Below are 141,884 nucleotides of genomic sequence, written 5' to 3' on the forward strand. Positions count from 1 at the left end.
GGAGGAAAATGGCTACAGTCTGCCGTGCGCTGATGAGGAAACTGATGTGTTCCTGGAGATGCATCCCAAGACCCTGCAGGCAGCAGCAGAGATCAGCTTGGACTGGGAACTCCATGAAGCCCCAAGACAAAGGGCCATGTGGGCAACTGCATGGTTTGGGGGTGGGGGTTGTGCTTATGGGACTGTGTACTGATTTGCTGTAGGAATTCTTCCTGATGGTTTTAGTATTGCCTTTTGAAATGCTTTTGATTTGTGCTTTTTGTATGCTTGTGGGAATATGAACTTTTTAATGTTTTTTTAGGAATTATGCTGAAAGTTTTTTGCAGTAAGGTTTTAATGTTTAAGATTTACTATACTTTGTCTGTTAAATTTTGTGTGTGTGCAGCTGTTTGGAGGAGCAAGGGGGAAATTTGTGTGTGTTTGAGGGCTGCTGTGCTATAGCGGCACAAGGTAGGACAACGGAGCTCCAGTACTGAGGCTATAATCTGTCTTAAACATGTCGGGAACTCACTATCGTGGGCACTGCCAAGTATGAGGACTGGGTAAGCAGTTTGGATGCAGAACTGTGACTGGGAGCTCCAGGAAAGAAGAGCAAGCCTAAAGAGAGAGCAGTTAATTGAAAACTTGCTGTAAAGGAATGGAGTGTTTTTGTACTTGAGTTGTGCGGAAATGTGACTGTGCTATGACTATGCTTTTGATTATGTATATTTCAATGTCTTATTAACCTATATCTCTTATTTCTTTATAGGACATATTCTGTTGTTGGTTTGCAGATCTGGGACAGGCCTTTGTCAGGGAAGGGGGAGGTTTCTAAGATGGCGACGGAGCAGCAGCTTTTTACTGAGCTCCACATGAGATTTTAAATGTTTTATTTATTTTATAAATAGTCTAGCTACACTCCTTAAATTTTATCTAGTTTTATTTTTACAAACACATTTCTTGCAAGAGATATTCTAAATTTGAACACTAAGTTCTAAAAACATCATACCGGCTTTAGCTACGACACCTCGACGCTGAAGCAATGGGGAAAAACAAGAAACGCAACAGGACCAGCCCAGGTGCTCACATTCTATCCAAACCTACAAAGCAGCCAAAAATTGAGGACTATGTGAAGGACAAGAAAATTGTGAGTAAAAATAATAACAAAACAGACCCTCTCTATTCCATCCCCACTTCCAACAGTTATAATGCTCTGAACTGGGATTTGGAAACAGAAATTGAAAAACAACAACTATTAGAGTTGTCCTCTACTTTGTATGAGGAATCAAACCATCTGATTGAACCTCTGTCTTCTCTACCTTCCCCCATTGCTAATACATCTCTGATGGGAGAAGAGCAAGTTAAGCAATCACTAAAGGAATTTACAACAGGTTTTGCAGCTAAACAATGTTTACTAACTGCACAAACTGTAATCTCAATTTTTGAATATCTAACTTCCATTAACACAAAGGTGGACTCTTTAAAAACAGCCTTTGAATCTTCTGTGTAAAGTTATGGAGACAAGCTAGCAGCTTTTAAAGTAACTCAAAATATCGGCACCAACTCGAATTTGTTTAAGGACAATCAAAGGAAACAAAAATGTTCAGAAGAATAAACTAAGATTGCCAAGGTCAACCAAAAACAGGCAGAGCGTACGGTCTCACCTCCTATTAAAGGGACAAGCCCATACAAGGACAACCGCATACTTCAAACAAACCAAGTTGTTTTAAGGATTAACCTCAACAGATTTAACACTGGACGCTGGTCTACTAAAAGAGCAATTATTCTATCACTTAGCTCACTTCTTCGATGCCAGCATTATTCGATTGACCTGAGTGTAGTTGAATGGCTTCCTAGTATCACAGGCTACAAACGAATTTTATTGTCTTTTAACCATCCCACCATTCCCTGCATGCTGCTCAAAATGAAAGTTTTTCTTTCTACTTTTCAAATATACCCACGGTGTGTTTTCCGAGATGAAAAAAGGACTGCACTTTTTGGTCTAACATCTCAAGCAGATACTCCTCTGCCTTGTGCTACGGGCAACGTGCCAAATGATAAAAACCACAGTAACCCAGCTCCTTTAGCGTCCTTGACAAGACATGGCTTAAATACACATATTGAAACGATGCAAGAAATAATTGGCACTGATGAAGCTTTAGAAAAGGTTGCAGCATTTGGGGCTTTTTAGTTTAGAGAAAAGGCGGGTCAGAGGAGACATGATAGAAGTGTATAAAATTATGCATGGCATTGAGAAAGTGGATAGAGAAAAGTTCTTCTCCCTCTCTCATAATACTAGAACTCGTGGACATTCAAAGAAGCTGAATGTTGGAAGATTCAGGACAGACAAAAGGAAGTACTTCTTTACTCAGCGCATAGTTAAACTATGGAATTTGCTCCCACAAGATGCAGTAATGGCCACCAGCTTGGATGGCTTTAAAAGAAGATTAGACAAATTCATGGAGGACAGGGCTATCAATGGCTACTAGCCGTGATGGCTGTGCTGTGCCACCCTAGTCAGAGGCAGCATGCTTCTGAAAACCAGTTGCCGGAAGCCTCAGGAGGGGAGAGTGTTCTTGCACTCGGGTCCTGCTTGCGGGCTTCCCCCAGGCACCTGGTTGGCCATTGTGAGAACAGGATGCTGGACTAGATGGGCCACTGGCCTGATCCAGCAGGCTCTTCTTATGTTCTTATGTTCTTATGTTCTTATGACTGATTAACTCTTTTGAAGCCCTACCAAACTGTGAACAAGAAGAAATACTGAGACGATTGGATGAACTAAAACAAACACTGCTGCTAACCCGAGCTGCAGCTAAACCTCTGATTGACATGACATCTTTGGACTTTTTACCTGACAGCAACTCTGCAGAAATTTTTTATAAATCTTCTGAATCTGACAGTCAAACAACTTCGTTAAAGAAGGAAAACAACCCACACTCCAGTAAACTCGCATTTCAAAACATCCCAAATTGACTCCATCCTGTTCCGTTCCAGATAATGACAACTTGCTATACTCTGTACTACCTGAGGACCCTGATCAGAAAATTGGACAGAAGGAAGCTGTAACAAGAGTATATTTTAATCAAGATCCTCAGCCTGCAAATTTAGCCATACCCGGAGACTGCAAATTAACTGATAGCCCAAAATTGCTGCCCGCTAATGATTTTCATCTTGATGAGAATAGCATCTCAACATCTTCAGCATGTCTTCTTGCCCCAAGTCAAGAACACAACATTTTGAACGCCACCAATTTACTCGCTTCTAAGGCTCCAGGTCTCATAAAAGCCATTTCTTGGAATATTGCTGTGTGGCATAATAAATTGGTGGATACCTGTTTTGAACAGTATCTATCAGAATTTAATATTGTTTTATTACAGGAGACATGGTGCCTGGATACTTCTTCTCCTTTCTTGCCAGGATTTTGCTCCTATAATATTCCTACCACTAAACTAGGCTCGTATGGAAGAGCAAGTGGTGGGTTATCAATTTTGATTTCAGCTGGTATGAAAGGAATTATACAACAAAGGGACTGGTCAGACTGTGATCGTATCCAGGCAGTACAGATAGATAGTAAATATTTTGGGTTAATTCTTTGTATTAACGTTTATTTTCCAACAGGTTGGAACCCAGATCTGTGGCTTAAGGCCTGGTCCTCCCTGCAAACCCTCTTGGATAAAGCTGAACAAATATTGCCAAATGCAAATATCCTTCTGGCTGGTGATTTTAATGCCAGAATTGGGAAAGATACAAGTAGTTATGTTAGGAAGATGCAATCTAGTCCAGAAGATGAATGGTATCTGTCCTGGTCCTCCATGGACAAATTATTAAACAAAAAAGGGGTATCTTTATTGAATCTGGCTTTAAAGCATAGGCTGTATAGCCTCCATGGCTCCAACTTTGATAGTTCTAATGGGCATTATAATTTTTTGAGCTCACTAGGAGCCAGTGTCATTGACTACATTTTGGTTTCTTCTGCACTTCTTTCTCAGATTAGCTCCTTTGATGTTCACAATAAAACGGAGAGTGACCATCTACCCTTGGTTTTGACCCTTTTGGCCTTTAAGGCCGTACCCCTTGTGAGGCACTTTAATATTGATGGTATTCAGGCTAAACAGCATCTTAGATGGAGCCTTAATCTCAGTGAGAAAATCTTTGCTTTCTTAAACACCCCACAGATGCTCAATCAAAGGCATCTCGCATTGCAACCCAACTCCAATGTATATCATATTTTCAGTTCAATTAATAGTGCGTTAAGCTCTCAACTTACTACTACCTGTTATCCTAGGAGGAATAATAATGTAAGGAAGGGATGGTATGACCAAGACTGCAGAAACAAAAGACAAGCTTTGAGAAAATTACAGAGGAAAGTTAGAGAGGAAAGGACAGATTCCTCAATTCAGTTATTGATCCAATTTCGATCCCAATATAAGGAACTATTAAAGACAAAGAAGTTATCTTATTATAGGGACCAATGAAAGGAACTTGGCCTAAGCTTAATTAAAAAAAATGAGAGGAATCTTTGGGAATTAGTGGCTAGTGGTATGTCCACATACAGCATGCCTCACGTATGCATTTCAGCACAAAGTTGGACCCGATATTTTCCCTCCATTTATAGCTGTCCACATACTGAGACAATAACAGTCTCTATTGAATTAAACATTTTACCAGAGTGGCCAGCTGTCACAAAATCTGAGTGTAAGCAGCTGATTTCAGCCCTGGCCCTTGGAAAAGCTCCTGGAGAAGATATGATCCCTCCAGAGGTATACAAGATGAATGATTCTTGGTGGGTCCCTATCCTGTCTAGACTCTTTTCAGAAATAGATAAAACATGTATTGTACCCCCTCATTGGAAACAAAATATAATATACCCAATCTTTAAAAAGGGCAATAGGCAAGAACCTGCTAATTATTGCCCAATTAGTTTGCTAGACATTTCTTCTAAGCTCTATGCTAGACATCTTCTGAATAAATTAGAAGATTGGGAGGTAGAAACACAACTCTTTTATCCAGAACAGGCAGGGTTCCGAAAAGAACATAGTACAATAGATCACTGTGCCATTTTGAAGGCCCTTATTCAGAAATATACAAACGGGTATACAAAACATCTTTATGTTGCTTTTATTAACCTTTCCTCTGCCTTCGATTCCATTGACAGGCCTCGATTATGGGAGAAATTAGTTAGGACAGATATTGATAAGCGCCTTCTTAGATTAATTATAGAATTATATACTGATATTACAGCTAGGGTAAGAATGGGCCCACAAGGGTCCTTGTCAGACCCCATTTTATTGAAGAGAGGAGTAAAACAGGGCTGTCTACTTGCTCCCTTTTTATTTAATTTCTATATTAATGATATTGTAGAGGCCATGAAGTCACAAAGTTTTTTCTCCCCTTCGCTCAATGGACAGACAATCTCAATATTAATGTATGCTGATGACATGGCTCTTATTTCTTATACTGAGATTGGCCTCAGAAGATTATTGGCCAGACTAGCTGTATACTATGAAATGGAAAAATTGAAGATAAACTACAACAAAACTAAAGTAGTAATTTTTGGCAAAAGTAATATTAAACATAGATGGACAATTAATACCCAACTAATTGAGCAGTGTCCCTCCTTTAAATACCTGGGCATCACCTTTCATAAGTCCCTTTTGTGGAAAGTACATTTATCTAATGTCTTGGTAACTGCTCAGCAAACAGTAGGTGCCATTTTGTCATTTTTCTATGCTGAGGACAATTGGTAGCCCCTGCACTTAAAATATTTCAAGGCAAAGTGATAGCCCAGATGTTGTATGGGGTTGAGATCTGGGGGTGGGATGAGAAGGTCATAGCCCAATTGGAAGTAGTCCAAAATAACTTTATAAGGAAGATCTTGGGCCTCCCCCAGGGTACCCCTGCTGCCTATTTAAGGATGTTGGTAGGACTACCTTCCATCGCTGTTAGAGTACATCTTGCATTGTTGGGCCACTATAGAAAATTAGAAAACCTCCAAGAATCCCATCTTGCCAAACTCTGTTTTCTCCATTACACAGCTGGAAACCAGTGGACCAAATTTTTGTCACCCATTTTACAAACATATTCCTTACCATCTCTGGGAGAACTTAGTATGTGGAACAGAGAAAATATTAGAGACTGGCTTTTTGAAAAGGATGCTAACGAAGACGCAATGGCAATACAATCATCCAAATTTTCAACTTGGTACTATCATTATAAAAAACACAGAAGTCTTTCTCAATATCTGGTTAACATAACCAATCCGCCACTGAGAAGGGCTTTAACATCCCTTCGCCTGCAGACCATGCCCTCTGCATATCTTGAAGGGAGGTTTCGTAAGCTCCCTGTCGAACAACGCCTCTGTCCTTGTGGCGTTGGTCAAGTGGAGGATGTTATCCATTATGTCCTCCACTGTCTGTCAGGCCCAGGATGTGACTCAGGAACCAGACCAGCAGTTATAGTTAATTCGTGTTTTATTAGGGTAATGTCCAAACAAAGACTGCGTTTTCTCATGAAGCAATACAGGGATACAGGTCCTGCGGCATTGGAAGAAAGTTGACAGAGCAAGGGACTTCTTCCCGCCTGTTCTTTAAGAAGGGGCCAAACGGGCGCGCAATCTTTCGCTCCTCCTTAACTGCCCCTCAGGTACTGCCCGCCTTCCCCCCCTTCTCTTCTGTCTTTTCAGCTGTCTGCATGTGCGCGGTGAGGGGGGAAGCATCACCCCCTCCTCTTCTGAAGTTTCCGATTCCAGGATGGGGGATAGGGGAGGGGCTGATGGTAAACTGCCTCCCCGCTTTTCGGCTGTGAGCAGCCCTCCCTCTTCCCCCTCTTGCTCTGAGCCTGAAAGAGGGGGAGGCGTGAGAATGTCCAGGGAGGGCTCAGGCTCCCCGTTGCTAAGCGACCTTATCACTGGCAGTTCCTCTGTTTCGTCTTCGCTCCAAAGGGGGGAAGTTCCTCCCCCTTCCTTCTGCCATCCATCCGAATACTCTTCTCCCAACTCTCCAGGATCCAGCTCCCCGGGATTGGGACCCCAGCTCTGCCTTCCGACACCATCCCCCCTCCCAGGCTGTGCCCCCCTCCCCTTGTCTGGCTTGGGACGGTGGGGAAAATGTTGATGGAAAAGTTTTACCAATTCTGGAGCATGCACATCAGCTGCATCTTCCCATGATCTGTCAGCCACCCCATAGCCTTTCCAGTGAATCAAGTACTGCAGCTTGTGGCGTCTGATCCTGGAATCTAAGATCTCCTCAACTTCAAACTCAAGCTGCTCATTTACCAGGAGTGGAGCTCCGGGAGGTTCCTCCGGCCGTAACTCACTGGGAGGGGCGGCTTTCGTTAAGAGGGATCGATGGAACACAGGATGTATTTAAAACGTGTCTGGCAGCTTCAGTCGGTACGCCACGGGATTAATTTGAGTTTCTATTTCGAAAGGACCCACCCTCTTGTCTTGTAATTTTCTACATTTGCCCGGCATCTGGAGGAAGCGGGTGGACAGCCATACCTGGTCTCCCGGTTGAAGGGGGGGGCCCTCCTTCCTGTGCAGGTCAGCAACTCGCTTGTACTCCGTTTTGGCTTCGTTTAACTGCTGTTTCAGTGTCTGTTGCGCCGCTTGCAATTCCTTAAGGAAGTTCTCAGCTGCCGGTACCAGCATTCCTTCTGAGCTGCTTGGAAAGACTTTAGGATGGAATCCATAACTAGCGAAGAACGGGGTTTGTTGAGTGCTGGAGTGCAGAGAATTGTTGTAGGCGAACTCTGCAAAATGCAAATATGATACCCAGTCAGTCTGTTGATAGGACACATAACTTCGTAAATATCTTTCCAAAACGGCGTTCAAGCGTTCCGTCTGCCCATCTGTCTGGGGGTGATGGGCGGAGGAGAGTTTTAGTTCCGTCTGCAACTGTTTCCACATTGCTCTCCAAAATTTGGCTGTGAACTGAGTTCCTCGGTCTGAGACTACGCTGTTTGGCAATCCATGCAGCCGGTAGACTTCTTTTATGAATAACTTGGCCGTTTCTTTAGCCTCTAAGGCCCCTGCACAAGGAAGAAAGTGTGCCATTTTGGTAAGTAGATCCACCACTACTAAGATGGCTGTCATTCCTTGGGACTTGGGTAGATCAGTTATAAAATCCATGGAGAGGTCCTTCCAGGGTTCGTGTGGGACAGGCAACGGTTGTAACAGTCCTGCTGGTGTCCCTGTTTGTGTTTTTGTCCACAGACAGACAGAGCAGGACTTTACATAACTCTCAATATCCCGACACATTTTAGGCCACCAGAAGTCCTTGGCCACGTTCTGAATGGTCTTGTAAATCCCAAAGTGTCCCGCTGTGATGGAATCATGACACTGGCATAGGATTCTGAGCCTTAATTCCCCTTCTGGCACATATCTGGTGGTTTTGAACCATAACAGTCCATTTCTCCAGTGAAAGGTTACTTCTGAGTCTTGACCTTGTCCCGTCTCCTGCTGATATTTTAGCATGTCTGCATCTTCTTGTTGTGCCTTTTTGAGTTCCTCTTCCCATGAAGGCTGGCATACTCCCAACGTTAATTTCTCTGGCGGGATTACGTACTGAGGCTGGTCCTCGGATTCACTTTCTTTGTATTGTGGCTGTCTGGATAAGGCATCCGCTCTCTGGTTTTTGGCTTGGGCATGGTAAGTAATCTGGAAGTTAAACCTAGTGAAGAACTGGGACCATCTTATCTGTCTCTGGTTCAGCTTTCTGGCTGTTTGGAGGCTTTCAAGATTCTTGTGGTCGGAGCGCACTTCAATTCGATGAGAGGCCCCCTCTAGGTACTGTCTCCAGTTTTCAAAAGAGTCCTTGATGGCCAGCAGCTCCTTCTCCCAAACTGTGTAGTTCTTCTCTGCAGGCTTTAACTTCCGAGAGAAGTACGCACAGGGGTGCAGCTCCTTCCCTTCTTGGTCTAATTGTAGCAGGACCCCCCCCCCGATGGCAAAATCTGAAGCATCTGCTTCCACTACGAAAGGGCGGTTCGGATCAGCAAAGCGCAGAATGGGCTCAGTAGCAAACCTTCTCTTCAGCTCCTCAAAGGCCTCGGTGGCGTTCTCTGTCCATTGAAACTTCTTCTTCCCCCTTAAACAGTCAGTCAGAGGAGCTGTTAATTTGGAAAACCCTGGAATGAACTTTCTGTAATAATTGGCAAACCCCAAAAACCGTTGTACATCCTTTTTGGTGACAGGTTGGCCCCAGTCCAATATGCAGCTTACTTTCCCTGGGTCCATCTCCACGCCTTCCGCTGAGATTCGATATCCAAGGAAGTCTAGAGACTTGAGGTCAAATCCACATTTCTCTAATTTAGCATACAGGTGATTTTCTCTCAGTCTCTTCAACACCGTCTTCACATGCTGGTCGTGGTCTTCCTGGTTCTTTGAGAACACCAGGATATCATCTAAGTAACAGATTACATACGTGTCCAACAAGTCTCTAAACACGTCGTTCATGAATTTTTGAAAAATTCCTGGACTTCCACAAAGCCCGAACGGCATGACCAGGTATTCATACTGTCCGTAAGTGGTCAAGAATCCTGTTTTCCATTCATCTCCTTCCTTCATTCTGATCAGATTGTACGCTCCTCTCAAATCCAACTTCGTGAAGATTTTGCAGAGCGCAGTCGGTCCAGCAACTCTGAGATCAGGGGCAGCGGATAGCTGTTGGGGATGGTGATCTGGTTCAATGCGCGATAGTCGTTACAGGGTCTGAGTCCCCCCCCTTCTTTTTCACAAACAATAGTTGCGCTCCAGCAGGGGATTGTGAAGGGCGTATGAATCCTCGCCTCAGGTTTTTATCCAGGAATTCCTTCAGGGCCTCCCTCTCATTCTCTGAGAGAGTAGATTCTCCCTGATGGGATGCTGGCTCCTGGCACTAGATCAATCGCACAGTCGTAAGGGCGGTGGGGGGGTAAAGTCTCTGCCTCTTTTTCATCAAACACATCTTTGAATTCTTCATACTTTGGCGGCAGGGTCACTTGCTCGATCTCTTGCACTGCCCCCGCTAAGGTGTTCTTGATTCCTTCAGGTTGACAGTTCTCCTGGCAATACTGTGAGGTGAACCACACCACCGCCTCCTTCCAACTTATTTTGGGTTCATGCTTTGCTAGCCGGGGCATTCCCAGAATCACCTCAAAGTTCGAGAGATCTGACACGTATAGCAAAATGAACTCTTTGTGCCCAGGGATTTGAAGTTTCACTTCCTCCGTGGCTTGTGTCACCCCTCCTGACTTCAGGGGTCTCCCATCGATAGTCTCCACAGCTAGGGGAGTGTCCAGTTTCCACCGGGAAATTCCATGACGCTTGACTAACTTTGCATCAATAAAATTTGTGGAGGCTCCACTGTCAATTAAGGCAGTGGAATTAAACACCACTCCTCTGGAAGTTGTAATCCAAATAGGCAAGACCAACACCCCCTTTGAGGGAGGTTGGATCATTGGGGGGCCTTTATACAATGCTGCCCCCAGTCCACCGGCCTGCACGTGGACTGGGTGTTCTAGTTTCCCGACGGCTCAGCTTTCCCCCCTTTCAGTCCACAGTCTCTGGCCACGTGGCCCAGCTTTGAACAATAAAAGCATAAACGTTCTCGACGTCGTCTTTCCTTTTCTTCTTCTGACAATCTTGGCCTAGCCCCTCCCTGTCCCTCAGTTGCATTACCTGCCATCCCTGCAGAGGGAAGGGTCTTGCTGCGGGATGCCGAGGCTGAGTATCTCGGGACCTCCTGCTTCCTTTCCAGGCGCCTTCCTTCCATCCGGTGATCTATCTGTAGGCATAGCCGGATGAGCCCTGGTAGGTCAGCGGGGGGGGGAGGTCCTGGCCAACTCATCCAGGATTTCAGCATTTAATCCACTCCGGTACATAAACATCAGGGTGGCGTCATTGTAACCAGTTTCCTGGGACAGAATTTTAAAAGCGTTAGTGTACTCGGAAACAGTCCCTTTAGCTTGCTTCAGAGCGCCTAGTTGCCGCGCTACTGTTTCAGCTCTTTGCGGGTCTTGGAACATCTCGGTCATCTCCTGTATAAATCCTCTGTACCTTCTTAAGACAGTATCCTTTCTCACGAGATACGGAGTCACCCATTTTGCAGCTTCTCCCTCCAGGAGGCTAATCACGAAGGCCACTTTAGCCCCATCGTCTGGAAATTCCGTGTGCCTGACATCCAGATATAACTCACATTGAGCCACGAAAGTTGCCAACTGATCACTTTGTCCTGCGTATTTTGGGGGCAATCCAATGGGAACCTTTACTGCGGCAGCTGGAGGGGCTGTTTGCATCTGGTCTATCGTGGCCTTCAAGGTTTGATTATCCGTCTTCAGCGCCTTGACTGCTGCTAGCAGGGCTTGAACATCCGTCTGCAAATCAGCTACCTTAGTCCTCAAGAGTTTCACTTCTTCCGTCTCAGAAGTGGGGTTCGTCCCCCCCCGCTGCTCCCTTTGACATCTTGTCCCAGTCAAGTGAAGAGAGCGTTGAGGGTGATTTAGGTGGCTCTGTCAAGCTGTCAGGCCCAGGATGTGACTCAGGAACCAGACCAGCGGTTGTAGTTAATTCGTGTTTTATTAGGGTAATGTCCAAACAAAGACTGCGTTTTCTCATGAAGCAATACAGGGATACAGGTCCTGCGGCATTGGGAGAAAGTTGACAGAGCAAGGGACTTCTTCCCGCCTGTTCTTTAAGAAGGGGCCAAACGGGTGCGCAATCTTTCGCTCCTCCTTAACTGCCCCTCAGGTACTGCCCGCCTTCCCCCCCTTCTCTCCTGTCTTTTCAGCTGTCTGCGTGTGCGCGGTGAGGGGGGAAGCATCACCCCCTCCTCTTCTGAAGTTTCCGATTCCAGGATGGGGGATAGGGGAGGGGCTGATGGTAAACTGCCTCCCCGCTTTTCGGCTGTGAGCAGCCCTCCCTCTTCCCCCTCTTGCTCTGAGCCTGAAAGAGGGGGAGGCGTGAGAATGTCCAGGGAGGGTTCAGGCTCCCCGTTGCTAAGCGGCCTTATCACTGGCAGTTCCTCTGTTTCGTCTTCGCTCCAAAGGGGGGAAGCCCCTTCCCTCTGCCATCCATCCGAATACTCTTCTCCCAAATCTCCGGGATTGGGACCCCAGCTCTGCCTTCCGACACTGTCCAATTTACAATGTGATCAGGCCCAAATTACTAATGGTGGATTAACTTAAGGGTTCTGATGTCGAAAAACTGAACTATCTTCTTGCAGACGTGTTTCCGACTGTTAGCAACCAAGTCACTACTTTTGCCCTGCTCTCACTCAAACTTAGAAAGAAATACTTGTTCTTAGTTGTAGCACTGGTTTTAGCTTGTTGTAATCCTTTTTTCCTATATTTAATGTTTTTTCATTATCTTATTGTATAATTTTATTTTATTGCTTGAATGTTGTTGTATTTTATAGTATGTTATTGTATGTTTATGTTATGACTTGTGGTTACAACATTAAACTTTACTTACTTGTCAGGGAAGGGGTTAGTGTTATGGGTTTGGGGGTTGAGATAGATAATTTCTATGAGTCCCCTTTCCAGCCTCTGATTTGGGACCTGCGCCTGGAGGTGGGCTGTGCAGCTGAGACCTGTTCTGTTGGTCAGATGAATCTGCTTTGTTAGTCTGTTAGAGTGGCCAGGTGGGCTAAAGGGTCTACCAAGTGGCCATTAACTGGCGAATGGGCCAGGGAGATCCTATGTTATTGAAACACTTCAGGAGAGCCCCCCCCTTCCTGGGGCCAAAGAGAGGCTTGTGTTTTTAGTTGAGTCTGAGGAAAGGACTGGTCCCTGCACGATGGCTTCAGGATACTTCCTATAAGCCTGATGGAAAAGCAAGATCTATTGGAGTGCTAATGCTTTGAACCCCTCCATCTTAAGCTCAGGTTGGAATGCGTGTAAATAAAAACCTTATTTTCTAAAAGACTCCACATTCTCTGCTGACCTTTTTTCCAAGGAAAGCAAACCCTGAGTAAGTGCAGGGACCCCTGGAAAACTCTCACCGCTCAGAGATTGGTGTGGCACACAACAGATTATTACCTTCTATATTCATGCTAGACTCATGTTATAAGTCTCAGTAGTTTTACAGTTTGTACATGTTTATTTGGAAGAAAGTTCCCAGAGTTAATTGGGAGTTACAGTTGTTATGTGCCTTCAAGTTGATTTCAAATTATGGCGACCCTATGAATCAGTGACCTCTAAGAGCATCTGTTATAAACTACCCTGTTCAGATCTTGTAAGTTCAGGTCTGTGGCTTCCTTTATGGAATCAATCCATCTCTTCTTTGGCCTTCCTCTTTTTCTACTCCCTTCTGTTTTTCCCAGCATTATTGCCTTTTCTAGTGAATCATGTCTTCTTATTATGTATCCAAAGTGTGATAACCTCAGTTTCATCATTTTGGCTTCTAGTGATAGTTCTGGTTTGATTTGTTCTAACACCCAATTATTTGTCTTTTTCACAGTCCATGGTATGCGCAAAGCTCTCCTCCAACACCACATTTCAAATGAGTTGATTTTTCTCTTATCTGCTTTTTTCACTGTCTAACTTTCACATCCATATATAGAGATCGGGAATACCATGGTCTGAATGATCCTGACTTTAGTGTTCAGTGATACATCTTTGCATTTGAGGACCTTTTCTAGTTCTCTCATAGCTGCCTTCCCAGTCCTAGCCCTCTTCTGATTTCTTGACTATTGTCTCCATTTTAGTGAATGACTGTGCCAAGGTATTGATAGTCCTTAACAAGAACTATGTCCTCATTGTCAACTCTAAAGTTTCATAAATCTTCTGTTCTCATTACTTTAGTCTTCTTGACATTCAGCTGTAGTCCTGCTTTTGTGCTTTCCTCTTGAACTTTCATCAGCATTCACTTCAAATCATTACTGGTTTCTGCTAATAGTATGGTATCTTGGTCCAATCCCGCTTTCTGTATGATACGTTCAGCGTCTAGATTAAACAAGTAGGGGAACCAATTGGTTTCTCCACATTCTGTCCTTACAGTAGCCTCTTGTCCAGAGTATAGGTTGCGCATCAGGACAATCAGATGCTGTTGCTACCCCAATTTCTTTTAAAGCGTTCCATAGTTTTTCATGATCTACACCAGCCTTTCCCAACCTTTGGGTCCCCAGATGTTGCTGGACTACAATACCCATCATTCCTGACCATTGGCCATGCTGGCTGGGGCTAATGGGAGTTGTAGTTCAGCAACATCTGGGGACCCAAAGGTTGGGAAAGGCTGAACTACACAATCAAAGGCTTTGCTGTAATCTATAAAACACAGGGTGATTTCCTTCTGAAATTCCTTGGTCCATTCCATTATCCAACGTATGTTTGCGATATGATCTCTGGTGCCTCTTCCCTTTCTAAATCCAGCTTGGACATCTGGCATTTCTTGCTTCATATATGGTAAGAGCCTTTCTTGTAGAATCTTGAGCATTACTTTACTTGCATGGGATATTAAGGCAATAATTCGATAATTACTGCATTCCCTGGGATCTCCTTTTTTTGGAATCGGGATGTATGTGGAATGCTTCCAGTCTGTGGACCATTGTTTAGTTTTCCATATTTGTTGACAAATTTTTGTCCAAATTTGGACAAATTCAGTCTCAGTAGCCTGCAGCAACTGTATTGGTATGCCATCTGATCCTGATGATTTGTTTCTTCCAAGTATTTTAAGAGCAGCTTTTACCTCACATTGTAAAATGTCTGGTTCTTTATCATTCGGTTCCTCCGTGAATGAATCTGTCATCCTTGCATCTCTTTTATAGAGTTGTTCAGTGTATTGCTTCCATCTTTTATTTTATCTCGGTCAGTCAGTGTGTTCCCCTGTTGATTATTCAACATCCCTACCCTTGGTTTAAATTTCCCTTTAATTTCTCTAATCTTTTGGAATAGGGTCTTGTTCTACCCATATGTTGTCCTCTTCTATTTCTATACAATAATCATTGTAATAGTTCTCTTTGTCCCTATGTACTAGCCACTGTATTGTTGCATTTAGGGTTCTGACCGTGTTTCTATCTCCTTTTGCTTTTGGCTTTCCTTCTCTCTTTAACCATTTTAAGAGTTTCTTCAGTTATCCATTGAGGTATTTCTCTCTTTTTAACTAGAGGTATTGTCTTCTTGCCTTCTTCCCTGATAATGTCTCTGACTTCAATCCATAGTTCTTCTGGTTCTCTGTCAACTAAGTTTAACACCTCAAATTTGTTCCTTGTTTGATCTTTATATTCTTCTGGGATGTTATTTTTTTAAAAATTTCACATTATGATTGCTTTGTTGTTCTTCTTTAGCTTTACTCTGATTTTCAATATTACCAGTTCATGATCTGTACTGCAGTCTGCTCCTGGTCTTGTTTTCGCAGAAAGTATGGAACTTCTCCATCTTCTGCTACCAATTATATAATCAATTTAATTCCTATATTGACCATTTGGTGATGTCCACGTGTACAGCCATCTTTTCAGTTGCCCAAAAATGTGTTTGCAAGAAACAAATTATTGGCTTCACAGAATTCAATTAAGTCTTTCTCCTGCTTCATTTCTATCTCCTAAGCCCCATTTCCCCACAATTCCTAGTTCTTCTCTGTTCCCTACTTTTGCATTCCAGTCCCCCATGATTATCAGAACATCTTGTTTTGGTGTGTGATCAATTTCTTCTTGTACTTCTGCGTAAAATCTCTCCAATTCCTCTTCTTCTGTGTTTTCTGTTGGAGCATATACTTGGATGATGGTTATGTTAATAGGTTTCCCATTAAATCTCATTGATATTACTCGCTCAGACCTTGCGTTATAGCTCCTAATTGCTTTTGCTACATCACTTCTCACTATTAAAGCAACCCCGTTACTTAATTTCTCATTTGCTGCATAAAATATTTTGTAGATGCCTGACTGAAAGTGTCCCATTCTTGTCCATTTTAATTCACTCACACCAAGTATTGTATCCTGTAGGATGCACACTTTAACGCCAAATGGTGCATCCTCTAGTGCACTCCACTCAATGATCTACTGGGGAAGAAAATGGATGAGTAGTGCTGTGACTAATGGCGCCACTGGGTCAAAGCCAAATGGAGGCCCAGATGCTGATGTGCACAGATGTGAAAGGAGAGTCCGGAGTTAGACGTACACAATAGGAACATAGAATGTGAGAAGCATGAACCAGGGAAAGTTAGAAATTGTCAAGCAACATTACAATACTTGGTGTGAATGAATTAAAATGGATGGGAGTTACAGTACTTTTTTTTAATTATTAGATTTTGCCCTTAGAATTTGCTCACATAGCGAAATGGACATGATCAGAATGTGAGTAGATCCACATAATGTCTGCTATGTAGTAGAATGTCTGCTTGGTAGCATTCAACTCTCATTCCAACACATTAATTTCGCCAAAGTTTAAGAACATAAGAACATAAGAAGAGCCTGCTGGATCAGGCCAGTGGCCCATCTAGTCCAGCATCCTGTTCTCACAGTGGCCAACCAGGTGCCTGGGGGAAGCCCGCAAGCAGGACCCGAGTGCAAGAACACTCTCCCCTCCTGAGGCTTCCGGCAACTGGTTTTCAGAAGCATGCTGCCTCTGACTAGGGTGGCAGAGCACAGCCATCATGGCTAGTAGCCATTGATAGCCCTGTCCTCCATGAATTTGTCTAATCTTCTTTTAAAGCAAATTCCATAGTTTAACTATGCGCTGAGTAAAGAAGTACTTCCTTTTGTCTGTCCTGAATCTTCCAACATTCAGCTTCTTTGAATGTCCACGAGTTCTAGTATTATGAGAGAGGGAGAAGAACTTTTCTCTATCCACTTTCTCAATGCCATGCATAATTTTATACACTTCTATCATGTCTCCTCTGACCCGCCTTTTCTCTAAACTAAAAAGCCCCAAATGCTGCAACCTTTCCTCGTAAGGGAGTCGCTCCATCCCCTTGATCATTCTGGTTGCCCTCTTCTGAACCTTTTCCAACTCTATAATATCCTTTTTGAGATGAGGCGACCAGAACTGTACACAGTATTCCAAATGCGGCCGCACCATAGATTTATACAACGGCATTATGATATCGGCTGTTTTATTTTCAATACCTTTCCTAATTATCGCTAGCATGGAATTTGCCTTTTTCACAGCTGCCGCACACTGGGTCGACATTTTCATCGTGCTGTCCACTACAACCCCGAGGTCTCTGTCCTGGTCGGTCACCGCCAGTTCAGACCCCATGAGCGTATATGTGAAATTAAGATTTTTTGCTCCAATATGCATAATTTTACACTTGTTTATATTGAATTGCATTTGCCATTTTTCCGCCCATTCACTCAGTTTGGAGAGGTCTTTTTGGAGCTCTTCGCAATCCCTTTTTGTTTTAACAACCCTGAACAATTTAGTGTCGTCAGCAAACTTGGCCACCTCACTGCTCACTCCTAATTCTAGGTCATTAATGAACAAGTTGAAAAGTACAGGTCCCAATACTGATCCTTGAGGGACTCCACTTTCTACAGCCCTCCATTGGGAGAACTGTCCGTTTATTCCTACTCTCTGCTTTCTGCTTCTTAACCAATTCCTTATCCACAAGAGGACCTCTCCTCTTATTCCATGACTGCTAAGCTTCCTCAGAAGCCTTTGGTGAGGTACCTTGTCAAACGCTTTTTGAAAGTCTAAGTACACTATGTCCACTGGATCACCTCTATCTATATGCTTGTTGACACTCTCAAAGAATTCTAACAGGTTACTGAGACAGGACTTTCCCTTGCAGAAGCCATGCTGGCTCTGCTTCAGCAAGGCTTGTTCTTCTATGTGCTTAGTTAATCTAGCTTTAATCATACTTTCTACCAGTTTTCCAGGGACAGAAGTTAAGCTAACTGGCCTGTAATTTCCGGGATCCCCTCTGGATCCCTTTTTGAAGATTGGCGTTACATTTGCCACTTTCCAGTCCTCAGGCACGGAGGAGGACCCAAGGGACAAGTTACATATTTTAGTTAGCAGATCAGCAATTTCACCTTTGAGTTCTTTGAGAACTCTCGGGTGGATGCCATCCGGGCCCGGTGATTTGTCAGTTTTTATATTGTCCATTAAGCTTAGAACTTCCTCTCTCGTTACCACTATTTGTCTCAGTTCCTCAGAATCCCTTCCTGCAAATGTTAGTTCAGGTTCAGGGATCTGCCCTATATCTTCCACTGTGAAGACAGATGCAAAGAATTCATTTAGCTTCTCTGCAATCTCCTTATCGTTCTTTAGTACACCTTTGACTCCCTTATCATCCAAGGGTCCAATTGTCTCCCTAGATGGTCTCCTGCTTTGAATGTATTTATAGAATTTTTTGTTGCTGGTTTTTATGTTCTTAGCAATGTGCTCCTCAAATTCTTTTTTAGCATCCCTTATTGTTTTCTTGCATTTCTTTTGCCAGAGTTTGTGTTCTTTTTTATTTTCTTCATTTGGACAAGACTTCCATTTTTTGAAGGAAGACTTTTTGCCTCTAAGAGCTTCCTTGACTTTGCTCGTTAACCATGCTGGCATCTTCTTGGCCCTGGCGGTACCTTTTCTGATCTGCGGTATGCACTCCAGTTGAGCTTCTAATATAGTGTTTTTAAACAACTTCCAAGCATTTTCGAGTGATGTGACCCTCTGGACTTTGTTTTTCAGCTTTCTTTTTACCAATCCCCTCATTTTTGTGAAGTTTCCTCTTTTGAAGTCAAATGTGACCGTGTTGGATTTTCTTGGCAATTGGCCAGTTACATGTATGTTTAATTTAATAGCACTGTGGTCACTGCTCCCAATCGGTTCAACAACACTTACATCTCGCACCAGGTCCCGGTCCCCACTGAGGATTAAGTCCAGGGTTGCCGTCCCTCTGGTCGGTTCCATGACCAACTGGTCTAGGGAATAGTCATTTAGAATATCTAGAAACTTTAGAATATCTAGAAACTTTGCTTCTTTGTCATGACTGGAACACATATGCAACCAGTCTATGTCCGGGTAGTTGAAGTCACCCATTACTACCACATTTCCTAGTTTGGATGCTTCCTCAATTTCATATCTCATCTCAAGGTCTCCCTGAGCATTTAAATTTAAATTTAAATGTTCTTGGATAGCACCTCATGTGCAAGTCAGTGCAGACTCATTTTTAATTAAGAAATAAAATAACCAAAAATGGTTTCATCGTGGTGTGGCAAATGTGAACTGAGTTGTTAGCTAGGCACATGGCAAAGAAATAACTCAGTCACTCACTCCACTATGTGCATTGTAAGAATCTACTCCACCCACATTATATGGTTGGCCATATAAAATTGCCTTAAATTTGACTGCAGCCCTATGTAAACTTACTTGGGTGTAAGCATCGCTGCACACAGTGGGCTTGACAGTTGACTTCTGGCAGATGGACAAGCTGGCATGTTTAAAAATGTGGGTGGATCATCATCTAAAGTATACATGCATAGACTTGGGCATGATCCAGGCAAAGCTGAACACTTATAAATCTTGTTGATTTAAACACAAATATAATCCACTAAAATGGGTGCTTTGAGTCTAAATGTGCATAATTCTGGCCAGCATGTTGCCATTATTTTTATTTTTTTTAAAACCTTATCTAGGACAGTTCTAACAAGACTGAATTTTCCATTATCCCCCCCCCCAGATTAGATTCAGGAAGTGATGAGGGGAACTTTATTCCTCTTTTATGTACATATAAAAATAAATCCTTCAATGTTAAATATGTGCAAAGCATTTTTGAATTCTTGTATATCATTGCATATCAATGAAAGGGCTGCCAGAAGCAACTAGTGGAAAAGTTATATTTTTATTATCGGCGTGATAATATCAGGGGCAGGAGAGTCAGACCAGGATGAAGACAAAACAGTATGAAAGCAAAGAAGCTGTTTGGTTGTTGCTGTGAGCCTTTGCACAGGAATGAAAGAGAGAGAGATTGTGGGTGCCTTCCATTCATACACCTCAGCAGATGCTAAAAATCTCAATGTGTAACCAAGACCTGCCGTCTGCCAAGACATTGTACATTCCCACAAAATGCCCTAACATGTCTTATCTGTATCTTTATAGCTAAATATATAGTCTTCTTCCTTGTCGTTCCTCTCTCTCTCTCTGTCTCTCTCTCTCTCTGGTTTCATAATGGAGGGGAAAATGTTAGATTAGAAAACTTCAATTAAGCCTTTAAAAAGACCATCTGCTGAATGCTGACTGGGGTTTCATGTAAACAAAATGCCTGCGCTGGTTACAAACAAATGATCTTATCTATTGTATTGTGTTACAAATTAAAATTAGATTAAGCCACCTACATGGTACCACTGCTGAATCTTAAATTTCTTATGGAAACTGAATGTTTGCTGCAAGTGTTCATTCGGCCTGATGAGAGCCTCATTATTTTTGTACCAGCCGTACACACTGGGTATAGCATAATCAAAGCCTGGGGGTACGTATTAATTATCCTTTTGAATAGTGATGAAATTTTTAAAAGATCTCCTTTAGGCTCACATCATCAGCAGATGAAACAAAGCTTTGCACAGCTTGCAAGCAGTGGCTCACATGTGTTTTTACATCTGTTCAGGATATTTCAATTTGAAGCGCAACAAGCCAAGTCTGGGATTAAAGACCAGGATAAAAAAAAGACAGGGGGGAAGGGGGAAGACAGGGCTTCAACAACTAACCGCTCATACCCTTACCAGGCGAGTGAGAGCAGGACCCTTGTTTTAAAATGCACACAGACATCATCATCATCATATTATTATTATTGTTATTATTCCCAGGACTAATTAGCAGTCACTTGATATTCTTTGTTGACTGGTGAGCCAAGCAAGATTTCAATTTTGTGCCCCTGGCAGTAGATGTGGACTTGTTATTTTCTCATGCATTTTGGGTTGTGTTTTTTTCCCTTTAGATTAAAGAGAAAGGGCTGACATTCCAAACCTATGTGAATTTACAGGGAAGTAAGACCCACCTATTTCAGTGTCATTCATTAAGCATGCTTCGGGTCACAGTGCCAGTCCTCCAGAATTCGAGGCAGCGTGCAGTTCCTTCGAGATGTCATGAAATGTTGGTCTACTTGTCTGAATGCATCAAATGTAAAATATTAGACAACTGGGTAATCTAAGAGTGCTACACAGAAAATGCATGGTAAAGGTATGTAGATTTTCTGGCCCATGTAAGTGTTTTTGTTGTAATCAAATTGTAATACAAATTGAAAATGTGAAGTCCAGACCCTATGAAAGTGATAAAGTCCTGCACTATCTTAAAACTGATCATAAAAACGGAGCTTTTGAATGACATGTGAAAAGTGTGGTTTTTGTTTCCATGCTACAAAATATAATGTTTTAGGGCCAAACAGCATGCTATATTACTGTATTTAATGTGACTGATTTTTACAACAAAAACAGCTGCCCAGGGATGGGTGAGAAATTCAGGGCAGATCCACACTTTACATTTAAAGCACATTACTTCCCCCAAAGAGTTCAGACCTGGGTTCAAGACTGAATCTGCCTCATGGTTGGATTACTGCAATGCACTCTATCTGGGGCTTTCCTTGAGGTTGGTCTAGGGGCTGCTGCTGGTGCAGAACATGGTGGCTAGGTTGCTGGTGGAGAAAAACTACTCCCAGCATATAACATCTTGCTTGCAGGATTTACGTTAGCTGCCAATTTGCTACTGGGCCAGGTTCAAGGTGTTGGTGCTAACATATAAGGCCCTATAAGCTTAGGACCCAGCTACTTGAGAGACCCCCTTATCCCTTATATAAGTAGGTTACTGAGGTCTGCAGAAGATTTTCTCCTGCAAGTTCCAACAATATCAGATGCCTGCGCTACAGTAACTTTTCTCTGGAAAATCATCCTTTTCGAGATATGATCGATGCCCACTATCTGCAGTTTCTGGAAACAATTGAAGACATTAATGTTTTAAATTGTTGTAACCACCCAGAGAGCTTTGGCTATGGGGCGGTATACAAATGAAATAAATAAATAAATAATTTTTTCTTCTGACAGGCTTTCCCAGCTGGATGAATGGATCTCTACCACATGTGGCAATTTTGTTTTATTTTAAAAATATTTGCTGTCTTTTGAGTTTTAACTCTTTTTTTTGTTTTTATTGTATGTCACCTTGAGATTATTATAGAAGGCTAACAACTACAACAACAAGAAGAACAATAACAATAGAAATAATAGAAATGCACAGTAAAATGCTGGTGAATTTTCATGAGGACATTTTTTAAAAAAATAAATAAATAAATCACAAATGGATGTGGAATTGTTGCAATCTGAACTTAAGAATAGAAAACTGAAACAAAATTAAATCAACGGATTTATCCATCCCTAGCCCAGGGGAGCGGGGGAGACAAGATCATCCACAGAGTGGATGGAGGGGGTTTCTAAAGTTCTCTAGTGAAGTCCCAATAAAAACCTGTCTCTATAGTCAGCTGTGGCCTTGACGCTTTGTCAGCTGGGGCTCCCCCTAGCTCGTGGAGCAGGCTCCCTCGCTAGAGTGCTCTGAATTTATATGTGTAGCTGGGGGCCTTGACGCTTCATCAGCTGGGGCTCCCTCTAGCTCGTGAAGCAGGCTCCCTCGCTAGGGTGCTCTGAATTTATATGTGTGGCTGGTCCCTCCCAGCTACTGCTGCCAGCCAATGATGTGTTAATTGAGGCTGATGGCTCAACTATCAGCTGGGGCTTAACTCCTTAGGATTATCTCAGGCTTCCTTCCTTTGAAGGCAGGCTTCCTTCCTTAGTGAGGGGCAGGGCTGTTTAAGGACTTTGACTAGTGGTACTAAGAAAGGTTGACTAGCTTTTAGACTATTTTTATTTTATTTGCTGACAACAACCACTTTTTCAGTGCAAGTTCCCCTGTAGTTTTAAGTGGTGCCTTGCACTCTGGCCTGGACAAACTAGACAAGCTTTTGGCTGCTTTAATCTAAGCAAGGGGCTGCGACTTCCAGGCGAGTCTTTTGTTTGTTTGTTTGTTTTCCCACCTAGAACAGCCTGACCTTTCTTTAAGCTTGTGGTTGTGCTGCCCTTTTTAGTAAAGACTGAGCTGACTCTCTCCCTGTATGTATTGGTGGAGTTTCCTTTTTCCCCTTCTCTCCGACTGGAATTTAGCCTTGTTTACAGTGTCCCCTGAAGCTTTCCTGCTAGGGTGGTGTTGAAAACTAGCTTTCTATAGGCTCCCTTCTCCTAGGATCTGTCTCCTAAGATATAGGTTCTTTCAGGATTTGGCTCCTAGCTCAGGGTGACCTTAGACTGCCCTTATTACTTATTGCTCTGAACTGTTTTAGTTCAATTAAATAATGAAATAAATGGGAGCTACTTACCCTCTTTTCGCTCTGCTGCTTAACTCGCCTTGACACTTTGTCAGCTGGGGCCTTGACACTTCATCAGCTGGGGCTCCCTGTAGCTCATGGAGCAGCAAAGTCCAGGGAAAGTCCTCACAGTCCAGGGAACCTGAGTGAGAGGACAAAGAAGGAGTCACTGCCCCTGTTTTAAAAGCAGGACTACAGCTGAACATAAAGAAGACTAAAGTAATGACAACAGAAGAATTATGTCACTTTAAAGTTGAGAATGAGGACATTGAACTTGTCAAGGATTAGCAATACCTTGGCACAGTCATTAACCAAAATGGAGACAATAGTCAAGAAATCAGAAGAAGGCTAGGACTGGGGAGGGCAGCTATGAGAGAACTAGAAAAGGTCCTCAAATGCAAAGATGTATCAATGAACACTAAAGTCAGGATCATTCAGACCATGGTATTCCTGATCTCTATATATGGATGTGAAAGCTAAACAGTGAAAAAAGTGGATAAGAGAAAAATCAACTCATTTGAAATGTGGTGTTGGAGGAGAGCTTTGCGCATACCATGGACTGCAAAAAAGACAAATAATTGGGTGTTAGAACAAATTAAACCAGAACTGTCACTAGAAGCTAAAATGATGAAACTGAGGTTATCATACTTTGGATACATAATAAGAAGACATGATTCACTAGAAAAAACAATAATGCTGGGAAAAACAGAAGGGAGTAGAAAAAGAGGAAGGCCAAAGAAGAGATGGATTGATTCACCTATTTTTTATGGTTTTAATTTTTCTCATAGTTTAATTCTTTTTTAATAGTATACTTTGTATGTTTTAATTGGTGTTGTTTTTACTTGTAAGCCGCTCTGAGTCCTATTGGAAAAAGGGCAGGGTAGAAATAAAGTTTATTATTATTATTATTATTCCATAAAGGAAGCCACACACCTGAACTTGCAACCTCTGAACATGGTGGTTCACAACAGATGCTATTGGAAGTTGTTGATTCATAGGGTTGCCATAAGTCATAATTGACTTGAAGGCACATAACAACAACTACAAAATCTGTCAGTTTTGGTTCCTCTCAGTTTCTCATTTTTCCAGTCTTAAGTTCAGTTCATCCAATTTCCACATCAGCTAACAAACATTTTTTTAAAAAAGTATGCATTTTGTATGTATTTATCCTAATATATGCACTATTTCAAGCACTTTTCCCTAATATGCATTTTTTACATTATTTTCACTAACATGTTCACTTTTGTGCACACTTTCCTCCAGTTTATGCTTCTTCTCTTTTTTTGACACATTATTTGGTTGGAGAACTGCATTGCAAAATTCAGTGGCATAAGAATTTCAAAGAATGTCTGCATTTCAGTTTGTGTATGGGTTCAGGATGTGCTCATTAGATAGATTCATGTTCAAATGTGAAATAAACAAATTTCTTCCCCATCGCTACCCTGAGCCCATCAAGCCCCCTACCTGCCCCCTCAGAGTCCCACCTTAAGGCCAGAACAAGCCAGATCCTAGAAACCAGATCATACCAGGGTGAAGGAAAGAGATCTCTGTCTATCACTCCCTAGCAATAAACAAGCAACACTTATGACCAGGTCATAGCCTTTCTTGAGCAGCATTCAGGATGGTATGGATCCACAAAGGGAAAGGCATGTGTGGAGTTGCCAGCCAGGCACCCCAGCAGGGCTCCTTTTCCTTGGGTAGTGGTTCAACAAATGTAGCATCTCACATCAACCCCCCCCCAACTGACGGAGGGCAAGTATGTGAACTGGGGAGCCTCCTCTGCTTTTGGAGACTCTCTGTGCCATTTAGAATCCTGCATGATTAGGATTCTAAATTGCCTGGGGAGCTCCATGAGTAGAGGAGGCTCCTCACTTCACATGGTCATCCTCCATGAGTTGGAGAGCCACAGGGATGGCAACACAGTAGTGGAACTTAGTGCACTCATTCCTACTCACACTGCCTACATGTAAGATAGACACGCAAGCAGCATACCCTATAGGGTTTAGCTTAAACCTGGATACAATTCAAAGTATGCTAACTTGTCAACTCTTACTTTATATCCATGTGCAAATGAATGCAAATATCATCAATTAATTAATCAAGTAAAACTAGTGTTATGGGTTTGGGGATTGAGATAGATGATTTCTATGAGTCCCTTTCCTCTGATTTGGAACCCTGTGCCTAGTGGTGGGCTCTGCAGTTGAGAAAACTGCTCCACTGTTCAGATGAGTCTTCTTTGTGAATTTAATAGAGTGGCCAGGTGGGCTAATGGGTTTGTCAAGTGCCCATTAACTGGTGAATGGGCCAGGGAGATCCTATTTCAAGGAAACCAAACCCTGGGCAGACACAGGGACCCCTGGAAGTCTCACACCACTCAGAGATTGGGGTGGCATGCAACACTATTATATTAATTGACTTCTTTGACTGTCCTAATAGTAACTAGATCAGAACTTGAAGATAAAGAATCAATGGAGAATTAGTGTATTTTGCACACAAAAAGGACAATAATTACCAAAAAAAGGAGGGTGTTCACACATGCATGTTTCTCTGTTGAAGCCTGCTACATGAACTTGCTTGGGGAGGGTAGCTGGCCCAACCTTGCAACCCCTCATGCATTATTTTTAATGCAGGATTTGTGTGAACCCTTTATAGGCAAGTGCCTGTAGGAGAAGTTATCAGGGAAACGTTTTTCTGAGCACACTAAAAATTGAGCAGCTAAAGTGACCTAATATATTTGTCATATTTATTTTAAAAAATTGTGCTTGCAGACTGAGGCTTTGCATGCCAAGTTTCAGCCTAAAGCAAATTTTAACAATGGCATTTGAAAACCCTAAAAATAGGAATTTTGTTATGGAAGTGCTGACACAATGTTATCTATAATGGTAAAAATAGCACAGTTGTAATTAAAAGTTGCACAGTATACTTTCACAAACAAGGAGTATGGCCTGATCTTACAAGCCTCTAAGCTTACTGCTTGTGTAAATAAACATATATCTTTGGGACACATACCTGCTTTGTCAGTCCATACATGTTGCCCTGGTGCTCTTGCGAGCAAACCTAGGATATTATTGTGTGCCTCATGGATGACAGCCACCTCTGTCAGCTGCTGCATGGTGCACAGCTGTGGCTTGGCACAGGTTTGTGGAGGAGAAGGAAACAGGGATGTCATGCTGAGATGATGCTAGAATCAACTAATCAGCACAGCATCCTAAAGCCATTTGGACAACCACAGAGTCAGATGCTTTGACACAATGCTATGTACATAATAATTGGTAGCCATCCTTTAGAATGAGATTGCAACAGACGTTCATCGCAGAGAGGACAAGCCTCATGGGCATTGTATAGGATGTTGTTGTGTATAAACTGGTGCAAGCCAGTCTTTGCAGCATTTCTAATGTGCATATCTCTAGATTTGGAATGTCAGGAAAATCAACAGTACACTTTTCTTAATATTTGAATAACAGTAACAAGAAGAACATGTTTTATGCCTATGAGGTAAGTTTTCTTGTACCACAAATTAATTGTAATAAAATATCTTGCTAATAGAAGAGGCCAAAACCTTTGATTCTTTTTATATGTGAACAGGGGATCTGAAAGCCCCTCCCCTCTCCAACAAACAGATGCACACACCTTCCTTCATTTGCAAACTTATTTTTACATTCAGAAGATGTTGACCGGGGGCAGCGGTTCTGGAGAAAACGAAGACAGAAGTGCTTTGCACATACTGATCTTTCCTTGAGTTGTACTGGATGATGTTGTTCTGTTGCATGCTAGAAATACCCAGGTTTCCAACCATCACATGTGCTGAGTAATGCTTCAATCCTATGCATGCATATAAAACTGAATCCCATTGAAATCAGTGAGACATACTTCCAAGTGCATAACATTGAGCTGCATGTCCTATTGCTCCCTCATGGGCTGGTTCCATAGAAGTTTATGTAGAGATGCAGCCCTGCTTTTCTGAACTGTTGTACAGCATCTTACAGGGTGCTTTATTTCAACCCTTCTCCCATGAAATCGAAAATTATGGCAATTGATATATGTACATTTGTAGAGGAAGCCCCTATGACCATTCTGCCAGTTTTCTAATAGTTATTGGAAGTGTGTGTGTCCTAACCCAGCTGTGATTTCAATGGGATTTACTTCCACGTAAGAGTTCCCAGGATTGCAGCCTTAATCAACATGATTTTTATTTGTTTTTGTACTTTTTATAAATGCAGCATGCATCACTTAACCTTTCAATTTCTACTTCATTTCAGTAGCTGTCACTGGCTTTTTCAGGTTCTCTTTTTTATTATTACTATCATCTTGCTTTACTTTTTACTCTGTACCTTGTCCTATGTCTTCTTCCCATTCCCTTGGCCCTTTGAGAATTGTACTCATCCTTTCTAACAGATTCATGGCTACAGAGCCTGCCTGCAGAAAAATAGGTCCTTCTTCCTACTGCTGGGTGGGTGACAACCAGGAAATGGAATGCACAACCTAAGTCCAGACAAACACAGAGAAAGACATCCTTTCTCTGTACTGCCAGTTGCTTATCTGAAGTCTGCTCCTTCTACTGCAAAGGCTACATGTAGGAATGCAGGAGAAATTCATTGTTCACATTTTAATGTGAACCTACTGGTTTAGTGGTTAAGGTACTGGACTACGACCTGGGAGACCAGGGTTCGATTCCCCACACAGCCATGAAGCTCACTGGGTGCCCGTGGGCCAGTCACCGCCTCTCAGCCTCAGAGGAAGGCAATGGTAAACCACCTCTGAATACCGCTTACCATGAAAACCCTATTCATAGGGTCGCCATAAGTCGGAATCGACTTGAAGGCAGTACATTTACATTTATACCTAATTCACACTTCACTGAACCAATACAAGATCCAAAGCACAGATATCCTTCAAAATTTGCAGTTCTTTGAATGTTGTGATGTAATTCTCTAAACAATCAATGAATACAAAATGCATATCTTAGTAAAAATAGCATACAAAAATGCATTAATTAACCGAAATTGCTTACAAAACTGCATATAGAGAGGACAATAGGTCAGTGGCAGAACTCATAATTTCCATGCAGAAGGTCCCAGATTAGATTTCTGGCATCTTCAGGCAGGGCTTGGAAAGATTCCCTGTCTGAAATCCTGGAGAGCTGCTGCCAGTCAGTGTAGACAGCACTGAACGAGATGGACACTGGTCTGACTTGGTATAAAGTTTCTTACTTTCCTGTGCATATTTGGAGAAATGTACATGAAAATACACACACAGTTTTGGGTGAACTTCTAAAACAAAATTTGCTATCTAGTGTGGAAATGGGGAAAACTGAACTCAAGAATGAAAAAATGGGCAACCGAGAGAAATCAAAATGGACTGATTTAACCATTCCTAGCAACGTGTATTTCAGCCTTTTCCAGCCTTTGGGTCCCCAGATGTTGCTGGATTATAACTCCCATCAGCCCCAGCCAGCAAGGCCAATGGTCAGGGATGATTGGAACTGTAGTCCAGCAACATCTGGGGACCCAAAGGTTTGGAAAGGCTGACATGTTTTAAGTTTCCCCATAATGTGACTGCATATAACACTCCTATCATTTTATTTCATTTATTTATTTTAAATATTAAAAAACCACACTTAAATAGAAAATATAACATGGTATACAACATAAAAACACAATAGTACGACAACAACAGTAACAACAGTATAACATTCATCTGCTGAAGGAGTTGTCAAAATTATCTGGGCTGAAGAGAAGTCCAAAACATCTTTGCAGAGAGACATAAGAGGCTAGGCCAAACTGGATTCTTTCTTTGCTATTTGGTTTCCTTTTATTCATTTCATAAATGATCAGGCAGAGGCAAACAACTACCAACACAATATAAATCAGCTTGGCAACAATAACAGCAGTAGCACACTTACAGCCCGCTCAGCTCGGAAACACGTGGCGACATTCCTTTTTCCATGTTTATAGCCAGGACAGTCTTGAATAATAATACCTGTATGAAAAAAAAAGAACAGAAAGGATCAGTCACTTGAGAAAATGTTGTTATGTTGGTTTATTTTACAGACTTTTCTGAATTTTCTTGTGGTAATTGTTAAACTCTGTTATATTGGGGAAGGACCATATCTCAGTGATAGAGCATCTACTTTGCATGCAGAACGTCGGAGCTTTAATCCCTGGCATCCCCAGGTATGTCTGGGAGAGACCCCTGCCTAAAACCCTGGAGAGCCGAATAAGACAGCTTCCTCGTGTGTGTGTGTGTGTGTGCGCGCGCGCATGCATGCATACGCGCATTTCTAACCTACCCTTTACCATAAGGTCTCAGGGCACATTACACCAAAACATACATTTAAAAAACAAATGAAACAGTTAAAGTCATAAAACAAGAAAAGCATAAAAACAATTTAAAACTGTTCCATGTATAAAGTAATTAAATATAATTCTGTATATAAAAACGATGCAAACATTCACAATTAAAACATTTAAAAACAGTTCCACATATAAAATTCCACATATAAAAACAAATAAAAATACTTCTAGTCCAGATGCAGACTGGATAAAGATCTCCACTTAAAAGGCTTGTTGAAAGAAGCAGTTCTTCAGTAGACATCAAAAAGACATGGCACCTGTCTGATTTGTAATGGGAGAGAATTCCAAAGGGTGGAACTTGCCAGACTAAAAGCCTGATTCCTGTATCATGTGGAACAGACCTCCTGATAAGACAGTATCTGCAGGAGATCCTCTGCTGCAGAGCACAATGATCGACTGGGTATAAAAGATCTTTTCAGAGGAAGAAAGTTGAGCCCACTCTTTCAGGTTCAAGGTCTAGAACTGGGGTGGCTAACCTATGGCCTATCGCCGAGATGTGGCCCATTGCTTAATTTTTCCTGATCTGCAAAGGTGGCTCATGGGGGGGGCATAGGAGGTGTCTATGTGGTGTCTTCCCAGCAGAGTCAGTGCCACACTCATTAGAACAGGGATGGGGTGAGGTGAGGTGGCAGCAATAAGGATGGGGAAGCCTCTTGGTGGTGGTGGCAGTCCCGCCATAAAACTCACCCTTCCCAATTTCTCATTATAATGGTGCAATGTGTTTCAGCCGACTCACCCTTAAAAAAGGTCTCTGGCTGTGGCCCTATAGTCATGGCATGGCTTTAGCAACAGAGCATCCGTACTATTCTCAGGGCCTATCTACATTACTTAAAATCCTTTAATAGTCATTCCCTCTTCCCAGATAACTCTGGGTACAGTAGTTCTGTGAAGGGTGTGTGTGCTAAGGATCTCTAATAGAATTCTAGCCAAATTACAATTCCCAAGATTATTTGAAAACCCTCCCGCTTCTCTCTGTTCCTCCTCTCTCTCCTTGGTCACATCCACACCATACATGCAAAGCACTCTTATACCATTTAACAGTCGTGGCTTCCCCCGAAGAATTCTGGGAGTTAAAAACACTAAAGGTAAGTGCAAGGGAAGGCCAGTGATGGGTGTGGGGATGTGGTTGGGTAGAGTTCTGAGGACCAGATAGAGAATTCTGGAAGAACACATTCAGGGTCCAGCCCTGAAGCTCCCCATCCCTGCTGTATCATGGCTGTGGTGGTGGTGGGGCAATGGGGGGCAGAAGGAGGAAGAGAACAAGCCAAGTCAAATTATCACCCATTCTCCCCCCCCCATGCCTCAGTTGCCTACCTGGATCTGAGACATGAAATGCCTTGTCTAGGCTCTTACTTGCAGGATGGTACAAAATGTATACAAAGGGACCGGGGAATGGGAGGCAGGATTTTCTCCTGGCAGATTCGTGTCAGAGTGCAAATCATGAGGCCTCACCTTGGCCTCATGCCAGATGAGGAATGCAGCATCATTACCCCTACACAGATTGAAGAAATGAGGTGGCCCAGTTGGCGTACTGCAGTGAGAAGATAAGGAGGCACACCTGTCCACCAGCCTGCTTTCCTGCCTTGCACCCTCCTTTCCTTGACCTGTGGCTGCAGCGCTCCAAGGAAGCCCCCATTGTTGCAGTGATTGCGGCACCTCCATACCACATTTTTATTCACCACTTTCCCCTCCTTGTCTCTCCCCCCTCCTAACTAGGAAGGAACTTTTCTTTGAATAATGTTCCTACTTCCTTCCTTACCCTCCTTTCCCCCTTTTTCACAGAGTGAAAAATCTTTGCCACAGACCAGTAGTGATGGTTTGGGTGGGGGGAGGCCATGGTGTTCTCCCAATGGTGTCAGGGTTACACTCATAAGGATGGAGCTGGGGCTGGGCAAGATGGTGGAAGTGAGTTCAGAGGTACTATTCTAACATGGAATGGTAGCTTCAGTTGCATAGACTCCATGTGTCTATTCCAGTGAACAGACAAATCTGGGACTTGGGTCCATCCCTCTGCTATTGACAGTCATCCAGTTGAAAAGCAGTGGCAAAGCTGGAAATAACCACAGGATAGTATATCAATCTTGCCTAAATAACATGTTTGTTAAATACATGGTCCTTCCCACTAGTGTCTAAATTATAAGTCTGTTATATATGTGGCTGTAATTTTCCAGAATTTTGGAGCTTGAGTGAACATGGTAAGCCCTTAACACATTAATCCAACATGGGGTTTTTCTTGTTAACTGAATATCTTTATGTATGGTAGCCATGCTTTTTTTAAAAAAAACCTGCATGTTTATTCATACACAATAATACAAGGCAATATAGCAACCAGGGTATCATAGCTCACAGTCACCAAAAATGCAGTGGTGACCCAGATAAATAATAACCTAAAGTAGGGATGTGATAGAATTCCGTCCAATTCAGATTTGGTAGCAAATTTTGCATTAATTTGCTTATTCTCGGTTGTTGGGGACTGGATTTTAATGTAGTGAAGTGCCATGACTAATTTTGAAAACAGACTTTATTAAAAAAAAGAATCCTCTTCTAAAATATTGATTTCAAGAATGATAATTTATTGGTATTTCCTTTTAAGGTATTGATTTAATGTAAATATTTTTTTCTGAGCAAAAAACCCACATGGATCAGTACAAGCAGCAGCTAGAGAATGAACTCAAATCAATGCCAGCCTGTTAGGTTGACAGAATGCTTCTGAACCGGCACTGGCCAATGGAGCCCATCCCTAACCTAAGGCTACCCTTATATCAGAATAGGATAGTGGCTAACAGAGGAGATGCTCAAAGAATACATGAAAGAGGAGTGAGATCATGCCCATTGCACACTAATGTGCATGCTGGTCCTACATCCTGGTGCCCACATTTTCAGTGTCAGTGTGAAGGGGTCATATATGCATATGTGTGCATGCATATCATAGGGGCTCTTCTAGTGGCTACTAACCATGATGGCTGTATTCTACCTCCGCTGTCGGTGGCGGCATGCTCCTGAATACAGGCCTGGTTTTGTTGCACTCAGGCCCTGCTTTCAAGGTTCATCTGGTTGGTCACCATGAAAACAGGATGCAGGTCTAGATGAGCCATTGGCCTGATACAGCAGGCTCTTCTTATGCTTTTATGAGTGGTCCAGGCTTCTTTGGACCTCTGAGAGTGCTTGCGCAGATCCAAACGTGCTAAGCAAGTGTCATAGGAAACAATGAGTGTGGGCAACTCAATATGTGTCCTTAAGTCTGCTCTTCAGTTGTGTGTTGCTCTGAACATATTATCAGTAATTAATGGTTCATGTACTCCCTTGTATGTGTGGTTAGGAGCACCACACATGATCAGAAACATGGACTGGCACGGTAAGCATATGAACTGATAATAGTTTTGATGAAACTAGTTAATCTCCCCGGTACCAGATCAGAGGAGTACTTCCATATCAAGAGCTGAGATGCCCCTTTGTCTGCTAATATTCATTGCTCTTCCACTGTAAGTTACAAGCAGAATTACAATTCATTTTCCACAGTATTGGGGATATTGCACATTTCCTGTATGCTTATCCCACTATGTTCTGTCCACACTAGTGAGTGTTACATAACTCCTGTGGGTGGGAATGGCCTGATTCACCTGAGTGGCCATTTGAAACAAATGATGCATTTGTTATAATGGTGGGCGCCACTTAATCACCCCATTTGTTTTTTAATCAATCTTTTAATAAGCCAGGGAAAGCCCGTAGCTCAGGGGTAGAGCATCTTCTTTGCATGCAGGAAGTCCCAGTTCAATCCCCAGCATGTCCAGGTAGGGTTGGGAGAGACCCCCCTCGGAAATACTGGAGAGCCACTGCCAGTCAGTATAGGCAATATATAGCTAGATGGACCAAAGTTCTGACTCGCTATAAGGTCATGTCCTATGTTCCTGAGCATTCAAACACTTTTCCAGCTATAATTTATTTATTTTTACAGCAATAATTAAAAAAAAAATTAAAATGTGAATGAAATACCATTTACATGAAAGAATAACATTATCTCATTTACATGGTATCTTGCTAATATTTGAATATCTGGGAAAGCATTATAGTGCTAAAGATTTTTTTAAAAATGAATTAATGGCGTGAAAAAATGGAGTCCACAGGAAAGGTTATGGCGAATATGTATTGTCCTGAGCTGTGATAGGTTCACCTGCCTGATACTACATCACTGCTCACATCAAAAGTGTATCACTAATGACATCTTCATGTCTGGAAAATGTGATCCTCTGACATTCTTTTGGAAAAACCAGACTTTCTGCGGCCTGAGAAAAGACAGAAGAGTCACAGGAAAAATACAGCATGATAATGACTGAGTGATGGCATCATGGGGATGCTCCATAATTAATTGACTGATTGATTAATTAAGAGTATTTATAATCTGCCCTTCACTTGAAGGTCCCAGGATGAAAAATTAAGTGACTGAAGCATGGCATTTCCCAAATAAATGCTTAGTGTGGAAGCACCCGTTATGAAACAGGTTTTCAGGCATAAGTATTTCTTATACCTTATTACCTAAAGACCAGATCCCATGCTATATTTCCATTTATGGAAGTGGTCCTTTTGCTATGTTAAGGCTGCAATCCTATTCTCACTTATCTGGGCGCAAGACCCATTAAACTCAGTCAGAGTACTTCTGAATAGACATGCATAGGATTGCACCGTAAGAAATTAGTTCCACTAAACTCAATACAACTTTCAGCAACTGGTATTCAGAAGCATACGGTCTCCAACCGTAGAGACAGAACATAGCCATAATTGTTTGATCCTCTTTTAAAGCCATCCAAGTTGGTGGCCATCACTGTCTCTTGTGGGAGCAAATTCCATAGTTTAACTGTGTGCTGCTGGCTTTGGAAGCCCCTAGCCATAATAAAGAGTTTAAAAATCATGATACATGAAAACAAAATAAGGCACCAAAAAAGAATGAGGCATAACCTGTTTTTTAATTAATAAATGCTATTCTAGCCTTTTCCTGTGCATATGCACTAATTATTAAGTGAAAACCTAGCTTTTGTGCAATGTCACCATTGATATTCAGCATAGCAAGCCCATTCAAATGCTCTTGTCCCATAACTGAATGGTGATAATAATTATTTACCTCCTTTGTGAACATTTTTAACTCTTTAATATGACAAAATCTATATCAGTTCATACAAACATTGTCTTGTACCAAATCATACCTCTTATCTGCTTAAATTTGCAGCTCTAAGCTGAGAGAGGATGTCACATTTTGGTCCAATGTACATGAAAACAAGCTGTGAAACTTATCAAATGCTTTAAAAAGTCTCAATTTGAGCTCCCATTTGAGCTTGAGACCCAGGCCACCTGCCCCTCCTGCCCCACTCTCTATGATTGGCCCTTGTTCTGCATTATCAGCTACCTACAAACAGTATGCATAGCAGAGCTATGGTTCAGTGGCAGTGTGCATGTTTTGCATGCAAAAGCGCCATCCAAGGTTCAAACTTGGGCATCTCCAGTAAGGCTTGGGGCAAAAACCCTGCCTGAAACCCTTGAGAGCTGCTGCCAGTCAGTGTAAACAATACTGAACTAGATAAACCAACGATCTGACTCAGTACATGGCAGCTTCTTCCATCCCATACAGATGGACTGTATTGTTTTGAGGCTAATAAATAGAAACACAGAATGAAAGTGCTTCTCCTGTTCCTCCTGCCATTAATAAAACTGTATATTTCAGCAAAACAAATTAACTGTATATTTCAGCAAAACTTTGTAATTGACTCCTGTCTGCTATTTTGGCATGTCTCTCTGTATTTATAAACCTCTACTGGACCTAATTTTAGTGGAATAACCTTTCTTTCTTTCTGCTTTACTCTTCATATTATATTTATAGCACATAGTAAGATAATGCTAGTTTATATTCTGGATTGGGCCAATGCAGGTGGCTTTATTGTTTTCGCCTTGGCTGTTTGCCTGGTACAGACTACCCAAGGTGTGGAAACAGCCTAGGATAACCCAGCACTTAGCTATGTCTTTCTGTTTAAATAACACAGTAGGGAAATTAAACAGATTTCTAGTTATGAATCTTATTGTTATGAAATATGAAAGCCCAGAAGAATTTCAGGAAATTGATAGCCTAGAAGGATTCTTAATACCTATGGCTGTTTAAAGAAGAAGAAGAAGAAGAAAAGGGGGGGATTTTCTGACTACACTATAGCTCTTTTGATATTAGTACAAAATGCACTGCCATGTCCATCTTTACAGATCTAGGATCATACAGCTATGTAGGTTCTTTCATATCTGAAGTAATGGGATACAGCAGTGGTGTTCCATTTATCATTTCTACGGTTGGATCAGTGTAAGTTTAATGCCCTCTGCTGGGAGAATCAATAGGTTAACTGATTTCTCTTCAGATCCATAATCATAACCTCTGATGCCTGAGATACACAAGCAGAGTACTTCAGAAGCTTTGCCAGTTTCAGCAGCACTCTCCTCTCACCCAAAACATCATGAAGAGGATGTGGCGACATGACTACCAATAATTAATTATGGCCTGAAAGCATTGCACCAGAAGGAGCAAGCGCATGACAAAGAAAATATAAGAAATGGGTTGAAGGAATTTCAGCCCTTTAATAGATACGATCGCTGATGCTTGTCAGAGACTTGGTGACTCTCACTATCCCTTGTCTCCTGGTCTTGCCTCCCCTTTCCCCAAAAGTAGCACCACAAGGGAGGGGCGGAGGTATTTAGCAAATAGAGAGGAAGGGCCATAGCTCAGTGGTAGAACACAAGATCTGCATGCAGAAGGTCCCAGGTTCAACCCCCAGCATTTCCAGGTAAGGTTAGGAATATCCTCTGCCTGAAACCCTGCCAGTCAGTGTACACAGTACAGAGCTACATGTATCAAAGGTCAGTATAAGGCAGTTTCCTATGTTACTGTGAACCCACCCCAGCACCCACACTGGGGATGGGCGAGAAATTAGGGTTGGTTCACATTTCAAGCCAAATCTCTCAAATTTGCACTTTCGAAAACAATATGAGAATGGAAATACATCCAGCCTTCAAAATTTGCACTTATTCAAATTTTGTAATGCAGTTCACCAGACAATGTCTACAAAAATGCATATGTTAGGGGAAAGTGTGCATAGAAATGAATATATGAGTGAAAATAACATACATAAATGCATTTTTGATGAGAAATTGCTTGCAAAAATGTGCACATTAGTCAAAACTGCCTACAAAAATGTGTTTATTAGGAGAAATCCACACTGAAATGCTGGAGAATTTTCATGAGGAGGCTTCTTTAAAAAATGTTGCAAATTGAACAGATTGAAAAAATGAGAACTGAGAGAACCAAAGCTGACAGATTTTTCCATCCCTAACCCCCCACCACACACAAATTACACTCCAGCTGACCTTTCCTGCCCTGCTGGAAGAGCACCGTTGGGAGCAAAGCCTTGGGATACCAACCTAGGGTCATGCCTGGAATTGCTACTGCTGAGTGAGACAATCAGACATAACATTAAACAGAGAGGCCACAGATAATTCAGCTGCTGCATGAACCCAACTTCCTCCTTCTCCTCCTCCCCCTCCTCCTTGTTATATAAACCTTATAAAAATGCAAACCTGCCCTGGGGATCAAAGGTGGGGGGGATTGTTCTTGATGACATCATGGGAAGGGACAGCCAATTAGTCATATGTATAGTTAGCTTCTGCTTCAAATTTTCAAAATAATTTTTTACCCATTACTCAGCCTTGGAGGAGAAATCTATCTTTGGAACAAATGCAAAAAGAGCACTTCCACATTGATCTCACCGGTCTAAACAGTGTTGTGTGTGTTTACCAGAGGCTTCATACCATTTTTCCTCTCAAACAGCTTGCCCATATATGACAGTTTTTCTCCTCAAAACCTTCTTCGGTCTCTCTAATTTGTCTAGTGGTACTACTGTCTCCTTTCGTAACACCCTCTAAACGCCCCTTCAATCTAGGGAGGGAGGGATCTATTTCCAGTTTGTGTCAATTTCGCATGTTTTCATACATCAGTCTGTCCCATTCTGTTTCTGCATTAATCTGCATTTAAAAAATAATAATCTACATGAAAATACATATTTAAATGCTACTTTAAAATATGCATTTTAAGCTTATTTTATCCTAAAATACACATTTTAGCATATTGGTATGTTCTCTGAGTCATGTACTATATCAACACAATTTTGGAGAGTGCAAAATCTGGAGAATATCTGTTCCTCAGATTACTCTAGATCAGCCTTTCCCAACCAGTGTGCCTCCAGATGTTGTTGGACCACAACTCCCATCGGCCTCAGCCAGCATTGCCAATGGTCAGGAAAGATGGGGATTGTGGTCCAACAACATCTGGAGGCACACTGGTTGGGAAAGGCTGCTCTAGATGTTTTCCTCAACAGACCACCTGAAAATTGCTGATAGTCTTGGTGGACCGCTTAATAATTTTTTTGCCTGTTGTAGCAACTGTAATGCATAGTGCTAGATGTTATATGATTTTAATTGTATTTATTTATTTATTTCATTTGTTAGTTGCCTCATACTCAGTGGTCTCTAGGCAACTTACAACAGATTTTAAAATGTACAATATGAAACAGATTAAAAAACATATGATATAAAAACTTAACACCCAAACAAAAAAACTAAGATAGCAAACATCAAGGGCCAAAAGCCTAGGTGAAAAGGAAGGTCTTCACCATATGCTCAGAGGCACATGTTACCAAATTCTTCCAAGCTACAAAGGAAGTGGATTGGACTGTGAAAGACCAACCCAAATTGTGCTTGCATTTTGACAAATTTGTAGGGCAGGGGAGGAGGAAGAAGGAAGAGGAGAGGGGAGGAGGAAGGGAGAGGAGAAGAGAAGGAGGGGAAGGGCAGGTACATTTGCATGCTTATTGAGTTCAGTGGGATTTACGCCTATGCAATCATGATTAGGATAGGTAAAACTGACCATGGGGAAGAGGAACGGGGAAGGGAAAGGAGCGGATTGGAGAGGAGCAAAGGAAGGGGGAGGGAAGGCAGGTTTGATCATATGCATGCTTATAGAATTCAATGGTATTTACTCCTGTGCAATCATGCTTAAGATAGGTAAAACTTACCATGGGGAGGAGGAAGGGGAAGGAGGAGGAAGGGGAACGGGGCATTGGAAGAGGATGGGAATGGGGAGGGAAGGGCAAAGGAAGAGAAAGGGAAGGAGCAAGAGGGAGGGGATAGTAAGGAGGAGAACGGAGGGTAGGTTTGATCATTTGCATACTTTTTGAGTTCAATGGGATTTAGTTCTGTGCAATCATGTTTGAAAATGAAAATGGACTGCCTTCAAGTCGATCCTGACTTATGGCCACCCTATGAATAGGGTTTTCATGCTAACAGTATTCAGAGATGGTTTTACCATTGCCTTCCTCTGAGGATGAGAGAAAGTGACTGGCCCAAGGTCCGAGTGAGCTTCATGGCTGTGTGGGGATTCGAACCCTGGTCTCCCAAGGTCGTAGTCCAACACTGACCTGGAGGAGGGGCAGGGAGGGGAGGGGGAGGGGAGGAGATTGGGTGGGTGGGCACTGGGCAGAGGGGAAGCACCTTTCCTTTCCAAAAGGAAAACATTGTGAACAGTATCATTGCTTTTCAGCATTTCCCCCACCTTTTTATTCTACAGCAGGCACATGTAGCCTCCTACCCAAATTTAAACCAAAGCTGTCCCTGGTCACATCCACACCAGGCCTTTATTTCACTTTGGACAGTCATGGCTTCTCTCAAAGAATCCTTGGAAGTGTAGTTACTGAAGGGTGCTGAGAGTTGCTAGGAGACGCCCTGTTCCGCTCACAGACCTTTAGTCAGAGTGGCTGATTGTTAAACCACTCTGGCCACTGGAGCTCTGTCAGGGGAATAGGAGTCTCCTGTCAGCACCCTTCACAAACTACACTTCCCAGGATTCTCTGGGTGAAGCCAGGACTGTCTCAGGTGAAATCATAGTCTGGTGTGGATGTGGCCCCCTGATTAGTCAAGCCCAGCCGCTGGGAGTCTGGCTTTCAGAATACTGACAATTGGTTCTTACTGAGCATGTCCAACACTATCATTCAGTTCAATGCAAAATTTCTTAAATTAATTAAAAATCAGCCAGGAATTTTTTTTTTAACTTTTAAACTGCAGAAGATGAAGGTCAGAGTATGGGGCAAGGTCAGTAACAGGATTACAGGTACTCTGTGAACATGGCTGATTTTTAATGAATTTCATCAGATTATGAGAACTCTGACAGAAAAAAAGTCCAAAAGGGCTCTGGGTTTTTTCCTGCTCTTTTTAGACGTTGAACTCTCGATTCTCTCTGACTGTTTTGTGTATCACCATGAAAATTGAGAGGATTGTTAAGCAAGCATTTCTGATTTCAGGACTATAAGTTGTGTAAGGTTTTGTTTTGAAATAAGCTTATGGGAAGCATCAGAAAGGCATGGGGGTATTTTCAGTTTAACATTCCGGAATGCAAAAAATCCATGCTGGCTATAGTATACAGCCACTCTTGTGGCTGTATAATATTTAGTGCAGACATGCCACGGACCACCTGAATAAATCTCACAGACCACAGTTTGAGAACCCCTGATTTCAGAGGTGTGGATCAGGTCAGCCTACATCAGAATTCCCAGAAAAGCTGGATTCATCATGCGTTCCTATTCAGAGCTTAAGGTTGACTTTCTTATGTGACAGTGTTGCATTCAACAGGACCTTGGGGCAGAAGTCCAGTTCCACACTCAGCAGAATAAGCAAAGGCAGCAGGGTTGTCTTGACACACTTTGAAGTAAAACCACTACCAGATGGTGTGGTGGGACTGCACTGCTCACCCGACCTCCCTCCAGCTGCATCACTGCTGCATACTGGGATGGAAAAGGGAGGAGAGAGGTTGGTGCGGTGCAAATGCACTGGCAGGAGTACTGAATTGGCTCTGCTGGTGCAATTGTACCAGTTTGACCATGCTGCCTCCTCCCCTCTCCCCCTCTCCATCCTAGTATACAGCAGCAATGCAGCCTGAAGGAGATCATCCCCACATCCCCATTAAATCCTGAGTCTAAAATGACCTGGCTGTGCCACTGAGAATGGGATGGGAAATTGGGAAGTGGTTTTTATATAGATAGTTCGTGAGCATTATCACAGTACTCTATAAGCAGCTAGATCTCTATCTTTCCAGCAAAAGAGTATGGAAACACTCAACCAATCCGCATAACCAATCTGTATGAAAATGTATCATTCAACACTTCTTCATATTAATTAGTTGCTACTCAATTTAGCAAAAGTTGTCTGCCAACCTCTTGTTCTCTTTGCCTCAAACAAACCAGCAGTGTGATTTGATGAAATTCAATTCAGTTCAATTTAAAGGCAAACCTACCTAATTCAAACTTTCCAAAAATACTTGGACTGAAACACAGCCATCCTTTAAAATCCACTCTTTTCCGAACTTTGTAATGGCGTTCTCCAGCCAAGTAATGTGCACATAAATGTGTAACCTTGGGTTAAATACACATAAAAATGCATATATTGGTGAAAATAAGATACAAAAATGCATTAGATTAGGGCAAAGTGCTTTGCAAAAATATGCATATTAGAGACAAAATTGCATAGAAAAAGGTGTATATCAGGAGAAATTCACAGTAAAATGCTGATGAAGTTTAATGAGGTTTTTTTTAAAAAAAAATCACAAACTAATGTGGAGGACTGAGGAAGGGAAAAGTGACAAACTGAGAGAAACTAAAATTGATAGTTGTCCATCCTTTGCTATACTAAACTTCATTGCAGAAAATAGTTAAAGGGAGGCCCTGTGACTAACATTTTCTGTTCTTAGATCAGGATAGATGGCCTGCAGAGCAAAAAGGTTATATATACTGTTTGCACTGATCTTAGGGGAGGGGGCCATACCAAGATCTAGCACAGATTAATGTTGGCCTGGTACAGAAATCTGGTCTGAAAAATCACATAAATACACATTAGATCAAGTAAAGGACCTGGCAATGAATGTCTCTTGCGCTAGTTCTACACAGGCCATCATCTTGTGTGGTGAGGGAATGGTTCTTCAGAAATGGTGAAATAAGATGAGCCACAGTCCTACAGGTACAACATCAGATGGATATCAATGCTCTTTCTTCTTGTGGTAAGGAAAGCCATATATGATTATGGCACAAAGTGAACCTAGCACCCTGACTTTGGGAATGTTCCCTTTTTGTGGTGCGTTTAGGCTACATCTTTACCATGGTTTCCTATGGTCTAAGTTCCATGCTTGAATACAAAACTGAAAAACAATCCCTGAAAAAATATAGTCATCCTCTGTGCAACTAGAGTGTACAGATCGAGGGAAGATCTATGACTCTTGTAGTCACTCAGCTGTGCAGACATGTGTAGGATCACTGTGAGCTGTGCACAGGTGCCATATAGCTTGCTACGAATACCTGTGCTGAATGAATGTATCTGAACATGGAAAAATGCCTTATGTAGATGTACCTAACAGTATCACTGCAAAAGAAGATATTGGGATGGATTCTGATAGTCACACTTAGAGTAGAGCCACTGAAACGAATGAAACTTAAGTTAGTTATGACAAACATTGATTTTGATAGGTCTTCTCTAAGTATAACTAAGTCTGGTTCCAACACATAGGTAGACAGATCTTTCCCTTCTCCTCAGAAATAATTAGAAGAGACAGCACAGAGCAGCTTCAGCACCACCTGTTTGTGATTGTCTACTAGGAGTGTCAGCATATCTCTAAGTATTTTTATTATTTTTATACTCTTCTTCCTGGATCTATTCTGCAGCAGTTTTCAGGGCCAAGAAGAAGGGGAAAACAATAACAAAAAAAAATCCTTGGCTTCTAACAAGCCTAGTGAAGATAAGTCAAGTGAACCACTGTTATTTCAGCTGCTGAGAGTTCCAGCAGTGGGTGGAAAGGTTAATTAATATATTTGTTTTTCCAATTTAGAATGATGCGGTTGGAGTGATCTCTAGTTATACACACAAAAAACAATAAAACCAGATACATACTGTAATGAGTTGAGACAATGTCAGCTTACAGCTATAAAGGGACATGAGAAAGAAAACTTAAATTTATGGATCTGGGACCCAAACAGCAATTTAGGATCATTCAAGGTCTATTCAAAGATCATCCAAGGAATGGAATGCTTGACTTTCCCCCCCTTTGAACAGCTGATCTCAATGGCATATCATCATCTTCTTTAGGAAGCTGACTGAAAAGTAGTTTCCCATGTGGAACAAGAGACTGCTATACAACAAAGCAAGTGTCAACTTGGACACACAGAACTAATGTCACAGTCCTTTCACTCTTGGCCATTGGTTTTCTCACCACATCTGTCCTGTTTCATTGAGGATTTTTGTTTAGATGAAGAAGAAGCTCAAAGTAAAGAGGCTTTTAGATTCCTCCCCATTTATTTACATATTTAAATCACCTTCTAACCCCCCTGATGATGGTTGTTTACAATTGCCGTCAATCAAATAAAACAAGGCATGATTATAGCTCAGTTCCCAGCCCATTGAAACCATCTCAGTCAAAATTTTGCAAATTTGAGAAAGCTCAGGTTTAAGCCTATTCTTTTATCCAGATTTAAAGAGTTCAATACTAAGTGGCTAAGCACTGAGGACAACTCTTGCATCTTGTGATCTAGATGGAATGGAATACTGAAGACATCAGGGTTTTCCAAATGCACATGGGGGGGTTAAAGATATCTGTACTCAGATATATGGTATCCATCCGTTACATGTTTGCTGCAGAAACTTTGAGTGAAATAATAGTGTTTCCTGCAGCAATTGCATATAGAGATGCCATGCAATCCTAGGCAAATGTTTTAAGCAGCAAGATCTACTGAGCTCAGTGGCTCTTACTCTTGCGTGCATAGGACTAAATGTTTAAATGTTACCCTTCCACATGACACCTGCATACACTTAAGGTGCCAGTGCAAACATCTATGGTGTTTTTTATAAGTGCCGTTGAAAGCAGCTCTATCAAGTCTCAGGTTGTAAACCCACTAGTCGCCAGATCAAAGCATTTCCATTAGCTGCACCTGGAGGTGGAAAGGGTTGATCTGCCAATCAGTTGCACAATCTCTTAGAAGCATATTTTTTTAAAATGCACTCAGGCTGCTTCAACAGTTTTGACAGTAAAAAGGGTCAGGGTTTGAGTAGCATCGTGTGCCCCCATTTTCAGAAGAAAGAGGTGGAGGCACAATGGAACCAGCAGAACAGTGAGTGTGTTGCTACCCTCATTTTCTGCAGACAAGGTAAGAAAGTCTACAACACATCACAAAATGTCCAAAGTGCCTTTTACTTTTGCAGCTTGGTGGTGCTTATTGGGTGGACTAAAAATGTATGCCGGAGAGTTGCTAAACCCATGGCTAGACTGGTGCTGAATGCTTTCACCTTGATTCTAAAAGCATCTGCACTGGACTATTAACTTTGACTGAATGTAATTCACAGTAAATGCATATAGGATTGCAGCTTTCATTAGATCTCTGTCTATTAAAGATGATGACCATGGTATCAAAGTGTAAACTCATGTTCCTTCTATTCTTTGCCACTAATATGGTGCATCTTTATCACTACCCTAGTTTCCTCCAAAGAAAGAAACTTGCGACTACTAACAAATGGACTCTAAATTACAGCAGTCATATGAGACCCACCATGTATCCTTTTTCTGGGTTCAGTTTGAGCAATGCCTTCCATTGATTTATTCACATTAACCTTCAGCCCATTTACGTAAATGTATCCATATTTTTAGAGAACTGCTGAAGCCCCTGAATGTTACTTGATCAAAGACAGAAATCTCATTTGAGTGCCATTAACAATTCATTCTGACAATGATCAGCTATCTGTTTTAAATCTATATAATGTGCATTGAGTTTATCCATAATTATTTAAAATCTGAATGTTTATGTTCTGCTAAATTCTAATTATCCGTATGTGGTTCTACTATTAGCGAGAGTGCTCTTGTACTCGGGTTCTGCTTGTGGGCTTCCTATAGACATCTGGTAGGCTATTGTGAAAACAGTTTGCAGACTAGATGGGCCACTGGCCTGATCCAGCAGACTCTTCTTATGTTCTTACTGGACAACTTCAAGTCTATTGTGGAAAAAATGGAAATGGACTGCCTTCAGGTCGGCGACCCTGTGAAAAGGATTTTCATGGTAAGGGGTAATCAGAGGTGGTTTTACCATTGCCTTCCTCTGAGACTGAAAGGCAGTGACTGGCCCAAGGTCACCCAGTGAGCTTTATGGCTGTGTGGAGATACGAACCCTGGTCTCCCAGGTCGTAGTCCAACACTCTAACCACTAACACTGGCTCTCCAAGTCTACTGTAATAAACCACAAATTATATTTTTTTAAAGATTTGCACACCATCTTGAAACCAGTTTCATGCTTCCAGTGCAAATAATAGGTTATAGCCAATGGTGGCTTTGCATCCCTTTGGGAACAAATTGGGGCACCTGATACAAACACAGCTCTTCATGCTATATCCCATTCTGTTCCAGAGATTCTCCCAACCCTCTGAAGTAGTTCTGAGGATGGTGGTGTCATGGCCCTGGACTTCAATTCTTCAGACGGAGCCTCTGAGCAGTAGCAGCTCAGAGAAGGAGACAGACCCACTTCTTGGACCATCCTGAGTAGATATACCAACACCAGATTCCACACCTAGGCCCTCCCCCTGAATCCTAGGGATGCACTTTTGCCTATGGACCCTGAGGAATGGACTACTGACTCTTCTGAGCATCAAGAAAGAGCTTCCACAGACAAAGACCCCACAGCCCTAAACCTCTAGAAGGAGCCAATAGCTGCACTAGAGGATATTGGCCCTTTAACTGATATGCTGCAGCATTCAAAAGGCAGGACTTCAGGTTCCAGGCTAAACTATAAAGCTCCAGCAGTTGCAGAAAACCAGTCCTGAGGCAACTTGTTCTTCCTTCTCTTGACTGCTGGATTGCTGCCTGTGGCTCTGAACCTCTTGCTCTCATTTGACCCAACAACCTTGTCCCTGTTTAGGGTCCTGACCTCTCTCCAACACAAAGCTGGCCTGGGCAGGCCTGGTCCTGACCCCCATGTCTGTTGTTAACCCATCTTTCACCCTAAGCCCCAAGGCAGGTCACAACAATTTAAAATAAAGATTAAAAAAACAGTTTTAAAACAAATTATGATCACAAAAGTAGGGTGGGTCCTACACATATTTATTATTATTTATTTATTAGATTTATATCCCACCCTTCCTCCCAGTAGGATATACATCTCAAGTGGCAAAGACTGGGTAAAGAGATTTGTCTTCTGCATGTGATGAAAATTGTATAGTGAAGGTCTCAGACACACCTCTGCCAGGTGGGAGTTCCTCAACTTAGGAGCTGCCACAGAGAATGCCCTCTCCTGAGCCACCACCACCATGAACCTCTGAAGCCTAAGAGGCTCCCCCTCTGTTGTTCTCAATGTCTAAGAGGGATAGCAAGGAAGGAGGTGGTCTTTCAGATATTTAGAGTTTTAAACGCTAGCCTGAGCTCCATAAATTGGGCCTGGAACGGAAGTGGCAACTAATGTAGCTGTTTTAAAACAGGGTTTATATGAGTTCTAAATGGAATCCCAGTCAGTAAGCTGGCTGCTGCATTTTGGACCAGTTGGATTTCCAAAGTACCTACAAGGGCAACCCTACATAAAGTGCATTGCAATAAATCCAGCCTGTCTCTTCTTCCCAGCAATGGAGATTGCTATGGATTGGGACAGGCAGGAGGTTTAGGGCTCCAATCCTGTCTGCCCCACCATCCAGTGGGACTGAATGGTGCCAGCCTAGAGCTGATGCAGTCACGTGATGGCAGTGGAGGTGGCTCAGGATCCAATAGTCAGCTCAGCTTCTCCTCACCCTTAAAATGCCCTACTGGCTGCTGGTGGTGAAAAGCCCTCTGATGGCACTTCCACCCACTCCACACCTTTGGTGGGCAGAAGGGAAGATCCATTCTTGCAAGTAACATTGGCATCACTCTGTAGATGGGAGGAGGGCAGTGGGGGTTGGCAGGGTTGGGTGGAGGGGCATGTAACCCAATCCTACCCTCTCCCCTCCAGCCTGGCACAAAGGGGCTTGGATTGCTCTGTTAGTGGGATAGACGGTTTAGATTAAAATATGGGTACACAGGAAGTGTTTTCTGCTAAGGCAAATCCTTCATTAGATATTACCTAATAGTTCAAATTTTATATTATTGGAATTTAATCTAGAATGTGTCCATGATAAAGTATTATATAGCAATTTAGGAAGCAATCCAAAGCCAAGATCTGTTGGGATGAATGGAATAAGCAGATCTCCAACTGAGCCTGGCCTCAGCTGGGGCTACGCAGGCTGAAGTCCCTCATCCTAGCTCAGCCAGAGATCTGCTGGCATAAATCCTCCACCACGGCTTGGGGTTCAGCTAGTTCAGCCATGGCTCAACCAAAGCTGGCTGAGCTAAGGCCACGGTAAATCCTGAAAAAAAAGATGTTCTGGAGGCATGGGGGGGTGGGACAGGTCAAAGGGAGACTTACCCCTATTCCAAACTAGGGCACAGGACCTAGCAACCCGGTGGAACTTACTTTGGTAAAAAGGGTGGTGTAAGTCAAACTCTGTTGTAAAGACTCATTTTGCCTCTGCCAGGCCTAGTCAGCTGACATTAGTCCTGCTCCTAAAAGGAGTTTGGAATAGGGGTAAATTACACAGGCATGATTTACCCTGGTAAAGTGTACGGTAGATTCCTATTAGTCTGCATTGCTCTGCCAGTATCTTATTGATCCCGTATATCAAGCAATTATCAGTAGATATATTACTTAATATGCCTTAAAGCATTTATTATTATTATTATTATTATTATTATTATTATTATTATTATTATTATTTGTTAAACTTATATACCGCCCGACTAGCAATAGCTTTCTGGGCGGTGAACATAGAAAATACAATAAATCACAGTATGATACAATAAAACATAAAGACAGTCTAAAATCAATTACAGCAAGATTTTAAAATTAAATTAACATTAAATTAAAATGCTTCAGAGAAGAGGAAGGTTTTAACTTGACGCCGAAAAGAAAGCAGTGTCGGCGCCAAGCGCACTTCCTCGGAGAGACTGTTCCATAGTTCGGGGGCCACCACTGAGAAGGCCCTAGATCTTGTCACCACCCTCCAGGCCTCTCTATGAGTTGGAACCCAGAGGAGGGCCTTCGTAGTAGAACGTAGTGTATGGGCCGGTTCATATCGGGAGAGGCGTTCCAACAGGTATCGTGGTCCCGCACCATATAAGGCTTTATAGGTTAATACCAACACTTTGAATCTAGCCCGGAAGCATATTGGTAGCCAGTGCAAGCGGGCTAGAACAGGTGTTATATGCTCTGACTGCTTAGTTCTTGTTAGCAGTCTGGCCGCCGCATTTTGCACTAGCTGTAGCTTCCGAACTGTCTTCAGAGGTAGCCCTATGTAGAGCGCATTGCAGTAATCCAAACGCGAGGTTACCAGAGCATGTACCACTGATGTAAGGTCCTCCTTACTCAAATAGGGACGTAGCTGGACTACCAACCGAAGTTGGTAGAACGCATTCCTTGCCACCGAGGCTACTTGAGCCTCAAGTGAGAGGGAAGAGTCTAAAAAGACTCCCAGACTACGAACCCGCTCCTTTAGGGGGAGTGTAACCCCATTCAGGACAGGGTATATATCCACCATCCGATCAGAGAAACCATCCACCAACAGCATCTCAGTCTTGTCTGGATTGAGCCTCAGTTTGTTAACTCTCATCCAGTCCATTGTTGCGGCCAGGCAACGGTTCAGCAGATCGACAGCCTCCCCTGAAGAAGATGAAAAGGAGAAGTAGAGCTGCATGTCATCAGCATACTGATGACAACACACTCCAAAACTCCTGATGACCTCCCCCAATGGCTTCATGTAGATATTAAAAAGCATGGGGGACAAAACTGACCCCTGCGGGACTCCATATTGGAGAACCCACGGTGTCGAGCAATGTTCCCCAAGCACTACCTTCTGGAGACAACCCGCCAAGTAGGAGTGGAACCACTGCCAAGCAGTACCTCCAACTCCCAACTCCGCGAGCCTCTCCAGAAGGATACCATGGTCGATGGTATCAAAAGCCACTGAGAGATCAAGGAGGATCAACAGAGTTACACTCCCTCTGTCTTTCTCCCGACATAGGTCATCATACAGGGCGACCAAGGCTGTCTCGGTGCCAAAACCGGGCCTAAAACCCGATTGAAATGGATCTAGATGTCTGATTTCATGTCTGAAGCAGTAGTGGTGCTCCCCTACCCCCTGGAACACACATTTATTCCTACAAGAGAGTCAGGGTTTTTTTATTTCACTGAATATATCTGTTTTCTGTCTACCTTTAAACTGATATCAAAATCTCAGTCTAAATGTATAAGACTACATATTATAGATCAGGAGTGGGGAGCCTCCAGCCCACAAGCCTAATGAGGCCCACCAGGCCTTCCATTCACCCTACAATGTCATTTTGGCCAGTCCACTCCCACGTGTCCTACACCTGACTTGGTTCAGACGAATAGGGTTTGCATGCTGATTGTTGGGTCTTGCAAGGTGTTTTGGTAGGTGCTTTGTGGACTGTGCATGTAGCCACAAAGTTTGATTTCAAACTGTGTGGGCAAAAAAGGGTCATCTGATGTCACTGTGACATCTATCAAACTTGGCCCATGGTGACTGGGGGAGATAATGATTTGGCCTATTAGCCAGATCCCCATCCCTGTTAAGGTTCTATAAGTATCCTTAAGGCTGCAATATCCACAGAGGACTGGCTGCTAAGAAGACATGACTAGGATTGCACTGTATGTCTTGTTTAGCATATGTCTGTGGCAGGCTGAGCTGAAAAGGTGGTAATATGAAACACAGAAGGAAACTTAATCCATAAACATTTCTGTGACACATCTGCATAAAATGCAGCACTGATCTGGCTAGGTTTTCATGTGATAGAGCCATAAGGAAGACATTATAGGGACAAAGCTATTTATTTAAAGCAATCACATGTAAAAGTTGGGGTGGAGTGGGTCTGAGTTTTTGAGCAAAAGGGGCATGTGGGTGAGAGGCCCCAAGTCCTCCCTTTGACCATTATTAGCTTCCCTGTAGCCACTCAGCCAAACACCTCTCTCCCAGCCAAACTCACATACTGGAACCTTGGGGAAAGACAGTGGGGAGGGAAGAAATAGACAGGGAAGACATTTACCTGTCTATGCCCCAGTCCCTTTTGCTCTAAAAATTAGAAACACCCACTTTATAAGTGACTGGAGCATAACTGGCTTTAAACCAGGGGTTGCCAATGTGGCACCCAAGGGTACAGTTGTGTGTTCCAGTACCTTCTATGGCACCCCTGAAATATCTCAGGAAATACCCCCTCAAAAATCCAGCTCTTCCAGCTCAGTTCCTGTTTGTGTTGGTTTGGCCTCTCCTATGCATCCCACAGCAGCCATTAAGTGTTATGCCACAACCCCCACAGAAGCCATTTTGTGACTGGCACCCATGGCACTTTCTCAAGATTCCAAATGTGCTCACTGGCCCAAAAGGATTGGTGACCCTTGGTTTAAAACAAACAGGTGCCATCAATTTTAATTTGGCATGTAAGCCCTGATGTGCCAGTGCCTTTGAACATTAGTGAATGATTTGATTTTTCATATGTCTTCTTCCAGTGAATGCAAACTTTTTAGTCCATTCCTAGCCAAGAGACGAAGGTTCTTCTGTTGGCTGCAGCTTCCACATTAAATGGAGCTCAGAAACTGCTCACTTGAATACCTGCAAAAGAATACAAAAGTTAAACTGGGAAAAAAAATATTGAGATCTTGAAATGTTGGCTTCTTTGCATTCATTGTATGTCCAGTTAGAGTTTACTCAGCTAGATTTATTGGGTGAAGATTGTGTCTTTGGAAGAAACACAACTCTCCCTTGAGAAAGAGCTTTTCAGACCAGCAATCAATTTCCTGCTCTCAGTTATATAACCAAAATTAACCTATGGATTATGTATGGATGTCGTTTATCACTGCAACATCTTCTTGGCTGGAAAATCTGATTTCAGGGTTTGATCAATTAGTAGGGAAGACTAGGCACATCGGTAATTCTACTGCACAAGAATTTACCATTTGGGTGGTCTAGCACAGGGGTGGGGAGCCTCAGGCCCAGGGGCCAAATTCAGACCTACAGATCTCACTCTCTGGCCCTTGGACTATCCCCAAACTACCCCTCCTAGAAACGGATGGAAAGATCTGTCTGTTTCAGTTCTCTCATTTTTCCAATGTTTAATTCAGTTCTCTACATTTCTACAGCGATCGGCAATTTTTTTAAAAAAAATCCTCATGAAAATTCTCCATTATTTTAGTGCGAATTTCTCCAAATAAACACATTCCTGTAGGCAGTACACATTTTTGCAAGCCATTTCCCATCATTTCATGCCTTTTTGCATGTTTTTTTCACTCATGTATTCATTTTTATGCACACTTTCCCCTAATATATGCATTTTTGTAAATGTTGTTCTGTTGGCAAATTGCATCCCAAAATTTGAATAAATGCAAATTTCAAAGGATGGCTGTGTTTCAGTTCTCATATTGTTTCGGAAATTGCAAATTTGCGACTTCCGGGAAGGGTGACTTAGCCTGTGCCTGCTTTTGAGACGGGCTCCTGCCTCAAAAGAAGCTTATTCAGATATATCAGTCAGTTTTTTCTTTTTTTTTTGACTGATTAAACTTCTCCCGGGTAGGGAGAAACGAAGAGATTAACCTCAAAGCCTATTTTTGTTGGGACGACCAGATCTCATTAATTTATGGGACGAGGTCCAGCCGACGAAGGTGGGACGGATTTTTAACAGCAAGCTCTATCTGATAAAGCGAACGTTCACCTTATCTTCTAAGAGAGAACGCACTAACAGGCAAGCACCCTTCTTTCTATATTTTTCTTTTACTTGACTTAAATTGTTGCTGTTTAAAAGAGATTTGCCAGATTGATCAGTTTTTGACATCTCACTGGGGAGCCGTAACTTCTCTCTGCTACGCACTAATTAATAGCTTATCTCTGTTTTTGTTGCAAAAAGCTGTCCTGGATTTGCATTCTAAAGATACACACAGAAGAGGGATTTCTATTCCAGATTTTTATTTTGAAAAATATTATACTGTTTTGAGACTACTCTCTTTTTGGTCTATTTTATTTTGACGAATCTGTTTCTTGACGATTGCCATTAATTGTTTCGATCCTGGGAACTGCATTTTGTTTACTTAACTATTGGAGAGATAAGGCTGTCTGCTCTGTTTATACTGTGATGTCACCAAGTTTGGAGTATTAACCCAATTGTTGCTGAAATAAGAAGTGGTTTTCCTATATTTTTCTTTTAAAATGGCAATTAAGAAAGTGGCTGAAAATCTGGAAATAACTATGTTTCAGAAAATAATGGATGAGATTGAGATAATGAAAATTGAATTGAGTAAAATGAAGCAGGAGATTAAAGATATAAGGGTCCCTGTGAGAGAGGTGACCCTGGAAGGGGTCCCTGTGAGAGAGGAGACCCCAGAGATTGGAACAGGGGTCCCTGTGAGAGAGGTGACCCTGGAGACTGGAATAGGGGTCCCTGTGAGAGAGGAGATCCCGGAGATTGGAACCAACGTGGAACAGGAACAAGATTTGGAGTCTATGGACTTTAGAAATAAAATCTATTGTTTGGAACTCAATGTTATCTCTGAAGAAATGAATGAAGATTCTAGAGATAAAGTTATCAATGGCATGGATAATCTTCTGGACTGGAATGATGTGATGGAGCCCAATATAGAGAAAATCTATGGAATTAACTGCAGCCATGTGACAATGGAAAAACTTTTAAGAGATGACCCAGTGTATTTTGAAAAAAAGAACAGAGATATGATTTTACAGCAGTATTTCAGCAACCTATTCAGAATGGATGGCAAGAAAATATTTGGGATAGAGGTAATCCCCATCAGACTCTTACTATATGACTATGGCTTTGACAGCAAGATTATTATGGAATACTGATAATGGAAGATTGGATATTGAAATTACTGGACTTAACAAGACTACTGAAGATGGAAGATGGAAAATGGAACTAATAGAGATAATAGAACAATGGCTACTGAAATTATTGAACCTAACAGATTCTGATGTGATGGATTAATTGAAATGTTTATTTTGACTATGGTTATGACAATAAGATTATCATAATTAGTAATGAGATGGATTAATCGATATGCCTATCTGGAAAAAAAAATTGATAGATATATTTCTTAAAGAATTGAAACCTCTCTTTGACTTTTTGTGGAAAGAATAAAGTAATGTTTATGAGATTTGATGATTAAGTAAGATAACTACTGGAGGAAAGTGATTTTATAATATGACTTAAGAGACAGGATTGTTATATATTATAGACTTATAACTGATTTGATCTTTGACAAATGGGAAGTCAATATTTTACTCTTTATTTTTTATTTTTGTTTTTTTTTTTTTTTCTTTTTTTCTTTTTGTTTAACTATTTTTGATTTTGTTTTTTGTCTTTGAATGTTTTATGATTTTGTCTTGTATGTTTTATGAAAATCTGAATAAAAATTATTGAAAAAAAAAAAAGGAAATTGCAAATTTGCTAAATTCTGCTTGAAATGCAAAATGACCTGAAATTCTCACTCATCCCTACCGACCACACACAAAAAATCCTCATGAAAATTCTCCATTATTTTAGTGCGAATTTCTCCAAATAAACACATTCCTGTAGGCAGTACACATTTTTGCAAGCCATTTCCCATCATTTCATGCCTTTTTGCATGTTTTTTTCACTCATGTATTCATTTTTATGCACACTTTCCCCTAATATATGCATTTTTGTAAATGTTGTTCTGTTGGCAAATTGCATCCCAAAATTTGAATAAATGCAAATTTCAAAGGATGGCTGTGTTTCAGTTCTCATATTGTTTCGGAAATTGCAAATTTGCTAAATTCTGCTTGAAATGCAAAATGACCTGAAATTCTCACTCATCCCTACCGACCACACACAGCCTCTCCCCAAGCCACACCTCTCATGGGCTTTGCACCGTCCCTGAGTGTTTTTGCCAGGTTGGAAAGTGTCCTTGAACGTCTAATAATGCCTTTTGCTTGCCTGGGTGGAAAATGGGTGTGTGTGTGTGTGAGTGTGTGTAAAACTAGCCAGTAGTACAAAGCTGAAATTTACATTTGTTGCTCTGCCCACTTTTGCCTCTGGCCCTGTCCACCATGGGCATGTAGCTCCCAGAAGGTTACTCAGAAGGGAATATGACCTTCGATCCAAAAAAGTTCCCCATCCCTGGTCTAGGAACACAGGAAGCTGCCTTATACTGAATCAGACTACTGGTCCACCTAGCTCAGTATTGCCTACACTGACTGGTGGTGGCTGTCCAAAGTTTTACCCAGGGTTCTTTCCTAATCCTACATGGAGAGGTCAAGGATCAAACCTGAGCTCTTTTACATTCACGAGTTAACTTTTCTTTTTTTAACAGAATATGGATCAAATTGGCTTGGCATCTAGGATTGTAGTTTGCTTGCCTTAACACAGCACTTGCTCTTCACACACAATATGCACACCTTTCTGGAACCACTGGAACATGATAGCTATGGAACCTTCTGATCTTCTCAATTCCCCATTTAAACCAAATCATTTACATCAGTAGGACCAAACAGGCTGGAATGTAAGTATTTTTGGCTTAATTAGACTGTAGATTGCCCTGGCCATTGCATACCTCTGCTTACTTTCATGGCACTGGAAATGTGACTGCAAGTCTGCAGTGCCTTTTACTCGCACTTTGACAATCAGATGAGTTTTTGAAATATAAACCTACAGGGGTGGGGAGAGAGAAAGAGACAGAAATCAAGGCCTACAAAAATCCTTATACTTATTTGTTTCTTCTTTCCCCAACCCATCTGTAAACATTTTGTTTTATCCACTTTCCTAATGATTTCATTGACAGGCAACTTCAAAAGGCAAGCTCCAGCCTTCTTGTTGTACAGGCTGCAAAGGGATCTGTCACCCTCAGCAAGCATCCCTGCCACGAGCCATTTATTGCAACAAAAGGGGCCGTGTTAACGACATGGCTCATCATCAGTCAGTCCTGGTGCAGAAGATGTCAAATCCACTGCTGGAGTACAAGGATAATGTGGTCTTTGCTTTTTTTTTTTGAAATGGAGAAATGGCAGGGGCTGGGAACAAAGTCATCGGCAAATTGGTGGAAGATTCTCTTCACAGTCAATCCCAACTGCTGACCCCATTTTGTTCCAGAGGGTTCACTGGTTTTTTAAATAGACTTGAACATTTTATTCTCCCTTTAAACGTTTGAAGAAAGAACGTAAATAGATAATGTCTCCATGGTATGCTGTAAAAGGTTGCTTTCAGGGGGAAGTTCCTGGGAAATGTAGAAATTGAAAATATTTTTGCAGACATATGCTGTGAAATCCTCCATATATTGTGTTTCAATGGAGATGGAGGTGTGGAAGACGTAATGTCCTCCCTGATCCAACCAAGCTAACAGACAAAAAAATGCATAAGAATGGAGGGGGGGTATTGTTTTGCCCACTACGCTCACACAAATTGCCACGATGAAACAGTGTCTGTCAGCATCATTGCCTTGCTGAAATCTGAACTTCAGTTTCTCCAAAGTGATCTTCCTCTGCAAAAGGGACTTCCATTTTTCTGCCTCATTCTCAGGGATTCTTTACCATTTTGTGGGTATGGAGTTTTGAGTGTATGTTATTGTTGCAAAGTGGTATGTCTGCCTGTTGCTTTCTAGTAAACATTTTTTTCAGCACTTTCCCTGGCTGTCTGCACTTCCTGATCTGGTAAAGTCCCATGGGAGGAGTAACCTCATGATGTCTTCCCCTGAGCTTTGATTGAAGCTCGGGCACCTGGGACAACTGCAGAGAAAGCAGACCACTGGAGAAATGATTTGTAGAATGAAAGAAAGGACACTCACAAATATCCCTCAGCCATCACAAAAATAAGGTAAATATATGCAACAACCCCCAACATTCCAGCCCTAAGAGTTTCAGCAAAATGTCCTCCACCCTTAGGTAATTTACAAATGCACTTTCTGCTCTCTTTAACTGATGGAGAATGGTCAAGAAAACATGTGTGAGAAATTTTCGTGACAACACTAGTCGGATCACACGTTATTCTTCCATGCCACCATATCCACAGAGACACTTAGGACCAGACTAGGCATGACATTAAGTAAGTGGTTGCAATTATAGATCAAGGGCAGGGAACCTCCAGCCCTTGGGCCTAATTAGGCCAGCCAAGTCTCCTATTTGCCCCACAATGTCATTTTGGCCAATATACTTCCACTTGTATTTTTGGTAACCTCAGCTGACTCAGGATGAGGAGGGGTGGTGGTGGAGAGTTTAACTCCCTGCCCCAGTCCTGACAAAGAGTGGTATTCAATGTTAGTCCGATTCAGAGTAGACCCACTGAAGAGTAGACATGATTAACATTAATTTCAATTGGGCTTCTCTGAGTAGAACTTAGTTAAATGCAACCCAAAATGATTGCCTCCCAAGCTGCTATCGGTGTTTCAAGGGAAGGCTCTATTTGTGCAGTGGACTCTTTCTTCAAAATGCACATGGCACCCTCAAACAGGTGTTGGGGCCACATCAGCAGGAGAAAAGGTTACATTCCCCGTCCTACCCCCACAGTCCTGAGGCAGCTGAGGTTTTCCTTGGACTGCTATTTACATAATGGAAAAGCATGCACATTAATTCCATTCTCGCATTTATCAAGATGCCTAGTTTGACCCTTTAGCGTGAAGGATTTTTGGGTGTTGAAGTCAGGCTTATGAGTTTCATTTATTATATCTGCCCCAAATGCTTTACTCCTTCAAGACAATAAGAATGTTCGCCTAACAAGGAATTAGGGCCGATCATTCTGTAACTGGATATAACTTTAAGTGCTCTGAAATTATACATTTGCCCATCTTTCCTATTTATTATTTTAACTGTACCATTTTTATATTGACCATATACTGTATATTAGTCTGCCTTTTCTTCTTTCTTGATTGGATTCAAAAACAAAACTGAATCTTATTTCCCTGTGACATTTGTGTGAAAATTTAGACACAGTAGCACAATAGCTGACCTATATGTTATGGTTGCTATGGGGATCCCAAGCAAAAGTTAAGTCAGCAGAGGGCTTTAGTAAAACACTGCAGCCATTGTGAAGAAGGGATTCTCACAGTGTGCTGATAAGCGGCTGTGTTAGTGTGGGGGGAGCACACTCATGTGGAGTGGCAGCAAGTCCATTATTAATAAGGGTGAATGGGACACTGCCTCAGAAACCTCAGTCTGCTCTCAGCCAGGCCCCACCTGCCTGCCTTCCTGCTTACAACCAGTCGAGGGGGTGGTGATGCCTGTCATTGGCTCTGGCTTCATTTACTGTTGCTCTGCCTGCCTTCCACCTTGCCAGTCCCAATGGGCACCAGCCACCACTGTGTGTGAAGACAGAGTCACGGCCACCACAGACAAGAGAATGTCACCAGTCCCTTCTTGTATGGAGTCCAAACACTGGATCCATTTGCACTATACATTTATAGCAGTATTATATCACTTTTTAAACTGTAGTTTTAACTGCAGTGGGAACTGTAGCTAGTTCTTTGGAGACCCCTATTCCCCTCACAGAGCTACAGTTCTCAGAGTGGTTTAACAATCTATCCCTCTTCCCAGGAAACTGAGGATTGTTGCTCTGTGAGAGGAAGAGGAGCCTTCTAACAGCTCTTACCCTTAACAAATTACAGTTTCCAGATTGCTTTGAGAGAAGGCATGACGATTTAAAGTGGTATAATGCTGCTTTAAATGTATAATGCAGATGAGGCCAAAGTTAACTGTAATTAGTTCAAAGGAACTGATGTAAATGCGCCTAGGATTGCAGCCTTAGCCTGCATCCAACCCACTGAAGATTTTCCAAACTGAATTTTGTTCAGAATCTAAAGATACAATTCTTCTGCTGATAATTCCTGGGCAAGGTTCTTGAACGAGTGGTTGCAGGCCAGCTCCAGACACTCTTGGATGAGACCGATTATCTGGATCCATTTCAGTCAGGTTTCAGGCCTGGTTTTGGCACAGAAACAGCCTTGGTCACCCTGTATGATGACCTTTGTCGGGAGAGAGACAGGGGGAGTGTGACTCTGCTGATTCTCCTTGATTTCTCAATGGCTTTCGATACCATCGACCATGGTATCCTTCTGGGGAGACTGGCTGAGTTGGGAGTGGGAGGTACTGCATTGCAGTGGTTCCACTCCTACTTCGCAGGTCGCCTCCAGAAGGTGGTGCTTGGGGAACATTGCTCGGCACCCTGGACTCTCCAGTATGGGGTTCCACAGGGGTCAGTTCTGTCCCCCATGCTGTTCAACATCTACATGAAACCATTGGGTGTGGTCATCCGGAGCTTTGGAGTGCGTTGCCATCAGTATGCTGATGACACACAGCTCTATTTCTCCTTTTCATCCTCTTCAGATGAGGCTGTCAATGTACTGAACCGGTGCCTGGTTGCGACAATGGACTGGATGAGGGCTAATAAACTGAGGCTTAATCCAGACAAGACTGAGATGCTGCTAGTGGGTGGTTCTTCTGACCGGATGGTGGATGTCCAACCTGTCCTGGATGGGGTTGCACTCCCCCTGAAACAGCAGGTTCGTAGCTGGGGGTTCTCCTAGAATCATCTCTGTCACTTGAAGCTCAGGTAGCCTCGGTGGCACGGAGTGCCTTCTACCAACTTCGGTTGGTGGCTCAACTACGTTCCTATCTGGACAGGGATAACCTGGCTTCAGTTGTCCATGCTCTGGTAACCTCCAAATTAGATTACTACAATGCACTCTACGTGGGGCTGCCTTTGAAGACGGTTCGGAAACTGCAGCTTTTGCAAAATGCCGTGGTCAGATGGGTAACAGGGACCAGACAGTCCGAACATATAAAACCGATTTTGGCCCGCTTGCACTGGCTGCCTGTATGTTTCCGAGCTCGACTCAAGCCTTACACACCTTGGGACCACAATACCTGATGGAACGCCTCTCCTGATACAAACCCACCCGTACACTACGTTCAAGTTCAAAGGCCCTCCTCTGGGTGCTTTTTCTTGTTAGCAAAGCCTTGGGCTTGGCGAGCAGTTGATTGACAAGTGACAGAGGTCAAAAGGGCATGAAATGCTGGCTTCTTAATGGAAATGCGCCATTTATGGAGCGTTACAAAAATAACTCAACGTAAAATAAGGGGGAAAGTTCAAAATAATAAATTCTTGCTGATTTGCAGATGTGGCTGCAAAATCTGTGCTGATTACAGCTGCAGCCCACAGAAAGAAATAGATGCCGGTCTGAAAGGATGGCAAACTATTGAATTCAGCTGGAATCCGGTACCGTCTGATTTGGCGGATATTCTCCCTCATCCCCAGTGACCACACAATATCATGCTTGGATCGGCACTTCAAAAATAAGTATCTTATCTGGCTAGAGATTACTTAGAGTGTGATCCTTCCTAACCAAGTTTACTTTGAAGTAAGTCTTATCAATTAACTTAGGGACTTTTAATTAAATGTGATGGCAGAACTGAATCCTGAGCACGCTTAGTTAAAAATTAAGTCCTGGTGGGTTTACAACCAAGTAAGCATGCACAGGATCGCAGTTTTAGGTTTAAATACAGTAGGGCCCTGCTTTACAGCGCTTCGCTTTACAGCGCTTCGCTAATGCAGCAGCTTTCGATTAGGGAAAGTCCCCGCATTAAGGCGCTTGTTCCGATTTTACAGCGTTTTTTTCCATCGCGTGCCATTTTGACGTCATTTTGGCATGCCGCGCCCCATTATCGTCAATGGGGTTCCGCTTTATGGCGATTTCCGCCTTACGGCAGGGGTCCAGAACAGAACCTGCCGTATAAGCGGGACCCGCCTGTAAATGCATATGTTTTGGGAAGACAGAATTGTTTGGAGATAAATGAGAGGATGGATGTGATATATTTGGATTGAGCTAATGCAATTGAAATGATGTCTCCTGAAACTGTTTTCTTTTAATGAATTCAGTTTGGTTTGGATGTGCGTTCTTTCTTCTGGCTGGGAGACTGTTCAAAGAGCTTGGCAATTTACTATTTATCGAGATGAGGTGAAGTACCTAGTGAGTTACAGTAGGGAATCTGCATTGTCTTCTTCATTTGATATTGTCATTAAAGTTCTAGGATAATTCTGTTAGTGAATAAAAATGATAATAGTTCCATAATTCAATAGACACATTATACTAGACAGAGATGAGTGAGGACAAAAAACACAGGAGCACATAAACGTAGAGACCAAACTAATAAAGTGATAGTCTGCTTGGGGAAAAATGGAAACTCAGATAACTGGTAGTAAAAATCTATCATCTAAAATGCAGATGTTGTAAGGTAATAACAAAATGATAATGCAAAAAGTGACTATCAAGTGATGGCAACAGGCAAAGTAAAAGCAAGTTCTCCTTCTAAGATGGAGAGTTAGAAAAGTATTGCCTGTTTATCAGATAGCTTATTTATATCTATCTCTGCCTTCCTCAGCTTGGTGTGCTCCAGATGTTGTTGGATTCCAACCCCAGCCCCAGCCAATAAAGCCAATGGTAAGGAATGATAGATGTTTTAGTCCAACAACATATGGAGGGCATCTGGCTAGAGAAGGCTGGTCTATTCCTTTCTGAACCTGGGACCCTTGAGACAATGTTGGACTCCAACTCCCATCAGCCCCAGCTAGTATGGCCAATGGTCATGGGTGATGGGAGCTGTAGTTCAACAACATGTGGAGGGTACCAATTTGGGGAAGCCTGCTGAAGATAGTCAGACAAGCTATTCTTGGGCTGTTGATGGGTGTTAAACTTAAACGGAATTGAAATAAAATAAAATAATAAATTGGGGGGATATAGCTGTATAAAAAAGGGGGGGAGATGGCATGAATCAGACCACCGTCACACACATAAGCCTGATCTGATTGTATGCTAATCTTGACTTTTACTCATGCTCACTAACACTCCTGCTTATATGAGCGAGTGGATTGCTTATGTGAACAGTCCAACAACAGAGCATCTAACTTGTGTGAGATCAGCCTTTTCTTCTGTGAACTGGAAAATCTAAACTCTTATTTTGTTCAGATTTTTTCTCTGCCTTGTCGCAATAAGAATGGTTAGACTATTCCTTTTTTCCCCCAATGGACGAGTCAAGTGGGCTGCCAAATAGATCCTTTAGCCAGTGAAGTTGCATATCATTGGAATGAGACTTTTCAAAAGCAAGTAAAACTTCACTTCTATGGCATGAATTATGCCTTTGGCCTCAGTCCAGTCTTTTTACTCAGGTTTTAAAACAACTCTCTCTTGTCTATTACTCATGAAGCTTAATACCACTTTACTTATTGTTCCTCTAAATTCCAACATGTGTTGAACTGAAGATTCTATTAATAACTTTCCTTCCTTTTTCTGGGTTGTGATTTTTCAGAGTGGATTTTTTGTTCTTTTCTCCTTTTAATTGAGATAATGTTTTATAAGGCATACTGGGTGAGCAGGGCAGGATATCCCTCTGAAGAAGGATATTCTTTTACAAAAACACCTGCACACCTGCATGCATAGGCGCATGACATTTTTGGATCATGATCACACCACTGGTCCACGTGCATGAACTTCCACATGTAGATCAGAAGGAACATATGCATATTGGTTTACACGAGTAATTGGAAACGGTTTAATCAGAGGACTCTGCTTTCCTAGTGTACCATTCATCTGATTCCCATCTAAACAACCGGCCACTATTATACATCCTGTACAATGCATAGACATCTGGCACATGGAGGAGGCAGAGCCTGCTGCCCTGATCATGAGCTCTCTCTGTGTATGTAAAACATATGGGCTGTACTGTCATACATGTACATGCCTGTAATTTGGAAGAAGAATCCAGTTTAAAGAGAAATGAATGGCTAAATATTTCCTCAAAAGTCTCTCCTTGATCAGATCACCTCTGTGTACCATGGGGTTCATTTATTTCTTTTTTTTCAGCCCAAGAAATTAAGTCGGAAAGAAAAAGAAAGTCCTTCAAAGATCAGCACCATAGGAGTGAAACTGAAAGTCTACCTGGCCCCCAGGCTGTTCAGACACACACACACCCCGCATATATACCTAACATTGGAAGGAGAAGGAGAACTATGCCCACTGGGCCTGCACTCAACCCTTGTGAATTTAAAAGTTCATCAGAATGCTCTACCTGTATATAATCTCCATGGCAGTGGGAATCTGATGTGGAAAGCCTATACACAAGCACAATTACATTCTTCAGTGTGCAGTTGTTGGGAACAGGGTATGTGCAAATATCAATACCAGCAAGTAGGGATGGGCAAATCTGTCAATTTTGATTTGTGGGCCTAGGCACAGAGCAAAGCTGAGGACAAAGTGCAGGGAATAACCAGGTCAGAGACTTTGTTGAGTGTGAAAGCAAGGCTACAACCTTTTATTAACAGCAGCTCAGAAGGGTTTGGCTTGGCAAAGGGCAAAAATCTGATCTCACAGTCCAACTGCTGTTGATGTGTAAGCTTGCTCACCTCTCAGCCTGTGTGGGAGGCCATCATGAGAAGCTGCACCAAGGGAGATGCCCTCCATGGTGTGGAACAATATTAGGAAGGCCCCTGAGCCAATGAGGGGCACCCATGACCCAGCTTGCTCCCCCCCCCAAGCTAGGGCCACTGGAATTGAGGTGGTACCTTGCACCCTTTAAGAGGATCCCCAATAAGGTGAAGCCGGGATCCTATCCCCAGTTTCTCCAAGTTGGAGAGCCTGCCCAATGCCAATTCCTGCCAAGGAAGTTGTGACTTATAAGAAACCAAGCAACCTGAAGGGCAAAATGGCCTTGCTAAGGGGTAGACGGGGGGGGGGGGAACCATAGAAAAGGCCAGTCAATCCATGTGCAAAAAATCCCTTTTCTGGCGAAAAGCAACTAACAAGGGGAATAGAACAAAAGAGCAACACATCAACATGAATAAGCTAAACTGAGGGATGGGTAGGATAGCCTCGGCAAAATGGCTAAAAAGGGGAGGGGAGGACTTGCCTACATAGCCCTCATGTGGAGCAGAGCAAGGCCAGTCTTCACTCTGGTCTGCCTGTGGGTCCCACCCTCTATGAGAGCCAACCAACAAGCTGATTGGCTGCCATGGAGATTGCCCATCCCCCTTCCCTCCTCCCTCCCCCCGCATCAGCACAGCTCCATTGCTCTGCTCCCACTGGCAAATTAGTCTCACAAGATGGCATGCTCCTCACCCGGCTCCCTCTACCTAGCACCAGGCCGCAAAATTGGGTCCCAGTTAAGTTTGGGGCCTCGGTCGTCTCTCCATTTCTCATTTTTTCCTTCTTAAGTTCAGTTCTCCACATTTCAGTTCTCTGCAGCAGTTTGTGATTTAAAAAAAACCCTCATGAAAATTCACAAGCATTTTAGTGAAAATTTTCTCTTAATGCACATGTATGTATGCAATTTTCCATAGTACTGGCTGGCAGTGAGCTACCAGACCCAATTTAAGGTGTTAGTACTAGCATACAAAGCCCTAAATGTCTTGGAACCAAAGTACCCAAAGGAGAGCCATCTCCTATATCAAACATCTCAGGCCCTATGATTGACAGTGGAGACCCTATTGGTAGTACCATCTTTGATTGCTGCCCGTTGGTGTTTACTCATGGCAGGACCTTCTCGGTGGTGGCCCCCCATTTGTGGGATGCCCTCCCTGATGATGTGTGTCTATCTCCCTCATTATTGACTTTCAGGAGATATTTTAAAACATTTCTGTTTACCTAGACATTTGATGGCTAAGAGATACTGGCCACAGCAACAGTGAAATGTATAAATGTGAGGGTATGTCATTGCTTTTAAATGTTTTAAAATATTTTAAAATGTCTTTAGAAGGTTTTAATTGTTTTTTAAATGTTTTAGACTTTTTAAAATTTAAATTGTAGTGTTCAACATTTTGATATTTGCCATCCTCGCTCCTTTGGGGAAAAAAAGGTAGGATACAAGTTTAATAAAGAAAGAAAACAATTATACACATTTTTGCAAAGAATTTTTCCCTAATATAATGCATTTTCAAGAATATATGCATTGTATGCATACTTTACTCCAGTATATGCATTTTTGTACACATAACATGGCTGGAGAATTGCACTGCAAAATTCAGAGAAGTGCCCAGTCACAAAACGGTTGCCATAGGGCATGTCATAACACAAAATTACTAGCACATCTAAACAGCAGAAAAAGAGAAGGACCACAGAATGGTGCGGGAATCTACCAGCAGAAGCCACACCCTCAGTGGAAAAAAGGCAACTACATTAGCCATCACTTACAGAGAGAAACTCTTTGCCCCTCTCTTCATAATGGAAGGGGGTTCCAATCCTGGCATCCAATGCAATGTGGGCATGTTTAAGGGGGCATACTGAGTGTAAGGGAGGCTGAGCCACTTAACAAAGCAACTGATAAGGAAGAGTAAACAGTTTCTTTGTTGTGGATATTTGAGGGATATTTACTGAGACCTTTCACAGGCACTATGGAAGGTACTGGTGGGCAGACTAGCACCCACAGGCACCATGTTGCCGACCCTGGTACTATGCACTCTACTGATAGCATTGTTAAAACCCACCACAATACAGAAATAAAAGCTATTTTTGGACAGATCATTTGTACTACAAGACTGCAGTTTTAACATATATCTAGAAACAAGTGTCATTGAAATCTGTGGTATTCATCTGTAGAAGTAAACATCCTTAGGACTGGGGTGCTCTCAAGAACATGGTGACTTCTTCATGTGGTATGAGAAATGACGCTACAGTCTGTAAACATTTGTTCAATACCTTTCTTTGTTTTTACTTTGTTTAAGAATCTCCCTGAGTCAGAGTTTGCATTTACAAATATTTGTTCCACTTTGTTAATGTAACTCAGCACAGGGGTGAAATACTAGTAAGGAAATACAGAGAAATACCTTTTTCAATCAGTGAAGCCGAATGTCAAAATACAGAGAGGACATTTATGTGGGAAATTGGATGGAGAAGGAAGGGGAAAGAAAGAAGGCAGCAAATCACACATACTTTCAAGTAAAAGTAATAAAGTCAAACTTACTTAGCTAGGTACATTTTACCGACTTGAGTAGACTCATGGGTTTCAGACTCTGTACAGTTGTCCCTGCAGGAAAGAGATTCTGGGAGAGGGAAAGTCCTCACAGAGCACCTTTGGTCATTTCATTAGATGCTTAACCATGAAGACAGAAGGCATTTCTGTAATATTTGTGTTTATTTAAAAATATACAAGCACAGCATAGGTGGAGAAAGAAAGCACAGCACTTCTGCAAACAATAGATCTGCTGCCCCACATCAGATTCTCCAGAGACAATCCCAAAGGTCCTTTCCAGAGCTCAAACCTTGCCCAGACTCATACTCACGCATCACCCTCACACACTTTCACACTCGTGCCTTCTCACTCTCCTCTGGCTGCGTACACACCATACATTTAGAGACCTTCCCCAAAGAATCTTGGGAACTAGTTAAGGGTGCAGGGAATTGTAGCTCTGTGAGGGATAAATCTCTCTCTGACTTTCAGGTCTCTGCCGTTCTTTCTCAGTCTGTCCCTGGCTCATTTCTCCACAATTGACTTCTATTCTTTTTGTGCACCCTGACACGGAACAGGACTAGATTACATCATTCCTGGCTGGAGGGGAAATTTCCTCCCTGTCCCCTTCAGAACCCTCAAAAAAGATCCAGCTATTTCCTGGCAATTCTGGGCCATTAACCTGTAATTTCCCTGACAAAGGATCTGTCTGACACACCCAGATGCAGTCTGTTGAGGACTTTAAGCAGTCCTTCTGGCCACATTAATCCTTGTCCTGTCAAAACATAGGCTCTTTCGTAGCAATCACAGAAATACTATAATAATGCTCAGCATAACGATTAATCCACTCAATGTAAAATTGTATGGGTCAACATCTCTGCAACAGATCAGTGTAGTTCATCCTTCAGCCTTTAACAGCATCACTCTTAAAAAAACCCAACACCCCACTACAATCAGCAACAGACAGCTTGAAAAACTAAACATAACCAAAAAAGCAGTTTTTTCTAACCATCTATTTTAGGTATGCATGGATTTGAAACTTATTTTAACACCCAATTACAGTTCAAACCTAATACCTGGTTTTATTTTTAATATAATTTGAGACCTTGCAGATTTTCTTTTCATAATTGTTTTTACTGTAACTTCTTTTTTTTAAAAATCAGTTCACACCAGACTAACGGTCCAACTTTTGGAACAAACTGTTTAGCTTATGTGGTTCCTTCTCAGCTTCATAGCCAAATAATTACTTTTGATCTGTTTAGTATTTTTGTTAACTCTACACCTTCTCACCCCCCCTTGTAACACTACATTTTACTTGTGTTAACTCTACAGTCAAAGTAGTCATTCTCTGTAGCACAGGGGTGGGAAACCTGTGCCCCTCCAGATATTGTTGCACTACAGTGGGTAGCCCATGGCCATTGGCCATGCTGGCTTGGGCTGATGAGAGTTGGAGCCACAGGTTCCCCATCCCCCTTATAGCATGTACAGATTAAAAGGATACAGACAAAATTCTGCAGAAGGAGGAATGTGGCAAAGTAGACTGCAAAAATGACAAATAATTGGGTGTTAGAACAAATTAAACCAGAACTATCACTAGAAGCTAAAATGATGAAACTGAGGTTATCATACTTTGGACACATAATGAGAAGACATGATTCACTAGAAAAGACAATAATGCTGGGGAAAACAGAAGGGAGTAGAAAAAGAGGAAGGCCAAACAAGAGATGGACTGATTCCATCAAGGAAGCCACAGACCTGAACTTGCAGGATCTGAACAGGGTGGTTTATGACACTACTGGAGGTTGCTGGTTCATACGGTTGCCATAAGTCATAATCAACTTGAAGGCATATAACAACACAAGGGAGTGGAGGGAGAAAAAATATTATTATTATTTATTATGCTTTCCATGGATATATCTCAGAGTAACATACAAAATATAGTAAAAAAAAACTAAAAACAGTTTAAAATAGTACCAAAAAACCCAGAAGATGAATTTCAACATTCATGGTTGTTACTATTTCTATTTCACTGTTAGTGGCACAAATTATAAGGCCTTGCAGATATAAATATCTACATGTAGCTCAATGGAGATGAATCACAGAAACCCTTTTTTGTGTAAGGGTTTGATCTTTCCAGCTGTGTAGCACTCTAGTCCATATCCTGCAAAATGCTTAAAAGATGCACTAAATCTTAATTGATGGATTGCATGCAAGCAGCTAGAGCTGATGTGCTTGGTGATGTGCTTAGACTGCTCATTGCCTTGCAGATGATACACTGCCAATCAGTTCATAACTTGGACAGTAGGGCAATGAATTAGGTCCACATGGACACAAGCCAAACATTCAGTAATCAATGATTAAACCTCTGACTTAAGTGTCAATGGATTGGATTCAGGCTAAAGCTAAAATTCTGTACACACTTACCTAAGACTATGTCCCATTAAATTCTGTGCAGTTTAATTCTGAGTGCATATGAAAAGGATTGCTTTGTACATTGGCTGCGCTCAGTTCCCACTGAAAGCTATGAGACAATTCATGGCTCATCTGCCCTATTGATTTCAATGCGACCTTAGTGCAATAATTAACTTACTCTGGACCTAACCAAGTGTATTTCAAAAGAAAAGATTCCAATTACAATGGGAGCAAGAGGATCCAGAACTGGAAATTCACTAATTTAACTGTGTTTCCCAGGGCCTGAACAAAGACGATGAGTGGCTGTTCCAATAACCTTCATTATTGAGTCACATATAGATACTGTAAATAAATGGATAACGAACTGCCTCCCATTTGGATATATGTACTGTAGTCACCATTAACTTTCCAGAAGTTGTTTAGTATTTGTATTTATTGCTGATCTAGGCAAATATTGGGAAGAAGAGACAGATAGGTAGGTAGGTAGGTAGATATACATATATACACAGAAACATATATTCTTTGGTAATCAGATTACTATTGGTAGTCCCCACTTTACTTAGTTCTCTCCTTATTAACTTAGTTTATTCTCTAGTATATATTTTGTGTATACCTCCAGCCAATATGAATCTGGCATAAGTGCACGCCTATCATCTTCTATGTCTGAGCATCCAGTGCAGTAAACTAGCAATTGCCAACTTCATAAATGCTGGGTAATTAAAGGCATTAGTAGCCAACTGTTGTGAGGCATTAATTCACACACTTCTCTGAATTAAAGGGAGGTCTTTTCAATTGCCCAGGAGGGCTTGAATCAGTCCCATTTCAGATCCCAGGATGGGGAGGGGGGAATTGGAGGCTACCCAGCCAGGCTCAAGGAACAGATTGTTGCTGAAGAAGAAGCCCTTGCAGGGAGCACAACATCGCCTGGAACTGCAGCACAGAACCCTGCACTCTTGGAGGCTGAGCAAAATAATCTTGAGGCCAAAAGTGACCCAGGGGATATCAGTTGCCAATTCCTGCAGGAACTACCAGTGAACATTCATGCCAGAATAAAATAAATAGTCTCTAGTCTGCTGCAGGAATTTTTGCATTCCCCTTCTAATGGGCTCTAACGCTTTGCATTCCTCTTCCGATGGATTCCAACAAGATGGGAATATCAGCGAGAGCTTTCTCTGTTTTTTCTTTTCCTAATCTGGAAAAGAAACGGAACAGAAAAAGACAAGAGGAAGAGTTCTGCTGCCACCTCCTGGCTATTAATGAGCAGTGCGCCCAGCATGCTTTGTGTGGGGTGGAGCGGTTGAATTTAAGAATTAATCCATCTAGTGTTTTTGAAAGGTGTTTCTTCAAAGAAAGTTGTGGGTAGCCAGTACCAAACTGATCAAGCTGCAGCTCAACACCAAATATGTATGCAGGGCTCTAAAGATGATTATAGGGAGTTTCCAAGTATGACAAATTTTAGAAAGGTAGTCATGTTATGGGATTATAATTCAGTCATACAGTATATACTTTGTTCCCAGGATCAGTCCTTCACATCTCCATTTGTAAAAGGGTCAGTTAGCAAGAGATGTGAAAGAGCTCTACTGGAGATCCACTGTCAGAGCAGACAACACTGGGCCAAATACAAATAACCCGACCTCATATAAAGCTATTCTCTATATTATAAAGATGCTCGTCTGTATTAACCTCTTTCAGCAAAAGCAAAACTGAGTCATAAGAGAGCTTGAAGAGTAACAAATGGATTGTGATATAAGCTTTCCTGGCTTATGTCAAATGCATAAAATGGTAATATCAGAGCTTACATCTATATAGTTTTCATTTCCTGATTTAGAGACTACCTTTTGTGGTAAAATTGCATCTATCTACCTAACCTATCTATTCAATAACAGGCAAAAAAACTTGCGGTTTAAGAACGTACCTATAGCCAACAGATATTTCTATCAAACTTTTAAAAGTAGGGAAACTGGGCAGCTATAGTGCTTAGCACTGACCTCCTCTCTGAGATATTGTACTGCCCTACAAAGCTGTAAAAAGGTAAACACATTTTGGGTTGGTCTTTTAACTTCTGTTGAAGTTGAACTCCTTCAGGAACAACCATTGTATCTATTTTTCTGAAACTGAGCAGGTTTCATGCCCTCAGATGGCATGACTGTGGCTGCCAATTACACCCAATTCTGCCAGAAAATAAACGCAGTGTATACTTTTCCTTAAAAAACACACAAACAACCAAGATTGAAAGATGCCCTGTCCCAAAACCCCAGAATATTATTGCCTGTCATTTGACTGGGGGGGGGGGGAGAGGCTACCCAAATCAAAAATTTCTGTCAGAAGGAGAATAGGTTGCAGCTGTTTGCTTTTAATTTTAGCTTCATTTTTAATGGATCTGATTCAGATCCAAAACATGAACCCAACAGGAAAGATGGCCATTTGAATGTTGTGGCCACAGGACTGTTGGCGTGTGCGGTAATTTGCATGTCCAGTGCATTACTACTGAAGAGCAAGATGTCCAGAAATCCACAAACAAAGAACTTGGTTTAAGAGTCTTTTACTTCAGACATTAAGGCTTACAGCATACAAGCGGTTTCACTTTCCCTCACGGGCACAAGTCACTTGCTAGAACTGCTTTCCACTCAGAACTACAAACCCCCACAGATCTACAACCCCCACCGAAGGCTGGTAGAGCTGCCCAGCCTTTATCTCTCTTGTGTTGCCTTGGCAGCAACAGGCACTGGCCTTGACGGCCGTGCCAAGGCTCTCTGCAAGATTCTGCAAAGCAACTTAACTCCTGCTTTGCTCTTCCTTGCTTTCAGGCTTGATGGAAACTCTAGTGACAGTCATGCCTATGGGTCAACAGCTCCCACCTTTCCATCAAGACTGCATATCAATACATTACATTTCAGTTACATTTCACTTTGCAATTTCCAGTACATTGCGTCATACATTACTTTTCAGTCACATGTTTTATTTACATTTTTACATCAGACCACTCCAAGCCTTGGCACCAGTTTGCCGAACTTCTCCTCACATAAAGGCTTGGTCATGATATCAGCAATCATGTTGTTGGTGTCACAAAATGTTAGGTTGATAAACCCCTTCTGCCCACAGTCCCTTACATGAAAGTACCTGACACTGATATGCTTGGTTCTTTTAGTATGTGCTTCTGATGTGGCTATTTTGATACATCTGATTATCTTCATACACTGTGATTGGTAGCTGTATCTCCATGCCTAAATCCTGCATGAGCATTGTGAACCATTGCAGCTCATTGCAGGCATGGGATAGAGCAACATACTCAGCTTCTGCGCTCGATGTGGCAACCACTGTCTGTTTCTTGCTGCTCCAGTCAATGCAAGATCCGTGCCACATCACAACTATGCCAGAAGTTGACTTGCGACTGCTCAGCTCACCTGCATGATCCGCATCCACGAAGCATTCTAGACCCCCTACCATTGCTCCTGACAAAACCAGACCCTTTGTTTTTGTACCTTGGAGATAACGTACTACCCTTTTAACTCCCTGCCAATCAGCCTCTGATGGATGCTCTACCTTACGGCTTAAAATGCTAACGGCATTACAGATGTCTGGGCGAGACACCTTCACCAGATATTGTAGTTTCCCTATCATACGCCTGTACATATCAGGTTCTGTACAGGGCGTCTCTTGCATGTTCTGTTGGAATGTCACAACCATGGGGGTCTTAACAGCATTGCATTCTGTCATTTTGCACTCTTCCAGGAGCTGATTAATTTTCCCTTCCTGTTTTAATATTATGCTGCCGTCTTCAGCACGCATAATATCAGTGCCCAAATAATGTGTAACAGGCCCCAGATTCTTCGTGTCTACCTGCCTGCCCAGTTGCTCACTAAATTCCCGTTCCTCCTGCTCCTCATGATAAATGTACATGATGTCATCCACATAAACTGCACACAAAGTGGTTTTCGTTCCCTTTCTCTGGACATATACGCATGGGTCTGCCTTGCACCTTTGGAATCCCATCCCCTGCAACACTTTGTCCAATTTTTAATTCCAGCAGCGTGCACTTTGCCACAATCCATATATAGATTTATGCAGTTTACACACAAACCCTTCCTGAGACACAGAACCCGGAGGCAGCTCCATATATATTTCCTCCCTTAAATCACCAAGCAGGAATGCCGTCCCTATATCATAGTGATTAATGCTCATGTTCTGCATCGCAGCCAGCTTCAATAGAACGCGAATGGACTCGTGTTTTACAACCGGGGCGAATACAGCATCAAAGTCTGTCCCATGCTGCTGGGTGAATCCCTTAGCCACCAAACGTGCCCTGTACCTCTGCACCTCCCCCGAACTTGTTTTCTTCTTCTTAAACACCCATCTGCAACCTATGGCCTTTTTACCCATGGGAAGTTTTACTAACGTCCACGTGCCATTTTTCTCCATGGCCTGCAATTCCTCCTGCATGGCCTGCTGCCATTTGTGCTGTTCTGCTACAGGCATTAGCCGGATTTCCTTGAATGAGGACGGCTCCTCAAGTTCCATGTGAGGCTCCTCCATCTGGGCAGTAAACACCGATGGTGGGCTATCAACGGCAGTATTGTTGCAGCCCTGACCGTCATTCCCTTTACGCCTCATTAAACCCAAGTCATTAGTACATTTCACACCCATGTCATTCGAAACAGCCCCTGCGTCATAAATCCCCTGCAGGTGACACTGCCTCCTCTTAGCACAACACATCTGTCTTTTTCAAACACCACAGTAAAGCCAATACTTACTAATTTCTTGACAGACAGAATATTACTGGCTAATTCAGGTACACACAGAACATCAGTGATAATTCCAATCTTATTTACTTTCACCGTCCCTCGGGCTAGCACGTCCCTTTTAGATCCATCCGCTAATAACACAGAGTCCTGCACTGCTTTCGATGTGTGAAATAAACTGGGGTCTTTTAGGAGACAATGGGACGCCCCACTGTCGCACACCCATTGCGTATCGATAGTTCAAGGCTTCTCTGCGCTGACAAAGTTCACACTTGATTGCCTCCATCCTCCGTCTCTGTTTTTCCGCTTGACTGCACAGTTCCTTTGGATATGCCCACGCGCTCCACAAAAATAACACGTTTTAAGACCCTGCTGCTCCTTGAAGCTTGTCTGCTTGCTTCTGACAGCTTCTCTCAGCTCAGTCTTTTTCTTCTCTTGTCGTCTCTGCCATTCCAGGTTAAGTTTTTCTTCAACAAAGTCCAAGTTTAAGCCACCGTCGGGCATTGCCTCCATGGACATCACAAGATTATTCCATGTCTCTTTTTTTATTATTATCATTAATTTTTATTCAAATTTTCAAAAACAAAACAAAATAAAACAAAAATAATTAAACAATAAAATAAAATGTTGACTTCCGATTTGTCGCAGATCAGTTATAGGTCTACAATATATAACAAACCTGTCTCTTAAATTATATTACAAAATCACTTTCCTCCAGTAGTTATCTTAATTAATCATCAAATGTCATAAACATTACTTTATTCTTTCCACAAAAAGTCAAAGAGAGGTTTCAATTCCTTGAGAAATATATCTATCAATTTTTCTCCAAATAAACATGTCGATTAATCCATCTCATCAAATCTATTAGGTCCAATAATTTCAATAGCCATTCTTCCATTATCAATGTTAATTCCATCTTCCATCTTCAATAATCCTGTTAAGTCCAATAATTTCAGTAGCCATTCTTCCATTATCAATATCCCATAATAATCTTGCTGTCATAGCCATAGTCATATAATAAGAGTCTGATGGGAATTTCCTTTATCACAAATATTTCCTTGCCATCAATTCTGAATATGTTGCTGAAATATTGTTGTAAAGTCATATCTCTGTTCTTCTTTTTTACGAAATGCACTGGCACATCTCTTGAGAGTTTTTCCATTGTCACATATCTGTAATTAATTCCATAGATTTTTTCTATGTCAAGCTCCATCACATCATTCCAGTCCAGAAATTTATCCAAGACATTGATAACTTTATCTCTAATATCTTCATTAATTTCTTCAGAGACAACGTTGAATTCCTTTTTTTTTTCAATTAATTTTTATTCCAATTTTCAAAACCAAAACAATACAAAAAGAAAACAACACAAATCAATAACTAGTACAATACAAAAAGAAAGAAAAAAATATATATATGTAAAAAAGAAAGAATATTGACTTCCGATTTGTCATAGTTCAGCTATAAATCTATAATATATAACAAACCTATCTCTTAATAGATTATAAAATCACCTTCCTCCAACGGTTATCTTAGTTGGTTTCAAATCTCATTAACATCATATCATTTTAATCTTCCACAAAAAGTCAAAGAGAAGTTTCCAATCCTTGAGATATATGTCAATCAATTTTTTTTCTAAATAAACATGCCAATTAATCCAACTCATCAAATCTACTAAGTCCAGTAATTTTAAATCGCTCTTCTGTCATTATCCATATTGGGTCCATCTTCCATCTTCCATCTTTACGCACCCAAAAATCTTGCTGTCATAGTCATATAATAAAAGTCTGATAGGAATTTCCTCCATCACAGATGTTTTCTTACCATCAAATCCAAACGTATCACTGAAGTGTTGTTGCAAAGCCGCATCTCTGTTCCTCTTTTCCACATGATACACTAGTACATCTCTTGAAGGTTTTTCCATTGACACAAAACAGGGATTAATTCTGTTAACTTTCTCCATTTCAAGTTCCATCAAATCCTTCCAGTCCAAGAATTTTCTTGAACCGATAATATCTTTATCTCCAATCTCTTCAATTCCTTCAAGGACAGCCCTGAATTCCAAACTATAATATTTGTCTCCAGGATCCATCACAGCCAGAAAATCCAAATCTTTTTTCATGTCCATAATTAAGCCAATCTCCATAGTTTGAACCTTGCCTTTAATTTCTCTTCCGTCCTTTTTTTGTTTTCCAGATCTATCTTTATTCTCCTTTCTCATAGAATCCTGAGTTTCTTTCAGCTCCTGTCTCATTTCGTGAAATTCAATTCTCCACGCTTGTCTATTATTTCTCAGTTCTTGTTTTATTGAGTTAATCCCATTCATTATTTTCTGAAACATGTCTAGAGATAAAGTCCCTTCTTGTACATCCATGATCTTCTTAATTGTCATTCTTAAAACCAAAGGAACAAAACTCCTTCAATTTTCAATGTCCCAAACAGAGAGCAGCTTATTTCTTTAACCAGTTACAAAGGAGTTAATCTTTCCAGCAAACTAACGTCACACGCTAGACAGCCCTTATCTCTTATCTGCCCAGAAGTGTAAGAACGGCTTTAGTTCACAGCGTCGAAATAGCTAGTAGCAGAGAGAATGAGCAGATTCGTCAAAAAGAAAAAAAAAAGTAGATCAAGAAAAATAGTCCCAGCCAATAAATCAAAAAGATTTCTTATCTCTTTCAATCAGAAATCTCTCATCCGTTTAATCTTTAGAATGCTATTTTCCATGTCAGCTTTTTGCAATAAAAAAAAAGATACGCTATTTATATTTTCTTCCCCCTTAGTTCCGTGAATAAAAAAAGGAAAGTCTTACCTCACCTAGGTTATCTCAATTGCTGTTACTTTGACAAATCTCTTTAGCTGTATAGATAAGAAAATGATGAATGTAGACAGGAGGATGTTTGCCTGTTAATCCGTATAAAAAAAACGGGTCACTTATCCAGCTGAGCTAGCATAAAAATCCTTGCTCTGTCTGAGCTGCTGGAAGACAGACAATTCTGACGAATTCCAGACTCCAACAATCAAAACAAAGCTATGTAGGAAATCTCACGTTTCTTCTTTAACCGGAAGAAATTATTCCCAGTCAGAAAAGAGCCTTCTGACTGAATTTAAACTGGAAAAGTTTCATCCAAGACGAGAGCTCGTCTCAGAGGCTGCACAGGCGTAGGGATCCTCCTGGGAAGTTCGAGACAACGTTGAATTCCAAACAATAAATTTTATCTCTAATATCCATAAACTCCAAGTCTTTTTCCAGTTCTACATTTGTTCCAATCTCCAGGGCTTGCATCTTCCCTTTAATTTTTCTTTTTTTTTTCATCTTCTAATGCTTGTCCAGTTGTATCTCTGATCTCATCAACCTCCTCTCTCACAAGATCCCCTATTTCTTTAAGCTCCTGCTTCATTTTGCCAAATTCAATTTTCATCTCCTGTCTACCCTGTCTCAGGGTTTGTTTCGTTATCTCAATCTCATCCATTATTTTCTGAAGCATAGTTACTTCCAGGATCTCAGCCACTTTCTTGATTGCCATTCTTAAAACCACGAAGAAAAAAAACCCACTTCTTATTCCAGCAACAATTGGGTTAATATTCCAAGCCTGATGACATCACAGTGTAGACAGCACAGCCTGCCTTATCTCTTATATGTTCAGGAATACGAAACAAATTTAGTTCACAGCATCAAAACAGTTAGTGGCATCGTGAACAAGCAGATTCGTCAAAATGAAATAGACCAAAAAAAATAGTCCCAGACATATAATACTCCAAAAGTTCATAAATCAGATTTATTTATTTTTTTTCTCCTCGGAATAGAAATCCCTCATCCGTTTGTATCTTTAAAATGCACAAATTCCAGGCCAGCTTTTTGCAATAATAACAAAGATAAGCTTTTTCAATTTCTTTCCTCCTTAATTTCGTGAATGAAAGAGAAGAGTTATAACTCACCCAGGGATTCTTTATAGCTGATTCATTGACAAATCTCTTTTTGCTGCAACAATTTAAACCAGATGATAAAAATAGAAAGAAGGATGCTTGCCTGTTAAAATCCATTTTCCTTTGAAGAAAAGATAAACGTGTCGCTTAATCACTTAGAGCTTGTTTGGAAGTCCGTCCGGCACTGCTGGCTGAACCTTCTCTCATAAACTAATGAAATCCAGTCCTCCCAACAAACACAGGCTTTTGTGGTTAATCTCTACGTTTCTCCCTGCCCGGGAGAAAGTCTTTACCAGTAAAACAAAAACGTTCTGACTGATTTTAAAACTGAAAAAGCTTCCTCTGAGACGAGAGCTCGTCTCAAAGGCAGGCACAGGCGAAGTCACCCTTCCCGGAAGTCCAAGATTATTCCATGTCTCATCAAGTGAAGCCAACACTAAGTAGACTTTCTGAAGATTGCTATGCTTCATCTCTCTGTCTTCCAACTCAGCAAATAAACGTCTGAACTCTGTGAGATGCTCAGCCATGGTGCATTCTTCAGTTAAACGCATCTGGTACAGCTTTCTTGCCAGACACAGTTTGAACCCCGCTGTCTGTTGCACATGGACAGTCTGTAGCACGTCCCACATCCCTTTCGCTGTGGTTTCGTCTCTGACATAGAGCAATTGAGAGTCAGAGAGTGCCAAAGTAATAAACGCCTGCGCCTTCTCATCCTTGCGCGTCCAAGCCACCTGCAGGACCGCCGGTGGGGTGGTATCGATTACTTCAAATAAATCCTCTTTTATCAGGAACGCTCGCATCCTCAGCTTCCAGCTGGCATAATTAGTCCCTGTCAGCCGCTCCATCAGCATGCCTGCAGACATATTAACAGCCATCTCCGCTCACCTCTTCCAGGCACGATCAAGCAGCCTTCCGGAGCTCTGGCTCAGTCTTGAACAGCCTTTACTCTGTTGTAGAGTGCGCTGGATCTGGGCCCATAACCCTGTTGGCGTGTGCGGTAATTTGCGTGTCCAGCGCATTACTACTGAAGAGCAAGATGTCCAGAAATCCACAAACAAAGAACTTGGTTTAAGAGTCTTTTACTTCAGACATTAAGGCTTACAGCATACAAGCGGTTTCACTTTCCCTCACGGTCACAAGTCACTTGTTAGAACTGCTTTCCACTCAGAACTACAAACCCCCACAGATCTACAACCCTCACCGAAGGCTGGTAGAGCTGCCCAGCCTTTATCTCTCTTGTGTTGCCTTGGCAGCAACAGGCGCTGGCCTTGACGGCTGTGCCAAGGCTCTCTGCAAGATTCTGCAAAGCAACTTAACTCCTGCTTTGCTCTTCCTTGCTTTCAGGCTTGATGGAAACTCTAGTGACAGTCATGCCTATGGGTCAACAAGGACATCCCTAACAGATGTATCTTTTCCCCCTCCTTTACTTTCTTTGTGTATCTCATGATCACTTTTTCATCCACTGCGAGATGTTTCGCCAATTGGAGCATAGGCAGATTTTTCACTTTCCTGTTGATGAAACAGTGAGAAAGGCAAGACTGAAGATGGAAAGCGAAATTAGGATTTCCTCCCTTCTCCACAAAGGATGTCGCTGCTTTCCCCCAGTCAATCCAAGAGCCAGATTCTTCTTCCTTTGCAGTTTGCAGGATGTTTTCCCTGCCCTCCCAACAATTTCCTTGAGCCCGTTCCTCAGCATCTGCTCCTCACCCGAAGCTTGGGCTCAGCTCCTCTGCTTCCTCGCAGTGTAAAGGAGAATGCAAAAAATCCATGCTGGCTATAGTATACAAGCACTCTCATGGCTGTATAATCTAACTATAGATATAGATACCATGAGTAGAGAAAGTGATGCCAAAAGGCCAAGCAAAATACCTAAAGGATTTGGGATACAGTTTTGGTTGAAAAATTGATAAATAAAATAAAATAAGGTGTCTAAAAAGAGATATTTTTTATTATCATGGTTTGAGTTTGTATGTGTGTGAATAAGAGGACAAATGATGTTATGATGCTCTCTCTGTATGCTGCTTTGTGGAACTCAGAGTCGTTAGTTTTTGCCGTGGTAACATTAAGAGTAATAGCGACTTTTGTTATCATTCTGCTGCATTTTGCAGAGAGTAGGGATGGAAGAATCGATCAATTTTTGTTCTCTCTGTTTCTCATTTTTTCAATTAAATTCAGTTCTCCACATTTGTACAATTTCCATTTTAAAAAAACCTCATGAAAATTCTCCATCATTTTAGTGTAAATTTTTCCTAATAAACACATTTTGTATGCATTTTTGACTAATGTACACATTTTTGCAAGCAATGTCTCCTATTATTATATATTTTGTATGTTATTGTTACTAATATATTCATTTTAATGCAAACTTTCCCCTAATATATGCATGTTTGTAAACACTGGTTGGTGAACTTCATTTCAAAATTCAGATGTGTGCAAATTGCAAACAATGGCTACACTTCGATTTTCATATTGTTTTGGAATGTGCTAACTTGATAGATTCAACTTTAAATGTGAACTGAATTGAATTTCTCCCCTATACCTAGTGGAGAGTAATTCTTTTGTGATTTTTGCTGTGAGTCTATTAGTCTCTGAAACTGAGTTTTATCTAAGTTACGTTCAGAATTTTATTCATCTTTTAAGATATGTTCTTTGCATGTTTCTGTGGATGAAATCACTAAATATATAGATATTCACACAAAAAGACAAAAGGCTAAGCAAAGCAAGATACTACTATGCTAAGCACAAATTAAAATTAGATCCAATAGAAAGACTAAAAGATCCTCTGCACCTGGGTAGCTCCAGCAGTTTGTGGATTTTTTCTCCACTATATGGTCCACTGTTGCTGGACAGTAGCTGCCTCAGGCTGGTGGTATTGACTGTAACAAGATAGCCCCTCCATCCAATGACTGTGTGAGAGAAGCATAATCTCTGAGGATGGTCTGTCAGCACAGGAGAAGGACGACTGCTTGGCCGCTTTCTGTACAAGAAGTCCCAGGTTAAAGCCCCAAGATGCCCAGGTTGGAAATAGAGTTGCATCCCAAATCCTCTGATTTCAGGGGCAGGCCCCAGTGATGTCAGGGGGTGGACCCTAGTGATCTCATGGGGCGGGCCTGAGTAAGGTCACAGTGGTGGGCCTGAATGATGTCACAGGAGTGGGCCCTGGTAAAGTTATTAAGCATGATACATTAAGCATCAACCACAGTTGCTTGGAGCATACCACTCAAACCAAACATTTATCTGATTGGAAATTAAAATAGAAATCTTAGCTAAAAGATGGAGCCTGGGTAGGGAACATTTAATTTAGCCTATTTGCTTCTGGCAAGAAGGGTTTAAGTGCCCTCAGGCCAGACCAGTCACCAGAAAGCCATTGTAGGAAGAAAGCATAGTTGTTGTGGAGATGTTAGATGCGAGCACTCAGGAGTAAAGATGGATGCCCCTGAAGGCTGCAATTCTAAACACACTTGTTAAGGGACTAAGCCCCATAGAACGCAATAGGACTTACTTCCTAGTAGATATGGTTTGGATTGTGCTGTTGGTAAAGCTTGACTACAGATCCTCTCAAAGATATCCATATCCAAGCAGGGTTGGCAACCACCTGCCTGGAATGCCCTGACCTTATCTTTTAATGTGGCTGCTCCAAACTTCTTTACAGATTTGACCCTTCACTGCAGAAAGAGGTCTGAGAAATGAGTAAGAGTAAGAAGATTCTCTACCCTTTTCTGTCTACCCTGCGGGCTGCTATAAACTCACTTTGACAACCAACCGAATTCCAATGAATAATTGACAAAGAGAAAACAGACATGGTTTGGTCTACTTTCACAGACAGCAGCTTAGGAACAACAATTGCAGCCACACTTCCCAATATGTAAATTCTCTTTTACCACTATTGTGCAAGAAACAAACCATCATGCAAATAACAAGGTGCATCATCAGTGGGTCTAAGGGGGTAAGCTGAGCACATGGAACCACTGTTGTTGCTTCTATAGATGTAAGAGAGTGAGGTTAAAGGTAAATAAAATGCAAATAGAAAAAGACAGTGATGACTTCCTAAATGCAATACCATATCAACCACAACAAGATTCTTATGAGTAAGGTAGAAAACTCAGCATCCCACAACCAGTCAGGATTCCTAACCAAAAATCAAAACTAAAAAAATCCTGGCAGCCAGTCAGCCAAGGTCACAGAAATCCCCATGCAGCACAACCTGACCTGGGGACTGCAGTTAGTGCAGCATGCTCTGGCATGACTGCTGGCATGAATGGAACCCTATCAGCATATAGTACCTCTGCTCTGAAATCTGCATTGGTTGCTGATTTACTACCGGGCCAAGGTGTGCTTTCTATGTTAGGGGTTCCACATAGTACTTGTAAGAAATCAGTCCTTTAGTGTGGCAGCACCTACACTTTGGAACTCCCTGTCTATTGACATTAGGCAGACACCTTCATTATACTCTTTTCAGCACCTGCTAAAAACATTTTTGTATAGGTAAGTCTGCCCAGGCATGTAGAAGCTATTGTGTTTTTTCTGTTTTTAACTCATTCTTGGTTTCATTATTTTGAATGTTTTTAAATACCTGTCTTTAACTGTTTGTGCCAATAATTGTATTGTTTTAATTCCTGCTGTAAACTGCTTTGAGATTCCCCCCCCCAATAAAATGGTGTATAAAGGTTCTAAATAAAACACATAAATAAATTTTGGAGGTATTGTGGCCCTTGAGTCTTTCCACCTTTAGGAACGAAAGAATCTGCCTTATATCGACTCAGGGCATTTGGTACCATCTAGCTCAGTACTGGTGACATGAACTAGAATTGGTTCTCCAGTATTCCAGGCAATAGTCTTTTCCAGATATTGGATTTTGGACCTTGCATGCAAAGCATGTGCCCTATCACTGAGCTACAACCCTTCCCCTGTTTAAAGACGTATCTTTTAAAATTGTTCTTTTCAATTCACTAATGAATACACATCATACCTAGGGCAGATCCACACTATTCATTTAAAGCACATTCAACACACATTAGAAGCACATGAATTCCACCACAGAATCATGGGAATTGTAGTTTGTTAAGGGTGGTGGAAACTATAACTAGGAGGGGGAAACTACATTTCCCAGGATTCTTTGTGGGAAGTCATGTGCTTTAAATGCAAGTTGGACGTGCTTTAAATGTATTATGTGGATCTACTTAATAAACTTTCCCTGCATGTAAATTGTTTTAATTATTTTTTTAAATGGAAATGAGCTATAAAGTTTACTGGGTGATCATGGGCTACTCTCCATCTCTCAGCCTAATCTGCCCTTCAGGATGAAAACAACAGAGGGGAACCATGACCACCCCAAGGAAGAAGGGCACTCTTAAAATGTAGAGGAAATAATAATTTTAAATAATAATTTACAACCATAGTGTAAAATCAGTTACATATCAAGACATAGTATGAAGAAATATTTATACAAGAAATATTTTACCATGTGTTTTTAAATTGCTTTATAAAAATGTGTTTTTAAATTTATATATTTGTTTTTAATGTTTTAATTGTTGTAAACCACCCAGAGAGCTTCGGCTATGGGGCGGTATACAAATGCAATAAATAAAATAAATAAATAAATATAGAAGCATTAATGTCAAAGATGTTTATTATTTAGACAATCTGTAAATATATTTATAGTGCAATCCTATGTTTGTTTACACAGAAGCATGTCCCAATGTATTTAATGGAGGTTACTCAAACATGTGTGCACAGAAGCAAAACCTCACATTATAAGGAACTTCACTCACCCAACCCAAAATTCAATCATGCCACTTTAAGCTGTTTTGCAATTGTTTATACTTGTTTTTATGGTTATTTGATTTTAAATGGATTTATTTCTTATTGTGAGCTGCCTTGGTTTCTGATTGGCAACCCCACCTCACAGGGTTGTTAGAAAGACTCCATATACACACATACACTGTAGATGTAAAAATACATTGACCCCATATAATAGTTTATTGTCAAAACCAATTGGTCATTGCATAACAATTTTTCTAAAAAAATAAAATCAGTATTAGATTCCTACCTAATAAAACCAGTGATACCTAAGTAAGCCCTGCCTTTGCTTTAAAAAATAGGATTGTAGGGGGAGAGAAAGATGTACTACACAAACACAATTCTTTGCTATGTTCACTCAAACGTCCCATTCATTTACAGCACAATCCTAACCATGTCTACTCAAAAGTCCTATTGAATGCGGTTTACTCCATGTATTTGGGATTAGCATTGCAACTTTACTCCCAAGAAAGTGAGCACTGGATTAAAGCTTCATATTGAGAAGGTGGTCAAAACACTGCCCACTTCAACAGCCCAGGAAAATTTAAACTTGTTTGACTCCTGCACACAAGAGAGAAGACTGAAAGCTATATACTTACTCAATTTATGAGATTTTCAGATAAGCAGGAAAAAACAAGTTTTCTGGCCTTGCAATGAGGTCTAACTACTGCCTGGAGGTCAACAAATCACAATCTTATTGGCTACAAACCTGAAAGAGTGGGGTTAGAGCAGCCAGCTTTCAGCTCATTAAACAGATGTTGTGGGGAGGGGGGTGGCTGATGTTTTGGTGTATATGTCATGAACCAGACCACACAGAAACTTAATTTTTAAAAAATGAAAGCTGAGTATGGAGACTGGGGTGACTCACTCAAAGACCCAGAAAGGACCCCAAAAATCCAGAGTCTCTGGGCAAAAACCAGAGATCTGGCAACCGTAGTTGGAAATAACTTGTGTTTAAAACTGTGCTAGTTAGTGTAGCCCATGCTGGCTTGATGGACCAATAGCCTGACTTGCTTATAAGGAAAACTACAGGGAAATGTGGGTATTTGTAGAGATGTAGGTTATTATTTTGAAATCTGATTCACATTCCATGAAGGACCAAAAGAAAGAGGAGCAGAGCAAAGATACAATGAGGACTGGAAGTCTAAATATCTTTACTCTTTGTAATAAAAAATGCTTCTTCTTTAACGAGGTAATCCTTAATGTAGCAACATTGAACAATCCTGTTGGCTGCAGGTAGGGATTGGGGAGAAACTAGATGCAGTTTGCAGTTAAAGGTGAAACAATACAGGAACTGAAACATAGTCATCCTACAAAATTCACACTTCTCCAAATTTTGCAGTGGATTTCTCAAGCCAGGCTTTGCTAGGGTAAAATGCACATGAAAATGCATATATGTGTGCAAATAACAAACAAATATGCATTATATTAGGGGAAATTGCTTTAATCTAAGGCCCTCCTCCGGGTACCAACCCATCGGGAAGCCCGGAGGGTGGTTACGAGATCTAGGGCCTTTTCTGTGGTGGCCCCTGAGTTGTGGAACAGCCTCCCCGAAGAGGTACGCCTGGCGCCTACACTTCCATCTTTTCGGCGCCAGGTAAAGACCTTTTTATGCTCCCAGGCATTTTAATCTTCTTAACTTTTTTAATCTTTTAATCTGTATTTTAATTTTTGTAGTTTTTATTTTGTTTTTGCTGTGCTTTTCGTGGTTTGTTTGTATATGTTTTTGTATTTTTATTATGATATATTGTATTTTATTTTGTTTGTTCACCGCCCTGAGAGCTATTTCGCTAAGGGCGGTATATAAATTGAAATAATAAATAAATAAATAAATAAATATTTGGCCAGATTGCATACAAAAATGTGTATATTAGGAGAAATTCACACTAAAATGAATTTTCATGAGGACTTTAATACTTTATCACTTCTTTCTTTTTTTTGAGTAGAGTACTTTGATCAAATGCAAAAATTAGACATCTCCTTTATGTTGAACAATCCAGTTGCAGATAATATCAGAACAGCAATTTCTACTTTCCACTAGGGCTATTGGAAAGAAAACATTTGACCAACCATGTGTTATCATGCAAAAATTGTGAAACCAATGGCATTTCCTTTTTTCTGCTTTTTAAGGGAAACATAAATAATTGTAAGCCTAGTTCAGCAACATATAAATAATTGTAAGCCTAGTGCAGCAACCAAATCTGTTCTTTACTGATAAAAGCAAACCTTTCTCTCTCTATGTGTGTTTGTGTAAAAAAGACTGGGAAAAGCATACTGAACGTCAGAACCTTCCTAATTTTTTTTTCATTTTCTTCCTTGTTAAACTGCACATTGCCTCATAAGGTTCCATTTTAGAGTGGTCTGACTTCTAATCTGCTTTTAATTAAACGAAAGTGTGCTTCTCATGTAACATTAAGTCATGGTTAACATAAACCAAGATTTGTAAACCAGTAACAAACCATGGCTTGTTAAGTGTAATTTGTTTATGGTTAATAAACCATGGTTAAGATGTGTGGCCAGGTTCAGACAACCAAATTAAACTATGGCTTATTAAACCTTGCCTTAGTGTTATGCATGAACCAGGCCTGTTTACTACTGAAATGTGTTTAATTACCCCCTTACCCCCCCCCCCGAAATGTCTCTGGAGAGCTCTTGAGAAGAAGTTGAAAATAATTCAGAGGACACATCTCTCCAAAGGGCTGAGTTTTAGAGAAGATTTACCATTGTCAACGCAGGCCAGCGGATAGGGGGAATAGTTCATCCCTGCTAGGTTGGACCATAAGATACCAGGACTGTTGCCAGCTTCTCCTCTGCACAGCCAGTGACTATAGGCCAATTGTTTTGCTCAGTGGTCCATGCAGTATTTCATTTGAAAAATGGCCTGCCACAGTCTTAAATCTGGAATAATTGTTTGATTGCAGGCCCCATGCTACAAGATGCTGGGTTATATATTTTTTCTTTAAAAGTGAGAACTTTCACTGGGAAGCTTACATAATATATTTCTTCTATTAAATGTGAGGCTCTTTCATTTCCCCCTTAGCAGTTCCATCCAATAATATTCTCATCTAATAATATTCTGGCAGCTCAGCATTTCTGAAGAAGAGTGTGGTTTGATTGGCGGTTTCATAGGAAACAAATGAATTAGATTTCACACACACGCCTTTGTTTCAGTATTCAAATGTCTGTTTTTGTGTAAGCTCTTCTAACAAAAGGCTTGTCTTTATGTTGCAGAAAATAGTTAAGGTAAAGGGGAGGTCACCCAAGTCTAAATAATAGTCTGATTCCAGGAGATGCTGCTTTTTTTAACCAGTTAGGCAGGGCTTACCTACTCTCTCTGCTTTTATTTGGCAGGAAACTAATACTTTTTTTTCCAAAAAAAAAAAAATTGCAATAGCCAACTGGTTTTGACAACAGATTATGAGGTGTATGTATTTTACATCTCCAGCGTGTGTGTATATGGAATATTTCCAACTCTGTGAGGTAGGGTTGGAAATCAAGGCAGCTCACAACAAGATATTTCTTTTAAAAGCCATTTAAAATCCAATAACCATCAAACTAGTATAAAACAGTTGCAAAACACCTTAAAGTGGCATGATTCTGAATTTTGGATTGAGTGAGTGAAGTTCCTTATCACTGAATTGCAGTCCTGTGCATGCTTCTCTGTCTGAGTGTGCCCCATTGAATACATTGGGAGTTGCTTCTGAGGAAACATGCATAGGATTGCACTATAAATTATTTATTTATTTATTTATTTATACCCCCTTCCTCCCAGCAGGAGCCCAGGGCAGCAAACTAAAGCACTAAAAACACTTTAAAACATTATGAAAACAGACTTAAAAATACATTAAAACAAAACATCTTTAAAAACATTTTTTTAAAAAGCTTTGAAGACATCTTAAAAAAGAAAAAAGTTAAAAACATAAAAAAGGTTTACAAACATATTAAAAAGCAATTCCAACACAGACGCAGACTGGGATAAGGTCTCCACTTAAAAGGCTTGTTGAAAGAGGAAAGTCTTCAATAGGTGCTGAAAAGATAACAGAGCTGGTGCCTGCCTAACATTTAAGGGTAGGGAATTCCAAAGGGTAGGTGCCACCACACTAACGGTCCATTTCCTATGTTGAGCAGAACAGACCTCCTGATAAGATAGTATCTGTAGGAGACCCTCACCTGGACAGCGGTGATCGATTGGGTATATAAGGGATAAGACGGTCTTTCAAGTATCCTGGTCCCAAGCTGCATAGGGCTTTGTACACCAAAAGTAGAACCTTGAACTTGGCCCGGTAGCAAATGGGCAGCCAGTGCAATTCTTTCAGCAGTGGGGTGACATGTAGGCAATACCCTGCCCCAGTGAGCAGTCTTGCTGCCACATTTTGCACCAACTGCAGCTTCTGGACCAACCGCAAGGGCAGCCCCCAGAGCTTGGAAAAGTTACTTTTTTGAACTACAACTCCCATCAGCTCCAGCCAGCATGGCCACTGGATTGGTCTGATGGGAGCTATAGTTCAAAAAAGTAACTTTTCCAAGCTCTGGCAGCCCCACATAGAGTGCATTACAGTAATCCAGTCTGGAGGTTACCAGTGCATGGACTTTTCAGGAGGGGTTGGTTAACTGCCTCTTTCAGGGCAGCTGGAACCCCTCCTTCCCACAATGATGTGTTGACCACACCCTGGATCCATTCGGTCAAACCCCTTTGGCAAGCTTTAATAAGCCAAGAAGGGCAAGGGTCGAGAGGACACATTGCTGGCCGCATCATCGCAAGCACCTTGTCTATGTCATCAGGCTGCATCAACTGAAACCTTTCCCAAGAAGTTGCAGCAGACGTTGCACTGGACACCTCATTGTGTACCACAGTAGATGTGGATGGGGCATCAAAACTTTACCTTCAAAGTGCCTTGCAAACAATTCACAGTGGGCCTCCAAAGGGTCCAAAACTCCATTTCCTGGAGTTGATGTCAACAGACGCCTGACAATATGGAAAAGCTCCACTGGACGGCTACCTGAGGATGTGATGGAGGCAGAGAAGTGGGCCTTCTTCACCGCGCTCATCACCACACAATAGGCACGGTTATGATGTTTTACAGGTTTTGTAAATAATAAACATCTTTGACATTAATGCTTCTATAAATATTTCTTCATACCACGTCTTGATATGTAACTGATTTTACACTATGGTTGTAAATTATTATTTACAAATTATTATTTCCTCTACATTTTAAGAGTGCCCTTCTTCCTTAGGGTGGTCACGGTCCCCCTCTGTTGTTTTCACCCTGAGGGGCAGATTAGGCTGAGAGATGGTGCGTAGCCCATGGCCGCCCAATAAACTTTGTAGCTTATTTCCATTTTAAAATTTAATTAAAATGATTTAAATGCAGGCAAAGTTTATGAAGTAATGCAGATCCACATAATACATTTAAAGCACATCCAATTAGCATTTAAAGCACCTCACTTCCACTAAAGAATGCTGGGAAGTGTACTTTCCTCCTCACAGTTATAGTTTCCACTACCCTTAACAAATGACAGTTCCCAAGATTTTGTGGTGGGATTCATGTGCTTCAAATATATGTTGAATGTGCTTTAAATGCATGGTGTGGATCTGCCCTAGTATGCTGTGCATTCATTAGTGAATTGAAAAGAACAATTTTAAAAGATAATTTTTTAAACATGGCTGTAGCTCAGTGGTAGGGCACATGCTTTGCATGCAAAGGTCCAAAATTCAATTTCTGGAAAAGACTATTGCCTTGAATCCTTGACAACCAATGCTAGTCCAAGTCACCAGTACTGAGCTAGATGGTACCAAATGGTCTGAGTTGATATAAGGCTGATTTTTTGGTGCCTAAAAGAGGAAGGAGACCCAAGGGCCGCAGCGCCTCTAACATTTATGTTTTATTTACAACATTTATATACCACTATTGTAGAAAACCTCAAAGTAGTTTACAGATGGAATTAAAACAATACAATTATTGGCAAAAACAGTTAAAGACAGGTATTTGAAAACATTCAAAATAATAAAACCAAGAATGAGTTAAAAACAGATTTAAAAAACCCTAATACCTTCCACATGCCTGGGTAGGCTTTTCTAAACAAAAAAAGTTTTTATCAGGTGCCAAAATGAGTACAATGAGGGGTCTGCCTCATGGAAATAGGCATGGAGTTCCAAAGCATAGGCACTACCACACTAAAGGATTGATTTCTTACCAGAGCAGAACAAGTACTATGTGGAACCCCTAACATGGAAAGCATATGTTGAAGTTGGCCCAGTAGTAAATCAACAACCAGTGCAGATTTCAGAGCAGAGGTATTATGTGCTAATAGGGTATCACTCATGTCAGCAATCACGCCACAGCATTCTGCAGAAACTGTAGCTCCTGGGTCAGTTTGTGCTGCATGCGGATTTCTGTGACCTTGGCTGACTAGCTGCCAGGATTTTTTTAGTTTTGATTTTTGGTTAGGAATCCTGACTGGTTGTGGGATGCTGAGTTTTCTGCCTTACTCGTAAGAATCTTGTTGTGGTTGGTATGGTATTGCATTTAGGAAATCATCACTGTCTTTTTCTATTTGCATTTTATTTACCTTTAACCTCACTCTCTTACATCTATAGAAGCAACAACAGTGGTTCCATGTGCTCAGCTTACCCCCTTAGACCCACTGATGATGCACCTTGTTATTTGCATGATGGTTTGTTTCTTGCCCAATAGTGGTAAAAGAGAATTCACATACTGGGAAGTGTGGCTGCAATTGTTGTTGTTCCTAAGCTGCTGCCTGGGAAGGTAGACCAAACCATGTGTGGTTTCTCTCTGTCAATTATTACTCACTGGAATTGGGTTGGCTGTCTAAGTGAGTTTAGAGCAGCCCACAGAGTAGGCAGGAAAGAGTAGAGAATCTTCTTAACTATTACTCAGTTCTCAAACCTCTTTCTGAAGTGAAGGGTCAAGTCTGTAAAGAGGTTTGGAGCAGCCACATTAAAAGGTAGGGGCAAGGCATTCCAGGCAGGTGGTTGCCAACCCTGCTTTGATATGGATATCTTTGCAGAGGATCCCTAGTCAAGCCTTACCAACAGCACAATCCTAACAATATCTACTGAGAAGTAAGTCTTGTTGGGTTCTGTGGGGCTTAGTAAGTGTGTTTAGAATTGCAGCCTTCAGGGGCATCCATCTTTACTCCTGAGTGCTCGCATCTAACATCTCCACAACAGCTATGCTTTCTTCCTACAGTGGCCTTCTGGTGACTGGTCTGGCCTGAGGGCACTTAAACCCTTCTTATCAGAAGCAAGTAGCCTAGATTAAATGTTCCTTACCCAGGCTGTCTAAGCAGGCGAGAATGAATGATGCCATCACTTCAGCTTGACCTGGAAACACCCTCATTTAGCTAAGATTTCTATCTTAATTTCCATTCAGAGAAATGTATTTGTTTGAATTGTATGCTCCAAGCAACTGTGATTGATGCTTAATGTATCATGCTTAATGACTTCACTAGGGCCCGTCCCTATGACATTACTAGTGCCCACCCCCTATGGCATCCCTAGGGCATGCTCCCATGACATCACTAAGGCCCGCCCCTGAAATTTCAGGGTTTGGGATGCTTTTGATCTGCAATCCCTAGACTGGATAGGAACCTTTGAGGGGTGCAATGGTCCCATGGGCCAGAAGTCCCCCATACCTGATTTATATGGAGCCTTTCATATAACTTAAAGCAAGCAGAAGTACAAACTCTCTCTTTCAGGAGAAGATAAGGACCCATGGGAAAAGATAAGGCCTCAGAATGGAAAGGCCTATCGTGGTTGTTCTCCAGGTAATCATGAGTCTCCCTCCCCTTCTATATAAGCTAGATGGTGCCCAGAATATCTCTATTAGAATGGAGAACCCGTGGTCCTCCTGGCTAGTGGTCAGGAATGATGGGAATTGTTGTCCAGTATCATCTGGAGGAATGCAGGTTCCCCACCCCTGCCTTATAGGGATATTGCGTTTGGGTTGTTATTCATTCTTGTCCTGAGACCCCGCTCACATATGGGCTCCTACCATAACACAGCTCTCTTCTTGTACACTGTACACAGAGATTCCTGTGGTGCTCCAGTTTAAATTAAATATCCATTATAAATTGTTTAGCTACGGCCAACATGTGTGATTCTAAAAGCAAGGTTTCATATGTAAGGTTTCTGATTTCGTTTAAGAAACAAATGTGCATGCAAAGTCTTTTGGACTTTTAGACAAAACAACATGGGGCATTTTTTGGCTGTTCATTTCCCCAAACTTTCCATAGACACTTGACCACATTATCAGAATTCCAGGAAAACATCTGCTATTACCATTACTGTATGTATTTGCCTCAGAGCATGTGTGTGTGTGGGGTCTGATCAGTTGTAGACATATCTCGATGCAACATTGTAGTTTTGCTCTTGAGGCAGAGGATTTGTTACAAAGCATCTGCCTGCAGAGATCTTTTTAAAGGCCAAATTATGAGCATATGGAAAGGCTAGAACAGCACATAAGAATGCTTAGGAAGAGCATCAGTACAATTCTTATTGTGTGCTTATTGGAGACTAGAGGCACATTCACACAGACATTTATTCTATTATTCCACTTTAAATAGTCATGCATTCCCCCCAAAAAATCATGGGAAGTGTAGTTTATGAAGGGTACTGAAAGCTGTTAAAAGATTCCTGTTCCCTTCACAGAGCTACAATTCTCAGAGTTTTCTGGAAAGAGGAAATGACTGTTAAACCACTCTGGAAAAATGTAGCTCTGTGAGGAGAATAGGGGTCTCCTAACAACTCTCATCACCTTTCACAAATGACACTTCCCATGATTCTTTGGGGGAAGCCATGACTGTTTAAAGTGGAATAAATGTCTGGTGTAAATGTGGCCAGTATGTCCAGTAACTAGGCCAAGTCCCTAGAGACCACCATGGATTACTGCAATGTGCTCTAAGTGTGGTTACACTTGAAGTTGGTCTGGAGGCTGCAGATGGTGCAGAACATGGCAGCTACGTTGCTGGTGGGGCAGGGGAGAGCAAACTACCAACTCCATGTAACACCTCACTTGTGGGATTTCCACTGACTGCCAATCTGGTATTGGATCAAGTTCAAGGTTTTGGTACTAACATACAGGGCCCTATACAGCTCTGGACCAGGTTGCTTGAGAGACTGCCTTGTTCTTTATATACCCAGAACATCACTGCAGTCTGCAGGATAACTTCTCCTGCAAGTTCCAAATATATCAGAAGTCAACTCCACAGGAACTTAGAGCAGGACTTTCTGTGTGGCTGCCCGTGTTCTGTGGAACAGCATTCTTGTTGTGATGCGACAGGCACTTATTATTGGCACTTCCTGGAAACAATTGGACATCTTTGTTCTGATGGGCTTTCCTAGCTGGATGAATGGGTCTCTGCTATGGGTGTCTACTTTGTATTGTTTTTAAAATATATCTGCTGTTGTGTTCTGTCTTGTGTTTAACTATTTAATTATATTTGTACTCTTTGAGATGCATGTATAGAAGGTAATTAATAAATGAATAATAATAATAATAATACAAACGTTTGAAATGGCCTCTATCTTGTGTTTCATTACAATCTCTATACTTATTTGTCTTCTTGATGATGTAATCCACCATGTATCACATCTGAATGGTGATGGCACATGGAACAATATTTTCTGCTGCTGCTGGCAAGCTTTGAAATTCTCCTCCTTCAGCAAACTGACAGCCCAAAATGACCCCTGCTATGTTACAGAAGCAGAGGATCTATAAGCAATGGCCCTCTAGATGTTGTTGGACAACTACTCCCATCATTCTTGACCATTGGCCATGCTGACTGGGACTAATGGGAACTGGAGTGCAACAGTATCTGGGAGGGCCATAGGTTTGCCAGCCTGATCTAAACAATTGCTTTCTCCCACATGAACCAGCCTGGTCTCTGAGATCATGCAGGCCCTTCTCTGGATAGCTCTGCCTTCATAGTCTGGTAAGTGCATATGTGCTGAATGTGTGGATAGTGTGCCTATATGGTTTGCACGTGTGGTGAATGTGTGTGCGTCTGTACACATGCACACAAACGAGTGAGCATTGCCCATTTTGTCCACACCCACTTTGTCCACACCTACAGCCCTTGAGTTAGCCAACCTTCAGTGTGGCTCAGTGTGGCCCTCATGCTGAAAAAAAGTTTAGCTGCCCCTGGTTTAGGTGGATGATCGCAGAAGATGAGGCCTTTTCCACAGTGCTAACCCAGGATACCAGGATTTCACCTTCATTATGTGCATATTGCATATATGTGCAATTTAACATTGAATAGGGCATTGCATGAGCACAGGCTAAAATGTGATTAAGGCATGGTCAATGAGAAAGTCCTGAAGTGATGCCTCTACCTCACCCAGAAGTCCTCTGATTGTATATTGCATATCTGGGTGATCGGAAACAGAAATCAAGAGTGCAGACTCCTAAGCTGTTCCTACACTCCACTTAGGACACTATCACATGGGTCCTGTGCGGGCAAATTCTCTTACACATAAAATAGTTTTCCCCATTGACAAGCAGAACAACTGCATAAATGGGCATGGGCCAATGAGCCAAGAATTAATCTGCAGTGACCAGACAGTCTCCATTGTGAACTTGCCCTATGTATAGAAAAGGACACCTAATTTCACATACAGGCTAACCACTGGCAGACTTTTGGTCGTATGGAGCAAAGGAGAGATTTTCTGATGTGTGAAAACATGCAAAGATCTTGACACTTTCTTGGGTAATGATATTGTGTAATGACTAGAGATATATGCTCATGTCTGTGTGTGATAAATTAACCACAATTAAAATGACAACTGGATCATTTTTTCTCAAGAACATATGCATTATCATTTTCTGTGAATCAGTACAACATCAAATGCCTGATGCTGCTATCAGAGCATGTCACCTGCCCTTTTGTGAGGTTACGTTTCCAAAGTGGCCTTAAAGTGCTAACACCCGAGTTCCAACTGCAATTCTACAAACACCTCCTGCATTCATGATGTGACAAATTCATGACAAGGCAATTGGGACATACAGAGAAGGTAAAGCTCTTCCATTTATTTTTGGCACACTCCTGCAGCAGTAACACAGCCGAAAGCTCTGCTCATGGCCGGAGTTTGATTCCAACAGAAGGAGGAAGTCGAATCTCCGGTAAAAGGGGTCGAGGTCCACTCAGCCTTCCATCCACCCGTGGTCAGTAAAATGAGTACCTGGCATATGCTGGGGGGTAAAGAAAGGCCGGGGAAGAAACTGGCAATCCCACCCCATATATACGGTCTGCCTAGTAAACATAGCAAGACCTTACCCTAAGAGTCGGAAACAACTCGCACTACAAGTGTGGGGACACCTTTACCTTTACCAGCTGAACTAAAACCTACCTAGTCCAAGGAGAGTGACGATATCAGAAATATTCCTGACTCTGACCCCCTTTCATTCACACTCAACCATCATTAATCACCAGATTTAATTCAGCTGCTGGGAAGCTGCCTTACACCATGGAACTGATGGGAGTTATGGTTTCAAACATCTGGAGGGCTGGTCCATGCTGACTGACAACAGCTCTCCGGGGTCTCAGACAGGAGACTTTCCCAGGCTTACCTGGAAATGCCAAGAACTGGACCTGGGTCCTTCTGCACTGAAAACATGTGTTCTACTACTGAATTACAGCTATAATGCCATTAAGTATTTAAAAAAACCCAAAGGCAGTTGGAGAAGCCTGATAAACGTATACAAAGGAAGATTCCAGATCTTTGCTTTTACTCTCTACTGTTTTTATTTCAGTAATGTTAAGGGCCAAACATTTCAGGCACACATGAATTGGCAGAGTACTCAGGTTCCAACCAGAGTAGAAAACACAGTTATGAAGATAAGGTTTATAAGGAGATCAGTATACAAATGTTAGGCTTTAGTCCTACTCAGAGCACACCCACTGAAATTAATGAACCTAAGTTAATCATGTCTATTAATTGCAATGGGTCTGCTCTGAGTAGGGCCTCATCCGCACTATAAATTGAACGCACTCTTATACTACTTTAAAACAGTCATGGCTTCCCCCAAGGAATCTTGGGAATTGTAGCTCTGTGACGGAAATAGGGATCTCCTAACACCTCTCAGCACCCTTAGCAAACTACAGTTCCCAGGACTATTTGGGGGAAGCCATGACTGTTTTAAGTGAAATAATACTGCTTTAAGCATACAGTGCAGATGAGGCCTAGGACAGCACTGAATGCAACCCATTATGTCCTCTGGTCTGCAATAATAATGAGGGGGCAGAAAAAATGTGCATACATCACCAAGTTGTAATAGCGAAAAGTCTATTTCTAAGCCACTGCCTACATTCCAAGAGTCAGGAGCAAAGAAGCCTCCATGTTCCTGTTGTCCCAAGTACTTTTCAGGGAAAGTAGTAGTAACTAACTATCATGGCCTTACAAGGGCTACCCATCCCTAGAAAAAAATGAAGACCAAAACCAAGACAGGTCCTCCCTTTCAAGACTGGAGGAAAAATTGTCTCCCTGCCCCCATGACTAGGTGAATAGGATCTGGGTGAGTCCTAGCAAATATCCCAGGATGTAGGCTACCGACAACACCATTACACAAGTAACATTACACAATTGGGTGGGACAGTTGGTGATACTAGGAAAGCAGGAAATGCACATTGCACACAGCTGAAAAGTCTTGCACAGAGTACTACATACTGTAAGAATACTTAAGAGTGACTATATTAAGAGTAATCTGTTGTCTGCATGAATGCAACAGGTTTGGAGAGAACAGGGAGATTTAGTACTCAGCCAAAATGGTTTTACACTTTGTCTGGGCTTGCTATCCATGAGCACTGGGTTGTATACTTTAATTAGTGGTTAACTGACCCCTCTCTGTCTTCTTCTATATTAAATCCCCAGACTAAAGGCCAGCTTATGCAATGACTGTCCTCCACATGTTTGAGTATGTCACTATGGTCAGTTCTGTATTAGGGACAAATCAGATCTCACAGCTCAGACATAAATTAAATTGCTTTTGAGGCAATGGGGTGGCGAGGGAATAGCTTTCTAGCTTTCAGTGCCATCCAGAAGAGGATCTCAGACCTAATTAGTAAAGAGAGGAGCTTACAAGAAAAGAACTCAGAAATATACCAGTTAGTTCACTCCAAAGCTTTTTCTGGACTTGTCACCATGATACTTAGCTGTGGCTAATACATAACTGTATGTACACTCTGTGTAAATCTTACACTCCTCAATGTAACTTGGTTTAACATACAGCTATGTAGAATGTGACAGCCTTTTCCTCTTTTGTGGTATTCTGTAGTGGATGCAGCCTGTCTGTTAAGTAAATAATAGGATCAAGGTGTTTCTTCATTTTGCAATGTACGACAGTTTCTGTGAGTCAAACAACAAAGAAAACAGGCAGTGGCTATGCATTGGCTCCCTGAGTAAGTATTCTTGATTGGCTATGTCTTTTTATCATGATTACATGCATGAGCATCATTCTACAACCTGGGAGACCAGGGTTCAAATCCCCACATAGCCATGAAGCTCACTGGGTGACCTTGGGCCAGTCACTGCCTCTCAGCCTCAGAGGAAGGCAATGGTAAACCCCCTCTGAATACCGCTTACCATGAAAACCCTATTCATAGGGTCACCATAAGTCAGGATCGACTTGAAGGCAGTCCATTTCCATTTTTTACTTATATTTCTTTTATTATTTATTTATTACATTTATACCCTGCCTTTCTTTTCATGACTGAAACCCAAGTCAGCTTACATATGGTTCCCAGGCGGTCTCCCATCCAGGCACTGACCCTCAGCAGACAGCTGGCCTAATGTGCCTTCAGACCATAGCCTGGGACATATAATCTACCACAGCTAAAATCACACTTGTTCCTGCTATTTAATGCATATTTGACACTTGAAGAATCTTCTAGGCACAGAATGTACTAATGTCACAGGAGGCAGGATGGGGAGAAGGCAGAAATAAGCCTATGAGCAAAGCCAGGTGGTTGCAGTTGGGGAAATAATCTACTGTCGTTACCATCAGTGGTTGTACAAGTGTTGACTGTGAAGTTCCATCAGGCATTGGACCCCTTTAGGCAAACTGTATCTTCTTGATTCATTTCCTACCATAACAACATGGGGGGGGGAACATATTGAGAAAACAACAATGGTCTGAATTTATACATTCAGTCAGAGGTGATGCCAAAACAGCACAGAGAAGGAGCAGCAAAAGCCATTTCTTCCATTGGACAGACATGCCAGTGTGAATGGGCCCTCCACAAGACCAGAGGATTGCATGAAAGCCTGGGTTCTGTGATTCTTCCTTGCTCTCACTTTTTGAGGTAGAGAATTGTGCAAACTGGGCCTTTGTGTGGACAATTGTTATCGGTATTATATTCCCCACCTTTCTACAAAACTTGCACAATTTAGCTAACACAAAATCAACACAGTACAAGATAAAAATGCAACCTAAAAACCAAGCATGATATACTACCTACCTCGATTCATAAGCTTAGATAGCCAATAGGAAAAAATTGATGGAAAGGGGAAGTAGGTATTAAAGTCTTCCCATCTCCCTATCCCTATACTCTCTGTCCTCAGTCCATGCTCAAAATTTCAAGAAACATTACCTTTGGCCTCTGCTTTGGCTCCCTAGAGATCTTTCCCACTTTCTTCTTCAATTACACATTCTTCTTCTTCATATTCCACTTTTGTTTGAACAAGCACATTTTCTGTTTTGCTAATCCACTCCTTAAAAAAATGTGGACATCATCATTTTTTTAGGCAGTAGCTCTTCCTACTAGATATTCTTAGCTGGTGTAAAATCAGCTTAAGGTTCATGAGCATAAGTCAAGATTGTTGAAGAAAATACCCAGTCCCCGGTCCAAGATATTTTGCTGCCTGAAGGGGAGGACAAGATGGCATCTCCTCCCTATCCCACATACTGGGAACTGGATAGCATCCTCTGCTGCACCTGAGGCAGTAGGCTAGTTTGGGGGAGGGGTCAGGACAGGCTGCACAGTATACACAGCTGTGTCCTCCAATGCAGTGGAATGATAGGGGGCTCAGGAGGAGCAGCATCTGCTACATGAAGGGGTTACCACATTCTGCTTAATGGTAGTGCTGGCCCTGCAAGTGATACAGGTTAGTACCTTGCACATGCACAATGAGACCCAAACTGAAATTCATCTCTTGTCTCTATGGAGGTGTAATATAATGCTACTGTGTGTAATAGTTGCAAGTCCTAAAGTTTAGAATTATAGTGTATATTCACAAATAGGCAAAAAGATCTTGCAGTTTAAGAACGTACCTATAGCCCACAGATATTTCTATCAAACTTTTCAAAGCAGGGAAATTGGGCAGCTATAGTGAATGCACCAGGGGAGCAGGAGACCTGGCCTCCTCTCTGAGATATTGTACTGCCCTACAAATTGGTCAAAATGCAAACACAATTTGGGTTGGTCTTTCACAGTCCAATCTACTTCCTGTGTAGTTTGGAAGAATTTGGTAACATGTGCCTCTGAGCATATGGTGAGTGGTGGCAACACTTGCCATCTCCAAAGATGGAGAATTATATTTTTGTATGTTTGTTGGAGTTCTTACTTTGCTTCTTTCCTGTGTTACTATTGTTTCTACAAAGAATCTAACCTAGAAAATTTTATTTCCCTCATTATTCATCCTAGAAATCTGTGTCAAATTTATTTTTATTAATTTCAAAGGCTTTTTATTGGTCAGTGTCATATGATGGTGAAGATAGTCTTTAGTGTTTCAAATTGGAGGTTATCTTCTGTTTCTATTTTGGGTGCATTAACAGTGGAATCTGAAACTGCAGTTTGATGTAAAATCAGACTTACAATATGTTACTATGTCAGCAATGACTCTAGCTGTTGGGAAAAAGAGGATGCATGTTTTTAGCCTGCTATGTTTAAACCACTTCATTTAAGGCAAGGTGGGCACGGTCAATTAAAACCATAGAGCACACCTAGAATTTTGCTATATTTCACCTCCCACTGTTCTGCGTTGTGCAAACTGAGACACTCCTGATGTCCACTGGAGACTATTCTGCAATTATTCCACAATTGTTTTTGGAGCTTTTTTTTTAGTGTTTCAAAGTGTTGCTGTACTTCACATATTCACAGAAATAGAAACAAAAGAAAATGATTTCCTGTAGGAAACTTCACTAAACCTGCAAAGGAAATCAAACATATTTACAGTGACCATCTGAACTATATCAACTGTATTAATAATGTTGCTTCCTCCCTGCTAAAGATCAGCACAGCACATGTCTTCTTTCTGTTATTTGGGCTGACTGCAGGTGTTGCCACCACTCACCATATGCTCAGAGGCACGTTACCAAATTCTTCCAAGCTACAAAGCAAGTGGATTGGACTGTGAAAGACCAACCCAAATGGTGTTTGCATTTTGACCAATTTGTAGGGCAGTCCAATATCTCAGAGAGGAGGCCAGGTCTCCTGCTCCCCTGGTGCATTCACTATAGCTGCCCTATTTTCCTGCTTTTTAAAGTTTTATAGAAATATCTGTGGGCTATAGGTACGTTCTTAAACTGCAAGGTTTTTTGCCTATTAGTGAATCTCTCTGCTTTTTAATCCGGGAGGTGAGAAATGGGATCCTGTGCAAGTTTGCTGAGAACGGATTGATCATTTGCATGCTTATTGAGTTCAGTGGGATTTACTCCCCTGCAATGATGCTTAGGATAGGTGAAACTGACCACAGGGGATGGGGAGGGGAGGAGGAGAAGGAGGAGGGAGGGGAGGAAAGGAAGAGGGGAGAAGGGGGATGGAAGCAGACAGGAGGGGGAGGGGAGGAGAAGTATAGGTTAGATCATTTGCACATTTATTTAGTTCAGTAGGATTTACTCCCGTGCAATCATGCTTAGGAGGGAGGGCTGGAGTGGGCAGGGGAGGAGGAAGGGAGAGGAGAGGGGAAGGAGGGCAAGGGCAGGTTTGATCATTTGCATGCTTATCGGGTTCAGTGGGATTTATTCCTATGCTAACATGATCAGGTAAAACTGACCATGGGGGAAGAGGAGGGGGAGGAGAAGGGAAGGAGCGGATTGGAGGGGGTCAAAGGAAGGGGGAGGGGAGAGCAGGCTTATAGAATTCAATGGTATTTACTTCCATGCAATCATGCTTAAGATAGGTGATATTGACCAAGGGGAGGAGGGAGGGGAGGGGGAGGGGAGGGGGAGGAGGGAATTGGATGGGGAGGAAGGGGTGAAGGAAGGCGGAGGGAAGGGGCAAGAGGGAGGGGATACGAGGGAGGAGAAGAGGAGGTCGGTTTGATCATTTGCATACTTTTTTGAGTTTAATGGGATTTATTTCTATGCAATCATGTTTGAAAATGAAAATGGACTGCCTTCAAGTCGATCCTGACTTATGGCGACCCTGTGAATAGGGTTTTCATGGTAAACGGTATTCAGAGGTGGTTTTACCAATGTCTTCCTCTGAGGCTGAGAGGGAGTAACTGGCCCAAGGTCACCCAGTGAGCTTCATGGCTGTGTGCGGATTTGAACCCTGGTCTCCCAAGGTCGTAGTCCAACATTGGACAGGGACAGGGAGGGGAGGAGATTGGGTGGGTGGGCACTGGGCAGAGGGGAAGCCCCTTTCCTTTCCAAAAGGAAAACATTGTGAACAGTATCATTGCTTTTCAGCATTTCCCCCACCTTTTTATTCTACAGCAGGCACATGTAGCCTCCTACCCAAATTTAAATGAAAGCTGTCCCTGGCCACATCCACACCAGACCTTTATTTCACTTTGGACAGTCATGGCTTCTCTCAAAGAATCCTGGGAAGTGTAGTTAGTGAAGGGTGCTGAGAGTTGCTAGGAGATGCCCTGTTCCCCTCACAGAGTTTCAGTCAGATTGGCTGATTGTTAAACCACTCTGGCCACTGGAGCTCTGTCAGGGGAATAGGAGTTTTCTCTCAGCACCCTTCACAAACTACACTTCCCAGGATTCTTTCAGGGAAGCCATGACTGTCTCAAGTGAAATCAAAGTCTGATGTGGGTGTGGCCCCCTGATTAGGCAAGCCCAGCAGCTGGGAGTCTGGCTTTTAGAACACTGACAATTGGTTCTTACTGAGCATGCCCAACACTATCATTCAGTTCAGTGCAAAATTTCTTAAATTAATTAAAAATCAGCCAGACAGTTTTTAAACTTTTAAACTGCAGAAGATGAAGGTCAGAGTATGAGGCAAGGTCAGTAGTAGGATTACAGGTCCTCTGTGAACATGGCTGATGTTTAATGAATTTCATCAGATTATGAGAACTCTGACAGAAAAAAGTCCAAAAGGGGTCTGGGTTTTTTCCCCTCGTTTTAGACTTTGAACTCTCTATTCACTCTGACTGTTTTGTGTATCGCCATGAAAATGTAGAGGGTTATTAAGCAAGCAGTTCTGAGTTGAGAACTACAAGTTTTGTAAGGTTTTGTTTTGAAATGACCTTATGGGAAGCATCAGTATGGCATGGGGGGTATTTTCAATTTAACATTGCAGAATGTGAAAAATCCACGCTGGCTATAGTATACAGCCACTCTCGTGGCTCTATAATAAAGGTTCTATTTTGGAACAGACCAATACATTTTAATAGCATGCTTGTTCAGGATGTATGCCTTTTAAAATGGGGAAAATGGATTTTGTGCACTAATATTCTCTGCCAGATGTCATTTCCTTATACCTCTCAGGATTCTGTCTCCTATTGCAGTATTTGGCTTCCAATAGCCATATCGCTACCAACAATTTCTACCATTTGCCTATAAATATGTGGTGGTACCTTATTCAATCTTCCTAATAATAGTTAATCTTCCTTGTATGACTGTGCAGTCCATAATTTTGTGTCATAACGTCTTATAAATTTTTATCACCAAAACTTCTTTCTTCTTTTTTATTGCAATCCCACTAAATATGTCTGATGTTTGTGTGATCTTCTCCATATTGCTAACCCAATTGCTGTGGAAACCTTACACATTTTAGCTTATACATTTTTTGTAACTTATACAGAGTAAGATACCATAAGCACAAGATTTTGTAAAAAAATATTTAACTGCAACCTTTGTTGCAGCAAAATATAATTATGATTCTACAATCAGGCCCTATCTGCACTACACATTTAAAGCAGTATTATACCACTTTTAATAGTTATGGCTTCCCCCAAAGAATCCTAGAAACTAAAAACATTAAAGGAAAGTGTAGGGCCAGTGATGGATGTGGGGATGTGGTTGGGGATAGAGAATCCTGGAGGACCAGAGACAGAAGATAAGGACATAGGCAGATTGGAGGTCAGACACAAGTGGCAACATTTACCACTTTATATTCATACTGAGTGGTTTAACAATTAATCCCTGTTCCCAAGGAATTCTGGGAATTGTAGCTCTGGAATAAGGGTTTTCTAACAACTCTCAGCATTCTTAACAAACTACCATTCTCAGGATTCTGTGAGGAAAACCATAAAGTGGCATAACAGTGCTTTAAACGTATAGTGCAGATGGGGCCTTGAGTTCATCTCAAGATCAACAGATTCTCTGGGGAATTTACATTTCACTGTAAATGTGTTGGTGAACACATAAGAATGCAGGTATACCTCAGAGGCATCAATCAGACTAGGTTTGAGAAAAAGAAAATCAGATCCCTAGGGAAGGAAATCTGGAGAAAATGTTGATACTTTACCTGAAAGTTCCCATTGTGACCACTGAACAAATCAGAATATACATGTTTGGGGTCTGGTACAGCAGGCACTAGGATCTTCCTAATTCTGTTTAAAACATGTTTTAAGATATTAGGATAAAAAGCAATTAAAGAAAAAGAAAAGAAAACCACTGTTCCAAAAATAGACTTTAAATAAAATATATTCAACCTTTAAATAAAGGCAAGAGCAGACATTTTATCCCCCAGTTTGGAGTGTCAGTTTTTTAAAGGGAGTTTATTCTAAAAATGAATGGTACATGTAGCAAATGGGATGGGGAATCACATCTTTCAGCTGATGAGAGAAAAACAGGAGGCTTGGGGATTAAAGTCAGAGGCTATTCATTTAAACCAGCCATTCAACTTCCCTTACACATAAGGTCGGGTAGGGAACAGACTTGGCCGATATGCTCAGGATTGTATTTACCCATATCATGACCAGGACAAACAACTTTGAAAGTGAGCAGGACTTTTGGCCCCATATAACTGAATCAGTCACAATCTGATCATAAGTCTCCACCACAACATCATCACAGGAATGTTTTTATACTAGTGCAGTGTACATTTATATATTATGATAAACAGAATTTTTAGAACTTCTACAGAGCATGGAGAGAGCAGTGACTCCTTGTCAGGGAAGGCTGGTCAGATGGGCTTTACAACCACTACAAATGCAGTGCTAAAAGGAGGGTTTTAGGTACACACACACCCCTCATGTTAAAAAGATGTGTGAGGGAGGTTACTCTTAGGAACATAGGAAGCTACCTTATACTGAGTCTGACCATTGATGCATCTAGCTCAGCATTGTCAGCACTGACTGGCAGCAGTTCTCCAGGATTTTAGAGAGGAAGTCTCTTCCAACCCTACCTGGAGATGCCAGGAATTGAACCTGTGACCTTTTGCATGAAATGCAAGCTTGCCTCTTCTCTAACATGCACAGCGGCCATGCTGCATGTGAAAGGGCTCTACATTCGTATATCAGCGTTTGCATAGAACTCCTTCACACACTGGCCAAAAGTATTGAGGCATGACCTCTGCAAGTCATGGTGATGGGACTGGCCTACATAGATTCACAATGCTCTTCATGCATTCTTTTAATGTGCGGGTGTATGTCTGTATTCCTTCATTAATTTTATCCAGTATGAATGAATGGAAGCCACTCTAGATCCTGCTTGGCCAGAAGACTGTACTTAAACTTCCTGCATCTGGGCAGCACCTTGTGAATGGCCTGTTACCTGTTCATCACTGCCACAGGGCTTCCTTTGAATCTTCCTCAGCAGCCCACCCTTTGCTTATGCCACTTTCCTTGCCTATAGGCTCAGCTCCTGCCTATCCAACTTGTTCTTTCAGACCCTAGTGCAAAAACAAATTCCTCTCTGAATATTGACTTCTATTCAGCCAAGCTCACCAGGATATTTGTGTAAAACTGAAGACATGGATTGCCCCAATCCAACTCAGATCTAATTCTTGAGCATGTATTTAATCTCTAATATTCTCAGAATTTTAAAAACTGAAGGCTCACATCTGAGTATATATAGCAAATTCCAAACATTCCACTCCACAGGCTGTAATATGGGACACAGCTTTAGGCTCAAATACATCATTTACATACTCCCGTGTAAGGGAATGGCTGCTGTTCACATCTATGAAAAAAAGTAAACTTAAACTGAACTTAAAGACCTGTCCACCCCTCGGATGGCCTAATCTACACCACCGAGGATCCAGTGGGAGAGGTGCAGTGTACACTTTGTCAAAACGCACATTGTACCTCATTGAATCCCTACAATGCATAGGCCTTTCCTTCACAAAATTGTGTCCGACTCCGTCATAATGGGCATTTTAGTAATAATTGAAAAAGAGCTGTAAAAACAAACAAACAAACAAAGAAGCACTTGCCTTTTTAATCTGCAAACATACAACAGAAGGGCAAATATTACCAGGAAGCCAGCCATCACCGAAATCAAAAGGATTACAGTATGTGATTCAGGTTTGGAATTGTCTATAGCACAGGAATCTTTGAGAAATCACAAGAAAAAAAGTTTGAAAGTGTTTTTCAGTAAGTTAGAAAAAAAGATTTTTTTAAGCTTCTGTGTTTCACAATAAAGCAACTTTTTGTGTTGTTCACTGACATATCTTTCTGCCAAGATGAAAGAATACCAGAATTCTGGTGTGAGGTTCTTCTCCCTTGTGGATAAAAATTAATCCTTTATATTGTCATTCATATAGCTAACATTCTTCGTTCCAACAGAAAGTGTGACTGTACTGGAATAGGAAAAATGTGAATGTTTCTTGTTATACATGTGCTAAAACCAAACTATCACACAGATGCTTGCTAATGAGTGCTTTGAAAGGAATAAATTATAACCAAAGGTTGTCTAAAGAGGATATTAATTAAAATACATCTAAAGTCATTTGTCCACTTCTCTGGCCCTTGGCCAGAACCACAGGGATGTTGCTGAAAACAGATACCTTGTAATGACTAATTGCCCTTACTGCTGTAGGATTTGGAAATAGCTACCATATGGCTTGGGGTAGTTATGGGAGAGCTCTCTTCCACTCAGTTTGGAACCTGACTGTGCAAAACAAGGTATTATACAAAAATGTTGGAAAACATACCTTTTCCCCCCTGAACCTATCATGCTCCTAATTATATTACTGAGAGTGCAATGGGATCTGGACACCTCCCAGTCTCAACCCAACTGCAGTCCCCTGAACGCTGCCCAACTTCCCATTCCTTTCCACAAAATGTATCTAGCAGGTAGCAACTACATCAGGGCAGTGGCAACATTTCTCTGGAATTTTTAGTGCAAGAACTTCCTGCCCTCTCAAACATTGCAATGGTAGCTTTCCAGGTACTTTGGAGGACTACATTTCCCAGACTCCTCGGTGCTTGGGGCCAAGACAGTTTCAGTGTTTTGGGTATTAGGGAGATGTTGCACAAAGACCAACAAAGGAATCTTACCATTGCACTATCATCAAGGTGACAGCGGGCAGAGAAGGGCTAGTTGTTGGAGATGGCAGGCTCAAAACCCAATGCAAGCCAGATCTGAACTCAAGAAAGGTCTGAAGGGTCAGCTTATATTGGGGTGACACTTTTAAAACTGCAGGAGCTCATATTATTAAAAAATGGATTGCTCATGCTATGGCAACAGTGACCTTTAATCCACTTTAATTGTGCAAACTTAAAGTTCTGTTATGCATTCCAATCCCTCCTGCAAAATAGTGGCAGTATGGAAACACCCAGTATAGAATAAAGCACACTGTGAACACTAAATAACAAGAAGTAAATAATTCCACATATTAACATTATCTAGAAACAGGTTTCATAAAGAGAATGATAACAAACAGTCGTAATAGTAGTAGTAGTGCATTTTTACCTGCAGACTTGCCATTTTTCCAGAATGTTTCTACTCCCCATTCACTGGAATAAGAAACAGTACTGCAGTGATGATGTTTCAGCCTGAATCGAAAGGAATAGCATTTTGCCAGATCAAAGCCTTGGTCTTTAATCTCGCAGCATGAGTGATTCCTGAACTGAATAGAAAGAGTATCAGTCACCAATAATTTTGTTCAGTGTTTATTTTCCAGGCTATCCTAATAGGATATAGTAGAAACCAAGATTAGACCCCAAAGCCTTTTGAAATCTTCCAGTCTACAAAACAAAGATTGACTGTTTGTGTCTAAGATGAGGGTGTTTTAACTTTTTTACTTTTGAATTTATTTGCAACTTAATTACTTGCAGCACAATTCAAAATAATATATTTTGAGTCATAAAGCACTGAAAGTTTACTTTAAAAGCCAATACAATAGACACTTTGAAAGTTCCATATTTCTATTTTTGAGGAATAAACCCTCTCTTTGTATCCTATTGTATTTATTATTTCTATTCCTGTCTCTTTACATCCTACTTTGTATATCAGAATTGTATGCAATGCCAGCCCTACTCAAAGTAGAGCCACTGACATTAATGAACATGACTAACTTAGGTTCATTAATTTCAATGGGTCTGTTCTGAGTAGAACTTAGCTGAATACAGCACTCAGTGGGTGATAATGCCCCGATTCTAAACATAGTTTGTGGAAATAAGCTCCACTCAGATAACTGGCACTCACTGTCACAAATTATGTACAATCTTGAGTGTCTGTTTGGGGTCAGGCTATGCATATCGATGACTACTTAGATCTGCCACCTTTCCGCTATAAATCCCCAGCACAGAGGATCCAGTCCATATTAGGGGGCAGGGGGGCTTTAATCCTTTGCCACCCACTATGGTTCCAATTCAGATTTACATTGTGAACAATATCCCCATTCATTTCAGTAGGTCTCTTTTGGCAATGCAAACTGCAAGTGCAGGGGCAGATGGTTAAAGCCCCCCTATCCCCACATTAGGGTCCTGAAATCAGAGCCCCACACAAAATGACCAAACTCTGCACTTAAGGTCACTGTAGTTTGTCCCTTATACATGCTGGCAAGCATTTGTTTTGTTATGAATAAAGCCAGCTTTGCATATAACTTTTTTTTTCTATAGAGAGATTTTCTAAAGTCACATTCAGGTATTTACCTAAACACATGAAGTCTTAACGCATAGATGGGAGCATTGATGCAATTAGGACAGGATCTAAGGGGCCTCCCAAAAGACCACCTGAAGACCGGCAGGTGATGAGGGCAGTGATAAACAGGTTCCATATCAGCACATGGGCCAGCATGCGCAGCTGGGCTCCTGTGGCTGATGCACCATCCCCTCTTTACACATTTTTTCACAGCATTTCCCCTGGATATAATGCATTTTAAAGTATATTATTTTCACAAATGTAAGCAGTTCCATGTACACTTTACCCTAGGATACACATTTTTGTACACATTACGTCGCCGGAGGACTGCATCGCAACATTTGGAGAAGTGTGAATTTCGAAGGATGCTGTCTTTTAGCTTGAATATCAGAAAGTGTGAATTAGGTAAGTTTGCCTTTAAATACGATCTGAACTGAATCTCTGCCCAAGTAAATGTATCAGGGCAGGGCAGTAGTCATACTGTAGTCATGATGGTGCTATGATTTAAGTGAGTTTAAATGGGAAACTGCATGTGCTCAGAGTACTTATTTTTTATCAGGGTTTTGGCATACTGTTCTTTTGTTTGCTCTTTGTTCTAATATAGGAATATAAAAGCAGTTGTAAAGCACAGAATGGCATGGGAAGAAGACAAGAAATGCAAATTGTATGACCCCAAAATGAAGTGATACAACTATCTAAAGGGCAGGAGGGGGATAAGACCATTAAGTTTAGGGTCTAAAATTATCTTAGCTGCACCACTTGATGGGGACAGGGGTGCACATGCAAGCCCTGCCTCAATGTCCCTGGGCACATGTGATCCACTTTTAGCCTTTCACATGATTAGTATGAAGGCTTGTGCAGAGTTTTTAAGGACATTCAGTTGAAACCTTGCTAATACAGTGTTCTAGGATGGTTTCTAAGCATATCTAACTGAATGTGGTTCAAAACCCTCTGCAGAACTTCACAGTCAAAAGAGGAGCTCATACAAATGGGGACACTGGAGAAGGTCTGAACATGACTTCAGTCTAAGCATCACGTGTGGATGGAAGTAGTCATAACATTAGCCCTAACAATCCATTTAAAGTTCACTGCGATCATTTTGCACAGCTAAGGGCTTCCCCTGCATCCTGTGTCTTGCATAAGTCCCAGACTGAAATCAATCTAAATGGGACAAAAATAAAGCCAACACTCAGGCACAATAACATCAGATGTCAAGTTGAGGCAAACACAAGTGGTTTTGTCTTCAAAATAATCTGCACGCTCTCCATAGTTGGGGCTCAGCAGTCCATTGGCTAGCTTTGCCAGGCAAGGCCTTCTTTGTTACTGCTGTCATCACAAGACGATAAACTTCATCATGAGGTTCATCAAGAATATGTTAAAATGAAATCTGATAGAAAATCCCTAGAAAAAAACCCCACCCACATTTATGTCTGCACTGCAGAAGAAAAAGTCCCTTTTCCAGATTTCCATCTCTGCTTTGTCCCTCTGTGACACAAAATTGCATTATCTACCCACCTGCCAATCTTTATCAAATCTGCTTTTGTATCGAAGCTCAAAGACAAAACAATGTGCATTGTAAGGTGTCTTGCACTGTATGGTTATTTTATCCTCTGCCCATTGGAAGGTTACATTTTCAGGTGGGTTGGGCTTGACTGATGAAGATAAAATAAATACAAGATTACATTCATCCTAGTTACAAGCAATTTTATTCTAATGGTTGCTCTTCAGAATGTTCCCTACAATATAGCAGTGTGTATACACAAAAAATATTTGATAATCCCCATCATGGTGTGTGTACACACACACAAATAAAAATGAGCAAGCTACAATATAACAGCCAGAGAGAAAATATACATCACAGAACTTTATATGGGGATGCTCACATGCACTATACATGGGGCTGACTGTGAAGACAGTCTGGAAGCTTGTCCAGATGCTGAAAACATAATTCTAATTTTGCACTGGTTGCAATGTCTACCAATAGGTTTCCAGGCTCAATTAAAAATGTTGGCCCTAACTGCTTAGGTCCAGGTTAAATGGATGACTGCCTAACCCATATAATCTTTAGAAACTAAGATCTAGCTCAGGGGCACTTCATGCACAAGAGGTAGAGCCTTCTTGGTGGTGGCTCCAAAACTATGGAACTCCCAACTGATTTATGCCTTGCCCCTTCCATTCTGGCATTTAGGTTGACCTTGAAGACCTTCCTCTGCATGGCTGCTTTTAATGGATACCATAAATAGTTTGTGACTCCAGAGTAGCTCTTCATATTAGTAATAATAATAATAATAATAAACTTTATTTCTACCCCACCCTTTTTCCAATAGGACTCAGAGCGGCTTACAGCTAAAATATACACCATTAAAACATAGAAATGTATACAATTAAAAACAGAATTAAACTGTGAGAAAAATTTAAAACTATAAAACGTACGTTTAAGAACAGCAGATAATTTAAAATAATAAGATCATAATGTAGTCACCCATCCTATGACACTTAATCCTGGCCGATGCCCGTTGAAATAAAACAGTATTTACTTGTCGCTGGAAAGACGGCAAAGAGGGAGCTAATCGCACCTCACTCGGAAGGGAGTTCCATAGCCTAGGAGCGGCCACCGAAAAGGCCCTATCTCATGCCCCCATCATATGTACTTGCGAAGTTGTGGGGAGCACAAGAAGGGCCTCACCTGAAGATCTCAAATCCCGGGCAGATTCATGTAGGGAGATACGATCTGCCAAATAGCCTGGACCTGAGCCATATAGGGCTTTGTAGGTCAAAACCAGCACTTTGAATTGTGACCGGAAACAAATTGGCAGCCAGTGGAGCTGTTGTAACAGGGGAGTTGTATGGTCCCTGTAACCAGCCCCGGTTAGCACTCTGGCTGCAGCTCTTTGTACCAATTTAAGTTTCCAAACAGTCTTCAAAGGCAGCCCCACGTAGAGCGCATTACAGTAGTCTAAGCGGGATGTAACCAAGGCATGCATCACCCTATCAGATCAGGCAGGTCCAGGAACGGGCGCAGCTAGCGCACCAGTTTTAATTGGGCAAATGCGCTCCTGGACACAGCAGTGATCTGGGCCTCCAAATTCAAAGCTGAGTCCAGTAGTACACCTAAACTGCGAACCTGAGACTTCAGGGGGAGTGTGACCCCATCCAGCACCGGTTGAATCCCTATTCCCTGATCTGCCCTCTGACTGACCAGGAGTACCTCTGTTTTATCAGGATTTAATCTCAACTTGTTTGCCCTCATCCAGTCCATCACTGATGTCAGGCACTGGTTAAGGACCTGTACGGCTTCCTTGGCTTCAGGTGCAAAAGAGAAATAGAGTTGAGTGTCATTGGCATACTGATGGCACCAAACCCCAAAACCCTGGACAACCTCTCCCAGCGGTTTCATGTAGATGTTAAATAACATGGGGGACAAAACTGAACCCTGAGGGACCCCATAGGTCAATGGCCAGGGGGTCGAGCAGGAGTCCCCCAGTACCAACTTCTGGGCTTGGTCCTCCAAGAAGGACTGAAGCCACTGTAACACAGTGCCCCCAAGTCCCATCTCAGTAAGGCAGCCCAGAAGGATACCATGATCAATGGTATCGAAAGCCACTGACAGGTCCAGTAGAACCAACAGGGACACACTCCCCCTGTCCAGTTCTCTGCGTAGGTCATCCACCAAGGCGACCAAAGCCGTCTCTGTCCCATAGCCAGGTCTGAAACCAGATTGAAATGGATCCAGATAATCTGTATCATCCAAGAATCTCTGGAGTTGGGCGACCACCACACGCTCTATTATCTTGCCTAGAAATGGAATATTGGAGACTGGCCGATAGTTACCCAGTAAAGAGGGATCCAGGGAGGGCTTTTTCAGCAGTGGTCTTATAACTGCCTCCTTTAAGCATGATGGAATTCTGCCTTGTTGTAAAGAGGCATTAACCACTCCCCTGACCCAATCGACCAGTCCCCCTCTGGTACTTTTAATGAGCAAGGAAGGGCAAGGGTCCAGTGAACAAGTGGTGGCACGCACCGCTCCAAGGATCTTGGTCCACATCCTCGGGCAGAACAAGTTGAAAAGAATCCATTTTAATTGGACAAACAGGCACCAAAGTTACATCCTCAGAGACTGTATCAATTTTAGCGTCCAAGTCGGAGCGAATCTGAGCGACTTTGTCTGAAAAGTGCCGTGCAAATTCCTGACAGCGGTCTGCTGAGTGGTCAGAATTACCCTCATGGGGGCCAGAACTTAAAAGCCCCCTAACCACTCGAAACAGTTCCGCTGGATGGCTCCCAGCAGAAGCAATGGAGGCCGAGAAGAAAGATTTCTTCTTAGCCCGCACTGCCTCGGAGTTGTCCTTCAGATAGGCTCTAGCCCGAGATTGATCAGCTTCACTCCGAGTCTTCTGCCAATGTCGCTCTGGTCCTCATCTGACACGTTTCATCACAACCAGTTCCTTGGAAAACCATGGGGCCGGTTTGGCTCCACTCTGAAAGCAGGGACACTCGGGAGCGATAGTGTCCACCACCCTGGCCATTTCCCTATTCCAGAGGTCAACCAGGGCTTCGACAGGATCTCCTGCCAAGGTGACAGGAGAATCTCCAAGAGCCGTCAGGAAACCATCCGGATCCATCAGCCTCCTGGGATGGACCATTATAATCGGTCCCCCACCCCTGCAGAGGTTTTGAGTCCCAGTGAGTCTAAACCTGACCAGGTAGTGATCTGTCCATGACAGCGGAACCACCGCAAGTTCTTCCACACCAAGATCACCGTCATCCCAACCAACACAAAAAACAAGGTTGAGGGTGTGACCAGCAACATGAGTGGGGCCAGATAATACTTGGGACAGACCCATGGTTGTCATGGAGTCCATGAAGTCCTGAGCCACTCCCTACAGAGCAGTCTCAGTGTGGATGTTGAAGTCACCCAGTACCACAAGCCGAGGGGACTCCAAATTAGTATGCAGCATATCTGTTTTGCTGTGACTATTTTCTCTGATTGAACCTTGTCTGTCACTCCTTTGTATATCACTTTGTGGGAGCACAGCTAGGAAAAAAAGGGGCTTAAAATACTCCAAGTAAATATATAAATGACATCACATCACTGATTGCTGCAGGAGCCATCACCACTTGAAGCATTACAGCCCATTCAGAGCCTTGTGGGCACTGCAGTGAGCCTGTGGAGCACCTGCAGTCACAGATGGCACCTTTTATCAAGAGAAAGTGCAGAACTGTGTAACCAAAGAAACACCTGCGTGATTCTGCTTCCTCCAATGTGGCCTTCCCCTCCCCCAAGTTAGCAACACAGGAGAAAGACAATTCTTTGAAAGTGCACTTTTGCTGCAAAAGTTAGACATGCTAGCATCAATTGAAGTCTGACAAAATAAAAACAAAATATGAAATAAGGCTGTCAGTTGAGAACACAGCTTGGAAGTAACTAGTTACAAGTAACGAATTACTTGTAATTTATTTCTTTTTTGAGTAACGAGTGGGTAACTTCATTACATTTTGCTGGTAATAGAACGAGTAGTAACTTCATTACTTTTGAGGAGTAATTGTAATGTTTCCAGCATTACTTTTGTGCATTACTTGGGGGGGGAGCAGGGGAAGTCTTCTGCTCCTCTGATTTGTGAATAAAAATCATGTGCTTCAAATTGGGCTTCTGTGCAGCATTGTTCTTTCTTCATGCTCTGTGGGTGCTTAGGAGGCAACGAGGGAGGAGGTGGAGAGCGAGACGGCCTGGAGAAAACAATTGTTTAAAAATTGACAGGAGTGGAAGGAGAAAAGAGCTGGAGGCAATAAATATATACAAAAATATGTGTGTTGGGGTATCATCATTGCTGGGGGTGGGGTGAGGGGATGTGAGATTCTGTTATGCCATTCTGTTAATCTTACGGATAAAAAAAATTATTCTGCTACCCTCTGTGTGTGTGTGCTTATTTTTAATGTTGTTTTAGGCTACTTAGATGTGCAGCAGCCAAGGCAAGCACCTTGTAGGCAATTTTTTTTAAGTAACTAAAATGTAATTGTAGCAATTACTTTTGAGTAAAAGTAAAGTAATCAGTTACTTTCAGAGCAATTGTAATTGTAACGGTAATTACTACTTTTTGGGGGCTATGTAACTGTAACTGTAATTTATTACTTTTAAAAAGTAATCTTCCAAGCTCTTGTTGAGAACTATAGTCAAGTGCTACATGCGATATAAGATTTAAAAATGCAGTGATTTGATAGCTATTAAATGCTGTCAGCTACTGAAAATTACTGCATGCCAAGAATCAAATGCTATTGAGCATGATGGTTAACAACTGGTTTCAGCAGAATCCTGGGTTCTTTGGAAGCATGAGAGGTGGTCCCTCCAAGCTCCTTTGGAAAGACAGTTTGGCACTGGAACTAATTTTCCCCCCCAACATGGTGCACAGGTCACAATGGACCATGATGAAGCCCTGAAGCACTCTGTGTGAACTGAGTATTGCAACTTAGAACATTCAGCAAAATCCTCTGCAACACAGACGGGTTCCCTGGCATGTGGAAAGGTAGAAAGAGCATAACACCTATCAGCAGTGTCAACTGCGAAGTACTATTGCATGTATATTGGATATAAAATGGTCAAATATTGAAACCAAGCCTCACTGGGCACCGACTGCATTGATATGTACTAAGGAGAATTTGGAGGAGTCCATTTGTGGCTGTTTCTTCTCCTCCCCTCACTGATATCTGAAAAGGTTATTGAAAATGGAAATGGACTGCCTTCAAGTCGCTCCCAACTTAAGGCGACACTATGAATGGGGTTTTAATGGTAAGCGGTATTCAGAGGTGGTTTTGCCATTGCCTTCCTCTGAGGCTGAGAGGCAGTGACTCGCCCAAGGTCACACAGTGAGCTTCACAGCTGTGTGGGGATTCGAACCCTGGTCTCCCAGGTCGTAGTCCAACATTCTAACCACTACACCACACTGGATCTCGAAAAGGCTACTAGGCTAATGGTGTTTCCTAACTTACAGAACTTGCTGCTTTCTTGTTCATCATAGCAAAGCACTTCTGTTCCATTTGGATTCTTAATGTAAATAGAAAGATAACTCCCTTCAGTCGGAAAGAGGCATCCAGTGTTGTATCCTTGGTCATGTACATATTGAGGGCACTGCTTCTCTTCTTGTTGATCAAATCTGCAATTGAATGATTGAAATAATTATACTAAATAAGGTGGCAAAAATGTCTTCTATTAAAAAGCAGTGTTTTTAGAAATGCTTGGAAAGGGACAATCCCTGCCTATCCCTGTGCAAAAAAAGGGGGTTCCTGTCCTGGGGGGGTCCCTTGTATGAAATGGCCTTTTGAGAACCACAGCAATACATACTTGTCAAACTACATTGTATTATCTGTACTGTACCTATACTGTACCTATATTATTTAACTGCAAAGTACAGGTGTCTGCATCTTTATTTATTTATTTATTTTATTTATATACCGCCCCATAGCCGAAGCTCTCTGGGCGGTTTACAGTAACCCAAAACATTAAAAACAAATATACAAATTTAAAACACATCTTTTAAAAACAATTTAAAACACAATTTAAAAAATTAAAAAATTTAAATTTATATATTTATATACACAAACATATATACATAAAGATTGGAAGATTGTTTTATTACCATTACAATTACAATTGTTTTGAAAGGGATTACTTTACCATTGCTACAATTACAGTTTAGTTGTTTTTAAAAAAACAACTTGAGTGCCTATGAGGTGCTGGCCTTGGCTGCCGCACACCTAAGTAGCTTAAAACAACATTAAAAATAAACACACAGACACACAAACACACAGGTAGTAGAATAATTCTTTTTATCCATAATAAGATAGCAGTGGTGGTCTCTCCACTGGTAAGGGAGATGGGGAGGGAGGCCGAGGCTATTGCTCAGATGTTTGTGTGTCAAACCAAGTGCAACCAACACACACACACTCAGCCAGCAAGCTTCATCTCTCTCACTCAACCACCTCCTGGGCCCTGCCCTGTCACCAACTAAGGCACACCCACCCAAGCAAATATTTTCCCCTGAGATGCAAAAAAGTTACAAAACTGCAAATATAGCAAAGTAGCTAGGGAGGGCGGTGGAGGCCACTTTGTGCCAAGTGCAAACACACACACATACACGTCGTTGTCTCTCACCTCCCCATAGTTCTTTATATCTATTCCGCTGCTGCATCCTTCTTGTCTTTCATCCACGTCCTTGCCCTCTGGCTCCTTTCTCCCTCCACTCCATTCTTCTCCACCACCATCCATTTTTTTAACAATTGTTTTCTCCACTCCACCCCCATCTCTCCCTTTACCTCCTCCCTCGTCACCTTCTAAACACCCACAGAGCATGAGGGAAGAGCAATGCTGCACAAAAGCCCAGTTTGAGGCACTTGATTTTCATCCCTGAATCAGAGGAGCAAAGACTTCCTCTGCTCCCCTCCCCCAAGTAATGCCCAAAATTAATGCTTGAAATGTTACAATTACTCCTCAAAAGTAATAAAATTACTCCTCTTTCTATTACAATCAAAATGTAAAGGAATAACTAATTACTTCCAATCACTGGAGAGAGAGGGGGGGAAGGGGGGGAGAGAGATAATCCTTTTTATATTACTGCATTATATTACCAAGTCCCTTGTTTTCCAGTTCCATTTTGGATGCCCTTTCAAAGTATTTTTATTTATTTGTATTCAACAGGATTTATATACCACTTCATCATCAAAATCACTAAACGTTTTACATAAAATATACATGAAAATTACCAATACAAATCAGATGCTAAAAGGAAGTTAGCCTAAAACAATTTCAAAATAAAACCAGCAGTTTCAGAATTTCCATCACTCCAAAAAAGCTCTTCTAATAAGAGAAAAGAATGCATTTTTAAACAGACTGTAATAAGTTTATTGAAGAACTGAAACATTCACTGGGGATTTTATATACAAAAACCCCTAGGGACATCCCCCAGTTGTTACTTCATTGCTCTGACTCATATTTAAATGTTCATTTACTGTGCTGATGACTTCCTCACAATGTATGGGCTTCTTTCTTTCACTGAACAGATCTGTATCTGATGCTTATGCAACCCACACTGTACCCTCTCCGACAAAGATATGAGCACAGTGGATAATGGCCACATAGAAACAGGAGTGCCATCAGCACAGATTTCTCCCACTCCATATCATTCTTACACCAAGGGACCTCCAGATGTTGTTGGACTAAAACTCCCATCATCCCTGACCATTGGCCATGCTGGCTGGGGCTGGTGGAGCCTGGAGGGGCACAGGTTTCCCACCCCTGACCTAGAATATGTCTCCAGACATGGGAGCTGTTCACCTTTCCAGCTTACAAAAAACATGAGCAGACAAAGGAATGAGTAGCTATTTCTTAGATCTTGTGGCTTAAAGATTTCAGTGGTATAAAGCTAAGTTAAATGGACAGTTTAAGCATAAATGTGAGATGATACTAAAGTCCAAAAGCAAGGAACAGAGCAATTTGTAATGAAGGTGATCAGCCGTAACTCTATGCGTGTAAAATACTGAGAAAAAGAGAGATAAGACAATCAAAAAATAAATTATTCATTTAACATTGAAGGTATACCTGGGGTTCAGAAATGATTAAACAAAGTCATGATTTGAATATGTGTAAACCATTTCTTTACACTTTGACTGCATAACATTAACTGCACAGATTTACCATATTTCTCTTGGGATTTCTCAATTTTATAGAGTTCTCAATTATTTGGATTTCTACCTCATTTAAGACTACTGTGCTGGTCACTGTGGGAAGGAATTGCCCAATTTTGCAATTACTTGCTTTTTTGGCATTTACATTATCTCTAAACGTACACTGTTAATTTTGCACTTTCCTTGCTCATCCCCCTCCCCACTTTCATTGCTCATATGGAAGATCATGGGCCTCATAGGACAGGACCCCTTACATGTCTCATAGGACGTGCTCCAAACAGTTCCATCCATATGTATCTGTATAGCTCAAAGTACCAGCATTTATTTACCCTTTCCAGGTGTTCTACCATGCATATGATAAACACACATGTGTATGTGTGGGGTGGGGGTACGGGGACAGGCAATATTGTAAATACATGCAAAATTCCTGAACATGTGAAAGAGACCTCTGCATGCAGGGCTGGCTCTAAAGGGCAGCCAGGGGGGGGCCTGGCTGAGGGCCCCATGGCCCACAAAGTCCCCTGAAGGGTCCTTCATTATGGTGGGGGAGTAGCTCTCCCCTTCCACGGCAGCCTGCTGCAGATCGCAGGGAGGGAGCTGCCCACCCATGCCCGCTCGCTTGCTTGCCATCCCAAGGGCCCCTCATTATGGTGGGGAAGTAGTGCTCCCCTTCCGTGGCAGACTCCCTGCCGCAGATCTCATGGAGGGAGCTGCTCACCCACACACCTGCCCCTCTCTCCCTCCCTCATTTGTCTGCCCTCCACTCCTGCTGGCTGCCTCCCTCCCCCTCCCCCCTCTCCCTCCCTCACTCCCTGCTGGCTCCCTCGCTCGCCCTCCCCCTCACTCGCTTGCCCGACCTTCTGCCTGACCTTCCACTCCTCTGCCTGCCTGGTGAGTAGGTAGGTGGGGCGTGTGTGCATGTACCAGGGCAGGCTGGTGCCCAAGGGCCCCGGCATGTCTGGGGCCGGCCCTGTCTGCATGCTATATGCATTGGGATTTTTTCAGGCAGTATGATGAATGTCCATAATTTGGGAGGCAGAACATGCTTTCCTCAATGTGCATTCATTGCACACATGGTGAAATGTCTGAAATAGTGCTCAGATTGGGAGGAGAAGGTAGGTGGGCCCTTAATGAAATGCACAAGCCTAACTCTTTCTCTACCCCACAGTTAAGTCAAATCTGATCCCTTTTCCTTATAGCCTTCCAACAGAAGAGCATCACAAACATGGGCAGAGCAACAAGAGTAAATTCTACCTTTGTACAGTGGGCTAGTTTCTATATATATGCACACACCCCTTTTCCCCCCTCCATCCAAACAAGGAAGAGGCAAGACATTGAAGTGCAAGGACACATTCCAGCCAGGCAAAAACTCTCCTGTGCAAAGTGAGCGGCATGACCTTGGAGAGGGGGTGTGACCTAGGAGGGGTTCCCAGGTCCAGATAGAGAGGTATAGAGGGCCACATTTGACCCCTCGGCCTGAGGTTCCCCACCCATGTCAGAAGAGAACCCAAAAGTTGTGTGGCCTCTAAGCGATGTGGAATGGACACGTATAATAAGAAGGAAGCCAGTTCAATGTTCTCGCCAATTTGAGTTCAGAAAATAAATATTTCTCATGTCTTCGTTTCTTCCAGATAAAAGGGAGTGATAGAAAAAGGGAAGAGGGGAAGGCACATTTGTTTTGAAAAACTGCTTCCCTCCCATTTCAAGGAATCCCCAGCATTGAAACTTAGACCCTCCAAACAAGTCTGCTTACCAGTACTTACTTATAAAACATTGTCAAGTTCATATCAGGAAATCTTTCTTTAGCATTCCACAAGATCTCCATCCTCTCACCATTGACATTATGTATTGTCAATGAACAAGAACTCTCATAGAAATCGGCATCTAGTAAAGGTGAAGGATTGTAACAACAAAAACCCTTATATCTATAAAATAAAGGACAGTCAAATACAATTTAGATCTAAATACTACACGTTTCTGTGTCACATCTCAGTACTAAAAAAAGAGGAACTTCAGGCATGGCCTTCAGGATAGCATAAGGTTAAAAAATATCTAAGGACATTCCAGTGCACATACTGGAAAACTTGCACACACCTAAAGATTCCATTGTGCCTAAGTACCATCTAGACCAAGTGTGAGGAACGTTTGGCCCACCAGATGTTGCTGAACTACAACTTCTACCAGCCCCAGCAAGTATGGCCAATAGCCAAGGATGATGGAAATTGTAGTTCAGCAATATCTGAAAGGCCACGCGTTCCCCACACCTGATCTAGACCCAAAGGATCAGCTCACGCTTTCACATTCACCTGCTAACAGCAAGATGAAGCAGTGGCACATCTTTGAAGAAATCCGTTAACATATCAATTATCATAGTTAGGAATTTCATAGCATCTCAAACACAGCAGCTTAGATACTACAATAAGTTTATTTTATTTTTTAACAGGATTTATATACCGTTTCATGATCAGAACCTCTAAGCAGTTTACATAAAATATACATTAAAATTACCAATGAAATCAAATGTGAAAAACATGGTAGCCTAATTTTTTTCAAAATACAATCACCAGTTTCAGAAATATACATTATAAATAAGGCTACATATTAAAATACATTTCAAATATATATGTCTTGGTAGGCTTGCTTCAACAAGTTTTTAGCAGTCTCTGAAAACAGTACAGTGAAAGTACCAGCCTCATATCAATGGGCACCAGTTCTGAACTTAAGTGCTTAAGAAACTTAAGAAAGTTTTTCCACCCCCTCCTCCTTCCTGCAGCCACTTATGCCCCCCTCAAAGCCTCATTGGAGAGTGGGGGATTCTTAAACAATGGGTAATGGGTACAGGGAGAGGTGGGGACAAGAAACTTTCCTTCTGTGAACTCTCTCAAGTTAATTTATTTTAGCATCCAAGTCCAATTTGGGCCAGTTCCCCCAAACGGTGCCTGTTCAAGCATTCCATTGCCAATCAACTATTGCTGAGAAAATGAGGAAAAATCAAGGAAATGTGGATGCATATGTCAGTCAGTAGTGTAGTGGCAAATTCAGAAGTGCAGAGTCCATGTTACTCACAGCTGTGCCCCTCTACTTGTTGCTGTAAGGTTAAGAATGAGATCCTTGTTAATGCCTTCTCCCACAACAACAGACATCCCTATGAACCATTAAACATTAAAGAGGAAGGTGTTAGCTACTGAGAAGAGTCTTCTCAGTGGCTGACTCACCTCCTTTCACTCTGATTGGCTCCAATCAGCAGGAAAGAACAAGGAAGCATGTTAGAAGGCTCTTCTCAGTTGCTAACACACTCCCCTTTCATGCTGATTGGCTCATAGAATGCCGGGCAGAGCTTGGAAAAGTTACTTTTTTGGACTACAACTCCCATCAGCCCCAGCCAGCATGTAGTTCAAAAAAGTAACTTTTCCAAGCTCTGACCGGGTACACAGGGACCCTGCTCCCCAAAAGGTAAGGGGTCTAAGCCCCCTGAGACCCCAGATGACTACACCTCTGACTGATAATGAAGTGATCTGCTAAGACCATCAGTAATTTCCAATTGTCGGGGGGGGGGAAGGTTTGGGAACCACTGCTCTATGCAATAAAAATGGCCAAACATCCTCTGCTGAAAATCTCTTTCCCCCATCCCTACTAGAATGAATGCTCAGGTCCAAGTGCTGGTTGTGCCCTAAAGAGAAGCATGCTGTGACTAATGAATGAGGATGGGTAAGGGGTGCTGGCTGGGTTTTGTGTGTGGGTGTGTATTTGTGAATGCTGGTATTTTTATATCATTACTTGCTTCTGGTAAGTCACCTTGCAAATCATCCAGTTGTAAGGTGGGGCTGAAATCTTCAAAATAAATAAATAAAAAGGCTGAATGTGAAGGGGAAAATCATGAACAATTCCACATTGCAGATGAATAGCACAAGCAATTTTTACTTACAATTTTCTACAGTGTATAACTAGCATTCTTTTCTGTCATAATCATGATTTTTAAAATGTGGGGAGTTCTCTCTAGAGCTATTTTTTAAAAAAACATAAAAACAAAAAACAACATAGTTGTGACATTAAATTACATTTCTTCAGCTACGTCTAGAAAACCAAGGATATAAATCCCTGCCTTACTTGTGGCTTCTAGTTACAAGCATAACCATGTTGCTTGTAAATCACTTAGAGGTTGTTGGTTTTTTACAATCAAGCGGTATATAAATTTTGTTTATTAAAATAAAATAAGCAATGCTGCTTAGAATTTCAATGCAAAAACAAACCTCAAACAAAACCCAAACAGATGTCACATTTAATTTATTTAATCTCCTTTAGTAAAATCTTTGTTACATGTTACAGCTGTCTGTAGTTATATTCATATTTTCACCATGTATTGAGTTCTGTCCTGAAAGCTGTAACATATACTATATTGTTTGTTAAACTTACCTTATACTGAACATTATTAAATTTAGTGGTACAAAGACTTCATTCAATTCACGTTTTGATTTATTTTTACAGTTTAACAGTATAAGCCCATAGTTGTAGTGGCCTGAAAATCACTGTTATATTGGAGATTGATTTAGCTCTAACTTTCATTCAAGTCTTTGTACTTTTTGCACACAATAAATTGAATTGTTGCAGAGTTGTTAATCATGGCATTTGTACTAAAAAAAATCTCATTGTCAGATTTCAACTTACATTGTGCCCATGACTGAGAAGCCAACAGCTTAATCCAGAGAAATACAGCAACACAGGCGTGAATGGCCAATTCCATGCCTGGAAATATAGTCTATGATCAAATTATCATCAACGTAAGCCACAGCAATACTTCTCTAGGACTAATTGTTAATACTGAATAACTATATCAAAAATGAAGATCTAGAGGAAGTGACTATAGGAAATTTTTGCTATAGTAAGCACATGATAATCTGTTTTTACATATCTTAATGCTATATAGATTAGGTTTCCTTTTTACAAAGTGATTATGGGCATCTAATATTACTTCTCTCAAGCACCAGAAACATGTCTTTAACAACTGAGCTATGGTATTTCTTATGTACAGTATCCCCAGTGTCCCTGCTCAGAAACCTACCCAAAGGTTTCTGTGAGCCACTGCTGGGTACCAGGCACCAGCCAACCCACAATTTTGCACACCACTTTCTGCTATACTTTGCAGTTTTTGGAATTGGGGCTAATGTGTTTAAAATCAGATGACACTGAGCATTTGCATGAAATTATGAGGATTCCCTTACATTTCAAGTGAGATGCAGCAACAAGACAGATTCAGGTTGGCCACTCTTTTGTGACAGGCCTGGCAGCACCTCAGTGCAGTGAGCAGCAGGGAGCTGGTCTGCTTCTGGGGGCTATGTTGCTGCTACTCAGGCCTCTCCTGCCCCAGGAGTAAATCAGTTTTAAAAATATGTTTCCTTTAGAGCTACTAAAGGAAACATGAAAAAAGATATGATTTCACAAACATTGGCTACCACTTCTTTATTTGATGGAAAGGCTAGCTTTATGTCTGTTTCTTTTTCATCCTGTTATACTAGTACAATAGTACCAAACAGCCTTAACACACACACACACACACACAGAGAGAGAGAGAGAGAGAGAGAGAGAGAGAGAGAGAGAGAGAGAGCTAATCTCCCCTGGTTACATTTCCCCCCTCATTGATTAAAACTGGGTCTTATCAATTACTGAGTTGAAGCCTTAGTTGCTGAACCTGCAGATTAAATTGATTAAATAGTGCAGCCCTAATGTTCTTCTCACAACTTTGGTCTGTGGCTTGCACAAGGCTACCACCTAGCAAGTTTTGTGGCTGTTTCAAACCTGTTTCATACCTGAAGTAGGAAGTTAGATAAACCAGAGGAACATCAGTGATCTCTGATATTTTTCTGTGCACATTGTAATCAGGTAGAAAATCTCCAAAAGACCAAAACTGAGGTAATTAGTAACTTCAAAAGTTAAACAGCAGACAGGCTGTTTTCTCAACAGGAAAAAAGAATTTTCAAATAAAGAACATGAGAAGCAGCACAACTGCCATTTTTACTTATTTATGTATGTATTTTAAAAATGTATGCACCACACCTTCATCTAAAAATTGGTTTCGGGGTAGTATGCAAAGGAAATATGATATAAAATATAACCAACAGCAATACAACAAAACTGAGAGGAATAACACTTTCAACCAGCTTTAAGATACTATAATTCATAATGCCTGGGTAAATAAAAAGGTTTTAACCTGGCGCCAGAAAGACTACACTGGCAACACAAAGCTTACCTCTCTTGGTGGGCATTCCATATTTGGTGCATGTGCAATGCACTTTCCCTAATGATGGAACATGGAGAAGGGCATCCCGTGAGTATCTCAAAGCACAGGCAGGCTGATACAGGAGGAGGCACTTCTTCAGATATTTGGAGCCCAAGCCATATAGGAATCTGTTCTACAAGACTTCTGGTCAAAAAGATTAGTATAAGAAAGAACTGAACATAAAAAGATGTCCCTTGGTTCTTTGATCTACCCATTCTGAATTTCAGTAGAATTAGATTTAGCACGAACAAGATAGCTTACTGAGATTCTTCCCTTCCTTTCTTCATTTGCTTTATTTTGTCCATATTAGGGTTGGCCCCTATTACACCTCGAGCATAACTATGTTGTGGGGCTAAGCAATGCCACACATATTTGTTATTCCAAAATAGCACACAATGATGTGAATTCAGCATGGAGGTAAAAATTGTAAATGGCCAATGAAGTAAAAATAGCCCAAAGTTTTCACTGCAAAAGGAACTTAATTCACATTAAGTTCACCTGGAAATTATAGGAACCACTTTCAGATGTAATTCAGATTTTTTTTAATTAATTCAGTGAATTAGTCAGTCTGAATTAGTTCACCCCAAGAACTGCACATGCGTATCAAGTACCTGAATAGGGCTATTAGATATAAATGCAGAATGTGAGTTCAAAACAGGAAGCAAAATGTAGTACGAAACCAGCTGCAACCATGAGGATGAGCTGCTCATCAACCTTAGCTATCTCATCTCAGATCACAAACGTTCCTTCCCCAAGGCCCCTACAGATATAAAAGTGCTCACCACTGTTTTCACAGTTCAATGAGAACTGGTGGGGAAGTACAGGTACAGTAAGCTTTGCTGAACTCCTCTCTCTTTTCATCTTTTCCACATAAGCTTTCATTCTTCTTCTCCTCCTGCAGTGCTGTCCACAATGTCAGTTCCTGCAAGTCTTCTTTCATCATTCAGAGTTGTTCCCGGCAGTGAATAAGTGACAATAGGGTCAATTTATTTATTTATTTATTATTTATTTCATTTCATTTATAAACCGCCCGTAGCTAATAGCTCTCTGGGCGGTGTACAAGGTTAAAATACAATATTACAATAAAATCAATAACAAATAGCAGCAAGATTTTAAAACTAGAACATTAAACATGAAACATTAAACATTAACATTAAACATTAAAATGCCTGGGAGCATAGCCAGGTCTTAACCTGGCGCCTGAAAGAAAGTACCGTAGGCGCCAGGCGTATCTTCTCTGGTAAGCTGTTCCACAATTCGGGGGCCACTACAGAAAAGGCCCTAGATCTAGTAATAATCCTCCGGGCATCTTGATGATTTGGTACCCGGAGGAGGGCCTTAGATACTGAATGAAGTGGATGGGTAGGTTCATAGCGGGAGAGGCGTTCCACAAGGTATTGCGGTCCCACACCGTGTAAGGCTTTATAGGTCAAAACCAACACCTTGAATCTGGCTCAGAAACAAATAGGTAGCCAGTGCAAGCGGGCCAGGACAGGTGTTATATGCGCGGACCGATTGGTCCTCGTCAGCAACCTGGCTGCCGCGTTTTGCACTAGCTGAAGTTTCCGAACTGTCTTCAAGGGCAGCCCTACGTAGAGCGCATTACAGTAATCCAATCTAGAAGTTACCAGAGCATGAACAACTGAGGCGAGATCGTCACTGTCCAGATAGGGGCGTAGTTGGGCTACTAAGCGAAGATGGTAAAACACGTTCCATGCCACCGAGGCCACTTGAGCCTCTAGCGACAAGGAAGGATCAAAAAGGACACCCAAACTCCGAACCTGTTCCTTCAAGGGGAGTGTAACCCCATCTAGAACAGGATGAGCATCCACCATCTGGGCAGAGAGAGAGCTCACCAACAGTGTCTCAGTCTTGTCAGGATTGAGTTTCAGTTTATTAGCTCTCATCCAGTCCATTATCGTGGTCAGGCAACGGTTCAGCACATCAACAGCATCACCTGAAGAAGGTGAAAAGGAGAAGTAGAGTTGGGTGTCATCAGCGTACTGATGGCAATGCACTCCAAAACTCCTGATGACCGTACCCAGAGGCTGCATGTAGATGTTAAAAAGCATGGGGGACAGAATTAAGAGGCTTTTCAGATCAGTGCCTCTTTTTGATCTGAGGGATCTTGTAATATTTCTGGATAGGATTCAAAAAAAGATAGAAAAAAAGGAATTTGGGAACGCCTATAAAATCCATAGACATTAAGTCAATACTGTAGGTCTCAGGGAGATTTATCATTTTGAATATATGGCACTGTAGAATAGATAGAGTTAAAGCACTGATGTGTGTACAAACCAAAGTCAAAATCCTATTGACTTTGATCATATCTGGGTAACTGGCTAGCATTATTGAGTGATGTTGGGAGCAGCAGGGATCAATACCGTAACATCTGGCCTTGAGGTCAACTAAGCTCTCTAAAGAGCTGTTAAACTATCATGGTTACATCGTGGTGTGAGATATTGGCTTGGTTCAGTTGAAATGGGAAGCCATAATTTTCTGCTTTTGTGAGCAATCCTTAGGCTCATATGTTGTCCTCTCCCTGATACACCTCCTTTGTGTGCCAGATGAGGATATTAGAAACATCTGTGTCTGGTTTAAAACTAACCATATTCCTCCATGATGACTTTGAACTTAAGAAACTGTCTTTTGTTTAAACTCTCATTAGTGAACAATCCAAGATCTTAAACCATCTTTTGATTCTGGCTTGTTCTCACTAACCAAAGTTTAAATAAACCACTATTCTCCAAATGTGGCCATCTCAGGGAACTGTGGTTTGTTTAAATCAAAAGTGAAAACTTCCTATCTCCACCTCACAGAAGGAAAGAGAGAGTAGAGAGCATGAGCTGAGATTCATGGCTGCTTGTTCCCATAGAAGGAAACCATGGTTTTTCATTGGCCATTGTGGCCCCCTATGTGCTGTAACAATAAAAATAAAGACTAACAATTGTATAATGGCATAAACTTTCATGCTCATCAGATTCATGAAGTTGTTAACATAACAGCTGTTCATTCATTAAGCTTGGCTTATATAGCTTCAGTTTGTATCCTATCTCCTTTGTCAATGTAACACTCACTGCTGATGCAAATGATATAATTTGAAAATCCATCAATCACGACAACTTGCGTTAATACCCTTGTTCAACTTGGACCCTGCCTGCTCTGCACTACCTGCATGTGGTGACTACTCTGTTTTAATAAGCCATATTCTAACCTCTTTCAGGTTAATATCCCAGCAAGATTCATCTTCATCAGTCATTTACAGGATTTGAAGCAATGACAAAGGCCATGGGTCAATGGCAGTTTCCCTCCCAACACAAATAGCAGCTTTCAGAAAGGCAGTTTTCATTGGGACTCTGGTATAAGCATAAAGGGTTAAAAACATCCCCTCCTCCCTGTAGTTTGGACCTTTATCCTCAACTGCATCTGCTATTTAAAGTTTAAAAATCAATTGTGTAAAACCAAACTATAAGTTGTGTCCAATGTTAGTTCTACTCAGAACAGATTTATCAAAACTAATGGACGTGATTAATTTAGGCCCATTAAGTCCAATGGGTCTACTCTGAATAGAACTTAGTCAGATGCCACCCTACACATTTAATAGAACATAGGGCCAAACTACATGGTACATCTCTATTTTCTTCCAGCTCTTTGTACAAAATCCTTTTTGATGCACCATCTGCAAAGCATTGGTCTACATATCTTTTATTTTTTGCTTTTGTTTATTTTGCAGGTATTTTAGGATGGGCGAGAATTTTGATTCAGTTCACATTTCAAGCCTAATCTATCAAATTCACACATTCAGACACAATCTCAGAACTGAAAAATAGCCAACGTTCAAAATTTGCACTTACTTGAATTTTGCACTGCAACTAAATAATGTTTACAAAAATGCATATATTAGGGGGAAGTGTGCATAAAAAAAGAATATATAAGGGAACATAACATGCAAAATGCATTATATGATGAGAAATGGCTTGCAAAAATGTGTACATTAGTAAAAAATGCCTACAAAATGTGTTTATTTGGAGAAATTCACACTAAAATGCCAGAGAATTTTCATAAGGATTTCTTTTTTAAAAAATCACCAATTTCTGCAGAAATTGGGAGAAGTGAATTTAAGACTGGAAAAATGAGAAACGGAGAGAACCAAAATTGACCAATCTTTCCATCTCTAAGGTATTTATGAAAATGAATAATCAGACAGTACCCACAAAAGACTATGTCATTAATATCATCATCTTATAATATAGCAACTCCTACTTTTAGGTACTGGAGATAGGGAACAGGTTTTTGAGGTCTCTCTGTCAAGGGTCCTCATGGCAACACTTTTCAAGTTATAGCTAGGGCTGTGCCAAAAGTTTCTCCTGCATTTTTTCATTCCCAATCAATTAATGAGAAAAGAAACTGAAATCAAAAATTGGGAAGGAAAGAGAAGCTTTTGGTGAAATGCCCATGGGTAGATGGCAGAGTTTTGTTGTGCTTTTCAAGGCGGCCAAGGAGTGTTTGCGAGTTTCCTTTTTTCATTTATATCTCTGGTGGCCTGCCCTCTGCAACTCTCCTGGTTGCTCACTTTTCCTGAAAACCCCATGACATCCTCAACTGGGCTTTCCTATAAGCACAGAAAGATGAGAAGGCTGCCTACTGTGTGTCTGACAGGTGTTCACTGTTAATTTTTGAAGTGAAGAGATTTTCTTAAGAGAAATCTTGGAGAAAGGGTTTTTTTTAAGGTGAAAGAAAAGACTTCTTTTAAAGACAAAACCAGCAAGTTCACCTGGCTCAGGCATTCAACAGCCAGTCTTCCTGGCTTCCCACACTTCAGTTAAAACCCCAGGAGAAGACATCATGTGGTAACTCCCCCCATGGGGCTTTTTTTAGATCAAGAAGCACAGGCAGGCTAGGATTCAACAGAGTGCTGGAGAAATGTTTGCTGGAAAAAGAACATGCATGTGCACACACCATCACTCATGGCCACCTCACAACGGTAAAGTAAGCTCAACTCTGCACCCACGAAAATTCTTTTCTAAAGAGATCTGAGAGTGAGGCAGAAAAATAGAAACCTCTGCTGCAGTGGTAGAAATGTTTCAAGAAATTGGAGGACAGGCTTCAGCGCAGCACTCATTACAACAAATCTCATACCTTCCTTATGCTATTATGTATCCATTAAACATTGCTATCCCTGTCATGGCTAAAGATACAATATAATTCCGCAGATGGAATTTGTAGATGTTTTAGTAATTCCATTGATTGAAGAATTGTATTAGACGAGGGAATACATTAAACTATGAAAGGTTCCAACACATTATGCTATAAGCCACTTTATATATGTGCATGCATCTCCTGGCACAAAATGCACACAGCACTAGATTTTCTTCCAATACTTCTTTATCCTAGTATCTTTCTAGGCTATGGGAAATACATTGCCTAAGGAAGCCTTCTCCACTTGGCACACTCCAGATATTTTGGACTACAATTCTCACCAGCCTCAGTCAGCGTGGGCAATGGTCAGGGATAATAGGAGTTGTAGTCCAAAACATCTGGGACTAGGCTGGCGAAGCATGGCTTAGAGAACCCATCTCACCAGCATTATCTAAACAGTTCTTAAAAGCAGTGCCATTGCTTCTGCCATGGCTTAATGGGCATAAACAGTGGCGTCACTAGGGGTGTGTGGGGTATGTGGACTGCACCAGATGACACCATCAGAGGGGGGTGACTCTCAGCTTTAACTTAAAAAAAATTAAGTTTCTAGCTGGTCCGGTTCTCAAGATATGCATAAAAACGTCAGCCGCCCCCGTTAAATCTTTTTTTAAACTACTGTATAGCACTTCGTAGCTTTAACCCCGCCCATTCAGGATTGCAGCCAATCAGTGAAGTGTTTGTTTGACCTGTGGCAGTGTCTAGTAAACCTCATTGCAAGGCCAGAAAATGGTGGTTTCCCCACTGTTTATCTGAAAATCTCATAAATTGGGTAAGTATATATATTTCAGTTTTTTCCCCTCTTGTGTGTAGGAGTCAGATCCTGGGCAGTGTCTTCAAAACCTTCCCAATACTTGCTTTTGTGGGGGTAAAAGCATTGCTAATCCCATATCTCCAGAGTAAATCCCATTGAATTCAATAGGATTTACTTTTGAGTAGACATGGTTATGAATGTGCTGAAAATCAATGGGACTGGAGTGAATGTAAAAAAGAAGTGTTGTCTTTCTGTCCCCCCCCCTCCTCCAGTCCTATTTTAAAGCAAGTAGGCAGGGCTTACTTAGGTATTACAGTTTTTATTCTGTAGGAAACGAATACTGATGTTTTAAAAACTAATACTGATTTTTCTGCAATGACCAACTGGTTTGACAATAAACTATTATATGGGCTGTATGTATTTATACATCTGCAGTGTGTGTGTGTAGTCTTTCCAACAACCCTGTGAGGTAGGGTTGGAAACCAAGGCAGCTCACAACAAGAAATAAAGCCATTTAAAATCCAATAACCATAAAGCAAGAATAAACAGTTGGAAAACAGCCTAAAGAGGCAAGATTCTGAATTTTGGGTTGGGTGAATGAAGTTTATTTATTTATTATTTGATTTATATCCCGCCTTTCCTCCCAGTAGGAGCCCAGGGCGGCAAACAAAAGCACTAAAAGCACTTTAAAACATCATAAAAACAGACTTTAAAATAAAACATATTTGAAAATATTTTTTTAAAGCTTTAAAAAAACATTTTTTTAAAAAAAGAAAAGGCTTAAAAACATATTAAAAAGCAATTCCAACACAGACTCAGACTTGGATAAGGTCTCAACTTAAAAGAACAAGTTGAAAGAACAAGTTCCTTATCACTTGAGGCTGTAGTTTTCTGCACACTTCCCAGTTTGAGTAAGCCCCATTGAATATATTGGGACTTGCTTCTGAGTAAACAAACATCGGATTGCACTATATATATATTTAAAGATTGTGTAATTCATAAACATATTTGAGAGTCATGTTTATATAAATATTTCTTCATACTGTGTCCCAATAAGTATTTGATTTCACACTATGGTTGTAGATGATTTTTTCCTCTACATTTTAAGTGTGCCCTTCTTCCTGGGGGTGGTCATGGTTCTCTGTTGTTTTCATCCTGAGGGGAGGACAGGCTGAGAGATGGTGAGTAGCACATTTAAGGTCTCTTCACCTCCCCCCTCCCTTTTTTATTTGTATTTATTTTATATTTCTCCAATATCTTCCCCTGGCTGTTTTTATGTATTTTAAATATTTTTAGATTAAATAAATAGGAAATCATAATTGTGAACCTCCCTAAAAGCAATTTACCTATCCTTATGTTTTGGCAAAGTGATGGTGTGAAGGCATGCTGGTAGAACAAGAGACCATGTTTGAGGCATGTTATAAGGTGTTTGAGGACTTTGTCACACATTACTTTTTGAGACCTGTAGATTCATGTTGGAAAGAACACGTGCACGTATTGAATGGTGGCTTGGGTGCTGTTTTTTTCAGTCTACGCTGCATGCGTAGCGAAGGTGATACATCATCTGGCAGCTAGCTTCATAACGTGAGAATGAAAAACATTTGGATCACCATTCACTTGTTTACTTTTCTCACTATTGAGACCATTTCATATATTACTTTTTCATACACAGAAATTTAATCTTTGTATAGGAAAAAGTATTTTGTAAAATGTGAAGGACAGTGGCTGCCCAGTCAGTATAACCACTGTACAAGATCTACTCAGCCACTGTAATTACCTTTTTGTTTTGAGTGCCCTTTTGTCTGGGTCTTGGTTCAGGTGTGTATCCAACTTTCATGTGCTTATGGAAGGGGTGTACAAGTAGTGCCCCCCCAAGTGTGGAGGCTGGGACAAACATTGTGTTATGGAAAACCAAAGTCTGTGTGAAAGTACGTGTTTGGGAATGCCATCAGTGTAATCCTAAACACACTTAATAAATAATGTCAAACTTGCACATCACAAAATATATTACGGTCATGTCCATAAGCACCAGGAGGGTAGTCGCTCAGGGGATCTTAGTCCCTCTGCTTTTTTGGGAGCAGAGTCCCTATGTCTCCAAGCATCCTACAGTCAGCATGAAAAGGGAGTGTGTTAGTCACTGAGAAGAGTCTTCTAATATGCTTCCTTGCCTTTTCTGCAGATTGGAGCCAATCAGAGTGAAAGGAGGTGAGTCACCCACTGAGAAGACTCTTCTCAGTTGCTAATGCTCTCCACTTTCATGCTGATTGGCTCCTAGAGCTGTTTGTTGTTGTGAGAGAATGCATTAACAAAGATCTCATTCTTAATCCAGGAGCAAAAAAGGGTGTACGTGGCTGTAATTATCATGAAGGGACCCTGCAGCTCTGAATTTTCTACTAAACAACTGATAAATACCTATGTAACTTTGTGTCTGGAGACTTATTATTAAGAATCACTTTCCATAATTGTAAGGAGGTGTGTCCACACACATGCATCCCAGGCACCTAAATGAGGGGAGACAGCAGCATAGGGACATAAGCAGGTGTCTTATTCTAGGGGTTCCCAAACCTTTCTTCTACATAGACCACTTGAAAATTGCTGAGGGTCTGAAAGTATCTGAAAATTTACTATGGACATATCAAGATAATTAACTCCCATTCGTAATAAGAGCAAGAATTTGAGCTGTGCGTATGATATTGTAATTTAAAGGTGTAATTTTAATTTTGCTAGTTGTTTATGTCACTACTATTGCCATTACATTCAGTGATATACGGGAATTACGATTTACGAGTAACATTAGTACAAAAAACATTACTAAGGATTCTGTATGGTCTAGTACGGGAGGAGATCCATGGGGGTGACACCATGAGTTACTGCACCAGGTGACACCAACCCTAGTGATGCCACTGGGCATAAACGGCTGGGTTTGAAATGAGGTGAAATGCCATCCCACTTCTTTCTAGGTAGGCAGAAAGCTGTTCCAATCCTTTTCAATTAGGGTTGCCAAGTCTCCAGTATTTGCCCGGAGACTCTGGCTTTTTGGGGTCCTTTCCAGGTCTCTGGGTGAATTACCCCAATCTCCAGACTCTCAGCTTGCTTTTAAAAAAAAGTTTCTAGTTGGTCTGATACACCAAAATATCAGCTGCCGCCCCACCTGCAACTTCTGTTAAATGAGCTCACAGCTGGCTGCTCTAACCCTGCCCTTTCAGGTTTGTGGCCAATAAGTAAAGTCAGGGTTGTGACTGATAAAGAATTTGTTGACCTCCAGGCAACAACTAGAACCCACTGCAAGACCAGAAAAATGTTGCCTTTTCCTGCATGTCTGAAAATCTCATAAATTCAGTAAGTTTATCACTTTCAGCAGTAGTAAAAGTCCCTTTCTCTGTATGTGCAGATCAGGAGATGTAGAATATAAAATCAAAGCAGGATCTTGGTAGGCAATTGTTTACTGTAAACAATTTCAGTTACGATTATAATAAAAGTGTACATGCAGGGTTTTTTTAAAGTACTTGCAAAAATAGCATATTAATACATTTTATCTTTCAAATAATTTTTGAATAGAAATTTAAAAGAAGTGTACATGCAGCTTATGATTATTATGTGTTATACCTTTCTAATTATGAGGAGTCCAACAAGTTAAATTTTTTCTGAGCTGTTAAAGAGGGCAGTTTTTGTCTAATTCATAGCCTGTGTTGAAAATCTTCCCAATATGAAGCTTTAATCCTATACTCACTTTTCTGGAAGTAAAGCTGCAATGTTAATCCCACACACCAGGAGTAAAACCCATTGCATTCAACATGACTTACTTTTGAGTATGCATGGTTAGGATTGTGCTGTAAATCAATGGGACATTTGAGTGAACATAGGAAAGGACTGTGTTTGTGTTGTAAATCTTTCATCTCCTCCAATCCTATTTTAAGCAATTAGGCAGGGCTTACTTAGGTGTCAGTGCTTTTATTTTGTAGGAAACTAATACTGATTTTATTTAAAAATGTTTTGCCATGAACAACTTGTTTTAACAATAAACTATTCTATGGGGTGTATGTATTTTTACATCTCCAGTGTGTGTGTATGGAATCTTTCCAACAACCTTGTGAGGTAGGGTTGGAAACCAAGACAGCTCACAACAAGAAATAAAGCCATTTAAAACCTAATAACCATAAAACAAATATAAAACAATTGCAAAACAGATTTAAGAGGCATGATTCTGAATTTTGTGTTGGGTGAGTGAAGTTTCTTATCGTTTGAGGTTGCAGTTCTGTGCACACTTCTCTGTTGGAATAAGCCCTATTGAATACATTGCCTCCGAGTAAATATGCATAGGATTCTACTATAAATATCTTTACAGGTTGTGTAAATAATAAACATCTTTGACAGTCATGCTTAAATAAATATTTTTTCATACTATGTACCAATAAGTATCTGATTTCACACTATGGTTGTACATTTTAAGTGTGCCCTTCTTCCTTGGGGTGGTCATGGTCCCCCTCTGTTGTTTTCACTCTGAGGAGCAGATTAGGCGGAGAGATGGTGAGTAGCCCATGGTCGCCCAGTATACTTTGTAGCTGATTTCCATTTTTTAAAAATAATTAAAACGATTTACATGCAGGCAAAGCTTATGAAGTAGATCCAAACAATGCATTTAAAGCACATCCAACTTGTATTTAAAGCAGATGACATCCCCCCAAAAATCCTGGGAAGTGTAGTTTCCCCCTCACACAGTTATTGTTCCCACCACCCTTAACAAATGACAGTTCCCAGGATTCTGTGGTGGAATTTGTGTGCTTCAAATGTCTGTTGAATGTGCTTTAAATGAATGGTGAGGATCTGCCCTAGGTACACTGTGCATTCATTAGTGAATTGAAAAGAACAATTTTAAAGATACTTTTTTAAGCAGGGGAATGGCTGTAGCTCTGTGGTAAGGCACATGCTTTGCATGCAAAGGTCCAAAATTCAATCTCTTGAAAAGGCTATTGCCTGGAATCCTGGAAAGCCAATGCTAGTCAAGAAATCATTACTGAGCCAAATGGTATAGCCTGTGTCTGTATAAGGCAGTTCCTAAAGGAGGAAAGAGACCCAAGGACCACAGTGACTCTGAAATGTATGCATATATTTTATTTACAACATTTATATACTGTTTTATTGTTTTAAAAAACCCTCAACGCGGTTTATCGAAGGAATTAAAATAATGAAATTATTGGCAAAACCAGTTAAAGACCAGTACTTAAAACACTCAAATTCTAAACGCACTTACTAAGAGACTAAGCCCAATAGAACTCAACATGACTTACTTCTGTGTAGATATGGTTAGGATTGTGCTGTTGGTAAGGCTTGACTAGGAATCCTCTGCAAAGACATTGATATCAAAGCAGGGTTGGCAACATCCTGCCTGGAATGTCCTGCCTGCCTTTAAACATGGCTGTTCCCGACTTATTTACAGACTTGACCTTTCACTGCAGAGAGAGGTTTGAGAAATGAGTAAAAGTCCCCATGCAGCACAACCTGATTCGGGGCCTGCAGTTGGTGCAGAATGCTGTGGCATGATTGCTGACAAGAGTGAGACCCTAGTACATAATACCTCTGCACTGGTTGCCGATTTGCTACCAGACCAAGTTCAAGGTGTACTTTCCATATTGCCACATAGTACTTGTTCTGCTCTGGAAAGAAATCAGTCCTTTAGTGAGGCAGTACCTACACTTTGGAACTCCCTGCCTATTCACATTAGGCAAGGGGCTTCATTGTACTCATTTTGGCACCTGATAAAAACATTTTTGTTTAGGCAAGCCTGCCCAGGCATGTGGAAGGTATTAGTTTTTTTATCTGTTTTTAATTCATTGTTGGTTTTATTATTTTGAATGTTTTTAAATACCTGTCTTTAACTGTTTTTGCCAATAATTGTATTGCTTTAATTCCATCTATAAACTGCTTTGAGTTTTTTTTACAATAAAACAGTATATAAATGTTGTAAATAAAATACATGAATAAATTTAGGAGTCACGGTAGCCCTGGGGTCTCTTTCCTCTTTTATACCGAGTCAGCCATTTGGTACCATCTAGCTTAGGACTGATGACATGGACTAGCATTGGCTCTCCATGATTCCAGGCAATAGTCTCTTCCAGAGTTTGAATTTTGGACCTTTGCATGCAAAGCATATGGCTTACCACTGAGCTACAGCCCTGTTTTAAAAAAGAATCTTTTAAAATAGGGCAGATCCACACAATGCATTTCAAGCACATTCAGCATACATTTGAAGCACATGAATTCCACTACAGAATCCTGGGAATTGTAGTTTGTTAAGGGTGGTGGGAACTATAACTGTGAGGGGGAAACTACACTTCCCAGGATTCTTTGGGGGAAGTCATGTGCTTTAAATATGGGGTGGATGTGCTTTAAATGTATTATGTGGATCTGCATTATTTCATGAACTTTGCCTGTGTATAAATCATTTTAATAAAATTTTAAAATGGAAATAAGCTACAAAGTTTACTGTGTGACCATGGGCTATGCACCATCTCTCAGCCTAATCTGCCCCTCAGGATGAAAACAACAGAGGTGAACCATGACCACCCCAAGGAAGAAGGGCACACTTAAAATGTAGGGGAAGTAATAATGTACAACCATAGGGTGAAATCAGATACATATCAAGATGTAGTATGAAGAAATATTTATATAAGTATGAATGTCAAAGATGTTTATTATTTACACAACCTGCAAAGATATTTATAGTGCAATCCTATGCATGTTTACTCAGAAGCAAGTCCCAATGTATTCATTGACAAGACTGAGATGCTGTTGGTGGATGGTTTCTCTGATCGGATGGTGGATATATACCCTGTCCTGGATGGGGTTACACTCCCCCTAAAGGAGCAGGTTCGTAGTCTGGGAGTCTTCTTAGACTCTTCCCTTTCACTTGAGGCTCAAGTAGCCTCGGTGGCACGGAATGCGTTCTACCAACTTCGGTTGGTAGCCCAGCTACGTCCCTATTTGAGTAAGGAGGACCTTACATCAGTTGTACATGCTCTGGTAACCTCGCGTTTGGATTACTGCAACGCGCTCTATGTAGGGCTGCCTTTGAAGACAGTTCAGAAGCTACCGCTAGTGCAAAATGCGCCGGCCAGATTGTTAACAAGGACCAAGCGGTCCGAGCACATAACACCTGTTCTGGCTCGCCTGCACTGGCTACCAATATGCTTCCGGACCAGATTCAAAGTGTTGGTATTAACCTATAAAGCCTTATATGGTATGGGACCAAGATACCTGTCGGAACGCCTCTCCTGATACGAACCGGCCCGTACACTACGTTCTACTACGAAGGCCCTCCTCCGGGTTCTGACTCATAGAGAGGCCCGGAGGGTGATGACAAGATCTAGGGCCTTCTCAGTGGTGGCCCCCGAACTCTGGAACAGTCTCCCCAAGGAGGTGCGCTTGGCACCGACATTGTTATCCTTTCGGCGCCAAGTTAAAACCTTCCTCTTTTCCGAGGCATTTTAATTTTAATTTTAATTTTAATTTAAGCTAACTTAATTTTAAATCTGTTGTAATTGATTTTAGATTGTTTTATTTTTATATGTCTTTGTTGTATTACTGTGTATTTTATTGTATTTCTTGTGTTCACCGCCCAGAGAGCTATTGCTAGTCGGGCGGTATAAAAGTCTAATAAATAATAATAATAATAATAATAATAATAATAATAATAATAATAATTGGGCTTACTCAGACCGGGAAGCATGCACAGGACTGCAATTTAGTGATAAGGAACTTCACTACCCAACCCAAAATTCAGAATCATGCCACTTTAAGCCTGGCGCCAACATTACTATCCTTTCGGCGCCAGGTTAAAACCTTCCTCTTCTCCCAGGCATTTTAACATTTTAACAGCTAATACTTTAACTTTTTAACATTTTAATATTTTCACACTTCAGTATTTTAGTATGCTAGTGTTTTTGTAGTTTGGTGTGTTTAAATTGTTTTCTTTGTGGCTTATTGTATATTGTATATTGCATATTGATGTTTTACTGTTGTGAACCGCCCAGAGAGCTTCAGCTATGGGGCGGTATAGAAATTTAATAAAATAAAATAAAAAAATAAAAATAAGCTGTTTTGCAACTGTTTTATACTTGTCTTATGGTTATTAGATTTTAAATGGCTTTATTTCGTGTTGTAAGCTGCCTTGGTTTCCAACCCTACCTCACAGTGTTGTTGGAAGTATTCCATATACACACACAATGGAAATGTAAAAATACATACACCTCATATAATATGTTATTGTCAAAACCAGTTGGCCATTGCAGAACATTTTTTAAAAAAATAATTACAGTAAGGCCCCACTCATATGGCGGGTTACTTTCCAGACCCTCACCTAGAAGCGAAACCTGCCGAAAAGTGGAACTCCATCAATAAAATGGTGCCTGACACCCAAAAAATGCCGTAAACGCAGAACAAGAGCCGTATGAGTGGGGCCTTACTTTAATTTTAGCTGCCATATTAGCGGAACACCAAAAAGCGGGACCCTACTGTGTTAGTTTCCTGCCAAATAAAAGCAATGACACTAAGTAAGTCCTGCCTAATTGCTTAAAAAGAAAAGGATCAGAGAGGGAAAGATTTACAACACAGTTCTTTTCTATGTTCACTCAAAAGTCCCATTGATTTGCAGCACCATCCTAACCATATCTACTCAAAAGTAAGTCCTACTGAATTCAGTGAACTCCAAGGTATGTGGAATTAGTACTCCCAGAAAAACTTCATACTGGGAAGGTTTTCAAAACAGGTTATGAATAAGACAAATAAACTGCCCTCTTCAACAGTCCAGTAAAATTTAATATTGTTTGACTCCTTAATTAGAAAAGTGTAACACTGCAGCATGTATACTTTTTAAAACTTCTGTTCAAAAATTATTTGAAAGATAAAAAGTATCATATGCCATTTTTGCAAGTAATACAAAAAACCCTGCATGTACACTTTTACACCCACCAGGATCCTGCTGTGATCTTCTGTTGTAGTGCAATCCTATTTATGTTTACTGAGAAGCAAGTCCCAATTCTGTACAGAGAAAAGTACTCTTTATGGTGCTGAAAGCTTTATATTTACCAAATTCCTGATGTGAGACAAGCAGGAAAAGGAAATTGTTCTTAGAACTTGAAAATGGAGTTTAGCTATTGCTATTGTCAACCACAACCCTGACTTCACTTATTGGCTAAAAACCTGAAAGGGCAGGGATTAGAGGAGAAGTTGTGGGGGGGGTGACATTTTGGTTTATATCTTTTGAACCAGACCACCTAGAAACTTAGTTGTTGTTTTTTTTAAAAAAAAATGAAAGCTAAGAGTCTGGAGATTAAGGTGATCCACCTGGACACCCAGAGAGGACCCCCAAAAACTGGAGTCTCTCGGCAAAACCCCTAGGCAAGTGTTTTACTGTTTGGCATGAGACTGGCCAAATATATCCATCTCAGTAAACAAGCACCAAATATTGTTTCTAAGTAGAAAATAATTTTTGGCTGTCTGGACCAATGAAGTTTATCAGATTCCACAGACCAAAAATCTGGATCTACTACTTTAAGAGAAATTGCAGCAGTACATTTGAATGTCCTGGAGCTGTAAAAGGGCTCCCTTGCCCCTGTTTTCCTAATACCCTTCAATTTTCCAGTACTTTCAGTCAGAGCTTGGAAAAGTTACTTTTTTTGAACTACAACTCCCATCAGCCCCAGCCCGCGCCATGCTGGTTGGGGCTGATGGGAGTTGTAGTTCAAAAAAGTAACTTTTCCAAGCTCTGCATTCAGTTTAGCTTTTGCTTTTCCCAGACACAAATTAATCATTAAGATTCCAGGAGATTTTGTCCAAGATGGATGTAGTAAAGATAACACGCTTGCCACCTGGAATTCTATATTGCACATCTGAAACTAGTTTGGCACATGAAACATCTTCTAAACATCCTGATGAGGAGATGTTCCATTTAAACATTCTCAAACCCAGTACTCTAACAGTGCAACAGTACATGCTCCTACTCACAAGCAAGGCCAGCATCAGCACCTAGCATCTTTAGGCAGGAACCAGGGCCCCAACAAGCCCAACTACTGATCCCTACCCTGGGTCACCCTAATTTGTTTTTCTGATCTGGCACTCCCAGGCAATTGGATGTAGCCACATTTTTAATTTACCACCACAGTGCAGAATTGTGGCATTGTGACAAACTCAAACACAAAGCAGCAAGATAAGTCAACTCCCACTGATAGAAGAGGACAATTTGCCTGGGGCCCCTTCAAACCAGGGCTGGCCCTGTTCCCAAGTGCACCTCAGCAACTCAGTCCATGTAACCACCTGACTTCCATTGCATTACCACATGAACTGGGCTGTCAGTACTTGCCCCACTTGCTTAGAAGATATGATAATGTCATTATGAAGGGTAGCACTCAGGGCCTGCTCCAAAGGGCTGCCAGGTGGGGCCCTGGCTGAGGATCCCTGGGGCTACAGGGGCCTCTCCACGATTCACAGCAGGATTACTGCTGCGGATCACACAGTGAGAGCTCTGGAGCCCCTGCATGCATGCTACATGCATGCATCCCTACCATGAGCCAAGATGGCGGCAGAGGCTTCAGCCCCTTAGGGAAGCCTCAGCTGCCATCTTAGTTAAGGGCAGCACTACATGCGCAACCGCACAACAGCTAAGAAAGGTAGGTTGAAGAAGCAAGGGAATGGCGGGGGCTCTGGAGCTCTCACCCTGCAATCTGTGGCAGCAATCCTGCCACGAATCATGGAAGAGGAGCGCTGGGGCCTGGGGCAGTCTTGTGCCCAAGGGCCCTGACATATATGGGGCCAGCTCTGGTAGCACTGGATTATGGCTGCATTCAGATTGCACTTTATTTCATTTTCCTGTTGTTTCCTTACCTGTTAATTTTCACATTTTATGTGATATTTCATACTTCTGGAAATCTAGTGGATTTAAATGGAAGTTAAGCACTCATTTCCATGTTAATTGTTTCCAGAAATAAAACTGCAACTCCAGTAACCTAAAAAAAAAATTTATTTATTGCATTTGTATACCACCCCATAGCTGAAACTCTCTAGGCAGTTTACAACAATTAAAAACATTAAAAACAAATATACTAATTTAAAAACACATTTTTAAAAAGCAATTTAAATGCCTGGGAGAAGAGGAAAGTCTTGACCTGGCGCCAAAAAGATAACAGTGTTGGTGCCAGGTGCACCTCATGAGACAGATCATTCCATAATTTGGGGGCCACCACTGAGAAGGCCCTCTCCCTTATTGCCAGACTCCCAGCTTCCCTCCTAGTAGGCACCCGGAGGAGGGCCTTGAATGTTGAGTGCAGTGTATGGGTGGGTTCGTGTCGGGAGAGGCGTTCCATCAGGTATTGTGGTCCTAAGCTGTGTAAGGCTTTATAGGTTAAAACAAGCACCTTGAATCGAGCTCGGAAACATACAGGCAGCCAATGCAAGCGGGCTAGAATCGGTTTTATACGTTCGAACCGTCTGATCCCTGTTACCAATCTGGCTGCTGCATTTTGCACAAGCTGCAGCTTCTGAACCGTCTTCAAAAGCAGCCCCACATAGAGCGCATTGCAGTAATCTAACTTGGAGGTTACCAGAGCATGGACAACTGAAGCCAGGTTATCCCCGTCCAGACAGGGGCGTAGCTGGGCCACCAACCGATCTTCTTTTGCAGTGATAGATTAAACATGGCTACCCTGCTGAAATTTGTCCATATGTGTCCTGTCCAGAGCCGAAAGAATGAGGCTGGAGTGTGTGTGCAAGAAAATCTCATTTTATTAGAGTAATGGATACATCAAAGGCATTGCGCTTCATGGAAACTATACACTAACTCACTAAAGTCCCTAACTATACTCTAGACATGCTCTGCAACGTGTGAAGGAAGTTGACTCAACGAACCCCCCCTGGGAGCGGCAGGCTTATATAGGAAATGTTTTTGAACGTAATCTCTGACTCCTTCGTAATTCCTGCCTTTGCCCTGTCCGTTTCTCACGGCGGCGGGAACGTAGAGACGGGGGGTGCGCCTCCAACTGCTCATCTGAAGACACCTGCTCCCAAGCAACAGGCTCGAGGTCAGGAGGCGGTGCCACACTGAAATCCTCCTGGGAACTGCTTGGAAAAGGAGGGACTGGCACTGTCTCCAAAGCTTCCTCCCACAAGTTCTCTGCGTCAACTGGGGGCAGCGCGGGCGGCTCCTCAGAAAGGGCATTACTCATGGGAACTGGCTGGAGAGAAGGCTGCCCCCCTCCCGTATGCTCCTGCACAGACACAACAATCCCCAACTTTGCTTCTTCTGACTGCGAAGGAGCCTGAAACTCATGCCTCCCCCATTCCTGTCCCTTCTGAGTTGGCTGCAGTGCAACAGTATGATGCTTACTGCTCAATGGTCGGAATGTTCTAAGATCATATGCAAGAGATTATTCACAAGGTTCTTTGTAAACTGCTCAGAACTTACTTTGGCATTAAGCAGTTACTGTCAACCCACATTTCTTTGGAACACAGCCATCCATCCCAGTTGAACGGGATGTCAGTGCTATATTTACTGCTATTAATTTGTTTTTGCATCAGTGCATTTGGGTACATTGGGTTCGAAACACAACTAACTGATCAGGTGGTTTTCAGAGCAGGATGTGATTACATATTAATCTGACTAAACTATTATGTTAAATATGTTTTCTTAGAAGTAGGCCCAACAAGGGATGGGGAAGAAATTTGATTCAGATCACATTTAAAGGGGCACCTATGTAATCCACACTCTCCAAAACAATACACAAAGTGTAACACAGCCATCATTTGAAATTTGTACTTCTCCAAATTTTGCAATGCAGTTTCTGCAGCCAAGTAATGTGTTAAAAATTATGCATGAGGGGAATGTATGCATAAAATGCATCTATTGGTGAAAAAAACATACAAAAAGCATTGTATTTGGGAAAATTGCTTTGCAAAAGTGTGTATTAGGAAAGGTTGCATACAAAAATATGTATTAGGAGAAATCAGCTAATGAGGATTGTAAAGAAATGTGGACGGTAAAGAAATACTGTACACACACATATATGTATATATGCTTGTGTTTGAAGTTTGAGGTTATTCTGTGACTTCTGTGACTGTCCTGTGATGGCCTTATACTGTTACATTGCTACAAGCCTGCTTAACAGTGGCTGCTAGGTGACAGGTTCTGAGAGAAGAGAGATAATATGTGGAGAATATCCTCTTAGAAGGTGTTCTTTAAGTTTACTGATCCTTCTCTGGTATGATATGAACAATCCTCCAACAGAGGTTCTCACAACTTTAGCTACGCTAGACCTGACTTGTAACAACTTTACATTCAATGGAGAACACTACCTGCAACTACAAGGCACAGCTATGGGAACTTCTTCTAAGAGGATATTCTCCACATATTATCAATTGCAACATCCACCGAGCCTCCATTCTGTCCAGAGAAAACCTCCTCCATCATACTGAGGTGTCAAAGAGCAGAGAGCAATGGATTCCATTTGTGGTAGATTTCCATCCAACATCTCCTAACTATCACCAAGCAATCAGGGAGAGCTACCCATTGCTGGCAAACTCTGAACATCTTACCAGAGCCATCAGCAGGCCTCCTGTTATAGCATTTCGCCAACCTCCTATTTTGCGCAGACTGTTGGTGAGAGCTGTGCTTAAGCCACCTATCACCAATCCTGGGTCTCATCCTTGTCATTCCAAATGCTATATCACCTGTGTGTACCTCAGGGAGACAGCCACTTTTACAAGCACTAGGACAGGCAGGACAGATTACATCAAACAGAACATCACCTGCAGGTCCTGCAATATAGTTTACATCATCGAGCGCAAAATACCAGGATGTCATATCCAATACGTAGGAAAGACCACAACTGACCTACGCACGAGCTTCAGGAACCACAAGTAGGCAATTCTGACAAAAAAAAGTGGAGCAACCAGTTGCAAAGCATTTTAACATCGAGGGTCACAGCCTGTTGGACTTTTCCATTACAGTGATAGAGATGCCAGCAGATCCAGCAGCATTGACTAAAAGGGAGAACTTTTGGATTTACTCTCTGGACATATTGGCACCACATGGCCTGAACCTAGAGGACAGTACCACCACTAGCTTCTGCAAATGAAGCCCCTCTGAGCATGCCATCCTCAAAGCTCTATAACTGCCACCTTGGTAACAGCATTTGTATGTTAGCAGCTGATGA

At 41.5% G+C, this 141,884-nt stretch overlaps 1 protein-coding gene across 1 annotated transcript; it reads right to left on the minus strand.

Annotated features, from left to right (window-relative positions):
* Window positions 1-29,122: 29,122 nt before the first annotated feature.
* CRLF2 (cytokine receptor like factor 2) lies at window positions 29,123-117,305 on the minus strand. Its single transcript, XM_061629416.1, has 8 exons — window positions 117,223-117,305; window positions 112,769-112,932; window positions 107,300-107,436; window positions 104,612-104,768; window positions 103,131-103,248; window positions 101,220-101,304; window positions 96,168-96,288; window positions 29,123-29,197 (listed from the first exon to the last, which is right to left on the minus strand). The coding sequence occupies exons 1-7, from the start codon at window positions 117,282-117,284 to the stop codon at window positions 96,190-96,192; spliced, it is 822 nt and encodes a 273-aa protein (XP_061485400.1). The 5' UTR covers window positions 117,285-117,305; the 3' UTR covers window positions 29,123-29,197; window positions 96,168-96,189.
* Between the last annotated feature and the right edge of the window lie 24,579 nt (window positions 117,306-141,884).

This window comes from Rhineura floridana, chromosome 5 (assembly GCF_030035675.1).
Source record: "Rhineura floridana isolate rRhiFlo1 chromosome 5, rRhiFlo1.hap2, whole genome shotgun sequence".
Lineage (NCBI taxonomy): Eukaryota > Metazoa > Chordata > Lepidosauria > Squamata > Rhineuridae > Rhineura > Rhineura floridana.

What these genes read in the sequence shown, in the direction of transcription:
- CRLF2 (XM_061629416.1), bottom strand. Translation starts at nt 117,284, where the DNA reads ATGGAGATCTTGTGGAATGCTAAAGAAAGATTTCCTGATATGAACTTG. An exon ending in AACTTGACAATGTTTTATAA is followed by an intron (nt 112,933 to 117,222) that starts GTAAGTACTGGT and finishes ATTCAATTGCAG; the next exon opens with ATTTGATCAACAAGAAGAGA. An exon ending in ACAAGAAAGCAGCAAGTTCT is followed by an intron (nt 107,437 to 112,768) that starts GTAAGTTAGGAA and finishes TATCTTCATCAG; the next exon opens with TCAAGCCCAACCCACCTGAA.